The sequence below is a fragment of the Acipenser ruthenus genome, chromosome 6, assembly GCF_902713425.1.
Source record: "Acipenser ruthenus chromosome 6, fAciRut3.2 maternal haplotype, whole genome shotgun sequence".
Classification (NCBI taxonomy): Eukaryota; Metazoa; Chordata; class Actinopteri; order Acipenseriformes; family Acipenseridae; genus Acipenser; species Acipenser ruthenus.
In genome coordinates, this window is record NC_081194.1 from 75,821,971 (window position 1) to 75,948,719 (window position 126,749).

A 126,749-nucleotide genomic window follows, 5' to 3' on the forward strand; every position below is an offset into this window, starting at 1 on the left:
TAATAATAATAATAATAATAATAATGCATAAGATTCCATATTCAAATAAAGGCAATACCAGTGAGAGAACTGACATTACAATAAAATGTCATTTGAATTTACTTACATGTAGGTTTTCATTTTTGGTCACTGGAATGGTCTTCCATGTTTGTTTTTTCATTTAGTCCTCTGCAGATTTTCTTTGTAGTGACCCCTGCTGGAAAATGCGGAGTGGCACAGCTGCAGGCTTCCCTGCAGCTGCCACCTGCCACGTCTGCTCTGGGATCAGCAGACAGCAGAGAGACTCTGGCAATGATCCCGGGAGGCTCTCCTCATTACTGTAAAGGACGGCAGCGACAGCAACACCCTTTCCAGGGACAGCTGAGGCTCCAATTCAAAGCATCCGTTCCCCGCTATTTTAAAGCAAGGTGTGCTTATTTGTGTGTGAGTTTGCCAACTCTCTAATGCAAGAATATATGCACCGCACAGCCATCCCTAAATAAATATCTTTCTCTGCCTTTGTACAGTATTCACATGTTTGCACTCCGTCCCAGAGGACATAACTACCCCTCCGGTGTTTCATTACTCACAAAGTCTGTTTGTTAAATGTTATGCATCCACAACAAGCACAATGCTGAGAAATGCAGACGTGTTTTTGACAGGTCTCAAGCAAATGATTAATTTGAGGTTACCTTATGGTGGCTCTGTAGGGACAACCAAACGTATTAAAGAGCTTGAAATAGGATTAAATATATTGTATTAAATATACCTAACCCTTTTTAAAACATATTTGTGTTTTAATCTGGTAAAAGTATAGCAACATGTACTGGCAGCCACGAGGCCAGGTGGCTATCTCCTGTATCCATGGAGTCACGACGGCATACCCCACATTAAAAGTATACTTGTCGGTAGGACTGATAAAACATCACCTAGTAGTAGGAAAGGCTACCAGACCCGGTTATTCTGGGTCTGAGACTGGCCAAAATGTAAAGAATTAATGAAATCAATGGCAGTCTCAGTGGTGGTAGATTACGCAACACGATACCCGGAGGCAGTTCCATTGAGGTCCACTAGTGCAGCTGCAATAGCCAAACAACTAGTGCAGATTATGGCTAGAGTAGGGATCCCCAAGGAAATCCTGACTGATCATGGAACTAACTTTCTGTCTAACACATTACAGTAAGTTTATCAAATTTAAAAATTACGTCCCATCAGGACATCTGTTTATCATCCACAAAATGTAGTGCAGCATGTGCTCCTACTTAGAGATCGCCTGGATTTGGTCGGTCATTTTGCCCAGGTCAATCTCAAATCGGCTCAGCACCGGCAACAGCAGCATTACAGTCAAAATGCAAGAATTCGAGCCTTTCGACCAGGAAACAAAGTAATGCTGCTTCTGCCCTTGTCAGAATCGAAACTATGTGTTATATGGCAGGGGCCATATGAGGTGATTCGGGCTATAGGAAAGGTGAATTATGAAATTAGACAGCCTGATCGCCGTAATGTATGGGGAATTTATCATGTAAATTTATTAAAGCCCTGGCAGGCAAGGGAGGCCTTATTTATAGCCCCAGGCGATGTAGAGGATGATTTAGGCCCCTGTCTAGAGACTCCTAGCACTGAAGACCTTTCGATGGGGGAACAGTTACTTCCAGATCAGCAATGAGAGCTGCGTAAGTTAATTGAAGAGTTCAATGACATTTTTTTTCTGACTTACCCGGTAGAACTAACCTTGTTGAATATGCCATTATCTCTCCCCCAGGTGTCTTGCGAGAGAGACCTTACCGGATCCCAGAAAGTCGACGAAGTGGTGTTATTAAAGAGGTATGGGCGATGCTCGAACTTGAGGTGATTGAGCCTACCACTTTTCCACAGTGAGCCAATAAAAGCAATGTCTTTATTGAGGTGCGGGGTTGAATGGGTTCTGCATCATACCTCAATGTTAGGGCACATATATAAGTGATGTCACACTGCAAGGATGGGATGGTTTTTCAGGTATTACAAAGTTGTGGATTTTTAGCACGATGATAGCACCACAGATGTGTATTTTTCCTTAAGTTGATTGTCATTCTGCTCTGATTGGAAGAAACTCTTAGTAGCCTCTTTCTCAACATATACGTATACGTTAAATTCAGATGATACAACAGACAAAGTTTTAGTAATTATCTGTCTGTAATGTATTAATTTATATAGCTGCATTTTAAGGGACTTGTCTAAGCTACTAAATATATATGGCAATATGCAGTATAATAGATATGGTCTGTTCAATTCATATGATTGCATTCTAAATAGAGATCACATTTAACAGACTAGGATACTTTGTTTTTTTAGCTCAGGTATGCTACATACAGGCTCATACATAGGTCAGAGTAGAGGGTGCCAAACTGGAATCAGACAGTTAAACAGCTATCTTATTTGCTGGTGCAATTATTCAATTATTTTTTAAATAACAAGTCTTTAAATACAAAACTTGTCTCTTTATGAGGTAAGAAGGAAAATGAGGGGTGAATGGATCTCGATGAACAAACAGGAACTTCTTTTTCCTACTTAATAACAAATTAAAAAATCTATCCAATCAATAGATATGCAGGTATTCAACTAATTTTAATGTGACCCATTAAAGACAATGTCTTTATTTTCAGTTTTAAATGACCAAAGAATAAATCTGCAGTTGGCCTCTGTACTGCTGTCCCTTTAAAGCTGTTCTGGTTAACACTGGGAGTGTTTGGGCCAGCATTCCCCTGAACACAGAAGCTTGGAGGTGATCAGCTGTACCCACACCCCCAGGCAAGCTCAGAAGGCTCAGCAGAGATTTAACATAAGGTCAGGGACACAGTGAAAAGCCGAGGAAGGAAAAGGACGTTTCTGTCTGTTTCGGCTGCTAACCCACACCTTTTTTTTCTCTTCTATATTAAAGAATTTCAAAGCTGGGCTAAGAGCCTGGGACTTGCATTGATATACTTGAAGATGAAGCCCCTCTGAAGTCTCCCTAAAGAGGACCAGAATTAACCCTCCACAAACGGATTCATTTTAAATAATGTGAATGTGAATTTGGGTACACACAGCATTGCTGATTGCTACATTAGTGTTGTTTGACAAAGCAGGGCACCCGAGGTCAAGGAAGTGCTAGCTTCTGCAAGATAACAAGCAAAAGAAACATTTGGTAAAAAGGTGGCTACAGAGCGTTTTAGTCATTGATGCCTAACCAGTAAATTTCTGGGGTACAGTATTATAATAGATTGTTGACTGTGCTAGTATTTTTGTAGTTTATCAGGCTTTGCTTATGGTTACAAAACCATAATATTTCTTCAATATTTCTCAAGAAAGGATTGCCTGTGCTTTACCTTGCTTTCACTATGATATACATTGTTTTGGCTTTGTTTTGTTATTGCCATAATCTTTTAAGGTTTTGCAGGCCAGCAAACCATTGTTATCTGTAGTTTGCCAATACAAAACCTTAATCGTTTTCGTCACAGTCGCCAAGTGAGTGTCTTAAACACAGTACATCAGGGTTAGACCAGGTTGTACAAATAGGTCATTTACTTATAATAAATTCCTGCAGAGTAGTCTGACACATAAAGAGATCAGAGATCTGGAGTTTAGCTGCATCACACAGCACCTGTGTAAGCCTCTTTAAACCCACTGTTATTGGTAGTTTATATCGCTTGCATACCAATATCTCATCTACAGGCTTGTGAAACAACCGATGATTTACAGCAAGACTATGAATGGGATTTGTATTGCCTATTTTTCCTCAGTCAGTCCCTTTATTTACTAAATATCTTTGTATCCCTGAACAGATAATCATCTCCTCTTGAAAAATAAGGTTTGCTAAATATTTTAATGAGCAAGACATCTCACAAGTAGAATAGTACCTCGAAATGTTCTCCTTTTTCTAGGAAAGCAGCACAACTGGGGATGGGGAGTTTAGCATATTAGAGGAGACAATTGCCTAAATGTATGAAAGATTGTTTTCTAAATATGGTCTCTTAAAAATTGTATTTTTTTACCTGCAGTGTGTTTCATTGTCTCTGTGTCTTATGAAGTAGTACTGTGTAATTGGATGCTAAACCTTAATGTCTTCTATTGTACGTTTTCATCAGGGCTTGAGAAAGACACTGCCTGGTAAAAGAGAGTTTTAAACCTTACAAACATGTGCAAGCATAATAGCAAGCTTTTGAATTGTTTATGTTATTTTTAATTCTGTGATTTAAAACTCCAAGTGAACTTCCAGATGTGCAAACATGCAGCTTTGTCAGCACAGCATGCTTTTCTCAAGAAATACTGCTCATGAAGGGAATCCACACACATACGATTATGGCCTTGAAAAAATATAGTTCATGACCCAAAATAATTCAGACTTTAGGTTCTGTGTACTTTCTTAATAGTCACCTGTGACCCCCTGCACACTTGTGACAGAACAATCTCAAACCGTTCCAGATGAAGGGGCATTCTGCATCGATAAGGCTGACTTTGCATGTCCTTTCAAACAGCGGTCTCCAGCTGTGGGTTTATAGAAGGTTTCTTTGGCAGTCAGTCTGCTGCTCCACTGAGACTTGAAGAATTTGCATATGCTACTGCAGTGCTTCGGTGCAGTGGCTTCCCTTCAAGGGTCTGTGTGCTGACAGTTCTGAGAGAAGAGAGGGAGGCACAACTACCAATTATCTGATGTCTCTGACTGGGATCCATTTATGCAGCAACATTTAAAGGACAACAATAATTAATATTCAGTGCTTTATTAAGATGCATATTTCTAAGGGATAGAGGCAGTATAATTTTTGACAAAATGTCTTTGCACCAGTGCAGTTAACCCTTCTTTGTGATTGTTCAACGTGTTCTCAAAAACGTCTCCACCTGTAGCTCTTTACGGATACTGGAGTTGCCCATATGTAATGCGTCTAACAGGGTAGAGGCTACACGTGACCCCACACACTGCAAGAAAGTGTATTTAAGAGCTGGGCTTGTCTGTGTAGCAGGGTAGCATCAAGAAAGAGGTGCAGAGGCAAGGAATCTGCAGTTTAAATGCTAAAGTGCACATTTAATAAACAAAATAACACAAAAACACAAACAAAAGGGCACAAGGGCCAAAATAAAGGTTTACACAAAATACCAAAGAAACTGTCCAGGCTGGGCACAGCCTTCACCAAACTTTTTAAACAATATGGCACAACCCAGATTAATAATAACACATCATCTACTCCTCTCCACAACTACAGGCTTTCTGCCTGCTTTTATGCAGGTGGTCACTCCCCAATTAGCACCAATCTGCACTAACTGGAGAGTGGCCACACCTGTGGTTGCTGGCAGAGACATTAACCCTGTCTCTGCCACGGTCTGCATTTGTGGATATAGAGTCTTTAATCTCCATCACACCGACGGGACAGAATCTGTAATGGCAGTGCATCACACAACACTGCCCATTACAAACACACTTACAGTTCTGTAGCTATGATTTGAGAGCACAGTTACATATTTAGCTACCACAATGGTCAGCATATAACATGCACCCTTTTACACATTTTAGGAGAATATAAGTTGTGCATTGTACAGTATATGTGAGGTGTGCAGTATACTCACTGGGTTGTGAGCACATTTCATTGCACTGGCTCCAGAAGATTGAGACATAATAAAAAACAGCATGTAATCAAAGAAACTACAAAATGATATTGCAAAAGTCAACCGGAAGCCATAATAATAGTACAGTATTTCATGTTAGATTTAGATGTTAGATGTCAGTTTTTCGTTAAGTGTATGGAAAACTGCAAAGCGGTATGTAATTCAATATTCAAACTGAACATTATTCAGCAGGTTTCATTCGACTTTATGAAACAAAATTAGTTAATTCTATAGGGGGATGCAAAACCTTTGGCCATAGCTGTACACACTACATGTGTACACACATACTAAATATGAGTAGGATTACTTATTAAGCACATAGTTAATAATATACTATTGCACTGTTGAATCCTGCTGAAGACATACAAAAATCATAGTGCTAAAACATATTTTTGTATTATTTGTCCATAAGACCAATTCTCTTCTACAACAAACTGCTAATACAGATATTTCCTTGCCGATCTGGGCTAGCAAGCACATGGTACCATCCTCCACCTGTGCATAGGGTACAAAGAGCTAACTTTTTTTTTTTTATCAAAAAATGCAAATTCATTAGAATAATAAGATTAATTTATTTCAAAAGATACTGTAACATACCTTCCGAGAGTAAACACATCTTTGTTTTTCACAAAAAAAAGTGCTACAGTATATAAACATGCCATGGCTCTGAAGGAGCTGTTAAATGTTAAACCCAAGCTACATTTATACACACTTGACCTTGACACATTTTCCAAGAGATGTTTTTTTTTGAGTGTTGATAAAAATCATATTTGCATGTTAACCATAATAACTGATGCTGGACAGATACACGTTCTCATAGTGGCCTTAACTATTGACTTGAGCAGTCCAGCGCTTTGTTCCACCAGGCATTCCATGATGTCATTAAGAGCTACAAGGGAATACCACTAATCTAAACCAGGGGAAAGGCAATTTGACACTTCCAGTCTGTTCCAACCATGTCCTTTATTATTTAATTGGACCAATGAAGCCCCCAGGCCAGATCATAAAGCATGTAATCATGTATTTATACATATTAAACCTGGAATGGGTTGGTATTCCAGGAGACTCCAGCACCTTAAAATCCATTATGGTGTCATTAAAATCTGCATCACCCTTTTGCAAGTCAGTTTCAAATACAGTGGTGTAGAGAGCAGATCTGAAAGACTGATGGAGGGGTGTTAGTATGTTGCAAGTCTGCACATCTTGTTGATTCACAAGGAACTCACACAAGTGATGATTTCCATCCCCAGCTGCCCTGAAGGATTTGTAAACACCAACCATTGAGGGACAGATGCATAGCTCTTCAGAACAATTTAAACACCTTGCAGACTGGTCACATTGAATGAGTGCTGTCCTGGTACACCATGGTGGCCATACACACTTTTGACAGTATCTAAGCAGGTTTTTAAAAATCTATATATTTGTCACTATCACTTGGTAAATTATATGTTTGTTTGTACAGGTTTTGTCTCAGTTTAAACTAAAACTACTGTTACTCATTAATTCTTTGTAAGAAGTTTATAATTAGTTGAAAGAACTGTGCAAAATGGAGTTGGATGAAGGATCTGTATGCAGCTTCTGTCTTTTGCTGGTCAGGTTGAGACTAATAGAACTTTCTTTCTCCTGTGACCTTTAACAAAAGCCAGGGCGAGCATTTATCTCCTTTCCCTGTGGAGCAGTCCACTCAAGGTGAAGAGCACTGAACCAGCTCCACCAGCTGCGTCACCAAACTCTTTGGGGATCACAGACAATTTAGAATGTTCAAAGTTGCTTTCATAGGCACAGCAACCAGGCTGCAAAACAGCAAGAAGATTCAGAAAGTGTGAAAACACATTTGCAGTGCACCACCCGTGTGAAATCCCCTTTGGATTCTGCATAATTCTATATATTGCTTGAAGGGACGAAAACTAAATAAACATGGGCTATGGGTTTTATAGTTTTACGTAAGATTTATAATTGAGTGTTTAAAAATGTGGATGAACATACAAAATATAATAGAGTACGCCCCTTTAAAGTAAGATAGCTTTCATTTCTCTTCCCTGTGACTACAATAAACTTGTAGTACTCTTGTGAAAGGAAAGCACTGATGAGTTGCAAGAGGCTGTGTTTTTTTCTTCGCTGAGGCATTGTGAAATATTGAGTTTACCTTCCGGTTGCCCTTTTGCCAAGGTCTTTAGAAGTACCCTCTGCCATTTTGCAAGATTTGTTTGTCATAGTTTTATATACCGCACTCAGGTAGACAAGATAATCAAGATGGTTAAAGCCCACAGTTGTGATTAATCATTAATCGATTAAAATCAATTTCATATATATATATATATATATATATATATACACAGTAGTCCATTGCGTATCTGACTGTGGCAGGACCAGGGTAAAAAGTTGGATAAATGAATCCTGTTTTAAAAAACATTATACACAGTTGTAGCAATTGCTATAGTCACACAAATATTGTTTTGAGATTCAGCATTTTTATTAGGGAGCTCCCCTAAATCCCTTGTTTAGAAAGATATAGGATATTAATGCTTGTGACAGGGTAACTATCTGCTGTGTGGGTGCGTGCATTCACTGCTGAGTGACTGGCAGGGGATCGAGGTTGAAGTTGATACGCCCCGCAGGCGAACAGGATTTATTTATATATGAACACAGGGGAAAAACTAGCTCACAAATCTGTTATGCTGGTTCCATTTCTAATCATTACTCTTACAATCACTACACTAATGTAATCATGGCGTATAAACATCATTTTTGTTATCTTACATGTTGTGACAAAACAGGCAGGTAAAAAATAAAACATTAATAATAATAATAATAATAATAATAATAATAATAATAATAATAATAATAATAATAATAACAAAACTTGGCAAGTATGTGTTAATGATGAGGAAATGTATTACAGTAACCTGTCGCGTATCCGCCCGTCACATATCCACTCTTACCGTTTGTCCGCCATGATCAAGTTCTTCAGCAACGTTAGTTTATTATTGAACAGAGAAGATTAGTTCAGAGATTGTAGATCCTACCAAAGTTTTCGTACACTGTGTTGTATGTGCTCCGTGCACTGCCATTGCTGGTAGTGTCACGTGAGCTTTTCAGTGTGTGATATGTAAATAAATCCTGTTCTCCTGTGGGGCGTATCAACTTCAAACTCTGTCTCGATCTTCTGCCTGTCACTCAGCAGCGAATGCACACACCCACACGGCAGACAGCTACCTTGTCACAAGCATTAATATCCTGTATCTTTCTAAACAAGGGATTTAGGGGAGCTCCCTCATAAAAGCTGAAGCTCAAAACAATAACTGTGTGAAAATTATAATTTTTACAGCTGTGTATAATGGTATTTAATACAGGATTCATCTATCCGCCCTTACTCTGGTCCCACCATAGTCGGCTACGTGACAGATTACTGTATTCATTTTAATATAAGACAGTGATAAAATTAAAATACAAATGAAACTTGTATAAACGTGCACTTACCATGCTCAATTCTGGAAGAGCAGCAAAATTCAAATGCCGCCAACGTATTTTCGACACTTAACAGGCAGTTCGGTGCTTTTACTGATTTCTTCCCTTTGACATTCTGGGTCATCAGAAGAAATATTTTCACTCTGTTTGAAGGCATCAACCAAACATATCTGCTTCAGTTTGCTAATTACTACATAACAGTACAATCCTATAAGCTTAAAATGTCTGTTTCACATCAACCGATTACACAAGACTATATGCGAATTTGCGTTTTGCGTACGGCTGCGTGCGCCAATGCGTCAGAATATATCATCACACAATACTATATCTCGAGTTGGTTTTGAGCAGCCATGCAGAAGTGGCGCAGATATTTTTTATTGCGTGATGTTAATATTTTCTGACCCATATGTTTAAAAAGAAACTGTCACCATTATCACTCTCGCTACAAAGTCTCCTGTTCAGTTTTCCCTATTTTAATTTTATACTGTCAAGATGAAATTCAAAAGTCTCTTTCAGGTATCTGGTGAAGTTATCTAATTTCTCCCACCTAACACAAATCCAGCTTCGTGAGGTTTATATCAAACATTGTCATTTTTTGGTTGAATGTCCATTTGTCTATTACACTATGTAACACAATTTTTGTTCCTGGGTAGTAAGTGTTATTTCCTAATTGCTTATGCCTCAAAAGTATAGAAAATGGCTATTATTCCCCACAAACTTTGCTTTTATGACCAGGACAGTGATATTTTGAAATTTACCTATTTCCAATGAGAAAACGGGCGAATTTGTGTCTTTTCGTTCACATAAAGTCAGAAAAAAACAACATATGAATCCAAATTAACATGTATTTATACTAAAGTAATACAAAAATGACTACAAAAGATTTAGAAGTGAGTAGTTTTTCGAGATTTACGATTATACTGTAAATCACTTTCATGAATCAGCCCCCAAATGTAGTCTCCCATCATGTTCTCGTTATACTGTCCTTCATTGACAGCTCATCCAGGAGCCTCAAAGCCATGCTGCTCCATAATGGTAACAAGTACCCGTCTCTTCCCCTGGCTCACTCGGTGCACCTCAAAGAGGATTACAACAGCATCAAGACCTTGCTGGACGCCTTGAAGTATGATGAGTACGGCTGGGACCCCCGGAAGGTGCTGATGCCACCACTGCACATCAAATTGGGCCTTATGAAACAATTTGTCAGAGCTCTAGATAAGGAGTCGGCAGCCTTCAAGTACCTTCAAGACTTCTTTCCTAAGCTGTCTGAGGCAAAGGTCAAAGCCGGTGTCTTCGTCGGACCACAGATAAACAAGATCCTGGAGTGCAATGAATTCCCCAAGAAGCTCACTAGTAAGGAGAAAGCGGAACAGCTTTGTCGTAGTGGTTCGGGGCTTCCTGGGCAATCACAAGGCCGAAAACTATGTGGAGCTGGTTGAGACTCTGGTGAAGAAATACGGCACAATGGGCTGTAGGATGTCCCTCAAAGACCATATCCTTGATGCTCATCTTGATAAATTCAAGGAGAACATGGGAGCGTACTCGGAGGAGCAAGGCGAGCGCTTCAACCAGGATATACTGGACTTTGAACGCCGCTACCAAGGACAGTATAACGAGAACATGATGGGAGACTACATTTGGGGGCTGATTCATGAAAGTGATTTACAGTATAATCGTAAATCTCGAAAAACTACTCACTTCTAAATCTTTTGTAGTCATTTTTGTATTACTTTAGTATAAATACATGTTAATTTGGATTCATATGTTGTTTTTTTCTGACTTTATGTGAACGAAAAGCGAGAGTGATAATGGCATGGGTTTGTTCTTAAATGAATCTGCTGACCAGGGAACGTCATGATTTACCTACATATCTACATGATATATTTTCAATATAGTGTTCTGTTTCCATGGCAACATACTGTAGAATATATATATATATATATATATATATATATATATATATATATATATATATATATATATATATATATATATATTAGGTGTCCTAGTCTTATCCACAGTCTACAGATTGCACTTTCTGATGGCTGTGCAGCCCTATGACAATTAAACTACGAATGGCACGGCACTGGCATCAGTGACTGGCTCCCTATCCTGGAGACCGAGAAACAGACATTTTTTTTACAGACTGTAAACAGTTTCCCTTCCCTTGGTCCGCTGAACATCCGATGCAGTATCCAATGAGCTGAGAAGCTGCACAGACGTCATTAGCTGTATGGGTTTATTTGAGCACGACTGACTGCAGCTGCTCAGCGAGCTGAGCCTCCATTAGAGTGGCTCAATTGATCTGATTCACACTGCGCCAGCAGGGCAGGAGCTCTGGAAAGAAAAGCAAGCCGATGTCAATTAACTGGAGACAAAATTAGAACTGCTTTTTTATTGTTTTCTTTCTCTCCCCCTCTTATACACATTATACTCTATTGTTTCTTTTGGAAAATACTGCAGTCACAGAGGGGACATAATATGACAGTGAGTTCCCAGTGTCTTATCAGCTGATCTGACAAGCTAAAATGATTACTAGCTGGCTGATTTATACTAAAGAAAATGTTTAAAAAAAAAAAGATTTTTAAAACAAGAATTCTTCCCTTCAGAGGCCAAATCAAGAAAGCACAAATGATCTTTTTGATTATTATATGACATGATATTGTAATAATATCAATATATTTTAGAACTTATTTTGTGTGTGTTGCAGGTGCTTCCACGTATTTTGCTTTTTATTTTTTTAATTTTCTACTGCACACAATCTGCCTGTAAAGATGCTACAGTGTTGTCAATGCATTTTTTTTAGAAGCAAGTCACCACCAACCCACACAGTTAAAAATAGGACACAAACGCTGGTGAATTTCAGAGTCTTTGCTTTCAATACTATTGTGTTAGGTACAAAAGAAGCAAAAGTGATTGCAATATTATAAAAAAAAACACCAAACAAACAGGGAAACCACTACATGTCTGTAATGTATGCTGTCAGGTGGATGAAACCTAGGCATGCTTCTATATTAACAAAAAAGTAAAAGAAATACAGCCGCAGCCCTGCGAAATCCCTCTCTCCCAGAAACCCTATCAAGCCATTATTAGCAAGACTATATTGAGAGCACTGTTCCACGGCAGACAGAGAAAGCGCTGTAGTTCCGCCCAGACGTATGCCTTGCCATTTTCATTTGAATCAGTTTGATCAGGACGGCTGCTAATTCACTTCGCAGGAGGGCCCCCTGGGAGGCAGCATGGACGCCTGAGGCGTGCTGCTATTGCATCAGTGCAGTATTCCTTATCACAGAGGGAGAGTACCGCATACCCTGATCAAAACAGAGGAATGCTTTACCCTCTCCCCAAAAAAATTAGCAAAGTGAGCTATACACATAAAGAAAGAAATAACAGATTTAAAAAATGCATTTCTGTTTTTCAGTGAGAAATACATTAACACAAATAATAGTGAAAAATATTAAATTACATACCTATTAAATAGACAGCGCTTCCTGATTTAGTGGGAGACTTTGATTTGCAGAACTGACAACCTTATTATGCAGTGCACTTATTATTGATATTATTCTGCTCTCCGTTGCCATGACCACCGTGCAAGAGACATTTAATTTTCTCTCTTCCATCATCATTATCTATGAGGCCATCTGTTGTAGAAAATGAATTCAGACTCATTTGCATGACTGATAAGCATTTTTTTTTTGTATCTATTTAACAGAAGGTCATATGCCAGGGATTTGGAGCTGGTGAAAAAAAAAAGAAGTGGAGGAAAAAAATCGTATGGAGAGGATGAGTGGGAGTGCGTGTGTTAGAGGATGTATGTGGAAGTAAAACAGATCCCTTAGGCCTTCTAGCCTATCGTGCTGCATTTGCCATTCCTGCCAGGGAGACATTTTCCCCCTCAGCCTCTGCATAGCGAAGAGAAAGGTGTTTCCTATATAGTCTGCTTGAAGCCCCTGGTTTTATCTCTGGTTTTGGTGGGTGCAAGTTGATTTGTTTTATTCTATATCTAAGCATTTTCGTAACAGTATGTCCTTTTTTACTGTGTGGGATCTGCAGTGTTCTCTATGACGATGTGAGTGCCATTATATTTGCTCTGTTTACTGTTGGAAAGTTAATGTTGTAGTGGGGATGTGCTGCTGTGCTGTTTCTTTAGCCAGATTAACCTGTTTTATTATTGCAAATGCCAAACTATAGCACAAAGTTTGATGCTTGTCATAGTGTGATGTGGCAATTTGAACATTTTAAACTCTGGATAACGTCTGTCCATTTTTTCTTTTCAGTGGTGGCTTTTTGTTTTTTGAATCTTTAGCAAGTTGCAACATTTCTAAACGTGCTCTTTCAAAGCATTGTTTTGAACAATGATCTTAAATCATCTTGCATCTTTATGTTTCAAAGCTTTGTGTATTACCTTCAGAGTGTGGAGGACTTTTAGTTATTAGGAGTTTCTGCAAATAGTTAAAAGTTGGTGAAAGTTTCCTTGATACATTATAATATACAGTATATATATATAAACAGTTTATAGGGAAATTAATTATCCAATACCGATTTATCCATTTTAATAGGCATGTAAGATAATAATATGTATTGCCTGCATTTTCTTACTTATTAGTTTGATGGTTTGGCTTTGTTAAAAAAATCTATTGAAATGAACTGAAATAATGAAGTGTCTTGAAATTGTGTGAATATGTATGTTTGACCTCATCTTTAAAAATGCAGTTGTATATAGGGTAGCTGATAGCAACTGTAGGTGGATATCTGATGTATTTCTCTTCTACTTTGTTAACAGTAGTTATGTCAGACCTTTATGGGGGAACAGTATACATGCAGTATATTACTGAGTGAAGCCTAACGGGTAGATATGTTTTGTGCATAACCTTGTTTGAAATCATCTTTAAGAACAATAGTAACTATTCTTTTTGATTGCTTTTGGGAATGTTTTATAGCTTACTTTCATTTTGTCCCACTTACTGGACTTTATTGGGTCATTGCTGCTTCTTTATTATGCTGTCATATTAAACAACAAAACTATGGCCATCCAATGAATTTCAGATACCAGAAATGATTTAGCCAAATTTGCAAAACGATAATTACCAAGCTTGGATTTCTCCCTACCACTCTGACATTTGACTGCTGCTAATTCACTGATTAATCTCATTAACATGATTACAGAAAGATTTGTAGCCAGCTGCCATTATGCTATCCAGTGTATGGGCTTGCCACCTTGGTCCATTGGCTGTGATGTATTTTAAGCTTGCATCAGTTACAGTAGTGTCTTGGGTTGCTTCACTTTCCCATTCAGCACCAGGAGCTGTCCACTGCTGAAACCAATTACACTGAGCACTGGCTGACTACCTGCTAGTATACATGCAATGTGAAAATGACTGACTTTCAGCACTTTAACCCATTCAGTGACATCGTCCTCATTTGAGGACAGGCTACTTTGTCATTTGTTGTAATTTATAACTGGCATCTACCAGTTATTTAAATGTTCTCTTTAACTATATTGTTATGATAACTTACTCTAATTGTGTTAGCCGCAAATGTTAAGTCTAAATGTAATGTATCAAATTACATCAATACAGCTTGTGTTCTGATTTTTTTTTAAAAAAAAGGTAATTTGGTACTTAATGTGTTAATGAAGCTGCCCACTAGGGTAACAGTATAAGGAGCACTTTCGTCTGACAATTACACATGTGTTCTCTGGCATTGATTCATTGTGTCTGTGGAAAGTATGGTACATTTGTACCACTTAAAAAAGTATTTACCGATACTGATGTTTAAAAACTAATATTTGGAACCATTTTTTTCTGGTCAGATTTCTGCAATCAGATGGGTTTTTTAATTTTTTTATTGATATAGTATTATTATGCTTTTAAAAGAAATAAAGAATTAAAAAAAAATGTTTTAGTGTATAACATACCTAATTTTCAATTCTATTCTATGTTCAATATGTATACTACATTGACTGATATTTAATATTTACTCCAGAGGCGCCAGTCATCAAACATTCCACATTGTTTTTGTCTTTATTAAGATTGTAATTTTGGCAAATTATTTGAGAAGAATAAAATCTTAGATAATTTAGCGAATATAGAGTTAATGTGCTATTTTTGCACCATTTTGTTGTACTGAATACAGACAAGTGATGTGTAAGGATGTTTCAATAAATTAGATTTGGAATAGTTTTATTCAGTAAGTTTTGTCCAGATACTATCATTGGGTTTCTTAGGTAATTCTTAGGTCATTATTTATATGTTAGGTATTTATTTTCTTAGGTATTTATATATGTTATTGTGTTTATTAAATCTTTTCAAAAGGCTTTAACTTTTAAATGACTGCAGAATATTTTTTCAAGTCTGTTTTAATTAATATTTATATGCATGAAACTGTTCCAGACAGTTGTAAATAAACCAATAAACTGTGCTTGACTACAGAGGTATATTTAATCATAGATAATCATCTGTATGAGCTCAATATGACATAAAAGCTGCAGTTATTAAAGGCTAAACCATTGGCAAATGTTATTCTGAATTTTGTGTTAATTATCATAATTATAAACCAGAAACAAATGTGTTTATCTCTGCTTTGTATACAGTGGTAGGCTAAGAGAAGTAATATTGAAAAGCAGAATATATTTACTCTTAAATATGTAATACAGACATATATTTTAGAATATTCAAGTTTCTCTAGTTTGCTGACAGGCTAATTTCTGTGTTTGTAATCTTTAAACTTCTAATTCCTACATAGTCTATATAGTTCACAGTATGTAAAAAATTAAAACAGCCCAAACAGACTGATAAGAAATTAGAAGTTTATAACCTTTGTTGTTAAGTTTTAGGATCCCCAGACACTACAATAAATACAGCACTGACTGCACCCGATATACATGCATTGTTCTAGTGATTGAAGGCCTGTGGGAAATACTGCATGTTGCATCATAATGTGTACAGCTATGGAAAATAACAAAACAAAACAAAAAAAAAAACTATAGTCCAGGGATACCAAAGCAAAAACTCCAAACAAACACAACAGCATGTCTAGCTCTTCTCATCCCTTTTGCAATACAGAATTCAGTAGTGCACAGCTTAAACATTAACACTCCACTCAGTCCATGGAAGTGTGTGGTGCCAGTTGAGGATGCAAGCTTAGAAAGGGTAAGTCAGCAGTACGCTGGTTGATTTTTGTTCTGCTGCAGTGCTCCGGTCTCAGAGGGAGCTCATGCTTCATGCATTCTGTATACAGCCCCTCGCTTCTCTGTCTGCAACTTCCTTAAAGGCTGCACTTCAGCAGCCATAGCACTGTTTTTTCATTTGTCTGTGCTCTCATTTTATTGGAGTCACCCCTGTTCATTTTTTTGCATTGCATTCAGGCCTATTGGTTGCCTGCCTGGAACTATCATCGTTTCTTCGCTCTCTCTCTCTCTCCTTTCATATGGTACAATAATTAGCATACAGATGAGTGGTGAACTCCACTGTGAGCATTGAGAGAAAGAGAAGACGCACAGGTGACAAAAGTTTATTAGAAGACTGAAATTAAAGCTGGTGGGTTTTTTCCTTTTTCTTTTCTTCTGGTGGGAGAGCTGTGTTGTGGTTCTGCTTGTGTGTCTGGTTGTAACAGTTTGTTCAGGGGGGACGCGCTCAAGATGGAAGGCAGGGAGAGAGAGAGAGAGAGAGAGAGAGAGAGAGAGAGAGAGAGAGAGAGAGAGAGAGAGAGAGAGAGACTGGTATCAGACTTATGGCTTGTCAGATGCTGGCATAGCTGAGGATGCTAAATGAAAATGCATACATAGCTTATTCAGTTGGAGACAGTGTTCTTGTAATTTTTTTGTCCTCAATATTGTGTAACCTCAAGGTAAATATATTTTTCTCACAATGCTGAGTGTTGTGATGTGATGTTCAGTGCTTCTCTGTGAAGGAAGAGTAGAGTAAACCATGCATGCACTGCTATTTATTATTTTAGTGAAGACTTGACTCATAAGTAAGCAGTAGCATTTTTAAAGGCAGGTGCTTTTTTACCCTAATTTTAAGAAAATGTAGTTTTAAAAATGGCTTGTATTTAAAGACTGTTTGTTTTCAGCAGAAGTGTTTATAATGTGTTGGAAGGCAGTGTTGATAAAGCATTGTACAGTAGACTGTTATCTAAAAACAATTTGTTTCCAAAAATGATTTGTTGACATTTCCGAGAGTTAACTGAGACATGCTGTAGTTGTTTCTTGTTGTTTACAGACTCATTCAAAGGGTTTATATACTGCAGTGTTTGTGTCGAGTATATGAGAGGGTTCATTTTATAACATTCACTTTCTCTGTCTGGTGGCCAAGCAAAGGTATCTTGTTTGCATGTGCCTGTATTTCACTAACTGCCACTTCTGCTATATTTAGATATGCATCAATGAACACTGAACAGGGGTACCTGTCTCCTGCTGAGGAAGGTGATAAGCTTTCTTTGCGTTTTAATTAATTACCCTACCACCTTCATATTTTTTATTTATATTTTAGCTTATTATTTGTCTAATAATATGGCACTGATCTATGTACGACAAATTAAAAACCTACCTATCAGTCATTCTCCCAAGGTCCATACTGGCACTGTATGTGGGATTACATGTAAACAAAGCCTGTATTTCTGACACACATTTTACTTAATTGTACTGTTTCTTTAGACTTATACTTTTCTGAGCTGTATTTTCATGCTTCAGTACTTGTTTAAAAGTTGTTGGCTAATTATAGTCACTAGAATTTGTAACTGTTTTAAAAAAAGTTAAGTATTAAAAAGTTTATGGCACAATTTAAATAATTATGTTTGAAATGTTTGAAGCTTACTGTATATCTGTAGACAAATTGCATGCAACATAATACTATATAAATATATAATCAAGCCCATTTCATAGGTAGATAGCCGTTTTAAAAAACAAGATCCCAAGAGGTTTACAAGTATCTGTATTGTTATCACGGGCAACTGAATGGTCTGAAATTTTAGACATTGTTACCTCAAATGTGGTCTTCTTGTTTACATAATGTTATTTTTTTTGTTGTTGTTTTTTTTTTTACTATTTTCTCTACTGTACACCGTATTTAAAAAATCTCCAACAAAGTTTCCTATTTCAGTTTTAAAGCGTATTTTATATTATAATTTTAAATAGTTGATAAACAATATTGTATCTGCAAGTTTGTTTTAAGTGGCAATCATTCAGATTACAGAGGACAACAGTGGAGACCATACTGGATTTCATTCCAAGAGCTGTGTTTGAGATATGGACACGGTTATCATGAAATCTGAAGTGTGAAACAAACTTGTTGGTAATCACACAAGATCACACAAAACAAAATGCTGTTCAAATTAACTGACTAGAAAAGAAAGCAGTCTTATAATTGTATTAAAGAGTATTTATGAGCATTAAAGTGTTGTAAGAGCACTGTCTCTAATGGCATTAGGCTAGTTTTGTAATATTTCTGATATCATGCAGGATGTCACACGGGCAGCAATGTGCTGCTGAGTTCTCAGCACTATGGGGGAATGCATAATTCACTAGCACTGCAGACACAAGTGAGCTGTAGAGAGTGTCTGATCATTGAGATAAACCTGCAGCTACACGCTTGCGTTTATATGTTTCTACTGTTCTTCATCAGCCGTACATGCTTGTTTTTAGTTAAAGTATATAAACAGTTCATGTTCATTTTAATACAGTATGTAATTCCTAATCTGCTGTTTGAACTCTTTGCCAATTCAACTGATTGCATCTAAACATAGAGAGTAAAAGGACACAGGAAAAAGTTCAAATAATGAAAATGCTTTACCAGTACCAGTGTGCAGTCACTTTAGTGTTATGATGATACACCACATATATATTTTTATATAGCGCCTTTCATAGTGAACCATCATTACAAAGCGCTTTATAGAGGTAGGCTGTGAACTGTGCATTATATGCAGAGTCACTTATAATAGGACATTGATTTAACATCTCCTCCGCAGGATGGAGCACAAGGAGGTTAAGTGACTTGCTCAGGGTCACACAGTGAGTCAGTCAGAGGTGGGATTTGTACCAATGACCGTCTGGTTACAAGCTCTGGACTTTAACCACTGGACCACACTGGTTGCTTTGGTGAACGTGTACAGTTAGTACAGTATGCACGCACTCAAAATATATCCTGAGTATAGTATACACCTGCTGCTTGGATTCACTGAGCTTTTTAATGTCCTATTACAACAGTGCAACTTCATCTATAACAAAACCCATATGTATGCAGCTGCGGCATATTTTATAATGCTTTAAGGTAAACATTTAAATATTTTAAAAATAAAAAAAATCAAATCTGAATTTAGTCTTTAAAAGTCAAATCCAAATTGACACAAAATACTGTATTTCAGCTTTGTGCTGAAAATGTTTTTATAGGATTAATTATGCACCAGTGTAGTGCAGAATTGAGATATTCCATCATTAGTATTATTCCAATCAGTAAATCTGTAACCCTATTGATAACTGTTGTGCTTGATCAGTTCAGTGAATTGTACTTGCCTTGGCTCACATTAGATGTCAACATCACAGATCATCATGTTTGCCAGGGAGTGTATTCATACTTGGAACAAACGTCTTTCACATATTTTTTAAAGTCAAAGTTGGTAGGATGAAAACATACCAGAGGTATTAAAGGGTTAACTTTAACTTTAAAGAACACACACACACACACACACACACAGATAATTCTCCAATTAGAATAGGTACATAAATAAACCTGTCTTTAGCTCACGTCAAAACTTGCCCTCTGTGGTGAGTGATTTCTTCATATGTCAAACAAAATGATTGCACAGTAAGAAGATGTGGGATGGAGGGATTTAGCTGATCTGTTGCAGCCCTGGAGAAAATCATTACTCTTGCAGTGTGCGCCCTGCATTACGAGCTGTGAGCTAGCTATGCAAACACTCTTGCAGTGTGCGCCCTGCATTACGAGCTGTGAGCTAGCTATGCAAATGCTCTTGCAGTGTGCGCCCTGCATTACGAGCTGTGAGCTAGCTATGCAAATGCTCTTGCAGTGTGCGCCCTGCATTACGAGCTGTGAGCTAGCTATGCAAACAGTCTTGCAGTGTGCGCCCTGCATTACGAGCTGTGAGCTAGCTATGCAAACGCTCTTGCAGTGTGCGCCCTGCATTACGAGCTGTGAGCTAGCTATGCAAACAGTCTTGCAGTGTGCGCCCTGCATTACGAGCTGTGAGCTAGCTATGCAAACGCTCTTGCAGTGTGCGCCCTGCATTACGAGCTGTGAGCTAGCTATGCAAACAGTCTTGCAGTGTGCGCCCTGCATTACGAGCTGTGAGCTAGCTATGCAAACGCTCTTGCAGTGTGCGCCCTGCATTACGAGCTGTGAGCTAGCTATGCAAACACTCTTGCAGTGCGCCCTGCATTACGAGCTGTGAGCTAGCTATGCAAATGCTCTTGCAGTGTGCGCCCTGCATTACGAGCTGTGAGCTAGCTATGCAAACACTCTTGCAGTGTGCGCCCTGCATTACGAGCTGTGAGCTAGCTATGCAAACGCTCTTGCAGTGTGCGCCCTGCATTACGAGCTGTGAGCTAGCTATGCAAACAGTCTTGCAGTGTGCGCCCTGCATTACGAGCTGTGAGCTAGCTATGCAAACCTCCGCTTTTTGTTTCGATTTTGTCATTTGACTGGATTTCAAAAAAGGTCATTTTTAGGCCTTGTCCTTTGCAGGACTAGCTGTTAGTCCTCAGTGGACTTTGCATGTATTTTGCTGAAGTGATTCAGACAAAAACAAGTACAGTAGTGCACACAAAGTAGGGAAAGAGAAAATACATTTAGACATGGGTCAGATCAAATACATTTAGACATGAGTCAGATAAAAATGGCAGGAGGAGTCAGTTCTTAATTGTTCTTCTGTTGTTGTGGAATGTGATCCTTTTGCTCCATTCTTTGTTACCGTACATTATACCCTATTTGTGTTTCCACATGTATCAATCACATTGATCAAAGACCTAGAGCTGCATAATACTGTTGCATTGAAGCAAATGTAACTAATGTGTGTTTCGGCAGTCATGAACCCAGGCAAGGTTCTGGTCTTTTTTTCTTTTTCTTCCATTTTTCTTTTTTATAGACTGCTTGTCATCTGACTAAGTTAATTTAGCTGCATGGAGTGCTTTTTTGATAGGACGTTTAGGCACCCCAGGATGGCGCTTATTACACAATCATATGACAGCATTCTCTTCTATTAAACACATTTGGATTAGCACCTTTTCAGATCATAATGATCTTTAATTTTCCAGACAATGTAAACCCAGCAGACTTTCAGTAATCTTGGCTTGTTTGTTTGGTTAGCCAATTAGTATAGGGAACTGGCATTTAAATAGCCTCAATTTTGATGCACTGCAAAACTGATGATGATAGGCTTAGTGAAACAACAGCAAATATAATACGTGACTGTCTAAACTGGAAGGCCCAGTGCCTTGTTTTAACTGAAAACATAATCTATTGCCACAACTAGCCAATTAAAAATCAATCTAAACTTTAAAATAGGAGCATAATGGAAATCCAGTGAGGATATGGCTTGATGATTAATGTGCACTCTTACCCTATGGCATAACAAGGCATGGAGTGCATTAATCATCTAGAAGTATACACCTATGGTTTTAGTGTGGCAATCAAACTATGTCAAAAATAAAAATGTGCATGAGTTACAAGGAGTCTGTTCAAATATGATAAAGAGGAGATGAGCAGTGTTACAGGATATATGAGATATAGCTGACCTCCTTCATGTTAAATATGTGTGCTTGTGTGTGTTTTACATCGAGCAATGCTCGTGTAATGATACTCTGTACTGTTAACTTTATAGAACTACAGCAATTGAATGTTTAAACTCATAGTCCGGTATGTGTATGTGTGTTTTGATTAGTTTCTGAATTAGATGACACATTTCCTCAATGCTGGCACACCTTGCCTTCCTTCTTAATGTGTATAAAGTACTTACCAAGAGTTCAGAAGTAGTAAGGAAATTCATAACAACCCCCATATAAATAAAACATTCCATAGCATCTTGAGCCATTCCTGTTTTAATTCTGAGATTCAGTGAGTCTACTTGAGCCTAATATTTAAATATAATAATTAAACTATAGGGAAAGCACCGATGAGCCTTATCAAGTGAAACCTGGCATGGTTAAAACTGTTATGCAATGCGATTCCTATTAATGTCCAGCATTCTGTTATGCTATGCTTGTTATTTGGTGATCACCCAAAGCACGAATAAAGTGCATATATGTAGCATTTAGTGCAAAGCAGTGACACTTGAATGTCAAGTTGAACATGGTTTTAATTAGAACGTTCCTTCCCGGTCCAATTCATGCTTAGAATAGGGTTTTGCAATCCGGGTCAACATGACATGTACATTATTTGTAAAGCAATAGTTTCACATCAACTACATCTAAAAGTAGGTAATACAGGTTTTATCTGCAGAAGCATACCACAACTCTTCAGTAACTGCATGCTTACAACAGCAGGACACTCTCATAGGTTTGTAACACACTATTGGTATTTGTTGTGAATGTCCTTTTGCTTTTTCTGTGGTTAGGCATTTAGAGGTGTAGCCTTAATAGGCATTTAGAAAGCAGAGTAGTGTAGAATTTTAGCCTCCCACTGAAAATCTAGTGTATGCTGCAATGGTAAAAAAAGGAACGCTTGATTGATTAAATCATTTTATTTCTGGAAGAAGGAGAAGGTTTGCTCTGCAGAAGGTTTGGGTTTTATGAATTCTTCCCTTTTCCAACGTGAAGTCTCACAATCAGGTCTGGTTTAGTTTATATGTGTGATTTACAGACACTACAAAAGCTGTTGACTAGGTAGTGACATTTTCTGTACATGTTCATTTTACTTTCTGCCAGCGAAATGACTAGACAGATTTTGCTGTGAGTTGCTCACATTAAAACCAACAAATAAAAAAAATGTTTTGCTGGCATAGAGGAGTGGAATTGCGTTGGGCGCATTATAGCTGAACCATGACGTCCTTCATGTTGGTGAGGAAGGCTTGCTTTGGTCCAGGCTGTAGAAATAGATTCAGTGATGCTAAAATAATTCATATCAATATCCTAGTGAGAATAATTACAACTCATACTTAATCACATAGATGTATGTACAATGCAGTTATCCTGTTATGGCTGGCAGAAGAAAAATAAATGAAAGCCTAAATACTGTGTTGTTGTCTATTGGCTGGTTTTCAGAACTAGCTGATAGACATGCTCTGATGAAAGCTTTTAAGATCACATAGGGCACATTCATCAGGTTATAAAATGTTGCTTTAGCATAATTACTACATAAAAGTAATTGATGCTATTGATAAAAATAGAACAACAGGAGACTCCAGAAAGGAACCCTGGGGGACATCCTTACAATAATTACAATAATCACTTGTTGAATCCTGTGCAGATATTATTCATACTTATAAATTATACTTAACTGTCCTGCTTCAATATGAAAGGCTCTATCAAATTATGTCTTGAGGAACTGAATCAAAGGTTTTGAAACGGTGTATGAAAATAGGAAAAATAAAATAAACATTGTCATTATCCTCTTGCGACCGAAGGTGTCTATAAAATGCATTTGTATTGTTCTATATGTTGTATAGGAGGAAGCAAGATGCCTGACAATAATTTACCTCAAATAATGTGCATTGCTAATTTTTCAGTTTGCTATGCTTTTCAGTGGGGTTTTCTTTACAATGCATACCAGAGTTGCACCAGTTTTGTTGTGTTTTGCTTTACTCCGCTCCGCTATGTTGTATATCACAGTAAAATAATATTTTAAACGGGTAATAATCAATGTTTTCTTACCTATAATTAGTACTGTAACATTTTCACAAGCCCCAATACCTGCTGCAAAGGGAGTACTTCTATAGTGTGGTGGCAGGATAAACTGGCTTCTCCCAAGTCAAAGTGAAAATAAAGTCTGGAAATCTAAATTTTATATAGCAAAATAAAACGGAAGTTGTGAAAATGATGTTGTGATGATTAAACTTTTAACCAGTCATGACATGTGGTATCTACCTTTATTAAGCATCTGCATAGTTATATGTGTTAGCAACTCCCCACACCTCTTTGGCCAGAGACCATTTGAGGTACAGACTTCATATTGGGAGGGTTCTATGAACAACTCAGGCAAAATGTTCAGGTGACCTAATATGTCTAATGTGATTTCCTTAATGCTCTTTTTTTATTTATTGATGTTAAACAACAACCACTGTTTGGCTTCAAATTATGCTAATGCTATAAGCTTTACAGTCAAGTCTAAATTATAGGCATTGTCCAATAAAACCTGACCATTTTGCTCTGATATTTTGTGTGTTCCAGCAAATTTCTAGCTCAAATAGAACTACTGTACTATATTTTCTTGCTAAGACTATGCCCTTTTTGAAGTCGTTCACACTGTAGGTGACTACTATTATCACTAAACTATTTCTAAATAAAGTATGTGTGTGCATGAGAGAAAGAGTGAGAGATTACTGAGTGTGGATAAGCAGACTATGAAAAAACTTTAGTTTAAACTGATGCCACCAAAGTGGGTAATACCATTATTTCCATTTTGGCCCAGCAAAACAGCTATTTAAAAGTACAAAGAATATACATATATATATTGATTGAGAAAATATGAAGTCGAAGAAGAGGTAGAATAAATTTGGAACAAGACACCAACTACTGTCTTCATCTTAACAGAATCAACCAATAAGGTCCAGGGAGACCATGCAGACTACCTTTAGGGAATTGACTGTAACCTAGATATAGGAATCCTGGAGCAACTAGAAAATATCTATCTAACATGACAATAACGCAGGAAAAGTGCATGCCATATGTAACCATCCACCCCCTATTAATCAGGGCCAGTTGTCCATGGTATGGTGATATTTGTTTTTCTATCCTCAGTCTATGGGTGTTGTAAACTACTGTACTTGTTTCTATTAACTGGGAACTAGTAATGGACCTTATTTTTACATATTAATTATGGTCATTTTCAGCCTCAGCCTGATCCTGAAAAAAAATGATGTCTAATTTGAGATGATTTTAGATGATGTACAGTATGTTTAAGATTTCATATTCCGGTTTTGTCTGCAGCAATGGTTTTATTTAGGCTAATCAAAATAAAAATCGTACAAAAAAAAATAAAATTCTCATATATGCATTAAATATACCTGTATATAACATCATGTGTGTTTCTGGTTAAGTTTTGAAATGCAAGACAGCATAATCATACCCAAAAGATACTTTGCATTTATAATGAGGTGTTATGCTGCTCAAAGCTGATAATATTCAGAAACAATGATTTTAAAAGGGAGCTATGAATTCTCAATGAAGTGTGACAAGACTGATTGAAACTGTACTAAGCCAAGTCTCCTTTTAAGCACATACACACACACACACTTGTCACTCTCCTGATTTTTTCAGGAGCCTCCAGATGGAGATTTTGGTTGAGTTTCTTTCTTCTTTTTGTTTTTACAGACAGGTTCTGGTGTTCATGTAAAAGTCACTGATGGCTGTTACTTCGTCATTCGCAACTAGATTTCTAGCGCCTTGATACTGTCTGAAAAGAGAAGGGTGAGAAGCTACATTCTGTCAATGCAAGCTGGAGTGGAGTAGCATATAGGTAGAAACTGAAAAGGGAGAACAGGGTGTCTGAGACTTGAAAAAGCCTGCAGTCTTACCACCTTCGGAGTCTGACACTGTCAACTTGATGGGTGACCTCCAAGGTCAGGTGAGAGTTTACTGCTCTGCAGACATTAAAGATCCTCTGGAACTCTTTTATAGGAGAGGTGATTTCCTGGCCACATAACGGTTAATACAAATTGTAGCCAGGTTCAATTCTCCCTACCCTTGTAATTCTAACCATCCTGGAAAAAATTTCAAAATGTACTTTAGGGTAACGTCAAACAAAGTAGAGGAAAGGTCTATTTTTTTAAATATAGGAAAACACATGTTTAAGTTAAGGTGTTTATTTCTCCTTCTTTTATCTGAAAGGTTGTATTATTTCATTTTTGAGTAGAAAGCTTTGAAAATCAGAACCCCTCCCTTCCCCTTCCATTCCCCCCTCTCTCGCTCTAAAACGGATTGAACAGGTTAATGTCATTTGTATACAGATAAACAGCATGATAGAAACAAGCTGTAAATATTTTAGATAGCAATGTAGGGAATAGCACTGTTTCAGCAGGGTGCCTTTTTAATTAGAATTTTTTCAAAAGAAAAAAAACTTGCACTGAGGGTGTTTTTGTGTGACATTTTTTTTTCTTTTAAATCCAATAACATTAGACACCTGCAGCATTTGTCTCTAAGTTGAAGTCCTGGTGCATTTGTTGCCTTGTCTTCCGTATTAAACAAGCAGACGGTTCAATTGAACCATCAAGGTTGCTTTTCTCTTGGTGAAAGTTGAACTATATACTTGTATCAAAATAAAACATTGACTAGCTCCTTGTCCATTTCCATCTTCTCACCTGGTTTGAGGGAAGCTGTGAGTCACAGAGGTAGCGGTTAGTTGTCGTCATACCAGACACCAAGCAGCATGAATCGGGCAGGAGCAGACTGGGTTTGGGTGCACTGCTATATTGTTGGCTGGCACTGTTCAAAACAGGGAACCAAAAGAGAGCAGAATATTATTCAGAATCTGAACCACATAGAGCATTACTGTCTGCATTCATTTGAGTTGAATGCCATATTTAACTAGTTAGACTTTTTTAAAAATTATCATATGGACTGTTTTCCATTAAAGCACCACCAAATTTAATTGTTTAGTCATGAGAAGAACCTATTGTGGTCTCATTTTCATGTGTGTTATGAGAAAAAAATGTATGATAATCATTTTTGTACACTTTACAGTGTTATTCCAGAGACAGCAGTCTCACATGTAGAATCCCCACACTGTAATGAGACTTCTCTCTTTAAGGCATGCAGAAGATGTTTATTAATTATGAATGCTTGTCTTGCCGTGCACCTTCCAGTGTGTAAGACTCTGCCCCTAAGATCCGGAATGCCTTTATCTTCAGTAATAGAAACATCAGGAGAAAGGTAAATACAGTGGGAGAGGATTGAAAAGACAGAGGTGTTCTTTACTGAAGGTTCCTACACACATGTCTGAGTGCGTGTGCGTGTGTGTGCATGTGTGTGAGGCACTGAATGCTTAATTAGATGACAGCTCCAACTGTGCTTTACTGCATTGCACCCTCGTTTTTTCCAGCTGTTGTTTGAGTGATGCTTTTATTCAGGGAGACATTTCTATATAGTACATTTCATCAACATTTCAATAAGAGGAAACTTCTGGAGACACATTTGTTAAGAAACTGTTTCTGCTAATTTAACTACCGCTAAACCCTGGTCATATAGGGAAGTAATTGGTCATTACTTAACAGCAGGGATTCAAAACTGATTGTAAAATTATTAACTGCTTCGTTACTGTAAAACAGAAAGTCGGAACGATTTCACCCCTGCTGTAACTAATGAATGAAACACAGGCTCCTCTCCCTGAACAAAGACTGTCTGCTTCAGTTGAGCATGTTGGCTGGTTAGTAGTTTCAGAAATGATTGCAGTCTGTTAACTGGTCTTCAATGTACTATATCTTTTTGGGAGACCTAAAGGGTTAAACAGCTGCCGATGACTTTGAACGCACTGTAGAAACAAACTGTTTTGTTCATACTAGCGGTTTTTTCATGCATACCTTGCCCCATAAACATGCTTGACTTCCGCATGCCAATACCTGCTTCAGCATTCTGGAGTCTTCCTTTACAAATGGAAACACAATTCAATGTGTTTGTGACATTTGGTTCTGCTACTCCCATTTATCAAATATAGTATATCATTTTGGTCATTCTTTCTTGGTTTGTATTTGAAGTATGAACCACCCTCCTCCACCACTAACAAAGAAGACTTTCACTATACAGGGTTAAACAGTAAGTAGCCGGGTTCCGAAAAATATAGCGTTACACGTCCCCACGCGTTGCTACAACTGTTTAAATAACGTACCTGTCATTTTTCTTTCCGTTGTTAGCATCCTGACAACTTTTTACACTTACAACTTTAAAGTCTGTTTCAAAGCTCTTTTCAAAATGTCCACTCTAGTGCACTGATAGTGTAAGGATTATATTGCCCACATTGTCAAACAGGTAACACAGCATTAACAATCCATCATGTGGTATGGAACAGAAAAGCCAGATCACTTGTTATGTTTTTCATTGCTCTTCCTGCAGTGGTTTAGAGAACAGCTCTCAAACCCCAGTGCACTAGAGCAGATATCTCAAAAAGAGCTTTGAAACAGACTTTAAAGTTTATATATATATATATATATATATATATATATATATATATATATATATATATATATATATATATATATAGTTTTATAACCTCATTATATGCACTCCCTTCAAGTACCAATTAAGAAATCAAGCTTTTTACACATGTGTTCATTACAGCAATTAAAAACGTCCTCAGCTGATGAGCACAATGGGCGTTGACATTTCACTAGGATGGACCTGAAAAAATATTGTACTCACAAACTATAGACCAGTTATGAACAGGAGCATTTTACTTCACTATTGATTCACCAAGATGTTCTCAAAGAAAAAAAAAAAATGATAAGAAATGTAAAAATGAGAATAGAATGGTACAGAGATTATCATTCAGAATATAATTTAGTTTGACGGGTGCAGACACAGCCTCTGACATAATACAGTGCTTTCTTTATTGCTTCCTTATGATATTTATTATTTATTGCAGAACATTTCAAATTTTATTTAAAAACTCATTTTCTATACTTTTTTGATAACATTATCCAAGTTTCTCACAACATGGTGTTTTCAACATGTGCAGGGAAAAACGTTTTGGAATCATTAAAAACTGAGGGATCTATTTATTTGGATTTGGTTGATATGGTTGATTTAATTCAATATGGTCTTTGGAATATGAATGTTGTTTAAATTAAGTTTAAAGTTATTTCTTTCTTCAGAGTATGATGGTCCCTGAGCACTTACTTTTCTATTTCTGTACCCCAATATTCACCAATATCCTACACAACGCAAAGACGCCCAGGAGCAGATTACAAATGATGGATATCACAAGAAAGTTCAAGATAATCTTGGGTACTGAGTAAGGTTGGGCCCGGTCAGTACTTGAATGGTTGGCTGATTATATTGGCCATACAGTAACTCCACTCCGTGGTGTAGGAGAGTGCTGTCCTTCAGATGAAATATGTGTGCTGATTTAGTGGAGGTGAAAGATCCCTTAGCACCTTTTACAAGGAGCAGTAGTGTTAAACCTGGCTCAATTAATGGCACTAACATGCACTAGATCTCTACATGTACCAAATTGTTTTTGGTGATGTCACTTAGGGTTAGAGTTAGGTTGACATAATATGAGCACGGTTTACTACCTGTAAAAAAAGGAATAGATCCTTTTTCTGCAAATATATTGTACATTTGCCTCAATTGTTTATTGGTTATTTTGCTTTCTCGCACTGTACTAATTATAGCTCTATAATGATAACGTGCATGGCAGATGAATGCCTTCCCTCTGTGGAGAGGTGAGTGGCTGCTCTCAGGGGAGTGAACAACCAAGGAAATGCTGCAGCTACTTTACTGCCAACTGTAGAGCGGCTGGCTTCTGATCACGGTATTGACAGGCACTGGCCCTAGGGGAGCCTGTGGCTGCTCAAGCATCACCCCTCCCAGTAGGGGCTACTGCAGAGGCAGGCAAGTAGCTCATACATAGAGACAGCAACTGTATCAGTTCATTACTGAAAAACAAAGGCTTTTGAACAGGCAAAGTACCCTCAACAACAACACATTTCACAAAGCGCTGTACAGTCCAATAACTCAGCAATATCAGCAGTTTACATAGGTTCTTCTGAATGTTGGTGGGTGTTAACTCATTTCTCATTTGGAAAATATTTTTCCTGATTATAGAGAAACATAGTTAAGAAAAATTGGTGTTCTAAAAAATTAGGCTTGTTGTTCAAACAGGCGTTCAAGAAATCATTAGAGCTGTTGAAAAGCTGCTGATTTTATCTGCTGGGTCTGCATTGTCAGAAAGTATAGATCTCGGATGAATTATGACAGGCGGACCACAAACATTACAAAAACAGCATGTCGTACTGTAAGAATCTAAAGGTCTGCAGGGAAGACATGTTACTGCAGAGTTGAACAATAAAAAAGAGCATCACAGTGTTTTGTTAGATAAACAGAAACTCTCTATGTGACAGAAGAAAAATCAACTTGTGCCAGAAAACAAGATTATCTTTTGCCTTGCTACATCAAGGAAGACCCTTATATTCTTAAAAAATGCATTTTGGCCTAACAGAGCTAGAATCTTATTTTATTTAATTTTATTTTTACAATTCTGTTTATTCATTTTGAGGTTTTCACACGTATACAGAATCAAATACAAAACATGTGCATATACATGGATCTATGCAGCACAAAAAATACCAATATATATATATCCCTAATCCAACGAACATACAGAGGAGAGGCAGCTTGCTTCCAGCAGTATAACATTTGGCGTCTAACTATTAAAGTTGCAAAGGCCAGAGTGTCAGACTGCATCCTAGACAGATCAATTCCTTCAGGTACAACTCCAAAGAGTGCAACAATTGAGGGATCAATGGATATTGGTGAGGGATCAATGGGTGTGTCTAACACTTGAGAAAAGGTTTAGAAAATGAAAGACCAAAAACATGTCAGCTCGGGACAGGACCAAAACATATCAATCAATCAAACTACCTTTATTTAATATAGCGCGTTTCACAAAAGCAATGCATCAAAGCTCTAAAACAGAAAATACAAGCAGGAAATACAATAATCACAGTAAATGAAAATACATGAGCAGGAGAGTAAATGCATAAATAAATAGATACAACAGAAGTAAATAAAAACAAGATCAATAAAACAATTAGCATGCAATGGAATTAAATGCATAAATAAGCAGATACAACATATAAATAAAAACAAGATCACTGAAACAATAAAACCATAGACGATAAAAGAAAGCAATCATTTTAAGATAAAAAAAAAAAGATTATAAAAATGTGTCTTCAGTCTTATTTTAAAACCTGCAACCATTGGTGTTTCCCTTACAGAAATGGGCAAATCGTTCCATAATTTAGGCTGAAAGCTCTGCCACCAGTACTAGTTTTTAAAATGTTGGGAATAGTGAGCAGCCCGGCATCCTGGGATTGGAGAGGCTGCCTAGGAACATATGGAATTAGAAGATCATTCAGGTTAGAGGGAGCCAGATCATGTAAAGCTTTGTAGGTTATGAGCAGAAGCTTAAAATCAGCCCGAAACCGAACTGGAAGCCAAAGTAGGGCTGCCAATACCGGTGTAATATGGTCATACTTTCTTATTTTAGTTAAAATCCTGGCAGCAGCATTTTGTACAAGTTGCAAATGGGATAAAACTTGACTGTCGGAGAATAGACAATTACAATAATCAATTCTAGATGTTACAAAGGCATGCATCAGTCTTTCTGTGTCTTGTGGTAAAAGAGAACATCTTATTTTGGCAATATTTCTAAGATGAAAGAAAGACACTTTAGTTACTCTCCTAATATGAGGTTCAAAAGAAAGAACTGGTTCAAAAAGTACACCCAAGTTTCTCATTTCAGCCTTCAATGCAAAGGGGGAGTTGTTTCCAGTAGATGCACAAAGGTTGGTCTTACTTAATTGTTTTTTTGAACCTAGCAACATGACCTCTGTTTTATCTGAGTTTAACAATAGGATGTTTTTTGACATCCATAGCTTAATGTCAGCGAGGCATGTAGTCGGAATATTTATGGCTGCAGTGTCACCTGGTTTCACAGATAGGTATAGTTCAGTGTCATCGGCAAAGAAGTTAAAGTTTACAACATGTCTGTGAACAATATTGCCCAAGGGTAGCATATATAAAGAAAACAAAATCGGTCCTAGAACGTAGCCCTGAGGGACACCACATGTGGCTTCAAATAGAAGAGAGGAGTCATCTCCAATTTTAACATATTGTGACCTATTTGAGAGATTTAAACCAAGACAGAACACTTCCAGACAGTCCTATGAGGTTCTCAGGATATGGAAGAGAGCGGCAGGTGCTTGTTTGCATCTGTCACAAGTAGGGTCCAATCCAGTGTAGATTCTGGATAATTTAGTTTTAGAAAAGTGAAAGTAAAACTTTGAATTGGATTAGCCCATGACGTGCACAGAATGAAGAAGAATGCACTCTGGACAGAACCGATTCCCAGATACCGTCTGAGATGCCAGACCCAATATCCTGTTCCCTTAAAGTTTTAAATATATTTAGTGAAGGACAACTTAGGGTTAAAACATGGCTGTATATGGCAGACATAATATCTTTAGGTGAAAGATTTAGTGCTAGAATAGAATCAACAGGGGATGAAGGGGTCAGAGAGGGAAACAGTACAACTTTATGTTATGTAGGAAATTCCGAATTTGCAAGTATCGAAAGAAATGTGTTCGAGGTAATCCGAAATTTTGTGACAGCTGTTCAAATGAGGCAAAAATGTCTTTAAGTTTCAAAATGCCATTATTGCGCCAAACACAGAAAGTGGAGTGATTTGAGTCTATAGGGGCAAAAATCAAGAAAGACTGTAACCCATAATGCTGTCTAAACTGTGCCCAGATCCGGAGAGAATGACAAACAAGTTGGTTCTTACTAAATTTCTATACACATAATGGAAGTGGGGCACAAAAAAGAGCAGATAGGGAGGAGGCTTTACAAGAGCTTTCCTCTATATGCAGCCACTCAGGTCTATCTGCATGGGAACCTGGTTGTAACCAATGCAAAACACTGCGGATATTGGCAGATCAGTAATTCGGTTTTGTGTAAATTAATTTTATAGCCTGAGAATCTGCCAAATAATTCTAGGGTTGAAAGTGTTTGTGGGAGGGAGGGAGCAGGATCAGAAATGTACAAAAGGAGGTCATCAGCATGCAACGAGACCTTCAGTGTCCGCCCCTCTCTGACTACACCCTGTATGCCATGGCTGCTGCACTGTGCAATAGACAGAGGTTAAATTGCAATGGCAAATTAAAGTGGAGATAGAGGGCACCCCTGCCTGGTCCCACGGTGGAGAGGATAATATTCTGAATGTGCGTTATTGGTACATATTGAGGCAAGAGGAGATACATACAGTAGTTTATCCAGTTAATAATATTGGGAGCAAAACCAAATTTCTGTAAGGTCATAAAAAGTTAATCCCACTCAACACGATCGAAAGCCTTCTCTGCATCAAGAGAGAGAAGGATCTCAGGCACAGGTGAGTCTGAGTGGGAATATAGAATATTAAAGAGACGCCTAAGGTTAAAGTACGACTGTCTACCCTGAACAAAGCCTGTTTTGGTCTAGAGAGATCATGGAGGGGAGAACCGGTTCGGTGCATTGAGCTAAAGCTTTGGCAAGTGCTTTAACATTTGCATTAAGGATGGAAATGGGGCGATAAGAGCTGCAGTCATGGTGGTACTTATTTTTCTTTAGAAGTAGTGATATTGAAGCTTTATACAGTGTAGGAGGCAAAACTGAATTAGAGAAAGATTCAGCAAACATACAGCTTAATAAGGGAGAGTTGAGAACTGATTTTTTTTTTATAAAACTCTATGGGATACCCGTCCGTGTTACCCTATTGCAGAAGCAATTTCATCATTGGTGAGTGGTTCTTCCAAGCTAGCCTTTGACTGTGGCTCAACATTTTTGATGGTTACATTTTCAATAAAAGCATTAATTAGAGTATCATCCTTGGGAGAATCAGAAGTATAAAGAGATAAAAACATTTCAACTGATTGTTGATCTCCTGTTGATCGACAGTAAATGTGCCTGATTCAGTATGAATTTCACTGATAGTATGGGAAGCTGATGGGCCAAAGGTTTACCGGCTTCGTCACCATGTGCATAGAAATTGTAGCGTGATTTAGTCAGGACCTGTTCTGCCTAGTTTGTAGAGAGGAGGCTGAATTCTGTCTGCAGAGCCAATTGCTTTTTGTAAAGATCAGGAGCTGGGGAGACAGCATATTGCTGATCAACCTGCAGAATAAGATCAGTTAACTTGGTGACACGACAGGTATGCTGCTTTTTTAATTTTAGCACTGTAAGAAATATTTTGGCCACGGAGGTACGCCTTTAAGGTCTCCCATAGTGTGGCAGACGAAATCCCTGGAGTTGTGTTAATGTCAAGAAATAAAGCAATATGGTTGAAAAGAAAATTAACAAAATCCTTGTGATAGTAACAATGGGTTGAAATGCCAGGGACACCAAGATGGAGCTTTGTCAGGGAACATCAGTTCCATAATCAGGGGAGTGGTCAGAAATCACTATACACTGGTAGGCACAGGACCAAACAGGGGGTAATCATTTGTTATCTATAAAAAAAAGTATTCCAGGGGATAACAAAAGTATACTCTTGAGGTGGGAAATAGAATGAGCTATACATCTGAAACCTTGTAAGTATCTAAGAATATACAAATAGTTAATGCCGATTTGGATGGGGGACTCGAATTAGTGGAGGAGCGATCTAAATTTGGATTTAGGGCACAGTTAAAATCCTCCCCTATAAGGAAAAAATGTGTACTTATATTGGGCAAAAGAGAGAAAGCCTTTTTTAAAAAGTCATTATCATCCCAGTTCAGTGCCTACATATTAGCCAGGATCAATGGGGTGTTATAATGTTTACCACTTACAATAATGTAATGACTGTTTGGGTCTGAAATAGTTTGGGAAGGGACAAATGGAATAGATTTGTGGATCAGGATCGCAGCACCCCTGACCCTGTCATGAGAATTTGAATGTAACAGCTGCCCCACTCGGTCCCTGCGAATGCGGAAGTGGTCAGAAGTTCGTAAATGGGTCTCCTGCAGGAACGCAATCCCCACTCCCAGCTTCTGGAGGTGGGATAAAGCCTTTCACAATTATACTCCTCTGCCTCTTGATCACTTTGGCCTGGTTGGCAGCTTTCTACCATATCACAGAACATTTCTATGCTTTCATTAACATGGCTCCAACTATTTAACAAATCAGAAAAACAGTAAACAAATCATTAGAACAGTTCACCTGAACATATGTTAGGTATTAGAATTATTTGGATAAAGAATGCTGTCCTAATACAGTATATATCAAATTGGCTTAGACATTGCAGAGGCTTATTTAAAACAAAATAAATAATAATAATAATAATAATAATAATAATAATAATTATAATAATAAATAAATAATATATATATATATTATTAATGTATATGAATTAAATTAAAGCCTAGTCAAAGAGCACACTCACCACTGACAAAACTGTAAAATAGTAATCACTATTCTCATCAATAAGTCCACAAGAAATATACTGTAAAGCCATAAATACCCGCAGCCAAAGTACTCTGCGAACAACACCCGTAAAAACCTGTTTTGCTTCAGAAATGTTGACGACCTGCTACAATATGCTTTGCAGTTTTTTTGTTTTTTTTTGCTTTCTTTCATACGTGAAAAATGCATAACAAGTTAAATCCAGACATGGCTCCTCTGAATTTAACATTTTTTTTTCTAAATTGTTAGAAGCTGAATTATGCTTTTTGTTAAGATGAATACTATCTACCATGTGTTGCCTTTATTGTTTATAAACTTTTTTTTTTTTACATTTTTGTAATGTTCACTCAGGAAGACTAAGAATGTTTGATAATTATTTGAAACCATATTATCTGAGACAATTTGCAATAATCAAGCAGTGATAAACAGCAGTTTGTGATTGGTTTCCAAAATAGGTTAATTCTGTGGTACTGTATAGACGAGTCTTGAGAACTGTAAAATGCAACAATCAGCTACTGTACTGTAGTTATTTGGAAGATACTAGGTGCAGGGTTAAAGTACCAGAACATGGAATTTTCTGGATTCATGTAAATGGAATGTGCCACCAATAGTGCAGATCTTTAATGGACAGTAACGCTATAAAGATCACCTAGTGGCTATAACATCAACACCACTGGAAACTAACTCAGTAATAACCAAATATACAAATGGAATTGTAAAATGTTTTATTTTGTTTGTTTTCATAGTAAATGCAACTTAATTGCATTTACTAAGATTCTGGGATCAATAAGCTACTAACAACCAAACGAGCAAGATGGGCTGAATGGCCTCCTCTCGTTTGTAAACTTTCTTATGTTCTTAAAAACTACCTCAATTGGGTACATTTCTTAAATAAAAGTATGAAGCCGGCTTTTTCTCCCTAATTTAGAGCAGCAGTCCCAACAGCTCAGAAACCTGAATATCAATGGGCATCCACTGAATCCCATGACCAAGCCAAATGCCTCTTAACACCCAGGAGCTCCACATTATATGTTATCAACCTACCTGCCCCTCCACGACAAAGGCCAGCCCTACTGGTGTCAACTTGGAGCTCACCTGGTGCCTGGCCAGTAGGGTCCGCTGTAGTGCAATGAGGAGAAACAGTCCCTGTAATTTTGCCTTTCTAACCCACAAGGCTCAATGCTATGCTCTCTGTGGAATCCGCTGTGGTTTTATTTCCTTTTGATAAATAATTCCACTAATTAAAAAAGCATAATCATTAAAAGCACACAAAGGCATATGTGAAGCAGATAGGGGTCAGTTTTGATGATCTTCATAAACCGTCAGACCCTAATACCACCACCCCTTCATCCTGCTGGTAAATGTTCACATAGGCATAAATTATTGACCTTGTTAACATCATTTAATGCAATAAAAATACAAAGGAAACAAATTCTCGTCGAGCAGGGTTATGAGTTTTAGGATGATGCTGTTAAGGTGTGGTGCTGTTTAGATCATTAAAATATACCCCACAGTGCTGGTTGCATGATACGTAATATAAAACCAATAAAGAATTGACAAAGGAGATTCTTAATTGTAGCGTAGCACTGAATAATGTTTTTCTGCTACCAAGTCTGATTAAGAGGACCTTTCTTGGTTGGAACAACTTTTTAAACACAAACAGTAAAGCAACTTAAACACATTGTAAACTATTCCAAGCCATGTAAATAGTTAACAGATTAAGTAGAAGATTACTCTAGTGATGAATCTTTTGTGTTTCTGAGTTCCGTAATGCCATAGTTCTGTAAGAAAAGCTGCGGAATTGCATTCCAAAAAAACAAACTCTGTCTTTGTAATCAGCCTTCTTGTCTTGTGTGGGCTGAGCCAGGTTTCCTCATTTTCTACAGTTCATCAATACAAAACTGATTTGAGGCTGAGCTGTATAATAATAAGCTTTTCAGCAGCCGGGCCCCACACTTGTCTCGTAATTAAGGCCTTGATGGTTGTGTTGACGGCAAATGAAAGAGAATGGCCTTGTTCTCAATTCCAGTGGCTGATTGCAGGTTCACGTTCTCACCTGGATGTTCGACCCATTCTGCATTGTGCACATGATTGCTGGAGTGTGAGTAATTGCAGTACTGGCAGATGACATTTTCATGAAATATACTCCGTGCTGCTCCAGAGGGAATTTCTAGAATGTATGGCTGAGAAGCTCATCAAATCTGGATTTAGGAAATGCCTGTACATAAAAATGGAACATCTCAACCAAATAGCCTTGGCTTCAAATAAAAGAAATGCTTACAAGTCTTCGTTTATAAACAAAATATCCAATACAGCAATTAAACTGGCATTCTTGGTTGTCTATTCCCATGTTACATTATCTATATGTGTGCTATATTGGCTAATTATTGACATGGAAGTAAGTATAACTTGAAGAAGAAGACACCTTAACACTTAATACTGTTTAAATGCCTGCGTTATAATTTGGTCTACATCATAAACTTATCTCCCAGAAGAGAATGAAGTGATTACATCTTTGTGGACTAAAAACTATTGAATAGTTTTTACATTACAAATTGGATATATATTATTATTATTATTATTTATTTCTTAGCAGACGCCCTTATCCAGGGCGACTTACAATTGTTACAAGATATCACATTCATTTTACATACAATTACCCATTTATACAGTTGGGTTTTTACTGGCGCAATCTAGGTAAAGTACCTTGCTCAAGGGTACAGCAGCAGTGTCCCCTATCAGGGATTGAACCCACGACCCTCCAGTCAAGAGTCCAAAGCCCTAACCACTACTCCACACTGCTGCCATATACCATCAGGGCCCATTATTTTTAGCAAATAAAAGATAGGAGAACAAAAAAAAAACAACACGACTTTTTACAAGCCCCTAAATTAAATGTCTAAATTGTTTATTTCCAGTTTGGCAACTTTATTTGCTGCTAATGACAATGTGGAGAAGAGAGCTTAGGGAATCTACCCCATGTGTAATGTCAATAAGACTGGTCTAGTCGGGTGTAGCACAGTGCTAATTCATTCTATTTCAGCCTAATCTGCCTGCTGCATGGTTTCACCTCAGAAGCCACATCGAAATGGTAATGAGAAAGTCAGGTCTGCTAAATTTGGATCAATTTCCAATTCATGTCTTCTGCACTTACAAAGCAGCCTGTCTATGAGATCTGCAGGCTCACTGACAGCATGCTTTTAAATCCATGCATAGAAGCAAACGGTGCATCCTGCTGCCATGACAGGAATGAGATTACATAAATGAGTAATGACATCATTGAGCTTGCATCATGACAGGTCAGTGATTGATCTGGTACTGCGCAGCAGAGGGTATAGAATTAAATAAAGGAAACTATTAAAATATGTATACCTTTCTGTTTCTGGCTGCAGCAGACAGCATGTAGGTCACAGACAGATGTGCTCAGGTGCTCTTTCTCATAAAATGCTACTAAAAGTTAAATCTATACATATATCAACTATTAGCTCTGGTATTCCCAGCCAATTTGCTAGTCAGCAGGAATCCACATCAATAAATCCCTCATTATAAATCGACTGTGTTGTCTCACCTCAGTATATGTTAATGCCATGAGTAGGACCAATCATTAAAATATTCTTAGAATTGTATGTCTTTCTCACTAAGCCTGAGGGATACAGGTTTAGGTATATATTTACCATTTATGCTAATGGCAGTGGCTATTAAGCTTTACCCAATGCATCAGACGTTTTGAGCTTCTCATTTGTACTGCTGCAAATAAGGAAGAATTATTATTATTTTTTTTTATTTTGTCGTCGCCAATTTTTTACCCCGGTTTTCTCCCCAATTTAGTATGCCCAATTATTATCTGTATCCTCGGCTCACCGCTCGCAACCCCCCCGCCGACTCGGGAAACGGCGGCTGGAACACGCGTCCTCCGAAACGTGCTCCTGCCAAGCCGTCATTTTTCGCACTGCAGATCCACAGCAATGCCACCAGACCTATAGTGCCGGAGGACAACACAGATCTGGTGGCTCCACTGCAGAACCACAGGCGCCCTATCGGCCGCAGGGGTCGCTGATGCGCGGTGAGCTGTGGATTCCCCTGCCGACCTAAGCCCTCCCTACCCAGGCAGCGCTCAGCCAATTGTGTGCCGCCCCCTAGGAACTCCCGGTCACGGTTGGCTGTGACATAGCCTGAATTCGAACCTGCGATCTCCAGGCTATAGGGCACATCCGCGCGGAGCGCCTTTACTGGATGCGTCACTCGGGAGCCCCTGAAGAATTTCTTTTAAAACAACAAAACATTTTTTTTTTATAGAAATTGTAAGAATCTACCAGCGTTTATTTACATACTTATGCTTATTTTATGGAAATTGTATTATGCTGTGCCTTAGAAAAAAACCTTAAATGCTGGTATTAAAGGGTGTGCGTGCGTGCGTGCGTGTGCACCTGCATGTACATTAATGATAATTTACTGTACATTTAGCAAATGCGATAAGTAGGTCATAATTGCAGCTGCCCCTCTATAACAATATGTGTGTTATCTTGTTTCAGTCTGGAAATGCGTAAAAATACACTCTAAAGTATGTCACAAAGGTTGCTGTTAGACAGATTTTGTTTCTGTCGCTAGCCTTGGTGCTGAAACAAAGGCACCACTGCCAAGAAATTCTTGTTTTTTATTGAAGATCTGTACTGTACAGTGTACTATAGCCACTGCTGTCTTGGACACACTTAACATTTAGATACTGAAAATAAGACAAATTATGATAACAATAAAGTGAGTAAATTAATAATAAAAAAATGCATATTGGTAGCATGTACCTACTAAATAAACAAACATTTCTTAAATAGACTTGCTTCCTTCACAATTTGCTGAAGGACCTGGAACAAAGCAAAGTGCTTGCAAAATGTGTGCTTCCCCATCACTGCTTTGCTTTTCACTCTGAATTGTAAAGGGCTACAGTATGTGACAGTATGTTAAGATTTTTAACCAAAAAGTATCCATCCCGAAATCCAAATAGTTTAGGCTTATCGTGGTAATTGACTGCACAAAAATAAAACAACACAATAGTAACAAACTTGAATGGAAATCACCATGTATTTTATTAGTATTTTGTGCATTGTTTGTTGCAATCTCTTGAATGTATTTCTAATTCTGGGAGAGCAGACTTGTGGCTATTAGAGGATTGATGGCAGTGTGGCTCTCGCTCCTGTGGCTGCTGAGTTTAGCTGATTATAACCACCATGGCAAGCCCCTGAGGGTCCTTTCATTTTCCCGACACACTCCAATGCTGCCCCATTAACACTTTGTCTGTTATCTCCCTGCACTCCTTTTAATTAGTATCATTGAATTTGAAGCTGAACTGAGAAAAAAGCCCAAATGCATGGTTTTAAAGCTCCCTTTTCTTTTTTATTTTCTTAAAGAAAGCACTTCCAAGCCGCCCTGTTGTCTGAGATAAAGCAGTTCTTATTTCTGTCGTGCTGCACTTAAGCATCAATGCAATCTTTAACCAGCTGAAACCCAAAATTAAAGTCGGGTTCTTGCTGTCCCTCTCTCACCCTCTTTCTTTCTTTCTTTTTTTATTTATTTATGTATTTATTTTTTGCTTATCAAAATTAAGAGTTTGAAATCTGGAATTAAGCTGTGTATGTAAATAGTATCAAGCATTACAAGTTTAAGCTTGTCTGAATACCAGAGAAGGAGGAGCTTTTGCAATTTAGGACCAGAATAAAGCTAGGATGGTCTTCATGAAAATATGTAGCATTTTTAACTCCTTATATCCCGAAGCCAGTGTTACAAAAATATCCTTTTTTCAAGACTACACTATTCTTTGGGAATAAAGGACCTAAGGACCTAACATTTGAGCTGGTATTTATTTAGGCATTCATATATATGAGCATTTCAGCCCCTCCCCTGTATAAAGAGCTCAATCAGTTTGTTGTTAATGTTGATACTTCCCTCTTTTCAATTACTAATCATCATTTGTACACAATTTTAGATTAGAAATCAGTTTCAGGATGACTGCATTTTCCATACACAAAATAAAAAATGTAGTTTTTTAATCAGCCTTGGCCTTAGTCAGTGGTTGGATTTTTTAAAAAAAAATTATTTAGTCATGCCAATTGATTTTTACCACGCTTTTCTCCCAATTTGAAATAGCCAATTATTTTAGGCTCAGCTCACCGCTACCACCCCCGTGCTGATTCGGGAGTGGTGAAGATGAACACACGCTGTCCTCCGAAGCATGTGCCGTCAGCCGACCGCTTCTTTTCACTCTGCAGGCCCACCATGCAGCCACCTCAGAGCTACAGCGTTGGAGGACAACACAGCTCTGGGCAGCTTACAGGCAAGCCTGCAGGCGCCCGGCCAGTCCATAGGGGTCACTGGTGCGCGGTGAGCCGAGGACACCCTGGCCGACTTAAGCCCTCCCCACCCGGGCAACACTCAGCCAATTGTGCACTGCCCCTTGGGAGCTCTTGTCCACGGTTGGCAGTGGAATAGCCTGGACTCGAACCGTCAACCTCCAGGCTATAGGGCGCATCCTGGGCTACATGCGGAGCGCCTTTACCGGATGCATCACTCGGGAGCCCCCCCGGTGGTTGGAAATTTTGGCCTGTGATTGGTTAAAACCTCATCATAGGAGTAAAAATATATTTAACTATTGCCCTAACATCCTCACACCACTGGGCAATAGTCCCCAACTGTCATGTGATTGGTTCACATCACTGTCAGTCCCGCCCCTTTTCAAAGACATGCCCTCCACCTCAACTCCAACAACAAGATAAAATGGCTGAATGAAAAAATCTGCTGAACAGCGATTCTGTGACTTAACAGAAAATGAATTACAAAACATACTACAAAAGAAAGAAAAAACTTATGGTATGAACGTCAAAACCTTTTTCTGTTTATGTTGTTTAGTTTATTTATGTTGTTTAGTTTATTTAAACAAAATACTGTTAAGCCATAAATATTTTTGCAAATATTTGCCGAATCACACCCATAAAGCCTATTTTGCTCAAGATATATATATCTTTTTATTATTTTGGAAGATAATTGATAACCCATTTATTGTGGAGTATCCATTTCTGTTGCAGGCTGAGATGAAAAAAAAGTCTGGACCAAAGAGTAATTACACCCTCAAATGATTTCAGGTGCAACTTACCTAAATATAGCTCTCTCTAGGGACTGTTGACAGCAGTTCATTTTCTCTAGTGCCTTTCCCATTTTCTGTCCCTGGCAACCACTTTGATTTTATCTGCCTATCCCTTCACAAGTATTCAAATGCACTAAAGAAGAGTTCTAGTTACATTCACTGTCACTGGATGATTCATGGCATAAATAGCTACTTGCAGTTAAATTAGATCATGCATATGCAGTTTTGGTGGCAGTAGTCTCATACAGGAGTAGCAGTATGACTTGTTCATTGCCATATGAACCTTTTGTTCACAACATTCTTTTAAAAATTAAAGATGTCACAAAGCGCATCCATGCACAATCGAAATGAAAACTGGTTTGGAATGCTGAAAAAGAAGGGCTAAATACTATAAATGCCTTATGATTAAAGTATGTTTTCGTATACAGTGTATACAGTAATCTGTCATGTATCCGACTGTAAGGGCAGATATGTAAAAAGGCAGATAAATGAATCTTGTTTTAAATACCATTATACACAGCTGTAACAATTACAGTATTCAGACAGTTATTGTTTTGAGATTCAGCTTTTATTAGGGAGCTACCCTAAATCTCTTGTTTAGAAAGATACAGGGTATTAATGCTTGTGACAGGGTAGCCGTGTGCTGTGTGGGAGCGTGCATTTGCCGCTGAGTGACAGGCAGGAGATCGAGATGGAGGTTGAAGTTGATACACCCCGCAGGCGAACAGGATTTATTTACATATCAACACACTGAACAGCTCACGTGACACTACCAGCAATGGTAGCGCATGGAGCACATACAACACAGTGTACAAAAACTATAGGATCTACAATCTCTGAACTAATCGTCTCTGTTCAATAATAAACTAACGTTGCTGAAGAGCTTGATCAACGGTCAGGACGGATATGTGACAGGTGGATACGCGACGGATTACTGTAGATAAAGTATATATAGGTTTAAAAACGCCAGTGTTTTATATTAAAGAAAAGGTTGTTCAATATTTTCATAGAAAATAATCAGTATAGCAAAAACTGAAAATGCAAGGACTTTTCTTCTTCTTAAACTGTATAAAATCCAAGCTTGAAAATGTAACCCAGCTACTAATTAAAATAGTTATTAGTTGTTAGCATCATAGACTGAGCAGGTTGCAAGGAAAGAAAGGGGCTTTGGGAAATGCAAGCAAACAAATTGTAAACAAAAAAGACTTGCTTAGACAGCATAGAAGGCTGAATTATGGAAGTCTGTAATAAACGGACTGAGGAAATTTGTATCTGGCAAAAATACAGCACATAGCCACATTTTCTTGCAGCTGATATTTTTAAGATGCAGACCTATTTAGTAGTATGTATGTAAGGAGTATGCCATCTGATCCCAGCATAACCATAAAATAAAACATATGTATTTAAAATGTATCTTAGATGGACTACTTCAAATGCAGCAACTTCTTGTCCTGAGAGACTGAAAGTCCCCACAGAGCCATGCACATTGCATGCATGCATTAAACTGTACATTAAAATGACAGATACAACACCCGCTCTGACAGCAACAGTAATAGTGAATAACCAGCTGATGGATGAAATCTAAATCTGAAATGAAAGCACAGGGGAAAGCTCAGAGATCAAGTGCAGGATGCTCTTCATATATGCTATTTGCAGTTTATTTTTTCCTCATGGTATCAGACAGGTACAAATTAGAGTGTGGGCACACCTAAATCCACGCTTTCACTACGATATCCCAAATATGCAGGTAAAAAATAATAGGAAGTTTAACTTGTAGTTGTGATATTGATCTAGCTCTTTTTTAAAATACAGACACATTTGAGCTGCCCATTCCAGTGGGCACAACCCCTCCCAAAAATTATTAGAGCATCTGTACCTTACTTCTGTCCCAATACTTGTTGGAGGGCAGTAAAAGCGAAAGGCTGACTAAAGTGTTTTTTACAGACAATGAGCTGGTTGATGCATGGGAAGCAGCATTGCTGTATTACTATTAGAAACCGTGAGGTATTCCAAGCGACACGAGGCTGATGCTGTGACCTAATTTCAGCTTTCTAAATTAGTGATGAGTACATGCTTTTGCTAGTTAGGCCAGCACTGTCAGATGGGTACTCATGGAAACATTATGTGTACAATGTTTTATGGCCGGCACATTTGTTATTTGGACTGTATTTGTAACCTGATGTTAGGGTTAGTTTGATACTGGTTCAGCACCTAATTTGATGGAGTGTGCATGTTTGATGGATACTAGAGTATAACTCGTTTTCTATACGATAATCATTCTGTACAAATATTTAAGAGTTGCAGACAAGAGCTTGCTCTTCCAAAAAGTTGCCTTGTGTGGTTTAAAAATGGCTATCAGCATTAAATGCTTTATCTCAATGAATTTGTCTTGATCTTTTATCTAAAGTAATTTTGTTTTTGTATTTTTTTAAACTTGTGTTATTTTATAATCAGTATTTACACCTGTGAATGCCATGCTATTGTAGTAGGAGTGGTGCCAATCTTTTGGGTTCGGACTAAAGCATCTTATCAGCCCAAGATATTTTTTTTAGAAAACAGCATAAATGCACACTTTCAAGAAACTGTAATGATTGCCTAATGTTCCTTTTGTACATCAGACAGGCAGAAAACCATGGCTACAGATGCACCCTTGAGTGATATTATTTTTTGTACTAGCTGGGTAAACTTTTAGACCATTTTAGAAAATAGTAATTGTATTATTGAGAGATTTTAAGTGCTGTAATTCCAATTTTTGCAATAAATGACACAACAGCACTGCTAGCTGACTGGATTTTGTTTGTCTTGAAATCATAAAACTGGCACATATAAACTGATGTTATCTGCTTGGAACCATTGAAAAATTGGAACCATTGAAATACAAAATTTTAGATACAAAGAACAACTTTTAATGCGTTCACAATTGTCCTCCATTTTGTATTACTTCAAATTAATGCCTCACTCAGATATCAGCTTTTTAATAGACGCCGCCCTCGAATAAACGGCGCTCTCAATAAAGAAATGTAAAGTTATTTTTTTTCTACCCCTGCTCAAAAAATAAAGAAACGCGCAACTCTGCCTATGTACATGACACCCCCGAAGAGACTGCAACCTCAATCCAGCATGTAATACAAACTGATGTACACCCACCTTATTAAGCAAATGTTATTTTATAGTACAGTCTCGACAGACAGCCCAAAATGAACTACTTACAGCACAGCAGTCATTCACGTCCCTTTTTTTTCCAGCAGAGTTCAGTGCCAACACAGCAGGGGATAAAACAAAAGGGTTGTCTGTTTACCGCGTCGTCAGCTTGGATGGTGAAAACTTAAACTGAGAGGAACTTAGAGCTTTGCCGGTCACTCTAAGCGCTATCCGAAAGCTGGCTGAAGATATCTTCTTGTAGGGGGTTTAGTTGTTTTGTTTTTTTATTCAATTGGAACAATTATATATTTAAAAAATTGCTTACTATCTATGAGAAGAATACAAGGTTGTCCTGGAAGAAAACTTGCTTCCTTCTGCTCTGACAATGTTCCCCAACTCTGAGGATTGGTTTTTCCAGCAGGACAATGCTCCATGCCACACAGCCAGGTCAATCAAGGTGTGGATGGAGGACCACCAGATCAAGACCCTGTCATGGCCAGCCCAATCTCCAGACCTGAACCCCACTGAAAACCTCTGGAATGTGATCAAGAGGAAGATGGATGGTCACAAGCCATCAAACAAAGCCGAGCTGCTTGAATTTTTGCGCCAGGAGTGGCATAAAGTCACCCAACATCAATGTGAAAGACTGGTGGAGAGCTTGCCAAGACGCATGAAAGCTGTGCTTGAAAATCAGGGTTATTCCACCAAATATTGATCTCTGAACTCTTCCTAAGTTAAAACATTAGTATTGTGTTGTTTAAAAATGAATATGAACTTATTTTCTTTGCATTATTCGAGGTCTGACAACACTGCATCTTTTTTGTTATTTTGACCAGTTGTCATTTTCTGCAAATAAATGCTCTAAATGACAATATTTTTATTTGGAATTTGGGAGAAATGTTGTCAGTAGTTTATAGAATAAAACAAAAATGTTCATTTTACCCAAACACATACCTATAAATAGTAAAAACAGAGAAACTGATAATTTTGCAGTGGTCTCTTAATTTTTTCCAGAGCTGTATATATATATATATATATATATATATATATATATATATATATATATATATATATATATATATATTAGTGACAATACTAATAACGAAAATAGTACGCTTCTAGCTTCTAGGGAAGGCCTAATACATGCCAAAAAACACACAAAAAAACAATGTGATCTCTCTGGTGTATCCGTGTTATCATCCAAAGGTGTTCTGTTTAAAATTTAAAATGCAGCACATTGGATAAACTGATGGAGCCTTTTAGGCAGTAGTATTGGATGCTGGGCCATTGGACCCAATTACAACAGCTAAATATTAAGCATCTTTTAAATTCTGATTTTATATAACCATCTGGATGGTTAGATCAATACAAAGGACATTAAGGCAGGTTTTAATGAGGCTTACTGGTATTCAGATGTAGTATGCATGAAGCTGAAGTGGTAGCTGGCGTGTTTAAGGTCTAGCATATGTTTAGATTGTAGTGCATTACCTGAGTGCTGTGTTGGGTTGACCCTGCGCCTAACTGCGATTTATGAGTTATCCTCCCAACACTAACATTGTAAATCAGTGGGGCATATGAGACAAGTCAATTACTATTCTTACAATTATGAAATGATTTGTGATTGTTTGCCTTTGATTCTGCCCAGAAAATGCCAATCCTTCTCTGAAAGTAAATTTTTATCATTATCTACTGTTGATGATTTACCATTTTTAACCATGATTTTTACCATGTGATGCTGTGCGTTACTATGACTTACTCTAAAACATGTTACTGCAATTAACTTGATTAGATTTTTTTTATAGCAATTAAAAAAAATCGGGCATATTATTTCTGTTTATTCTCTGCTTTAGAACTGAAATGTTAGGAGAGGAAATGCATCAAAACGGATCAATGTTTGAGATAATCATACACTTTATATTGTATTTATAATAATACTCCTTTTTTGGGTTGACAGTATCTCTATTATGTATGCTATGTTTTTTATTATTATTATTATTATTATTATTATTATATCTATATACTGTATATATCATGGAGATGGTGTTTGTAATTTATAGTGTGCCCCTAAAATGTAACAGAAACAGAGAAAATGCATACACAACATACAAGAAAAGCAGTATCTTAATTTAAAATGTAACCGGACAGCAAAAAGTAGAGATTGTGAGCAAAATAAGATGTATATCCTAAATGTGAAACGGACGTCAGGTTTTGATGCTGACTTCAATATAGTGTTTTATTATATGTCCCTATTTTCCTCTTTACATCAAATGTCACTGTCTGTATCAACCATCAGGAGGCATGCCTCCACGGTGCGAGATTGATACATTGTTAGTTTTTCCTGACGTAGGATTTATACAGATTGCCATGGAAACCCATTTCTGCTGAGGTATAAATATTCAAGGCTTTGCCTGAATGCTCCATTGTTTTATTATTTTTAACCCTTATAACACTGTTTTTTTCCCTTTTTATCTATACACCACAGTGTGGATATAGTGGGGGTGGGGGGGGGGGGATGGGGATTGTACAGTATGTATACCACAGTTACACAGACTTTTACATTCATCTAGAGAAGCACTTATCTAATTGGGTTGAAGTTTGTTTGGGATACTCTTTAGTGTGTATCTATGTATGTATGTATATATGTCTGGATGTATGTGTGTAAGTTGGACAGTCTCCCAAGTTTGGAGCCTAATGCATTGGGCCTGTTGATATGCATCTTTTGCTATGCTTCAGGTGCTGTGTTGCACTTTGCTTGGGCAGTAGTCAAGTCCCTCAGCCCCTAATTCATACATTTACACGACCAGCTAGACTGAGATCTCAAGTCTTCTCTGTGGTCTTTGAGTTGACATACAGTGCAAGATGATGTTCAGAGCAGATTCAGGATGGAGTTCATAGGTGCCTCATAGAAGTGTTTTAGGTAAACACAGGACAGTTAGTCATTGTTAGATTGTGTCAGCTGTTGACCTAACTATTTTATTAACTAAGGGGTTGAATTGATCAGGCAGTAACCCCCTAGGATATGCCACAGCTGTATTTCTTTAGAGCATTTTACAGCACCGGGGAACAACCCCATAAAATAGGAGGTAATTGAATTAATCTGCAGCGTATCTCGTCAAAGTATTGGTTAATCAAATCAACCCCTTAATTATTCGTTTACTAGCAACAATGTACATCCTCCATTTCTGAGAAAGGGGGAAGTTAAAAATGTTGATGTTGAAAAAAAAACTTACCATACATATCAATCTTAAATGTTTGATTACACATTACAATTATATTATACTATACATCACTTCATTTTTTTTTAAATAGGTAATAAGGTATTTGGAATAATCTTTCCACTAATGAATTGAGTGAGAAAGAGCTTGGGAGTTTCTGAAATAGTGCAAGTTCTGAACCAAATGCTGCTGATGCATTCAATGGAGGCAAGGCTTCAGAACTGTGTTAGAATCATTTCAGGTGCAATAGCATGCAGATTTAATTAGTGAAACCACTGCACCATGCGGCCGATTTTAAAGATCTAAACCGCCACCCTTTAACCCTTCATTGTTAATCCCACTCGTGTTTTCCATTGAGGGGGCATTTTTTGGCCCATCATTACTAAATAAACGACAAAGAGAATATAATCAGATGTCAGAAGCTAAGTAGAGTTGTGCTTGGTCAATATCGGATTAGAGAGCTATGAACATTATATTTGTCTGTTTAATTAAGAACATAAGAAAGTTTACAAACGAGAGGAGGCCATTCATCCCATCTTGCTCGTTTGGTCGTTAGTAGCTTATTGTTCCCAGAATCTCATCAAGCAGCTTCTTGAAGCATCCCAGGGTGTCAGCTTCAACAACATTACAGGGGAGTTGGTTCCAGACTCCAACAATTCTCTGTGTAAAAAAGTGCCTCATATTTTCTGTTTTGAATGCCCCTTTTTCTAATTTCCATTTGTGACCCCTGGTCCTTGTTTCTTTTTTCAGGTCAAAAAAGTCCCCCTGGGTCAACATTGTTTTGAAAGCTTGAATCAGATTGCTGCATAGTTTTCTTTGTTCAAGACTGAACAGATTCAGTTATTTTAGCCTGTCTGCATACGACATGCCTTTTAAACCCGGGATAATTCTGGTCACTGTTCTTTGCACTCTTTCTAGAGCAGCAATATCCTTTTTGTAGCGAGGTGACCAGAACTGAACACAATATTCTAGATGAGGTCTTACTAATGCATTGTAAAGTTTTAACATTACTTCCCTTGATTTGAATTCAACACTTTTCACTATGTATCCAAGCATTTTGTTGGAATTTTTTATAGCTTCCCCACATTGCCTAGATGAAGACATTTCTGAGTCAACATAAACTCCTAGATCTTTTTCATAGATTCCTTCTTCAATTTCAGTATCTCCCATATGGTATTTATAATGCACATTTGTATTGCCTGCGTGCAGTACGTCCCTTATTATATATACCCCACAGTGGGGATATAGTGGAGGGGACTACTGAACACAATAGCCTAGATGAGGTAAATGTGTTAAATTCCCCTAACCCTACAAATAGGTTGGGGGCATCCCATCATAAAGGACATATCATGTTAAAAAGCATCTAGTTACAGAGTACCCTCTGTTTTGTGTGCAGGCATCTGTCTGATCTGTCAGTGCATGACCAATACCACCTAGTCAGTAGTGCACTCCTTGTTCAGCTTCATAAGATTTTAAGTCATTGATTAGATTTTAGAAACATAATCTTATCTTTTCTTTATCTACCTCAAAGAAATTGTTAGCCTCTGTTTTATGGTCCACCCCATTTCTACAGTGTAATGGTGGTAGGTGTTCATGGGTGATTTGTGTGGATGTATTGTTCTATATAGTGTGAAATATGTACAGCCACTTGAAACAGGCTAAACTGCAGTGAATATGTTAAAAAAAAAAAAAAAAACATGTTAGAGCTAATAGCTGTTTTATTATGCTGAAATTGTTATGCTGCACACATTTTGCAGTTGCTTTTTTATATTAACAGAATGTTACAATGTCACGACAAGACAATGAGCAGATGTTTCTGTGGCAAATAAAAAAAAATAATTCTAGGTTTACCCTTATACCAACGTTTTTTTTTTTTTTTCACAGCACTTTTGCAGTTTTAACATGTTTTTACTGTGGGAAACTTTTGTAAAGGTAATAAAATGCAAAAATAATTTTGTATAAATGACACCAAATACTGCAGAAATAAGCTAAACATGAAGTTATTAAAAATGATCTTTTATTAGGGTACAATGAAATGTAACATCAGACTTGGCACGTTTCACATTGAAATCTTCTGGGATTACACTTTTGGAAGTGAATAAACCTGCCCCTTCAGTAATTATTTAAGGGTGGCTCTGTATTTACTTCGTTTGGTTCATATTTAAGTGGCTTTGTGAGTGAGTAGCAGGTAGGATGCTGTACGCTGTGTGAGGCACGGTATCATCATGTACATTGATAGTCTGGTCATGCAGGATAAGAACACTGACTGCCTGCTAATCTATTCCCAGATGGAGGCGGATGCAGACGAGAAGCGCCATCGCACACGCTCCAAAGGTATCCGAGGTACGTCTCCTGCTTTAGTAAATCACTCCCGGCTCTGCGCAGGGTGACCTTCATGCTCCACAGTCTCTGTGCACGTCCCGCTCTGACCCACTCTATCTTACACTGGAATTCTTAATTGTTTTTAACAGACAATAAAAGAAGGAAAAGTATTGCACTGGCAGTTGCATTACCTTTTTTTTTAATAATATCTATATCTATATGTTTTCCATTTCTCTTCACAGTACCCGTGGAACCAGTAATACAAGAGCTGTTCAGGTTAGTGTGAGTAGAACTTGCATCCCCATTAGCTGTAAAGGAAATTCATGACTGTTAATGGCTGTAATGCACTTTCAGTTACTTTGGTGTTTTATCTGTACCCTGCTGCACAGATGAAATGAGCTCTCTGGAGACTTTGCTAAAAATGGATTTGACATTCCTTTTCTCTTTTTTTGTTTCTGTCTCATATTTTTTGTAAGGTGGAATCACAATTTATATGTACATAAATAATACACTGATGAACATATTATGAAGATATAAGGAACTTAGATAACATGTTAAAGAAAAGCAACATTACTCTAACACCTCTACTATAATAATCAGCTTCACCTTCCATACATTGAATTACAACAAGAAAATACAGTATGTTTGTGACAGATTACATTGCAGAGACCTAATTAAGTAAGTATAGCTGTCAAAAGCCAGATAGATTTGCCTGCTGACAATATCAAATGTTGGTTATCAGTGCTAAGGGTTAAACATGAATGGGGAACAGCACAATGCTCAGTGCCAATGTTAACTTCCATAAAACTTGGAAACACTCTGTATATCTCCATAAAAGAACACAGATTGCCCTTGATGTTCTTATTTTATTTATTTAATATGAGAGGAAAGTTTAATTTGCTAGAATACAAAGAAAGCACCATTCAGCCTACCTCAAAAAAAACCCCAATCACATTAATTATAAACTGCATAGGTGCTTTTTATCCACATATCCTTTTATTAGGGAGGTGTCACAAAGACGGCCGGAGTGGGTGGCGTCAGACCAGAAGCAGGGAGTAAACAGACAGAGACTTGGAGTTTGGTGGAGCTGAGCGAATGGTTTCGCTCAGCATTTAATAAAACAGCACAGAAAATAAAAGGTTTGAAACACAAAAACGCTGGACACGGCACTTGACGCCAAAATAAACAGACATACAAAACGACTAAACACTAAACAGACGGTGCAGGACAGACAGACGAACAAACACGGTGAGTGAAAACACGTTAACTATTACTTTTACTACTATTATTATTATTATTATTTTACTTCACCTCCGTCTCCAATCCCGTTCTCCACTCACCGAACACCTAACCACGAGTGACTAAACGTGCATCTATTTATACTGTTTGTGCTGGGATTCAATTACTAATTAATTATTCACTTTAATCCCAGCACGTGAATTCATTACGTGAAACCCCGTGTTCACATATTATATTTTAAATGCACGTGCGTGATGTGCAATCCCGTGCCTAAATACAAATATACACTTTTTAAATACACGTGAAACACAGACCCGTTTATATCCCGTGTACCAATGACTATACACCAACATTTACACACGCAACATACAACACAAATGCACACAGGGACGGGGCGCTTTGCCACAGGAGGTCATTAAAATATGGATTACTCAAACAGTACTTTTTTATTTAATTGAAAATTTTATTAAAATGCTGGTAATTTTAAAGGCATAGGATAATAGGTTATGTGTTACAGAACACTCTCGTTAAATTGTCTTTATGTGTGTACATCATCAGCATGAAATAGATCACTTAAAAATGATCAGATTACATAGCAAAAATTCTAATACCTGCTTCGTATTTACCAAGCTTATTTAAAAATGATCAAATACAAGTTCTGTCGGCAGAGGGAGAAGATCCAATTCCCAACCTTTTATTCATCCCTGCTGTACTGTGACATGAACAGGATGGTGCTGTGTGGGGGACGCATGTGGGAAATGGGGAATTTGATCCTGGATAGTGGCCACTGGCTAGGGGTGTGGTGCTAGGGGTTTGACCCCCCACCCCAAAAAAAATAAAATAATAATAATTATTCAACTATGTGGGACAATAAAAAATATCAGCCATGATATTCTTGATCCCTCACCAGCACTCCCCCCCCCCTCCCCCCAAACAAAATCCAGGCTATTCACCACCAGCACAGACCGAACACCCCCACCACCACCACCACCCCAGGACCAAATCCTTGCTAAGCCAGTGTTATTAACCGTCATGAAAAAATCTCCATCCACCCGAAAGAAAATCCTGGCTACGCCACTCGCTATGTAATCAAATGATTACATACTGCTTTGTAGTTTTCCATATACAAAAAACTGCCACAAATGTGACATTTTGAAATCTAATAGTACATGATGTTAAATAAAAGATCTAAATTATGTTCATATAAGTTTTTGTTTTTCTTTAATTATGTCTCAATCCTAAACTTCTTGGTGATACAAAACTTTTGGCCACAGCTGTACGCAGATTTGTATATAGTAATGCTTACACAACCATGTGTGTTATACTGCCACTCAGGATCCTGCAAATGAGGAATGGTGAGTTTAGATAGAAATAGTTTTCTGGGCAACAAACAAGCACAGCAAGTATCCCAAATACCAACCAAGTTCCTAGTGCAAGTAAACACCACACATGTAATATCTTGAGAAACACCTGCCCATTAATGATGAACTTGCAAATTGACATGTCTTATTATCCTGCACAATTCCCTCGTGTTTGTGCTTCTAATGGCCATTTACTCAATAAAGAGGTAATTATGACATTCAAAATAAATGTAGCACACCAATATTAGCTGCTGATTTCGTTTATTTTGGTGTATTAATTATAATGCAGCAATGCCATTTGCAAAGACAATACAAACAGTGTGATCATTAACCAACATTTGCTTCAGGTCATGTGGATGTTTTCAATAGAGGTGAAGCTAGCTGCAGCTGTGGCTGTGAGCCAGCAGACCTCTCACAAAATCGATCAATTGAACTGTTTGGAACTCATCTTTCACCCAATCCACACTGCCTAAAAAAAATCAACACATGTTGAAACAACAAGATGCCATCCACATCATTCAAAAATGCATGTTCAAAACCTGATGACCGTGTATTGTATAGGTAGTATGAATAGTATATTATAGTTGTTGCAGGGCGAATATGTGTTTTTTCAGTCAAACCAAAAAAGAAAACATTACTTTATACAGGGGAATTCCACTGTTAAAATGGTCTTTTTATAGAATTAGACATGAAAGATGGGGATCTCTTAATTAAATAGAACTGAGACTGAGTGGTCTTAATGGTGAGCTGTTCTTTATATAGATTTGGTCAGGCGGGAATTTACTGAAAAAAAAAAAAAGTTTGAAAAACGAATTTGTCATTCTCACCCTTCAGAGCAAGTGTCAGGAATAGGAAATTAAATTTACAATTTTGTATTGCACTGTATGTCTATATAATAGCAACAACCAGGAGGCGGCTGGAAAATCAAAAGCTAGAATGTGAGTTTCTGCAATATACTGATAGGATAAACATGCAATTGAAACCCTAACTAATGTTAAATATGCATATTTACTGAACGCATCCCGGTAACGTATTGGTCTCAGTTGGGCTGCTTTTGTTTTTCTAGTTGTCCAACACCAGGCTGTGATGGCACCGGACATGTCAGTGGCAAATATGCAAGGCACAGAAGGTAAAGGGGGTTTCTTTCCATTATAAAAATGTTTTTATTTTCTTTCTTGCTGCTACACTTGGTTAGAGGCTTACTGACTGTTAGAAAATAAATGGGATCACATGACTGAAGACCAATAATCAAGAAATAAAAGCTTGCATAAATACTGCATGTATCATATCCAGATAAAAATACTGCATACATACTGCATAAATACTGCATGTATCATATCCAGATAAAAATACTGCATAAATACTGCATAAATACTGCATGTATTGTATCCAGATAAAAATACTGCATAAATACTGCATAAATACTGCATGTATTGTATCCAGATAAAAAATACTGCATAAATACTGCATGTATTGTATCCAGATAAAAATACTGCATAAATACTGCATACATACTGCATAAATACTGCATGTATCGTATCCAGATAAAAATACTGCATAAATACTGTATAAATACTGCATAAATACTGCATGTATTGTATCCAAATAAAAAAAGGGTGGCAACATCAATAACATTAGAAATCACCACAAACAAAAGGTTTTTTTTTAAGTGTCAATATGTTTTTGACTTATGCAGGTTCAATAGGCTTCAGCTGTTGCATTGTTTTATTGTTATTTTTGAGTCATTTATCTCAGAATTACTGCCTAACATTGTAGATTACTTTTCTTATAAGAACTTGGCACCAAATAATCAGAATCAGATATCTATCTAATAAAGCAATAAAGATAACACCCAAAATATTACTTTGGTAAAGTTTGGTAAATTTGACCTGTAATGTGGCTGTTACTGATGAGTTTTGCTGTTTACCATACTGTACTTCTCTGCCATGCTCGCCTTTGCTTATTACAGTTTGCTAAGCTTTTACTATAGTATACAGTACTTCAATATTTTAAGGGTATCTTTGCAGTGTCTGTTGTGTAAATATTGTGTCTAACTCCACAGGTAAGTCAGGATAGGTAGAAGTGGCCACAGAACCAGCACGATGGGCCAAAGTTTTAGTGAAACAAAAAAAACCTGTTAATACTACAAGACTAATAAGAAGCATCCCAGAAGCTTAATGTAAGGACTCAGAAATGCTGCACGTTTCCTATTGTGCATTGCACACCAAGTCTGTATTAGAGTGACTTGTTAATTTTGAAGTCAAAATCTTTTATATTCAACAGTTGTTGTTACATGAGTTAAAAATGACAGCGAGCATTGATCAGGGATAATTGCTATAGCGAGATGCCACAGTTGTTTAAATCAATCCTCCTTGTACAAGTAAGCAATTTGTCAGAGCTACAGAAAGGCCCACAGATATATTCTTCTCCTTGGTAGATTCTTACAAATATTTACTGCACACAAATAATTTGACAACACAGAAAATGCACATTCTTTATGTAGAATGCAGTGCTATTTATTTTTGATATATTAAGATGCTGAATCATGAATTACTACCTACCCTACGGTCACTGGTTGATTTATTCCTAGTGATTATTGAAGGGTAGTCTAATAGAAAAACACCTTTATATTTAGTCAATGAGGCTTTTCCATTATTTGCTACAAAGCATTAACACAGTATTAATTACCCCTTTTCATACTATCTGAAATAGCAAAAAATAAAAGTTTAAATATGATCATTTATGAATGTCTGTATTTAACTGAAGGAACGTCCCTACATTTTGCTGCTGGTGGGGAACTGGAGCACATACAATGACTTATTAACTGACCTGAGAGTATACAGGGTAGAAAAAAAAAAAAAAAAAATTACTGAACTAGTGCTGGCCTTAATCCATCTTAATGTAAAATAGCACTGTCTTTTTGACAATGACAACCGTTCAAATTTCAGGGATCAGGCACAATGTAATATATTGCCACATGCCTTATTTAGAGTAGGTAGCATTCAACTACAGTGAACCAAATCAACAATATCATCCTGGATAAGGTCCAAAAGGACAGCAATGTGAAGAGTCGTGTTGAATATCCTGACACAGCACTACAGCTGATGGGAGACGCAGTCTTTTAACTGAACAGCGAAGACAAAGTTATATATTTGCAATGCTCATGCCAGGAGTGACCCCGATAGCACTCCATTTACAGCTCTTCACTTCCATGACCCTGCTCCTTAATGAGCACTCAAACAAATCGCTTGTATTTATAAAAAGGAATCCCAACACACAATGAGCTAGTCGGGAGAGACGCTGTAGGGCTCAGGTTTCACCTGTTTATTTTTTTAAGTGAGTGAAGGACAGGCTGAAGGAGAGACAGACTGGGGAATGGCTTGGCTTCAAGATAGGTATCTACCTGAACACAAGGACTCGGCCACACTGCGCTATGAAAGTTTGATTCATTTCCAAATTCAGTGGGCCCCCATTAGAAAAAATAAAGATTTTCAACAAATATAACTGCTTGATTTTAAACCGAATAGTTGAGATCTGTAACTTAATCATTTTAGAATGACTTATTAGACCGATCTTTTGAAGTGCAAAAGCAAATTTTTAAATAATACAAATATTGCTCCTACTTGCAACTAAATTGTTTCCTGCAAGTATTATGTATGGCGGCCCTGAAGTCTCCCTCCCTTATTTCATGTGCTATCCTAGATAGGGCTATATAGCTCTGTATTATCATTTGTTTATTCTACTGGTGTTGGGGTATGCTGGTACAGGAACTGAATGTTTGTAAGCCTGGCTGGCTATCTCTCTTGGGGCACCAAACAAAGATGCAAAAGATGGAAACAGTAATAAAAATATAAAAGAATTGTACTGCAGCAAGAATATCCCTGTGTAGTAGATTTTTTTTTTTTTTTCACATACCAAAAACCTTTCTGCTTCTATTGCCACCGTTTTATGGAATGTACCTGTGGGGAAGGTGTGTGTTGGTGGTGTTTATGGATCGTTCCTGTTTCTGTGTCTCTATGGGACAATTTGTTTTACAAACTTGAAATACTGGTGAGGATATTATAATCTAGGCTATCTTGACTTTTTCACAGCGCTAGCAATTGATTGGTTGAGCAATTAAAGGCAATAAACTAGTAATCTCTAAATTTAGTGACACTTTCCACACAGATTTTTGTTTTAAAAATGGTTTAAATATCGTACAAGTTCACTAGTATACTATTAGTTCAAGTTGCCTTGATGATAAACTCCATTTTTACAAAATCTCCAGCCTGAAAGAGTTGGAGCAAATGATGGCATTCTAGTTTTTTTTCTATATATGCTGTGAATGTATTGTAGGTCCATTGGAATCTGGATATTTAAAATGATCAAAAGAGTAGCCTGCTTTTTTTAAAAATATATTTATAAAATTATTGAGGTTTTCCCAAAGCCTATTTTTCAGTATTTGTATTCCATTTTTTTTTATTTCTCATTTCATATACCTCTTCACCCACCAGTTTGATTGCCATGGCTGCAGCTGTGGGTGAATAATTGCCTGTCTTCACGGGAGTGTGTTCTGGAGCTAGAGTCGAGTGCTTTCTTCCTGATGTATGCCTCATTTGGATTCAGCCGGCAGCCTAGGGGCTGCATTATTCATGCCTTGACAGATAGCACTCACTAAAAGCATTGGAACGAAGCCAGGTACTGGTAGGGAGATAGTGGAGCATTGCACCTTGCTACAGAGAGGACCATCTAGAAAACAGGGACCTGCACAGCTTCCTTTTTACGAATCGGCCTTTCATAGGAAATCCAGATAAAGCCCCAGAAATCATAATTGTTTATCAGAATTGTTTTTTAAATTCAGCTTGGTCATACTTTCTGTTTTTTCATTATCAGCTAGAAATGTTTTTTTTAGTTTAGTTTTGACTGGATTTTATTTCAGCCAGTTGCCTATTAGGGTTTCAAAAAACAATGCTACTTATTTGAAAAAAGGTTTTTGCTCCAACGTGAATGACTACAGCTGTCACTTGTTTTTCCAAAATCGAATTATCCAAAACTAAATACAAACCCTCTGAAAATATAATGGTCTTTAGTGTTTATAGGATGTGATTTACATTTGTTTTCAATATTCTTTGTTTGATCTGTGTTTATTGGTTAAAATAATCGAATAACCAATATACCAGAAGCAAAAAGGAGGTCTTGAGGAAAGTGGCCCCATCATTGGGGACCAGTACCTTATTCAGCAAGTGCCTAGCATTGTTCATATCTGCAAAACAGGCAGCTGATACTGTAGCCCAATAGTAGCACTTCTATCAGAAAAGCATCTCTTTACAGTACCCACCATGTTGGGTTACTGGTGGTACAAGGTCTGTGTGGGTAACCTAGATAGGGTTGGATTTTAACCTTTGACCTTCTTGTCCCAGGGCAATTGTGCTTCTACTTATGCCACTTACACAGTTATCATTGCGCAAGTGGGTTTATTGTGTTTCTGTACATTCCTGTTCAGAAACTATATTAATCCAAAAATAATAAAAATAGGACATTGCCTTGTTCCCTGTAGCTCACTCAAGGGATAAGTGCAATTAATTACGAGCTCCTGTCTGTCAGTAGACTACCTTCCAAAACACAGCTGACCTTGTCGTACATTTCTTTGAGACAGATCCTTGGGAGATATTGATAGTAAAAAATCTACAGGGACATTGAGGTTTTAAATTTTAGGAACTGCAGCATTCTGTCAGTGTGGATTAATAGAATCCTTGAACAGGTTGTTTATCTTTAATTAAAGCTAATCTGGTAAAACCTTAAATTCACATCCCAGTTTGTGTTTATTTCGGTTAGCATTTAATACTGTAGTGACTGTGGCCTGTGGCAACAAGAAATCTGATAACTATCGCATGTTGGATAAGATCAATATTAGTTTTGTGCTGTGATCTTACTATGCAAATACATTCACTGATTTTGGTTTGCAGTGCTCTTTTGTTCAGTACTGTGCATTCTCTGTGTTTACTATTTTGTAAAGTATACAGTAAATATTATATAATGTCATTTATTACAAAAGCATTTTTCAAAAACGAATAAAACCAAATTAAATGCATACTTTTAATTTATTGATGTTTTTTGATTACGATCAAATGTGATAAAATCATCTACTTTCTAGGCAGTTGTGGGGGCCCTGGAAAAAGGAGGAGTGACTTAAAGATACTCTTACATAATTCTGCGGCTTATGTACCAATACATTGAGTTTTTGCTTTCTGAAAAAAGTGGAATGTACAATAAGGCTAGCCTAAATGGAAGGGACCTAATCTTATTTAATTCAAAGTAATTTGTTTTAAGGCTATCCAGTTAGCAAATATGAAATAACGCTACTTTCAGGTGCGGGCAAAGAGTTGTACATTTATTGACCATTTAAGCAATGCTAGAAGTCAGCACGGCGTGTCTATTTGGAACACTTAGTGTAAGAGATCCCCACAAAAAACTGATGACCTTGTTTTAAAGGGCAAAAAGGTTGAAGAGTCTTATCACCGTATGTCTCCTGAGGTCAAGCCATTTACCCAGAAATTGAAATTTACATCACTTAAATAATTTTGTATAACATATTGAGTAGTTCACTAAGCCTTCCCATTTTCAAGCATTTGTGCAGGAAATAGAGCAGACACTGTAGCAGCCATCATCATCGGTATGCATCCAGGTTTTCAGTCTGGCCCATGATGCCCAGAAGGCACCTTCTGCTTCTGTAGAACAAGATTCATATTTGTTTCCATACAGCTAAATGAGAGAAGCCTTACACAATACACTGGCACCAAGCAACTAACATGTAACATATTTTTTATGTATTAAGTCAAAAGACAGTATCCTTGTTATCTCCCTGTACTTTGTATGTATCTTTCAATTAAGTATGTATTTCATGTTAACATGAGAGCTTGGCATTCATGTAAAGGCAGTGTTGAAGGCATGTTTTCTTACGTCTAGAGTTTTGATTCAATGGTGTATTTGAACTGGAAAAGAAAATCAAATAAACCGGTGCGGTACATTGTTTTACATTTTTTTTCTTTCACACAGGTACAGCATTTCTTCACAGTTTAGTCCATACTTACAGTAGCTCTTAACTCTCTTTAGACTGGAGATAAGAAGATTCAGTACTTTTGTATCAAGCATGATCGTAGTTATTGCTATGGTCCATTTTTAAACATTGGCCCCGATTTGTGTAATTACTGGTGCAGTGAATTAGGAATCATTTAACATTATAAACTTTTTTTTTTTTTTTTACCTCAGGCTGTCATGTTGCATGGGACCACCCAGATGGCAGTGGCTAGTGTTAGTTGCCTTTTAAATAGGAAGTCTTTTGTACAGCTCCCTCTGAGAAGTCAGTCGAGTTTAAAATCATTATATTGTGACTGGCTTGGCGCCTGTCTGAAAGGAAGGTAAATCCCACTTGGTTTGTGGAAAATATCACCATGGAGACCCGAGTTTGCCACACGTTCCTGTAGATCCTGTTAGATAGGAGGCAGACACAGCCAGCAGTATAATTTTATTACAGCACAGCAAGGGAAATGTTTTGTGCCCCTATGCCAGTAAGCAGTATGGGGGTAGATTGATATATCACATGGTGTTAATGACTAGCTGGAACTGTTATCCAAATATATAGATTTTTATATACGTTTGTACTTATGAATATATAATACTTATTACAACTAGTAAATATATGATGACCTGTATACCAAGTCCTTTGGATACTATTTTGCAAGATTTCAGGCTACTTTTTCCAAGCAAAACATAGGGATAGGCCCTACAAGTGTTGCATTTGTTTTAATTTTTATTCACTGATCGTCTTAATTTTAGAAAATAATACAAAATGTGTTGCAATGTTTTGAGTGGGCAGTTATCATCTGTTAATACTGCTATTTCACTTTGATTTGTTTATTTGTATTAAGCTTGTTAAAATATATATATATATATATATATTGTGATGATCATGTTACACACTTGGTTACACCATTTATTTATTTTTCTGTTGTGATTTTGCTTTGATCTAGATTTAAACATGTCATGTACTAACATGTTTAACAACCTTAACAATAAAGACATATTGTCAATATTTGTCCCCTCACTGTATGTTTGTCCCCACTATGTCCCTGTTAAACTGGACCTCTAGTCATGTTCTAAGGTACTAACCCTGTTGATTATCCTGCTGAATCAGGCAATAATTGATCAGGAAGAAAAGTATTCATGGACTTTAAGGATTGACTATTCATGGAATTTAAGGAGTACAAGAGAACCCATGTGGCTGGAATTGAGAGGAATCAGTGCTTGTTTTATCTACACTGTGCTGTACGTCAATAGAAGAACCATCCTCCATTTCATTTAGAAGACAATGGAACTGAGCTAGTGATTCACTGTAAAAGTTTTTTTTTTTTTTAAATGAATGGTCACAAACTATCATTTGGAGCTGCTTCACCATTTAGAGCTGCTTTGTTGGACAACATAGTTTTATTGCTGAACATTCTCAAATTGTTGTCCATGTCTGACCAGGCGATACAAATTATTCAATCGAAAAGTATTACCTAAAAATTGGAAAAAGGAAAATACTGTTTTGCACCACTTTTGGACCACCCTGTATTACAGTATTTTATTTGAATGGCTATTATAATGAAAGTTGAATATACATAATGCACATAATGTACATATTTATTGTAGATACAATAATTAACAATTAAATAACCTTTCAGTGTGAATATATTGCTGGTGGAAATGCCTCAAGATAAGCTGATCCTACAGTTGCAAGCAGGTTTCTGTTGAATGCTGATTTTATTGCAAGACATTTATGTTTCTCAAAATTATAAATGGATAGATTTTCCATACAGCACAAGGAAAATCATTTAATTTTCAGTTGCTGTCGTCAAATCAAATACCATTTATTTGTTCAAATTAGGACCATTCCGTCTCGAAGTGAAAATGGAAGAACATCCTTACCCAGTTAGAATCCAAATCTGGAACATTTCACAGCTGAATGACTCCTAACTAACCGTGTGAGACATACAGTGGTGTCACTGACTGAAAATGAGGCTGCTTTGCTTCCAAAACACGTCCATGTTTTGTGTTTTTGGATTGGGGATTGCAAGTGTTCAGGGATTTATTAAACTTCCTTCACAGAGGATTATCTAACTTATATCCTTTTTTTTTCAATAACTCAGACCGCATTGATCAGTTATGCTATAATTTGAAATTAATATTACATTTATCAAAAGTTACACTCAGAAATGGAAAGGCACAGTCTGGAAATTCTTATTTTGAAGTTTATTCTCTGTCATGCCTGTCGCTGCTCTTGTGTTGATTGGAGGGACAATCAAGGGATAATGGACAGCTCCTGGGACATACAATGCACAATATGTATATAGTGGTTGTGTAAAAGGGAACTGACCCACTTTGAATGATGTGGACAGAGGGTTTTCATTAATATGGCGGCAGGAGTCTAGATTTATTTACATTATGTACAAATTTCAGCACAGCCATTGCTAGGGTACCAACAATTGTATCTCCTAGCACGGCATCTCTTCACACGACACAGGACGGAAAATTCCCAAAACCCAAAACAACTCTGTGTAAAACCCTACAAAACAAAAGGTTGCCTTTCATAGGCATAATAATACATTATCCACCTATCATGAAGTCCCGCAGCAGGAACACTACACTACCTAATAGTTCCTTTCAACCAAACCAGGGATAGGGACAGAGAGTGGTCCTAATGATGATCTTTATATGGTTTTAGGCACAAAGAGGGAGTTATACTGCAGTAACTACAATGCAAAAAATAAGAAATGTGTCACAGATTTGTTGAAGTGTACAGTACGCTGTAATGACACAGTTACTGTACGTGTTTAATTGCTGTGTAATTATGTAGGATATGCAGTCATTCATGAAGGGATTTTTCTTCATCCACTTACAGAAGTAGGAGGGGTAGCCTCATGTATACATGGGTGGTGAATAAATGTACCTGATAAAACATGTTGTTTTGTATTATAATTCATACCTTTGTTCTGCAGTGTGTACGGTTGCCCGTTGGCAAAGAAGAGGAAAACACAAGACAAGCAGCCTCAGGAACCTGTTCCCAAGAGGAAGCCGTTTCTAGAGAGAATGGACAACTCGTCAGTGGATGAGTGCTATGAGACGGATGGGATGGAGGAGGAAGATGAGGAAGATGAGGAGGAGGAGGAGTACTCTGAAGACAATGAGGAGCAGAGGGAGGAGGTAGAGAGGGAGGAGGAAGAGGAGGAAGAGGAAGGAGTTGAGGAGGAAGAGGGAGAAGACAGAGGTGAAGAAGAGGATGAGGAGGAGGAAGAAGAAGATGACGACGAAGAAGACGACGATGATGACGAAGACCAGTGCAATGAACAAGGTGATGGTTTTTATCATAGATGGTAATGTTTCTAAGGTTTGTCCTAGGTAATCACTGGTATGCTAATATTCCACCCAACATTTCATACTATCTCAGATTTTCCTTTTTTTATCTTAATCTTGCTTTTCTCTTTCTTAGCATTCAGCATTTAAAAACATTGAAAACATAAAACCACTTTAATTAATCCAAACATTAAAAAATTCAAAGAACACTAATGATGGCACCAGCCAAAGCGAAATATTGAAAACTGAATGAGTAAAGGCACCTTAAACAGTGAATTATAGTACATGTCAAATTTACTGTCAACATGGCTTAACTGTGAATCAAATGAATTTGTGAATTATAGAATTGTGAAATAAAGAAAGATCACTTTTCTTGACAATTACTAATAATTACTATACATTCCTGGAAATTATTATAATTTACTTGTATAGTGTAATAAGCAAACAGCAACATCATGGACGGTATATGTATAAATAGTGAAAACAAAATGTTTTGTTGAAGAGAAAAAACATTTGCTACACAACACCCTCTTACATTTCAAACAGATGTTGTTTTCTTTACCACAGTGTTGATTAATGTGAGTAACCTTTTATGATTGTTTTCTCCTCCCAGCTTGCAATAACCTCCGCTATCCCTAATGGTGCCCAGGCTGTGCTGTACATTGAGCTGTTGGCTTATTTTTGTCATGTCATACAGGCTGTTCTACTGTTCTGGTCTTCAACAGTCCTTGTTTTGTGTGCCTCTAACCTCTGTCTTTCTTGACAGCAAGTTCAAGAGAGATTAATGATGGATGCATCTAAGCCCATGTTTAATTTAGTTTAGTTTTGTTTTGTATTCCGTCCCCACTAGAGACCTCTTTGTGGCTATGTCTGCCCTCCATGGTGGCTCCATGGCTTGCTCAATCCTCAGTTCCTCCTCATCCTCATGATACTTCCTCAGTTTAACACTGTCACACAGTTCTGTTGGGGTCCTTCTTCAGCACTGTCTTCTTGGGTATAATAAGGGCCAGCATTTTTCAATGTCTTCTACTGCTACTGCAACAGTGTTTTGCCAAGGTGGAGATTCAATGAAACAATACAGCAGCATTATAGTTTCCATGTTCTTTGTTATATGGCAGCATTCAATCAAGCTCTCCAGGGGCGCGTTGTATATGTGTTTTAAATTAAGGGCTTTCATTCAGAATGTGTAACCGATAAATGTATTACTGAATATCACCATCAAATCTGGGAAACACTGTACCTGTGATAAAGAAGCACACTTTTTTATTTTTGTATTATTATAATTTTTTTTCTTTTTATATTTATATTCTATTATCGTTTTATTTATCTGTTCAGTTTATTTATCCATTGCAAAATAACCTCCTTGACCTTTTCACCCCCGTTTTGTGATCACTTTAAATACTCATTCATTGGCTTCAGAGCATAATGAGTGCTTATTTTATTTTTTCCCAAATTTTTTTGTGATTATTTTCTTATTTTTTGCTTAATACTGATTCCTCCTCTCAATGGCCTACTTGACTTTGGCATTCATTACTGTATATACATTACAATTGCCCTGCTTGCTGCAAAAGGTTGCCGTTAAGTTTCAAAGTTATTAAACTAGGCTATAAAACTGGCAAAATTGAGCATATATTTTCAGCTTTAGCATGTGGTTCTACAGTAAATAAATTGTGGTCATTGCTATTGTCATGCTATTGCGGTCCATCAATTCTGTAAAAAAAACTCAGTGCTCAGTAAAAATTTCAGCCTCTACTTTGGTACCACACACTTGTTTTTTAGCAGCTGTTGTGTGATTCTTCAAGGATCTATAATAAATGAGGTGAGATGTGGCAATTTGTGACTGAAGCTATCAGCAAGAATGATGTGTGAAGGGGTATATGGGAAAAAAGTTAAAATGGGTACTTATCCTTCAGATTACTGAAAATTAGAGTTTGGTAACCTTTAGCAACCTGTCTATCTCAATTTAATGCAGATTTAACAAAAAAAAACAAAAAAAAAAACGATTTAATCATTTGCACAATGAAACCTACATATAAGCAATCATTATTGTAAGTATAAAAAATACACAGACACTATTTACACACAACAGTTTTAAAAGAAAGTCACCACCTTTGTAAGACATATCTTGATTTTTCATACGAAGCAAAAATAGGCCTGCACAATATTCCAAAATATAATGTTTAACTCTTCATTTTTATTATGTCCTATGCTATATAGTTTAATGATGTAGGCATGCACTATGTATACTATTATTTAAAAAAATCTAAAATATCTGTAGTCATGTACTCTTACCAGTGTCTCTCAACAATTTAAACAGCTTGATTCCAACTTGCTTTCGACACAATCAAAGTAAACCCATTTCAGGCTGTAATAACAGCCGTAATTGGCTGAGCTAAATAACTTCAAATTGAAATATGAAGTTTATGCTTCTGAAAAAGTAGAATTATCTGTTTTGTCTTTTAATGGAAGGTGTTCAGATGGACTGCAGCTATTCCAAATCCAACCAAATGGCTGAGAAGGATGACAACAACAACACTGACTATGACAATTACGATGAGCTGGTGGCCAAGTCCTTGTTGAACCTGGGCAAAATAGCAGAGGACGCTGCCTACCGTGCCATGACGGAGTCCGAAATGAACAGCAACTCCTCCAACAGCATGGAGGATGAGGATGACGATGAGAACGAGAAGAACGCCAGGAAAAGCGAGCTGAGCCTGGACGTGGACAGTGACGTGGTTCGGGAAACAGTGGACTCTCTGAAGCTTCTGGCACAGGGGCATGGGGTGGTGCTATCGGACAACTATCTGGATGGGACAACGGCAGAGAGCAACAACAACAGCTGTAGCAGAAATGCTGGAGCAGGCATCCAGGGAAAGCACACCAGTAATGGGCAGGTCGAGGAGAGTGATGAGGAGGTGTGTCTGAGCAGCTTGGAGTGCCTGAGGAACCAGTGTTTTGACCTGGCCAGGAAGCTCAGTGAGACGCAGCCAGCCGAGAAAAACCACCAGCAGCAGACGCCCACTTACGCTGACTGCCAGCAGATGAGCAATGAGAACAATGGAGTGGGAAGGATGCTGGAGCGCAACTATTCAGACATGGTGAACCTCATGAAGTTGGAGGAGCAGCTCAGCCCCAGGTCCAAGACCTTCTCCAGCTGCGCCCAGGAAGACGGCTATCATGACAGGGATGAGGACACAGCCTCGGTGACCTCTGACCGCTCAGAGGAAGTTTTCGACATGACCAAGGGCAACCTGACATTGCTGGAAAAGGCAATTGCCCTGGAAACAGAGCGGGCAAAAGCCATGAGAGATAAAATGACCATGGACAGGAGGGGCAGCATGGGAATGCTAGATGAGCACATTCCGAGGCAACACTGCGGAGATGAGAGGAGACACAGAATCCACGACGGCCACATGAAGAAGACATACTACCCGAAAGGTAGAGTTTGATTGTTTTTCTTTTTGGATTGCTAATCAATGTGACCAGTGTCACAAACTGAAGATAAAATATGAAGTACCGGTATATACATAGCTTCAAACCAAGACCAATTATTAATGAAGTCACTTCACTATAATAAAGTTATAGATTTTAGAAGTAACATTTTTATATGTTTTGGAACATAACACAGAACAAAGATCAAATAGTAGATGAACATGAACCAGAAATCCTTCTGAAAAACACGAACATGTAACCTTTAGCAGGGAAAGTAGTAAAGCAGGACTAAATCTGACAAATTTTTGAAAATGTCTGTCCTTGGGGGGTCCCCAGTGGTTCAGGCACTACCTTGTGATTCCTTTAAATCACATTAAAATATATTCCCAAAATAATTAGCAAAACAGCAAGCATAAAAAAAAATTAAAAATTAAAAAGCCTGATTTGTGTACACTTCATGGATATTAATGTTACATATAGTTTTATAAAGCAGACGCTATATTTTATCTTTCTACATTTTTAATAGTGATCTATGTCCTATTAATGCAATCATGATAAAAAAAATGATTTTCCTTTATTACAATTAGGAAAAGCAGGCCTACTGGAGAGATAACTATTGATATTCATTGCTAAAAAGCAACTGCCTGCACAGAGTATGTGTAACAGATTGTCTGGGGTGGGTGGCATCATGATTTATAAAATTATCATGGCACGACAGTTATTGATGAAGGCCCTCCCTCCTTAAAACTAAAGATGCCAGATAGAAACTGAACAGTATCAGAATGACCGATAACGAAAGACAGGGCCACTGACTGCACATTAATTATCCTAACATGGTAAAGTAATGGAAACCATTTGCTATGCAAGGCATGGTCTGGCCAGGACCACAATCGATATCTATTGCTTTCTCATATGCATCCCACTTCACTGGCTTCATTCTGCTGTCAAGAGCTGCAGTGGAGGAGCTGTTGCCTGCTGGAATGTGAAAAGAAAAGTATTCACATAAAAAAAAACACAACAATTAACCCAAATTTATGTATCCAGGAACCTTTAAAGTAGAATATTAATTCACTGTTTATCAAAAGAAGATAATTTAGCAAGAAACAGCTTTTTCTCTTAAGTGGTTTGTCTAATTCACCATTACAAAATACTGTAAACCACCTTTTATGAAAGTGCCATTAACTTTAGCTAATTCTGCTATGTCTTCATAAAATACATGGCATCTAAAAAAGCTACAGGGGTTTGCACTGTTGCATTTAGTGAGTAAAAATGTTTTTGTGTCGAAGCATCGAGTTCGTTAATGACAGGAAAAAGCATGGTTTGCAAACAGATTTCTTGAATCACTGTGAGTGTAATTAAGTATAACCAACAGTTTATGGTATTATATAACAGTACTTTCAAATGGAATCTCTTGTTTTCAAGGTGAACATTTCTCACATCCAATATCTAAAGCATAGAATCTGTTTCTTCCTGAAACAGGTTATGTTTGTCTGTTTTGACATCTTGCGTGGATTGGATTTCTGTCTCTTTGTCTGTCTTTATTGCCAATAGCTTTAGAATTACTGTGCAGGTACGGAATTACAGGGAATGAACCAATTTTTACATTAGTTTTAGGAAAACATTTTCTGAAATTATACAGAGCTGTAGCGTTAAAAAATGTGCCTGTCTGTTTAAAATGCTCATTGTTTCTTTCCTTAATCAAGTAGGAACTGATTATGAGTTATTATCAGGCTAAAATATGATACCATAATGAAACATATACCCACCCTAGGCTCACTAATTGCCAGCTTGGCCATTGCCAAGATGTTATCTGCATGGCAGTCTGCCTGTCAAAGGCAGACTGATAGGGATGTGGAGGATGAGGGGGTGGAGAGAACGGGAGGGGGGGGGGGGGGGGGTCAGAGCTGTAAATGACTCTTCATTGTGAACAGCTCTTTATGAAAACAGAATGTCTGACGTTGCTGGTACTTCACTTCAGAAAGGCCCCAATTCAGTTCTTGATAATGTTCTGATTGAAAAACACTTCTAATGCAACATGTCCCATTGTACACTTCAGTTACCTCAGGGGGGAAAAAAATCAACAAAGAAAATCAGCTCTCAGTTTGCATTTCTTGGAGACTCAGCATGAATTACCCTGTATCACGGCATGGGTTATCCATGACCTCATCGATTTGTAAGTTGTGTTCAATAAATAAGTTAAGCCAAATGGATGCCTTTCTTGTCTTCACTTTAACATATTCAGTGCCAAACAGTAGATTGACAATAGACAAGATATTTTGTTTTCCTTCAAGAATTCTGAAAGCGGTTGTATGTCCAGCAGTGGGGCAGCAGTGTGGAGTAGTGGTTAGGGCTCTGGACTCTTGACCGGAGGGTCGTGGGTTCAATCCCCGATGGGGGACACTGCTGCTGTACCCTTGAGCAAGGTACTTTACCTAAATTGCGCCAGTAAAAACCCAACTGTATAAATGGGTAATTGTATGTAAAAAAGAATGTGATATCTTGTAACAATTGTAAGTTGCCCTGGATAAGGGTGTCTGCTAAGAAATAAATAATAATAATAATAACTATTCATTTAGCACATGGCACATGGCCTACTGCTGTAACTTCTTCAACGTAATAACCTGTGTTCACAGATAAGATAAGTCTGTGTTCAGGTGTTTTGACTATGCGTTCCATATAAGATAAGTCTGTGTTCAGGTGCTTTGACTATGCGTTCCATATAAGATAAGTCTGTGTTCAGGTGCTTTGACTATGCGTTCCATATAAGATAAGTCTGTGTTCAGGTGTTTTGACTATGCGTTCCATATAAGATAAGTCTGTGTTCAGGTGCTTTGACTATGCGTTCCATTTAAGATAAGTCTGTGTTCAGGTGTTTTGACTATGCGTTCCATTTAAGATAAGTCTGTGTTCAGGTGTTTTGAATATGCGTTCCATATAAGATAAGTCTGTGTTCAGGTGCTTTGACTATGCGTTCCATATAAGATAAGTCTGTGTTCAGGTGCTTTGACTATGCGTTCCATATAAGATAAGTCTGTGTTCAGGTGCTTTGACTATGCGTTCCATATAAGATAAGTCTGTGTTCAGGTGCTTTGACTATGCGTTCCATATAAGATAAGTCTGTGTTCAGGTGTTTTGACTATGCGTTCCATATAAGATAAGTCTGTGTTCAGGTGCTTTGACTATGCGTTCCATATAAGATAAGTCTGTGTTCAGGTGTTTTGACTATGCGTTCCATATAAGATAAGTCTGTGTTCAGGTGCTTTGACTATGCGTTCCATATAAGATAAGTCTGTGTTCAGGTGTTTTGACTATGCGTTCCATTTAAGATAAGTCTGTGTTCAGGTGTTTTGAATATGCGTTCCATATAAGATAAGTCTGTGTTCAGGTGCTTTGACTATGCGTTCCATATAAGATAAGTCTGTGTTCAGGTGCTTTGACTATGCGTTCCATATAAGATAAGTCTGTGTTCAGGTGTTTTGAATATGCGTTCCATATAAGATAAGTCTGTGTTCAGGTGCTTTGACTATGCGTTCCATATAAGATAAGTCTGTGTTCAGGTGCTTTGACTATGCGTTCCATATAAGATAAGTCTGTGTTCAGGTGCTTTGACTATGCGTTCCATATAAGATAAGTCTGTGTTCAGGTGCTTTGACTATGCGTTCCATATAAGATAAGTCTGTGTTCAGGTGCTTTGACTATGCGTTCCATATAAGATAAGTCTGTGTTCAGGTGTTTTGAATATGCGTTCCATATAAGATAAGTCTGTGTTCAGGTGCTTTGACTATGCGTTCCATATAAGATAAGTCTGTGTTCAGGTGCTTTGACTATGCGTTCCATATAAGATAAGTCTGTGTTCAGGTGCTTTGACTATGCGTTCCATATAAGATAAGTCTGTGTTCAGGTGTTTTGACTATGCGTTCCATATAAGATAAGTCTGTGTTCAGGTGCTTTGACTATGCGTTCCATTTAAGATAAGTCTGTGTTCAGGTGTTTTGAATATGCGTTCCATATAAGATAAGTCTGTGTTCAGGTGCTTTGACTATGCGTTCCATATAAGATAAGTCTGTGTTCAGGTGCTTTGACTATGCGTTCCATATAAGATAAGTCTGTGTTCAGGTGCTTTGACTATGCGTTCCATATAAGATAAGTCTGTGTTCAGGTGTTTTGACTATGCGTTCCATATAAGATAAGTCTGTGTTCAGGTGTTTTGAATATGCGTTCCATATAAGATAAGTCTGTGTTCAGGTGCTTTGACTATGCGTTCCATATAAGATAAGTCTGTGTTCAGGTGCTTTGACTATGCGTTCCATATAAGATAAGTCTGTGTTCAGGTGCTTTGACTATGCGTTCCATATAAGATAAGTCTGTGTTCAGGTGTTGTGACTATGCGTTCCATATAAGATAAGTCTGTGTTCAGGTGTTTTGAATATGCGTTCCATGTAAGATAAGTCTGTGTTCAGGTGCTTTGACTATGCGTTCCATGTATATATATATAATCTGAAACTTTATAAACTCCATGAGCATTACATCAGTTTCTGTGTGAAGTCCTTCAAGCACCTGTCTCCAGTCTAAGTTTATAAAGCTGAGGTCAGAGCACAAACAATAGGAAAGTAAGTCAAGTAGAGTTCTTCATGATTAATTCTTTCTGACCACTGTTAAACTCCATTGAAAAACTCTCCTGAGATGAACTTGGGTAGTATCATCTGAGGATTCATGCACAGGTGGTTTCTGAGATGCTCCCTGGGGTTCCGAACAGTGCACTTGGAGCGATCACCTTTCCCAATGGAAAGAGAGTTAGTCGAAGCACAGCATTTAAGTTACCTCTGAGGGAATTATGTGACTCAGTTCAGGCTCAGGGATAAACAGGATGTAGTTGGAGATTCTGTGTCAGCCACCATATCTATAGATTGTAGATCTAAATTGTCTCCTGTTGGTATAAAATTTGAGCGACTCAGTTTATTGCATTTGGAGTTTAGACTTCTGATAGTTTGTGGGATGTTTATGAAATATGGCCATTGGGAAAATCAGTGTAGAAAGATAGCGGAGATAGTCGCCCTCAAATCAGCGTGGAAGAAATAGCGGAGAGAGTCGCCCTCAAATCAGCATGGAAGAGACAGCAGAGAGAGTCGCCCTCAAATCAGCATGGAAGAGATAGCAGTGAGAGTCGCCCTCAAATCAGCGTGGAAGAGATAGCTGAGAGAGTCGCCCTCAAATCAGCGTGGAAGAGATAGCAGAGAGAGTCGCCCTCAAATCAGCATGGAAGAGATAGCAGAGAGAGTCGCTCTCAAATCAGTGTGGAAGAGATAGCAGAGAGAGTCGCCCTCAAATCAGCGCGGAAGAGATAGCTGAGAGAGTCGCCCTCAAATCAGCGTGGAAGAGATAGCAGAGAGAGTCGCCCTCAAATCAGCATGGAAGAGATAGCAGAGAGAGTCGCTCTCAAATCAGCGTGGAAGAGATAGCAGAGAGAGTCGCCCTCAAATCAGCATGGAAGAGATAGCAGAGAGAGTCGCTCTCAAATCAGTGTGGAAGAGATAGCAGATAGAGTCGCCCTCAAATCAGCATGGAAGAGATAGCAGAGAGAGTCGCCCTCAAATCAGCATGGAAGAGATAGCAGAGAGAGTCGCCCTCAAATCAGCGTGGAAGAGATAGCTGAGAGAGTCGCCCTCAAATCAGCGTGGAAGAGATAGCAGAGAGAGTCGCCCTCAAATCAGCATGGAAGAGACAGCAGAGAGAGTCGCTCTCAAATCAGTGTGGAAGAGATAGCAGAGAGAGTCGCCCTCAAATCAGCATGGAAGAGATAGCAGAGAGAGTCGCTCTCAAATCAGTGTGGAAGAGATAGCAGAGAGAGTCGCCCTCAAATCAGCATGGAAGAGATAGCAGAGAGAGTCGCTCTCAAATCAGTGTGGAAGAGATAGCAGAGAGAGTCGCCCTCAAATCAGCATGGAAGAGACAGCAGAGAGAGTCGCCCTCAAATCAGCATGGAAGAGATAGCAGAGAGAGTCGCCCTCAAATCAGCATGGAAGAGATAGCAGAGAGAGTCGCCCTCAAATCAGCGTGGAAGAGATAGCTGAGAGAGTCGCCCTCAAATCAGCGTGGAAGAGATAGCAGAGAGAGTCGCCCTCAAATCAGCATGGAAGAGATAGCAGAGAGAGTCGCCCTCAAATCAGCATGGAAGAGACAGCAGAGAGAGTCGCTCTCAAATCAGTGTGGAAGAGATAGCAGAGAGAGTCGCCCTCAAATCAGCGTGGAAGAGATAGCAGAGAGAGTCGTCCTCAAATCAGTGTGGAAGAGATAGCGATTAGTGTCTATCCATGTGGCGGAGAGAGTCGCCTTCAAATACGTGGAATGCTGCTGATAAGCTTTACACTCTGATTCTGTTCTTTAGAGTTATCTCTTACCCCGTCTTCATTTATTTGTAAAATAGGAAATTGAGTTTCTGGTAACTTCACATTGAACTTTTTCAAAAGATCATGCTGCTCCCGTAGCTGCATAACTCCTACAAGTTGTCATAAAACCATAAATAAGGTGGGTTCGAAGACATGTCATAAGTCATTATTGTCGGTTGATCTGTATATTGACTGAGATGGTCCTAATGGGTGATGTCAGAAGTAGTAAGCTGAATGATATTGATGAATGAGTAGGGTTTTTCTGACCAAGGCAAACTGCTGTTACCACATGTGGGTAAATCTCTAAAGCAATTGTTAAAATCAATTCCCAAAATGTGAATACAGACTAGCCATGTAATATTATATGGAATGAATAAAATAAATCAGTGTCTATCCATGTGAAATTAAATGAAAAAGTTTCCAATTAAGTTTAATATGACATGTTTAGAGATGATAGTAATAATATAGATTTTCCCAGAGTTTATATGCATTTTACTGCAGCAAATGTCATGTGTTTGTCATTACAAAACCTTATAAGCAGCACATCAGGTCCTGGCTCTTTAAATCTATAACACAGAGAACTGTTTTTGAAATAAAGCATTTCGGACTGTGACTATGTTCTAGCTTTTTTATGGCTGTAACTTGTAGAAAGATCTATGCAGTCGAGCATATTCTAGTAGGTTTTTATTTATATTCATGGCAATTTGCCATATAAGAACCCTTGTTGCATGTGTATATGCATGCACCTCCATGTCATGCAGCTGTGTATATGCATGCACCTCCATGCTGTGCAGCTGTGTATATGTATGCACCTCCATGTCATGCAGTTGTGTATATGTATGCACCTCCATGTCATGTAGCTGTGTATATGCATGCACCTCCATGCCATGCAGCTGTGTATATGCATGCACCTCCATGCTATGCAGCTGTGTATATGTATGCACCTCCATGTCATGCAGCTGTGTATATGTATGCACCTCCATGTTATGCAGCTGTGTATATGTATGCACCTCCATGACATGCAGCTGTGTATATGTATGCACCTCCATGCCATGCAGCTGTGTATATGCATGCACCTCCATGCCGTGCAGCTGTGTATATGCATGCACCTCCATGCTGTGCAGCTGTGTATATGCATGCACCTCCATGCCATGCAGCTGTGTATATGCATGCACCTCCATGCTGTGCAGCTGTGTATATGCATGCACCTCCATGCTGTGCAGCTGTGTATATGCATGCACCTCCATGCTGTGCAGCTGTGTATATGCATGCACCTCCATGCTGTGCAGCTGTGTATATGGGACATACTGGTGAAATTGAGGATCTCTGATGTTTGCAGATTCGTCTCGAGCTGAAAAGAAAGAAAGCAAGTGCCCCACGCCGGGGTGTGACGGGACGGGTCATGTGACAGGGCTGTACCCTCACCATCGGAGTTTATCAGGGTGTCCTCACAAAGACAGGGTACCTCCAGAAAGTAAGCAAACACTTAATATATATATATATGATCTTTTGAAGTCCTGTTTGTTTGTATATTTCATAAACACTATCCAAAACCCTTTGCATTGTCTTCCATGCTGCTGAATATTATCCTATACATGGGGTCAATTTCCTTATGTGTTTTATTTTTCTGTGGATGAAAAATCTCAAGACTTTGCCATGGTTTTATTAAAAACCCTGCTGGCTTTTTGCCCCTTCTGTGTTTACCACACATGTATGTTTTGTGTCTTCCTGCCCCTTGCACATTTCCGCTTAGGACTTTCATTTTGAAGTTAAAGTGCATATACTTCACTTACAGCAAGTTTCCTTAAGCAAACAATGGAATAGTTTAAAGTCTGTCAAAAGTATAGGGTGGAAAAGTTTATGGCCCAAAGAGATGACGAGGAATGGGGATGGGAAACTGGCAGGGATTGCTTCTCCTTATCACGCAACAGTGAACTTTACTGGCCAGACACCGAGCACATTCAGAGTGGATAAAAAGCAGGGCTGATCTCTGTTCTCCGGGATTGGTAGCCTGCCCACCTCTGCTCTGGATTGCTCGGTGTAAAAGCAATTCTGGCTTTAGGCTTGTGAGATCGGAGGACGCTCACACGCCCTCAGAACGTCTGTGCTGTGCAGGGACTCGCTGCGGTGAGGAGAAAAAACATAATTGGACATTTCAAATTGGGGGAAAATAAATAAAAATAACAATTGGTCACTCTAAATTAAAAAAAAAGAAATCCCTAACTAAAAGTAATACACAGTCATAATGTGCAGTTGCATCATGTAAACCATAATGTATTAGAAAATGTAGTACAGTATATTAAAAAAATACATATATTAAAAAATAATTAAATTACAGTGGGGGAAATGATTCACACATAATACAGTATAAAAGGTTTGGGAAATCACTTAGAAATCAAGGCTAAAATGTAATGGAAAATGGGGAGGAAGATTTCTCTCTAGCCTTGTTGTCAGACATTTACATTGTTGATTAATACTGAATGATGCATGCACGTTTACTTACACACCATCTGAGACATATTTGCCATATATGTGACAGAACAACAACAATACTGTAGTGTCTTCCAGGAGCGATGTATTAATGTCTGTGTTAAAGTGGAGAAGCTCTGCATTAGAGCAGGTTACCCGTGCATGGGCAGTGGTATTCCTATCAGAGGGTACATACTGTAGAATTAAAATAGACCCCAACATCATTGAAGCCTGCAGAGCTCAGTATTTACTAGTTACTTTGGAGCTCAGTGTCTTTAAATGGGCACTTCCAGATTTCCACACAAACCCAATTATACAGACCCTAAGCTTACTGATTAGCACAGAACATAATAACACATCGTATCCCTTTTCTGTAGGTTAATGTGACCCCTTATTTAAAAAATGTCATACGCTGTTTTTTGCATGTTTTGTAGCATTGTACACATTTTGCTGTGGACTAAAAGCTTTGATAAAACATGTTTATATATGGTGTATAAAACCAATCAAACGTTTAAAGCCACTGTAAGATGACTTTTAAAATGTAGTTTTAAATAACTTGACTTGCTTTGTGTTTCAGAATGCACTAACCATTGCAGGCCACCCACAAACTAAGATACATTTCACCTGGGGTGTTTGTTATCAGTATTCTTTTTTCTCTAATAAGTATAAAACCGTTCTCATTTTAGTGTGCAAACTACATCTGTTAAGATCTCAAAATAACAGTTAATTGTAAATGCAAATTCTAAATTTTAAAAATCTCCTGTAAAAAATATTTTTCTAACATTCTGTTTAAATAAAAAACACAATTGACTTAATTTCTTTACAGTTTTTTATTTATGTATTTATTTATTTATTTATTTATTTATTTATTTTTAATCGTGGATTATTATAAGCTCAATTATACCTTAAAAGAGGTACCTGCAGGATAAATCGAATTACTTCACTACAGAATGTGTTCAGCTAAATAGTTTATGTTTCAAAAAGAGAATATGGCTGAGAACATTATAATTGCATGTTTTAAGTACAATTACAGTGAGTTCATAATCACAATTATACAGAGGGTTTACAGTGCAGACAAGTGCCCTATATCGCAAGCTGTCTCCAGAACCTTGGTCACATGCCATTGTATGTCACGTGACTCCCTCTCCCTGTATTTGTTGTTATTACTGCACCGCATACTGCATGCTACACAACACTGTATCAAGGCTCAAACCTTGCTTCTCCTTCGTGTGTTTTATGACTCCATAAAAGTCCAGTTGTTTTTTTGTGTTGCTAATAGTGTTTTGTAAGTTGTAGTCACCTGATAACAGATGTAGTGTCTACAGTGTACTCATTTGTAATAATGTATACTCTGCATAATAACTAAGAGAATGATGAAAAGTCTTGAATGTGTATCAGTATTAGTAGAGGCTGTTTTCCAAGCAAAGGGTTATTTGCACCATTTCTTTGTAAAACCAGAAAAAAAACCTCTTAACATTACAATTGCAGACACAAATGATCATGTAAACTTTGAAAGAAAAATCTAAAAACTCAGTTTCATGCTTTCAATCTGGGCTATGCTATGCATATCATCAATTATATACTGTAGCAGCCAAGACACTTTTAGCCTATTGAAAATGCAGATTCTACATTGCCTAGGTGCAACGGCTAATGTGTGTATCGGCTTGACCCATTTTTTTTTTTCCTTAATTCCTTCACTTACTGTCATATGGTCTAATGAGTGATTTTCTTACTGTCCACAAATTGATGGAATCAATTGGTTCTGGGACTCCTAACCTTTCCTATTCTATACTCTTTCTCTGTCAAGTTCTTGCAATGTATGAAAATGTTCTTAAGTGTCCTACGCCAGGCTGCACAGGACGAGGCCATGTAAATAGCAACAGGAACTCCCACAGAAGGTGAGTGTAGAAAGGCAGCACGACACTCTAGAGGTATTATTATTATTATTATTTATTTCTTAGCAGACGCCCTTATCCAGGGCGACTTACAATTGTTACAAGATATCACATTATACATTATTTCACATTATACAGATATCACATTATTTTACATACAATTACCCATTTATACAGTTGGGTTTTTACTGGAGCAATCTAGGTAAAGTACCTTGCTCAAGGGTACAACAGCAGTGTCCCCCACTGGGGATTGAACCCACAACTCTCCGGTCAAGAGTCCAGAGCCCTAACCACTACTCCACACTGCTGCCCCACAAAGTAATTTCACAAAGTATTAACATCACTTACAAAAAAACAAAATGACAACTGTACACACGAAGGGCCCAGTCTAATTACATTGTGCCATTCCAGTTCAAGTGGACCTTGACCCCTTACAGTATGTTAATGACTTGTGTCACTTGAAATAAGCCTTTAAGATGATACTAAAGTCAACTGTCTCGGTCATCCCCCCACATGGAGAAAAATTAGGTCAAAGGTAATAAAAATCTTTATTTCGTGGCTACTGTGGAACTTGATTCTTCATCACATGTGACTTACGTACTGTATCATAAATGTGTACCATGAATGAATACAGAAAGTGCAATGCATGGTCCTTGTCTACTGACTCCATGTATCTGAATTGCATTCTGTACTACAAGATATTAATATGAAGCTCTAAATGTGGTCACGAATCCCAAGCCCCTGGAGAGTGAACATTGATGTGAGATGAGAGTGACAGTAAACCCTAAGCCTGCATTTTTGAAAGATCAGCCATCTCTGAAGCAAATAAATACATGCATCGTTATCTGAAATCCATAGGATCTAATTATTCTGCTATCTAGAAGTTTCATGTGCTTCCCACTAAGACCAGGCAAGGAAAAGCTAAAAGTGGAGAAACCGCCAATAGATTTGTCTCCAGGGTTTTCTAGTGGCAGGATTCTGGGGACATCATTTGAAAAGATGCTGACAATTTAGACAGAACGTTAAAGGATTTTGTATACGCTTGTGCAATGCTTTAAAAACTGAGATGGTGTGTTGAGTGATAAATAGTGCAGTTCTTTGTGTGATTGGGACTCATTTACAGAACCTTAGGACTGTTTTCAAGAATGTTTTATTAAGGACTGCTTTTAATAGTCTCTTTAAAGAGGGTTATGAGTTACTTTGGGGGTTGAAAGCACTGTTTAACCCATACATGTTTATACACACATTCATCCAAAACAGTCCTTTTTTTTAAAATAAGGCTCAATGTTCTGCCGCGACATTCAATCAAAACGTCCACATTTGCAGTATACAGTGTATGTATTTTAAATATCAGGGACTTAGCCAATGCTAACACGTGTTGGGCGTGTTCTGAGAAATCTGCACTTGGTCCAATGATATAGCAGGTTTCAGAATGCCAGTCACAGCTTGAGCATACCACTCGTTATGAATACTTCTCTCAGACAGGGGGATGGGGTTTTCAAGCAGACTTCATAAGTCCCAGGCGCACTGCTGCTGATTAGGGAGTTGGTACTGATTGTCACCGGCTGTCTGGAATCTCCAAGCATCTTCTATTCCTGTACAAGTTGCTCTAGGCAATGGCATATGGAACACCTCCTTAGGGAGGTGCAATGAAATTACACTGGTTCAAAATAAGAAGGGAAAACTACAAAATAAAAATGCAAGAAAAATCTTTTTTTTTCTGCCATAGTCATGGAAACCTGGCTAATTAACAGACATCTTCCTATGCCTTCAGTGGAGCAAAAAAATAATAAAAAATAAATAAAAAATCGTTTCAGTCACCGTCAGGTTTTAAAATGAAATAAATAACCATGTGCAGGATTTTTTTTTTAAATGACCTCGTAGAAAACCCCCTGCAACTTCATAAAAGATGAAAGGGAGAAAGAGAAGGTGTTCTGCTGGGATCTTTGTAAACTCCATGGAGCTAGTCAGATCTTACATCCTTTTTTTCCCTACAGAGATGTAGAGAGGCTTGACCTCTTTGAAATGACTGGAATGTTCTCTGGGTAGAATTCTCAGAAGCAGAAAAGCAGCCAGCATGCGCATTCAAACCTGAACAGCTTTTTATTGTGATTAGAAATGGAAACTGATTTATTAAGACACATGAACATACATACATGCTCTGAAATAAAAAAAATATAGAAGCATTAGTTCATATAGAAAATGTTTTCATTGGTGTTCAGTATAGAATTGTCACTGAAATTGTTTTACTGAATTTAGCACAATGAATTTATACTTCTGAATTTATATTTCTATGTTACTGTCCTTTAGAGGCACTAATACAGTATCTGGTGTTTGAGAGATTGTCATTGAGTAAGTGATGTGCTACAGCTATCCCTTTGGTAACACAACTCAATTGTGCTAATGCTGTTGCAGCCTGTCTGGGTGTCCCATTGCTGCTGCAGAGAAGCTGGCTAAGGCTCAAGAAAAACATCACAGCTGTGATGAAACAAAATCCAACCAAGCATCAGACCGTGTTTTAAGGTATTGAACCGTTTTTTATTCTGCATGCATATTTTGTTAGTAGTGTGCTGCTTTGCATATTGCATATTATACTCACCTGAAACGTATTAAGCACCTTCATTTGATATGTTATGGTCTTTTGAACATGCATTTATTCAAATACACTTTCAAAATGGGCTTATTTTGTGTGTCCAGCATCGTCTCTTTTGTTTTCAAGGGGATATGCTATATTATTAATATTAATTATGAATTGTATTTATATGCATGTCTTTTATAGACACCTGCATAAAATATTAATGCAAAATGGAAAATTAGAAGTTGCTTCATTTACATTTTACAGTTATTCTTTTTGGTTTATTTAGAAGGTGGGGTGGAGGACTTCAGAAGAGATTACATTAAATGAACTTGAAGCATGAGCATATCATATCATGTAACACTCTTGCAACCATTTCCTGTTGCACAAACTTCTAAGATATTCTTGAAAAAAAAAAATCATAACCTTCAAGTTTATAGCAAACAAGGTTTTAGGATTAATGCATGTTTGGGTGCTCTATAAGGAGCAAACATTAGTCAGAAAAAAAGCATTCTGCTTGTGTCTCATATTCACTAGGCTCTGTGGGACAAAACAGTAGCCCATTCTCTCATGGTCATTTTGTTTAATTTCAGTTTTTACTTAATTTAAAGAAATGACCAGCCAGTTGTCCCCAATGATTTTGTGATGTGCACTATTGTCCACTCGGGCCTAGGTTGAGATTAACAATTTCATTTGACTTTAACTGGATTCGAACCCAGGGCTCCAGAGGTAAAAGCCAAGAGAGGCTAGCTCCCTCCACTTTTTTGTTTTTTTAGGTTTATTTTATACCTATGCTTCTTGTTCTGTGAGTTAAACATAATAATATTAGAATTTAAAATGCCAGGATGCACTCTACAACTCACACCTGTGGTTTATTTCCAGGCCTATGTGCTTTGTAAAACAGCTGGAAATCCCACAGTATGGTTATAAAAATAATGTCTCCACCACAACACCTCGCTCCAATTTGGCAAAGGAACTAGAGAAGTATTCCAAGACTACGTTTGAGTATAACAGTTTTGACAACAGCGTCTATGGAAAACGAGCCATTGCACCCAAAGTCCAAGGCAGGGATGCATCTCCCAAAGGATACGATGGTATGAATTGTATGTTGTCCTCATTCAAACGACCTGGTAAATCTTAGAGTAAATTGATTTTTTAAGTTATTGCATCATCTTTTACTTTACATTGGTGGTAGCTGATCAGCTGAGTTGTCAGTTATTTCCTCTTACATGTACCAGCACTGAACTCATTCATAACCTGAAGCAACACATAATACAGCATATAGGAGGCTGAGTGGTCCAGTGGTTAAAGAAAAGGGCTTGTAACCAGGAGGTCCCCGGTTCAAATCCCACCTCAGCCACTGACTCATTGTGTGACCCTGAGCAAGTCACTTAACCTCCTTGTGCTCCGTCTTTCGGGTGAGATGTATTTGTAAGTGACTCTGCAGCTGGTGCATAGTTCACACACCCTAGTCTCTGTAAGTCGCCTTGGATAAAGGCGTCTGCTAAATAAACAAATAATAATAATATACTTTTTCAAAACACGACAGCCATAATACACACTACATAAACCAGCAGTTCTTTGTAATTTGTCATTCTATGTACAATGTAATAAGTGGTCTGATTATATTACAAAATCATAACAATAGTCACAGACTGGATTAAGATTCATTTTGGCTACTCGGAATGCTTGTAATTGTGAAGCACCTTTACAGTATATACCCTGCATGCATTCAAGTAAATTACAACAAAGGTGCATTTCACCTGATTGTGATGAGTCTCCAGGAGACAATCAACAGCTAACCAATATAATAATGTAGTAGCAGTAAACAAAAAACACTTTGGCAGTTTGCACCATTTTTGACTAGTTTTAGTGTCAAAACAAATAGGTTTATATTGGGTTAAAAATGACTCAGAGTATGTCAGGTATGCACAGTAGAGGTTTAGCAAATTTTTATTGGCTATTTTTATTCTAATGACGTAACAAGAACAATAAATGGGTACTCGGACAAGGTACTGCACCAAATTAGAACCAGTATACTACTAAAGTGCTCACAAAAGAGAAAGTAATGGTACTATATGGAGCTTTATGTACACCTGTAAGCAGGCCACAATGTAACCACACTAATCTCTTGCATCTTGTGTTTGTGAACTTTTGTGAAATTATTTGGAGTCTCAGTTACTGATGTCTTGGCTTTGTTTTTTAAGCTACATTCTCGGGCTCATCTAATGCATTTTATTACGAGACACTAAGACACATATCAAGCTCTACGAAGTCTCTGCTGGGTAGAATAAATCTGGATTATGGAGATTCATTTGCTTTATGTTCATTCTGTGCATATATTATTGATGCCAGGTTTTTTTGTAAAATTAGAGCTTCTGCTTTAAAAATTAAAAAGGCACATTCCATTATCACGTACACACATGCAGAAAAACATCTAGATATCTTTTTTATTTTTTATGTTTGATATTGCACCAGATACACTTCAGGAATTTAGGTATACTAGGTTTGGTTTTGCATTCAAGTAACTTAACTTTACTATGAAGCTTCTCTCATTACTGTGTATTTAGACAGTAGTCAGTTAGTAAATACATGGGCACTTACACAATTACAATGCTATTTTGCATGATATAACCCTAACCCTATCTCTATCCTCTTAACCCCCTAACTCTAACCCTTTTCTGATACAATTGTGTACTTACATATATTTTGCAAAAAGATTTACACATTAAGTACATTGTAACTATGAATGATAACATTGTAATTATGTGTAAGTACACATGTATTTACTAAGTAACGTAATATGCAGGTACAAAATCTATCGCAGTAAAGATGGACAGGGATTATATAAAGCAACCTAGAAATTTCAATTTAACACATCAACCACTTGCAATGATTTGTTGCACCGTTTATGACATTGTATATAAAATAGTATTGCAATTGCAATACTGAGAAAGCCCTGTAGTGTAGATAGATAAGCAGATACATAGAGAGGTACACAGCTATTGTAGATGTATATCTATGTATTTCTGTGTGTGTTTGGAAAGAGTAAACCATTGAAAGCAGTTTATGTCGCCTGTCCCTCCAGCCAAGCCCTACTGTAAAATCTCAAGTTCAGCAAGCAGCACGACAAGCAGTTATGCTCCCAGCAGCAGCAGCAGCAACAGCAGCATGAGCTGTGGAGGAGGAGGAGGCAGCAGTGCCAGCAGTACCTGCAGCAAGAGCAGCTTCGACTACACCCACGACATGGAGGCCGCCCACATGGCAGCTACCGCCATCCTCAACCTCTCAACGCGATGCCGCGAGATGCCACAGAACCTCTGCACCAAGCCTCAGGACCCATGCTCCAGGGTAAAACTGCACACTTACTGTACTTTAGCGCCAGAGTGGGGTCTATCATTGTGAATCAGATTGTACCACTGGAAAATAGCATGTTTGTTGAAATATATATATATATATATATATATATATATATATATATATATATATATATATATAGTTATCCTGCAATGATTGAAGAAATATAAATGGATAAGGCGGCAGGAAGACCTACAGACGATTTGATTTCTGCAGATTGTAAATTTGTATATTTTAACGGCCATTTTATGTATTTAAAGGTTTTTGAATATTTTAATTGATAGAGATGATTTATTTTCTCAAAAGGCATTTAACCTTCATTTTAAACCACGTTTCAGAAATCAATTGTAAAAGTAACTGTTTCCACAGCTGTTGATATACAACAGAATGGGAATAGCCCTAAGAGAGATAGGATCTTAAATATGCACATCACATTCAAATATCATTAATAGTGTATTTTAGTTATTTACTGTATGTGGGCTTTTTAAAATTATTTTTTATTTGAAAAGCAGCAAGCAGACACTGAAAATACTGAGCCAAATATGTCTTATTTAGGGATGATAAAGGCATATCCGTGCATTTTCAACCAAACTAAAGCTGATTTTGTGAGTCTTATATTGATGTTGACAGCATTGTTCAGTGAAAGGTACTTTTGCTTCCACTAAACAGAATGCTGTATACAGAACAGAGGAAGCCGCCTTAAGCAAGGAATTTCCTCTCCCTGCTGACTGTTTGCACTTCTGTTATTATTCTGTCACTGCCCTCAAGAGAGGAGAGTGCTGCTAGAAAACTGAGTAGGCAGCAGCCTTGAAAATGTAATTTGCGTTCACATGTTTTGTTTTTTTCTGAGTGAAACATAAGAAGGTCAGCTTAGTATATTTTGATTTATGCATGCCACTTTTTTATATACTACTGGTACTTTAAAAAATATTGAAGGCAGGGTTTTGTCAAGGAGGCTTTTGATTATATGAAAAGAGGTTACTTCATTGGCATCTGTGTTTCTTCTTTTCCAACCATTGCCCACTTGCCCCTTTTTATGTTCCCATTCAAGTAAATCATTGGTGGGGCTCAGCAGCAGGGTTGTACTGCTTTTGCCATGTATCTCTTTCAGCAAAAGTTGCTATGGCGGTTTGTCCTCTAATCATGTATAGTAGGGTGTGTCATCCCTTCCATACAGGAAGCCTGTCTCCTCGGAGGCGTTCCATTCAAGTCATTAAACAGTCCAGGATTTTTATTTAAAACACTCCCTGCAAAGACATATTTAAAATCTGCATTATGTTGCCTGATAAGGACAGAATATTTACCCCAGGCCGCTTATAATTAGCTGTGAGCTTTGCTTTTGATAACTAACCCGACAACTAATTCATTTCAAATATTGAGTAGTAGGTTATTTAATATGAAATTTGCACAAACTATTGTTTACGTCTAAGGTCTAAATTATGTACAGTGCCTTGCATAAGTATTCACCCCCCTTGGACGTTTCCACATTTTGTAGTGTTACAACCTGGAATTAAAATGGTTTTAATTAGGATTTTTACCATTTGATTTACACAACATACTTAACACTTTGAAGGTGCAAAGTATTTTTTATTGTGACATAAAAGTTAATTAAACAAAAAAAGACATTTGTTGGTTGCATAAGTATTCACCCCCCTGAGTCAATACTTGGTAGAAGCACCTTTGGCAGCAATTACAGCTGTGAGTCTTTTTGGGTAAGTCTCTACCAGCTTTGCACATCTGGATCCTGCAATTTTTGCCCATTCTTCTTGGCAAAATTGCTCAAGCTCTGTCAAGTTGGATTGGGACCGTTGGTGAACAGCAATTTTCAAGTCTTGCCACAGATTCTCAATCAGATTGAGGTCTGATCTTTGACTGGGCCATTCTAAGACATTCAGGTTCTTGTTTTTAAACCACTCCAGTGTAGCTTTGGCTGTGTGTTTAGGTTCATTGTCCTGCTGGAAGGTGAACCGCCGCCCCAGTCCCAGGTCTCTTGCAGACTGAAACAGGTTTTCCTCTAGAATTTCCCTGTATTTGGCTCCATCCATCTTGCCCTCAATCCTGACCAGTTTCCCAGTCCCTGCCGATGAAAAGCATCCCCATAACATGATGCTGCCACCACCATGCTTCATGGGATGGTATTCTCAGGGTGATGAGCAGTGTTGGCTTTGTGCCACACATAGCATTTTGCGCTAAGGCCAAAAAGTTCAATTTTGGTTTCATCAGACCAGAGAACCTTTTTCCACATGTTTGCTGTGTCTCCCACATGTCTTTTGGCAAAATCCAAACGGGATTTGATATGGGTTTTTTTCAGCAATGGCTTTCTTCTCACGACTCTTCCATATATATATATATATATATTGTAAGACAGCGGGTTGTGTGAGACAGCAGGGAGGGGGTTAAAACCTCCCTGCGAGAGAATGCACCTTTTTGTTTGATTGTTTCTGCTTTTTCAGTTAATCAGTTTTGTTAATTGTCTTATTGTTTAGTTTAACTGTTTTATTATTTAATTATCCCCTGCACTTGGGCAGTAATTGAGAATTGGGACCAGGTGCAGGGTATTTAAGAGGAGCAGTTAGACTGCTAATGGCTGCTGAGTAGAAGGAGGCAAAAGGAAGGTGCTCTGCTTCCGAGCAGTCCTGAGAGTAAGTGCTTTGTAAAGAGTGTTAGTGTTGGTTTTGCGTGTCAGGTAAACGGCTTAGCCGTTCTGCAAGTTAGTCAGGGAAATACCTGTTCAGTAAGCGCTCCAAACGGAGTTAGGTGTTTGTTTGTATTTTGTTTTATTTTTGTGTTTATTAAAATAATAGCGCGACAGCGCTGAAAACTCCATTTTTGTGTTTCTGGGTCGTATTTTTAAAGGGGCACGAACCCGAGTGAGTGCAATCGTGTTACATATGGTGGCAGAGTGTGTGTGCACCCCTACTACCCTAGAAATGGAGAGCATCGAGGAGTTAATTGCAGACCGCAAGAATGGAGAGACAGATGAGCGAGTGGGGGTTGGCACCGCTGAAGAAAAGGGAGCCAACAGAGTTGGAGCTGTTGCTCCAGAAATGGGAGCAGGCTAGCGCAGCTCCACAGTCTCCCGAGCCAGAGAGGGAGGAGCTGCTATCGCCGCTTCCAGAGCCCAGAGGAGAGATGCCGCCGCTTCCGGAGCCCAGAGGGGAGGAGCCGCCGCTTCCGGAGCCCAGAGGGGAGGAGCCGCCGCTCCTGGAGCCCAGAGGGGAGGAGCCGCCGCTTCCGGAACCCAGAGGGGAGGAGCCGCCGCTTCCGGAGCCCAGAGGGGAGAAGCCGCCGCTTCCGGAGCCCAGAGGGGAGGAGCCGCCGCTTCCGGAGCCCAGAGGGGAGGAGCCGCCGCTTCCGGAGCCCAGAGGGGAGGAGCCGCCGCTTCCGGAACCCAGAGGGGAGGAGCCGCCGCTTCCGGAACCCAGAGGGGAGGAGCCGCCGCTTCCGGAGCCCAGAGGGGAGAAGCCGCCGCTTCCGGAGCCCAGAGGGGAGGAGCCGCCGCTTCCGGAGCCCAGAGGGGAGGAGCCGCCGCTCCCGGAGCCCAGAGGGGAGGAGCCGCCGCTTCCGGAGCCCAGAGGGGAGGAGCCGCCGCTTCCGGAACCCAGAGGGGAGGAGCCGCCGCTTCCGGAGCCCAGAGGGGAGAAGCCGCCGCTTCCGGAGCCCAGAGGGGAGGAGCCGCTGCTTCCGGAGCCCAGGGGGGAGGAGCCGCCGCTTCCGGAGCCCAGAGGGGAGGAGCCCAGAGGGGAGGAGCCCAGAGGGGAGGAGCCGCCGCTCCCGGAGCCCAGAGGGGAGGAGCCGCCGCTTCCGGAGCCCAGAGGGGAGGAGCCGCCGCTTCCGGAACCCAGAGGGGAGGAGCCGCCGCTTCCGGAGCCCAGAGGGGAGAAGCCGCCGCTTCCGGAGCCCAGAGGGGAGGAGCCGCTGCTTCCGGAGCCCAGGGGGGAGGAGCCGCCGCTTCCGGAGCCCAGAGGGGAGGAGCCGCTGCTTCCGGAGCCCAGAGGGGAGGAGCCGCCGCTTCCTGAGCCCAGAGGGGAGGAGCCGCCGCTTCCGGAGCCCAGAGGGGAGAAGCCGCCGCTTCCGGAGCCCAGAGGGGAGGAGCCGCTGCTTCCGGAGCCCAGAGGGGAGGCGAAGAGCATACCTCCACCACAGCCCCGACCACCACCCCTACAGTCCAGTCCGGCATCGCTGCGTCCGGTCCCTCGCCCCTTGCTCCTGGACACCCTGTCGGTTAGCCCGGACCTCCCGTCACTAGACCTAAAGCCCAGGAGTCGGCAGAATCGGGCACAGTTCTCCACCTGGTCCCCTGCTCCGCTCCTCCCGGACACTAAGACGTCGCTGCGCTGCTCCCAGACGTCGCTTACGCTCCCCCTGGTCACTGCTTCGCTCCCCCTTGGTGACCGGACGTCGCTGCACTGGGTCCCAGCTGCAGACCTCTGCCCGCTGCTGCAGCCTCCAGTGCCCCGGTTGTCGTTCCGGTCGCCCCTGACAAACCGGTGGGGTCCCTCGTCGCCAGTGCGCGGTCCCTACCTGGCTGAGCCGGGACGTGGACCGATCCACCCTCAAGCCTGCCCGTGGAAGAGGGCGAGAAAGGACATTTATGGACTTGAGGGTGGGTGGTTGTGTCTTAGGGGAGGGGGTGGCCGTCGAATGGCCTGTGTCTTTCGAAAAGATGTGTAAGACAGCGGGTTGTGTGAGACAGCAGGGAGGGGGTTAAAACCTCCCTGCGAGAGAATGCACCTTTTTGTTTGATTGTTTCTGCTTTTTCAGTTAATCAGTTTTGTTAATTGTCTTATTGTTTAGTTTAACTGTTTTATTATTTAATTATCCCCTGCACTTGGGCAGTAATTGAGAATTGGGACCAGGTGCAGGGTATTTAAGAGGAGCAGTTAGACTGCTAATGGCTGCTGAGTAGAAGGAGGCAGAAGGAAGGTGCTCTGCTTCCGAGCAGTCCTGAGAGTAAGTGCTTTGTTAAGCGTGTTAGTGTTTGTTCGGTGTGTCAGGTAAACGGCTTAGCCGTCCTGCAAGTTAGTCAGGGAAATACCTGTGTAGTAAGTGCTCCAAATCGGAGTTAGGTGTTTGTTTGTATTTTGTTTATTTTGTATTTGTTTTATTTTTGTGTTTATTAAAAATAATAGCGCGACAGCGCTGAAAACTCCATTTCTGTGTTTCTGGGTCGTAATTTTAAAGGGGCACGAACCCGAGTGAGTGCAATCGTGTTACAATATATATATATATTATATATAACATATATACATACAGTATATATATATATATATATATATATATATACCGTATGTGTGTATATATGTATATATATATATATATATATATATATATATATATATATATATATATATATATATATATATACTGTATAAGCCAGGGCTTCCAATGGAACATGAAACAAACAATGTGATTGGTCGAGCAAGGTTCCAGCTGTCCGTATATTGGATGAATATGGACAGTTGGAACCTTGTCACGTATTCAAAATCACTGCACTGCCTCACAGAATTTAAAGTATCGGTAGCCATCTTGTTTACAGTTACAGATGTACAGTAAGTATAAAACTGAGTGACCAATTACCAGCAAAAAAAATCTCCAAAGTAGTAAGTAGACATGCAGATTTGGATGAAGAACAATTAAAGGAGCTGGAAGATAGCAAAACAGAAAAAATACCCCCCAAAAAAATTGCTGTCTTTATACTCACTCACCCCGACTTTGTCACTTCAAATAATGTCTTTTTACCGGTTTGTAAATGCTACAGAAAAAAACAAAGAGACACTTATGCACATTATCCACTCCTCTCAAACACAGACCTTGAAAAATTACTGAAATCCGAGACGGCATTATTTATTTATTTATTTATTTTACTCCCGTCCTGCTGAAACAACAGCATCTTGCACTCACAGAAAACAAAATTAATTCAGTGCTGTCTCAACTCTGCCTCCTGGTGGATCTTTTTAATGGCAATGTAAAATTTAATTATACATGCAATAAGGCCCTTTAGGGTGTCTGTATATGTTGAATATATGGACTTCTCGGGGGTTGAAGGCATTTGACTTTGTCTCGTGCCACATATATTCGACATATACGGACACCCTGTCTGGCCTTATTTCATTTATATATATATATTGTCATAGGCGCCGGGTTTGTCACATTTTTGGTAGTGCCCAAGGGTCAGGGGGCAGATTCCCTAACTACCAAATAGACTTGGGGTTAGGAAAAAACATTGATAATAATCTCTTTAAAAAAAACAAAATGTAAAATTTTCAGTAAACCCAATATCTATTGGATAAACATCTATCTACCTTGTGCACAATTATCGTCGCTGTGCACTTACAATATCTCATTTTTGTGTTAATATATTGCTTGTCTATGGCACATTGTTTGTATTATACAATGGTGCATAGAGGATAAACGATGAGCCCCATTGAATACAGAAAATATACAACAAAGTCGATGGATCCATAAATCCTCTTTAAGTTCATCACATAAATGCAATATCGTAGCTTTATCCATTCGATATCTCCATAGCACTTGCTCTTCTGTAAATGTCCAAACAGGTGGCACTTTGGTGAAACACCGTTGGGATATACTTTCGGCTGTGATTCCGTACTGGTGGGGGTGGGGGGCAGCTATCCATTTCATCCTCTAAAATATCAGCAACTCCTAGCAGCACATTGGGCACCATCACCATTAGTCAAAGAGTCACTCCACCCACAGCAGACCCTTTTAATTTTACAATGGAGCCTGTTTGAAATTGGTTCCCACCTCCAGAAGGACTCTTTGAAACAGTTGGAACCACTTTAGATGGAAAACACTCAATCCGACCACATCAACTGTGGGGGGTTATGTTAATTAAGTACCCACTTCATTTGTATAACATTATTCACAGTGTCGGAATTGGGGTTTTGCGACTGTTCTCATCCTTCCTGGACATTTTTGATTTTTGTTTGGAACACGAAAAACAATCCGAAAGTTAAAACACCGCCAGAAAAGCCCTCCCTGATGGTCGGGAAAGCTTTGATATTCATGGCCAATGTGCAGGATTAGAGTTGGGTTAAAACAGACGGAGACAGTGAGTAACAGTCTGAAAATATTGTGTATCTGACTAGATTTCATAAGAACATAAGAGCATAAGAAAGTTTACAAACGAGAGGAGGCCATTTGTCTCATCTTGCTGGTTTGGTTGTTAGTAGCTTATTGGTCCCAGGGTGTCGGCTTCAACAACATTACTGGGGAATTGGTTCCAGACCCTCACAATTCTTTGTGTAAAAAAGTGCCTCCTATTTTCTGTTCTGAATGCTCATCTAATCTCCATTTGTGACCCCTGGTCCTTGTTTCTTTTTTCAGGTCAAAAAAGTCCCCTGGGTCGACATTGTCAGTATCATTTAGCATTTTGAATGCTTGAATCAGATCACCACATAGTCTTCTTTGTTCAATTCTTTTAGCCTGTCTGCATACAACATGCCTTTTAAACCCGGGATAATTCTAGTCGCTCTTCTTTGCACTCTTTCTAGAGCAGCAATATCCTTTTTGTAACGAGGTGACCAGAACTGAACACAATAGTCTAAGTGAGGTCTTACTAATGCATTGTAAAGTTTTAACATTACTTCCCTTGATTTAAATTCAACACTTTTCACAGTATATCCGAGCATCTTGTTGGCCTTTTTTATAGCTTCCCCACATTTCAAGGTCCAACAGAGATTAACTACAGTGCTGTGACAGAAACAGAATGATTCTTAGTGGTAAATCTCCCTCCCGACCTGTGAGGGTGCTAAGTAACGGGACTGGTTGGCCTGACAATTCATTCCCAGGGTTAAAAGGAAGTCGGTCATCTAGAAAGGGGGCGGAGCTTCTGTGCACTAACTCATTGACCCGGAAGGGAAATGATGTGGCAGCCACATACTGGTGGAGCAGCTGCAATCGTTTACCAGGGGTCATGTGTGACAGAACAAAAAGGGGACGAAGCGAAATAATCTGTTCCTTTGTTGATGGTTGAGAAAGACCCGGAAGGACCCGTATTTGTGTTCATTGTACCTTGAGTGTTTTGTTTGTTTCTCTCTAATTGTTACTGTTGTTATTATTAGTAGACAGCTACCACGGGCCGGAGCTGTCGCCAGAGGCCAGCACTAACCCGGACATCACTGCACCTGTGTCACGATAAACTGTATTTACACCATGAGCAAATTAGCACGTGCTGTGGACTTGTGTTTGTGTTTTGTGTTTCGTGTGAGTGTTTAAGAACAGGACTATTATTATTTCGGGACCAACCCATGGATTACAAATAAAGCAATACCTGCCACGGTATTGCTTATCACTATTATTATTTACTGTGTTTTGTGTCATCAGACAATTGGATTTAAAAATAAAACAAACATTGCACCTGGATTATCGTTGTCTGTCTGTTCTTTAATCATTGCTGGATTCCTGCACCTGCACACAGTTAACCACTTTCCCACAAGTGCCCACAGACTAATTCCATAGCAGTAAGAGTCTATATTACGAAACATTCCAGCACAAGTCGCACACGCGATTAGCTCTGAAATACAGCAGTGTCAGTTCAGGAAAGGCCCAGTTTGGGGCAGAGGCAGCAGTCGCACAAGAGTCTCAGAGAGTGCTCCATTCTCAGCAGTGAAAAACGTATTAATCCAATACTTGCAGTTTTTGAGTCTGCATTTGTTGTTTTTTCATAAGTCGCTGTGAAAGGCCATTTTCAGTTGTAACCTTTCAAACTCAAGTCTCTGCAGCTGCATGTACAATTCCACTTCACAGTTAACTTGATATGGATCTACTGAGCCATATCGTAATGAAGAGAAATACAGCCCCGGGGGACAGCCGGATGAAGTCACAGTTTTGGAGGGCCTTGGCTAAAAAGGTCTTTTTTTGCCGATCTCTTTTGAGCCTTGTGAGATGAATCTGTTTACGTAGAGTGATCATGGCAAAGTGTTTTTAAGGTGGCAAAATAATAAATAAGAGTGGATCCACAGATACAATCATATATAATTTGCACATTAATAGAATACATCAATAAATTGTAGGCTGACATCTACCCCTGTTAAATGGTCCTTGTGATATTATGGGGTGTAGGAATTATTTCACCCCTCACCAGAGACGGAAATAATTTTGAGCTGAGCTTTTAATTTGGTAAAAATGGCTGAAGGATACAGGAGGCAAAGCTGTGGGAGAAGTGAGGTAAAGCATAATTGTCTGTTGAATGATCCCTGTTCTTATCCTTGATTCCTTGCACTGCTTTACCGGCTTCCTTACACTAGACTCCTAAAGACTGGCCTCTTTTTAAAGACTGCCTGCTGGGTGTCGGTGGATGTGCTGCAGTGCTGTAATTTTTGTGATATGCTGCCACATATAACCAACATTTAATTTGAGAGCTTTTAAGCTGCAATATAACGCAGATCTCTTCACAATATAACGCACCAGGCTTGCAGACCTTACCACTGCAGCATCCAGTCCTACGAGTACGACTGTCCATGCATTTTGACCTTGTTCTTATTTTTCAGGGCCCACATGTAACAGTTTTTTTGAGCCTGTAATGGGTTAAGCTGCTGAGGCTGTGTGTAACACAAGCAGTACATTGAAAGGATGCTGCCAGGCAGCTGGGAATTGATGATAATACGGTTTGTTCTGTCTTTGGCAGAACCCTGATATTGAAGTGGATGAAAATGGAACGCTGGATCTGAGCATGAACAAGCAGAGAGGCCGCGATGGCAGCTGTGCTGTTCTGACACCTCTGGAGCCGATGTCTCCACAGCGTCAGGCCATGATGAGTAGCAGGTGCTACCAAATGAACGAGACGGACTGCTGGGACCTACCTGTTGACTACACCAAAATAAAACCCAGAAGAGTTGATGAGGATGACCCCAGAGAGGTATTTGAGCTATGAAAACACTGCCTTTATCATAACTATTTTAATTTTTATTGAGAAATCAGAAAGTCACTTTTTTTAAAATGCTTCTCTTATAAGGGCTAGTAAGTGGCTGTTATCAATCTGTATTATGCACTATTTAGAGCAACTCAATTACAATATATTTTAAATATTCCTACCATGACATAGGATTTCATTTTTGCTTTACTGAATCAATTCTAAAATAAACTATTTATTTATGTATTATTTAAATAATTGGCAGATTTAATCATTAGGCTTTTAATCATGTTGCATGAGATATGTGATGACTTTACCAAATGTATCTTTGAAGAAATGGCCAGAACATTTTTGAGAGGTTTTTGTTTTTAGCTCGCCTCACATACATAACATAAAAGAAGCCTTTGAAATCTTCAGAACTACAATGTGAAATATACTGTAGAACAATGATGCAAAAAACAAAACAAACAAAAAAAAAAAAACAGAGGTTTTTATTTTTTACCAGAGTGCCATCTAGTGGAAATGTTATGTACTGATGGGTTAGGCTGCTGACTGCTTTCAAACACCTTGCATCTGATGTATCATTCTCAATTGTTGTTTCTGATAAGATCATTATTTAATTAAGAATTGACTGTAAAACAACATTTACAATGCATCCATCAACAGATGACGGTGTGTGGAGCCCCTGAATTAACAGTCCTTGCTCAGAAACTGACCTACTTTGTGACCCTTTGAGGAACTGCAAAGCTTGTGCAAATAGAGCCAAAGTGTTAACGGGATGTGCCATCATTAATCTGGATGAATAATGAATTCCACGGACAAATCAGATTTGTTTTTATGTAAAAGGTTCAATGAACAAAATGTGTCAAAGAGGTCCGTGTTAGATCTAATAATAATACATGGAGAATTAACCAACTTGTAATAAAAAATCAAGTGCACACAATATGGTGCACTCAACACTACCAAAGCCATAGAAACAATGTGCTGTATATTACTCTGGAAAGAATATTCAATAAGTAACCATGGAAACAGAACTTCAACAATGGCTGGTTTCACAGACCCTAAGTAGCACTAATCCTGGACTAACTAATGTTACCTTAGTTAAGGTATTCCAAGACAAGTGTTAACCAGGGTCTGTGAAACTAGCTGTAGAAATAAAAAAAACAATTCAAATTACATTTGTAGCTACTCTTTAGGATATAGAAAAGATGGTACTTATTTACATTGTAGTGAGTTTAGCAAATTCTCTTGGACCAAAGTAACTTTGCATTATTTTAAAATCTCTCCTTTAATTTGTCCCTAGCCTGAAGACTTAGATCCTTTTCAAGACACCTTAGAAGAGCGGCACTATCCTGGAGAGATCACCATCCCCAGTCCCAAGCCAAAATACCCACAGTGCAAAGAGAGCAAAAAGGATCTGATAACGTAAGCATTTGGGGAGGTGCAGTTTCATATTTATATTCCCTCTGTTTTGCTTAATACAATAAAAAAAGTGCAGTGTCCTTTGCACTACTAGCATGCTACATACTGTATTCAGCACATTATTCTTGCAAGTTGTCAGCTAGTCTGCATTGGCTTGTTTTTATTTCTGATGCTTTGTAGTAAAACTCATCATTCTCATATTATCCTGGTTTAAACATGCATACTCTTTAGGCTGTTTTTGTTTTCTTTAAATTTTTTTGTTTGATGTACCTGGGTGTGATGGGAGTGGTCATGTGACTGGTAATTGCGCCTCACATAGAAGATGTGATCATTTTTCATTCAATTTATTGCTTACCTCAACAATGCTGTCACATGATAGCGTTAACTCTCCATATTAATCCTTTGAGTATGCGATGTTGTACAAACAGAAGCAAGCAGAACTATTCCTGCGAAAGTATCTGTCCTAAATGCAATGTTATGGGATGCATCTTTTATTTACCAATCATAAAATAATTTTAAAAGGTTAAGTCCGATATAAGTAATTTGCATGACATCAGTTATATTTGCTAACCAGTACAAAACAAAGTGTGTGTGAGTGGAAGACGTTTAATTGGAAGTGTCTTCTGAATGAAATGTAACTGACCTGTTCAGAGGATTACCCATTCTTTTAAACAGCGCTGGCACCATCGGGTTTTCTACATTGACATGTTTTGTTCTTCGTGTATTTTGTGGTCTTGATTCAGTTGATGGTGTCACAAGGCTTTTTATTTTACTAATTGAAATGTCCTGGCTCTTTTTTATTTTTGTATGTATTTATTTTTTACAGTCTGGCTGGCTGTCCCCTAGCCGATAAGAGTATTCGAAGCATGATGGCCAGTAACTCACAAGAACTCAAGTAAGGCTTAAAAGAAAATGCTTCTATTTTTCTGCTGCATTGAATGCAGTTTAAATGTTTGCAGATGCCCTGTGGCTTTTATAACATGCTGTCTGGTTACAGTGACTGCCTCCTGTGTACTGCGTACCATGCTAAGCCTTTCTTTTGAAAACACAATGACCAGTTGTTGTGTTATTTCTATCCACCTATCCTGAGTCACTAATCAATTATATAGCACGTTTAATAGAGTTATGTGTCTAGACCACAATAGAACATGTACAAAAGTCAAGTATATTTACTGTGGTCATTAGGGAAAATAACAGTTTTGGTCATTTGTTTTTTGGTAATTTTCTAGTGGGACAGTGGGATAGATCTAAAGGGTTTTTTTTTTGTTTTTTTGTTTTGTTTTACTCTAAATCATTATTAACACATTTTGTTTCTAAAAACAAAACAAATCCAATTCTTCTAAAACTAATAAGAAAAAAACATTGTTAAGTATTGCTGGATTGGTAATTTCCATTCTGAAAAAACATAATACATACCTTGCTGTAAAAGAGAGGTCTTCTTCTGAAGTTTGGGTGTTCAAACAATGCAAAATGATTTATATTATAATAACAGATACCCGACATACAACCTATTAAATTATTATGTATCACAAAAATGGATATTCTAGCAAGGAACTACTATTAAAAAAATGTGTTGAGCCATACGTTCTATGCACGGGATAACATCTATACACAGGATAACCCTTAACATTGATTTCATAGGAACAATTGGCATCCCTTCTACTTTAAGACAATTTAACTGCAACCTGTCTACAATAAAAAATAAAAAAAACAGTGTGCTCAATGGATGTGAATCTACAGACAAGTATACTGGTCTTCAAATCCTTGGTGCTCAAGGTGGTTGGAGCATTTGTAGTCTTTTAATGGCTTCATATTTGAAAAACAACTTGTTATTTGTGGTTTAAACATGTCAATAAATTGCTTTTAAAATCATACCATTTGCAACACTAAACAACTGCACTTGATAAACATGCTTTCAAAATGACTGCATTGTTTGTATTCCGATTATTCCAAACCAAGGTTCAGACACGAAGGGTAACAGTAAATACAGCCCTGGTCAAAAGTTTTGTACCACCTAGAATCATAGTATTGAGAACATCATTTAAAAACACACACACACACACACAAACACATATATATATATATATATATATATATATATATATATATATATATATATATGTAATCATATAATCAAATTATTATATGATTAAAGAAACATCATATAATCAAAGAAACTACAAAAAGTCTACCAGAAGCCATAATAGTAGTACAGTATTTAATGTTAGATTTCGAAATGCCACATTTTTCAATTTGTCAGTTTTCCATTAAGTATATGGAAAACTACAAAGCGGTATGTAATTCAATATGTTAATGTAACATTATTCAGCAGGTTTCATTCGACAACAAATTGTAAATTCTAGCGGGTGATGCAAAACATTTGGCCATAGCTATAGATTCCTGTGCGCTGTTCTAGTGCTTTTCACACCAAGTGAAATCCAACAATGCAAAATTGTAACTTCTTTATTGATTAGACTTAGACTTTATAGAATTGGTTTTTGACATTTACTTTCAGTTATTATTAATTATTTCTTAGCTGACGCCCTTATCCAGGGCGACTTACAAGTGTTACAAGATATCACATTATTTTTACATACAATTACCCATTTATACAGTTGGGTTTTTACTGGAGCAATCTAGGTAAAGTACCTTGCTCAAGGGTACAGCAGCAATGTCCCCCACCAGGGATTGAACCCACGACCCTCCAGTCAAGAGTCCAGAGCCCTAACCACTACTTCACACTGCTGCCCTAACTAACTGTGAACAGTAAGATATAGATAGCAATTCTCAGCAGAGAAATGATTTTAAAATCCCAGTGATGGCCGCCTTGTACACCCAGTGTCACTGTAAGCAGTGGTTGGAGGCCAGACTGCTATTCGTCCCACATTTTGATAATGTTGTGGAATGTGACGCTGTGCCAATTCAGAGGATTTGTTTTACCTGACAAATTCTAATACCTAGCTTATATTTGTATTTAAAATTAAATATCTTGCAGTACTAGGCACTGCTTAATATAAGGTTGGTGACAGAGAGCTAATAGCACCGAATTACATCAAACAGTATCAGTGACCTCTGCTTTATTCAAAGCCTGTTTGTTGGACTTCCATTATGGTTGAGTGAGTGGTTTCTCAGTATGCACAACACGCACTGAAACTACTGTAGTAACTTACCTATTACTGTCCGTGAGCCAAATTAGAAACTTTAAAGCTTCTCAAAATGCCCACAATAATCTTAGGATTGGGGATTGGAATAACGAAAACACCACTAAATCTACTGCAATCATTGTATAAAAATTATACAATGAAGGGAAGACACCAGCTAATTAAGTATCTCCCATATTTTTTTTTTTTTTAATAAATTTAGTCGTTGCGAATATTTTTTATTTTATTTTGAAGCGTATGCTGTCAGCCGACCGCTTTTTTTTCACACTGCGGACTCACCATGCAGCCACCCAAGAGCTACAACGTCGGAGGACAATGCAGCTCTCGGGCAGTTTACAGGCAAGCCCGCAGGTGCCCGGCCAGACTACAGGGGTCACTGTTGCGCGGTGAGCCAAGGACACCCTGGCTGACCTAACCCTCCCTTTCCCCGGGCGGCGTTCGGCCAATTGAGCGCCGCTCCCTGGAAGCTCCCGTCCTCGGTCGGCAAAGGAATAGCCTGGACTCAAACTCGCGGTGTCCAGACTATAGAGTGCATCCTGCACTCAATGTGGAGCGCCTTTACTGGATGCGCCACTCGGGAGCCCCTAAGTATCTCCCATTAATTATATCTCTGATACTATTCTTTTTCCACAAACTAAACATTGTAGATATAACTTTTGCATATTTAGTGTCATTTTACTTGTCATATGCCGATTCTGGTGTAAGTCTCTTTCAGATATGTTGGTATATGAGTATATGAGGTCAACAAAGGTCATTATTCAGAACATTCAAGCAGCATTTAGGGCTGTGTTGCTTTAAGATAGCTCTACACTGTGAATCCTAAATAGTTTTTACTCATTTAAAGAAGCACCTGTTGTAAACAGTGAAATACTAATAGTAATAGTGGACCACAATTAAATTGATTATGCACACTGACTAATTTCCAAACAACAGTTTCTGGTTAAGTTTTACCTTCAAGATTTTTTGGGTAACCACAAATTGGGTGTTTTTAGCAGGTCTGCCTACATGTTGAGTAAATTCAACATGTCGGCTTTTACCGGGTATAATAACGGATCAAATTATTCGATATCAATAATATTTTCTGGAATATTCTAATGTCCCATGGGTTACAAGATAAATAAATACAAATGTGGTCTTTTTCTCCTCATAATACAATATGCTCATTTCTCCCACTATTGTAGTTTGATGTTACGTTGTACTTGTTATATTAGTGATTGGTTCCACTTTTGAAGGCCATATATTGAAATCTCTTAATATTTAAAACCAGAAATACTTCTATTTTAAAAAAATACACTTTTGTGAAACTACCGGTAATACTCACAGTTTATATACTGGTTTGAGCTGTTGTAACTAGACTGCAATAACCAAAAAAGCCAAAAAAGCACAGAATTATGTTAATATATATATATATATATATATATATATATATATATATATATATATATATATATATATATATATATATTAGCCTTGAGGGAAACTGAGTCTATTTAGCTTAGAGCAAAGAAGGGTTTTGGGAAAGCTGAGGTTTTTCAAATCCTAACAGCAGTAATTAATGGTAATTACAGTGGACAGGAGGCGCGTTTTTTCACTGAAAGTGGTGAGGGTGTAGACTATGGAACATTTTGGTCTTCCATCAGTGTAAGAAAATAAGTAAATAAAGTACAATTGTTTCTTCAGTGGAAAAAAGAAATACATGTAACCTAGCAACAAGTTATATAGTGCTGGCATACTTACTGTACATCTTTTAAACAGTTCCTACATTGAAACTTCCTACGGGCATTCCTTAGCACACGTTCAAGTCAAAATCAGCTGATGCCTTGTGTTTTTAAGAAAGTAAGCCATAATGTTCATGTTAAGAAGCTCAATGTCTTCTGTGGGCATTGGTTCCATATTTGCAGGGTTGTAAACATAAAATACAGTGCATGGTGGGATACTATCGTATTAAGTCCCATTGTCCATTGCGCTGCTAGGAACTGTAAACTGACTATTTTAATAGTGTTTGTACGCATTAAATTAACTTAACATGAAAGGTCCTTCCGTGTGGGCGATTTGAGCTGGATTAATAGCAACATTTTCAAGTACGGTTCTCAAGATCGGTTATGTAGTGTGGACATGGCCTAAGAGTGTAAAAAACAAAACATGGAAATACAAGAAGGCCTTGTTTTATAATTCCACCAGGTCAGGAGAAATATGAGTGGACTATGCACACAGTAAGTTAAACGACTATTTAGGTTGTAGAGTTTATGCTCCTCAGACACTAACTTGGTGTGTTTACATTTTTAATCCCAGGTGTCCAACCCCTGGCTGTGATGGCTCAGGGCACATCACTGGAAACTATGCTTCACACCGAAGGTAAATACTATGCTCATGCTTCTGTATATTTAAACCAAGTTTCTCCAAAGCGGCCAGCTTAGCCACATCTAGCCACAAATGTGATTTTGTGTTGTCACGGCAGGCCACAATCATTCGACTTTCATTCTGCACAGTTCATACCTGTTATGACTGTTTTGGCTTTTTCTCTGGTTTTTACCTCCTGCATTCCTGACTGATTGGCTCTGGCAACCAAATATATACTGTACCCAGCCAATAACATTTTGGATTTAAACACTTTTGTTTAGTTTTTGCAAATAAACTGCCTTGAACCCAAGGCAATATACCTGTATATGTACTTGGTATACCTATTTATTACAGGGATGAAATATGTACAGTCTGTTGCATAAGACGATCATTGTACTTGTCCACTTTTTTCTTTTTATTTACAGTATAGTGTTGAAATTTAAATCTTAGTTAGGTATGAATTAATTTGTGTTGCCACCTGCTATTCCTGTCCTACTGGAAACAAGATATAATTATTCCTTTCCTTTAACTCAACTGGGTCCCTGAATTTGGTGTTGCAGTCTTGTTATGATTAAGGGCCAAATCAGCAATTTGATTTTTGAAAGCCTATTAATATTTTTATAAATAGTTAAATGCTGCCATAAAGCCACCTGCCAACTCCACCTTCACCATCATCCTCTCTTTCAAACGCTAAATATTCATGGTTTAAATAATTAATTTTAAGTAAATTTCTTAAGTCTTTCAGGTTGCCCCAGAGCAAAGAAGAGTGGTATAAAGATTGCACATAGCAAAGAGGACAAAGAAGACCAAGAGCCAATCAGGTATGCAGAAATAGTGACACTGGAGGATCTATAGCTTACTGTAGCTACAACAACCATCCCCTTATTAGTACTGTGTATAGGCAATTGGGATGTGTCCTCCTAAAGCTCTTTACAAATCAAAAAGCAAATCAACCCATAATAAAGCAGGTTATAATCGTATGATCTGGTACTTAAACTGGAGATTATTGTTGTTGTTATGTCAACTATTTGGGACCAGAGGGTGTTCAAAAAATCGAATTGTTCAGATTCTCAAATAATTCATGTAAATATGAAATTCCCAGCAGCTTTAACCCATGCGTTATTTAGTAATGTTTGAAAGCACATAACACTAACAGGCATGTTGTATCCCTGCAATCCCAAGATGTCCAGTTCCTGGGTGTGATGGGCAGGGTCATGTGACTGGGAAATACGCATCACATCGCAGTGCTTCAGGGTGCCCTCTAGCAGCCAAAAGACAGAAAGACGGCTACTTGAATGGAGCACAGTTCTCCTGGAAGTCAGGAAAGACGGATGGCATGTCCTGTCCAACACCTGGTTGTGATGGGTCAGGACATGTTAGCGGGAGCTTTTTAACACATCGAAGGTAAGCTATCATACAAGTACTTTCAATCTGGTGAGACCTCCATGGACACAATCAGTTTATATATATATATCGAGCATCAAAATAAACTTATCACTATTATAACACATTTATTTTCGAAAAAAATAAGGTATATAAATGATGGACATTGACTAAATGTTTTTTTAATATGCCACTTCTGTCAAGAGAGCAGCGCCTTCGTGCAATCAGCATGTTGGAGGCTGGACTAGGGCAGCGTACTGTGGCTCGCCGTCTTGGGTGCTCACAGCCAGCAATTTCAAACCTGGCGAGACGGTATAATGAGACACACACTGTCAATGACAGGCCACAAACTGGGAGACCAAGAATCACAACACCTGCCCAAGATCAACAGATCATTTTGCAGCATCTTCGTGATGTCAATTGTTAATCAGCACAATAAAAAGTCACTGCACCTGATCTAAAACAGAGTTTGTCATTTTTTGATCACATCTAGTGAATTTTATCCAAATATAAAAGTCATAAGTTTCTTTTGATGCTCAAATATAAGTGATAAGTTTCTTTTGATGCTCAAATATAAGTGATACGTTTCTTTTGATCCTCAATATATATACAGTGGCTCTCAAAAGTATTCACCCCCCTTGGACTTTTCCACATTTTATTGTGTTACAACATGGAATCAAAATGGATTTAATTAGGAGTTTTTGCCACTGATCAACACAAAAAGTCCATAATGTCAAAGTGAAAAATAAAATCTACAAATTGTTCTAAATTAATTACAAATATAAAACAGAAAATAATTGATTGCATAAGATAAGCTCTGGTTCAACCAACTGTCTTTAGAAGTCACATAATTAGTTGAATGGAGTCCACCTGTGTGCAATTAAGGTGTTTCACATGATTTCCCACAGTTGGTTAGTACATTTCCTAACAAAAACTACATCATGAAGACGAAGGAACATTCAAAGCAAATCCGGAATAAGGTTCTTCAAAAGCACCAATCAGGGGCAGGGTATAAGAACATTTCCAAGGCATTAAATATCCCCGGGAGCACAGTAAAGTCCATTATTAAGAAATGGAGAGATTATGGCACAACTGTGAATCTGTCTAGAACATGTGGTTCCTCAAAAACTGAGTATCCGGGCGAGAAGGACACTAGTCAGGGAAGCCTAATCATAAAGTAGCCTGTGGCAGTGTGTTCAGTGAGTGGAGAATGGGAGAGAGAAGGAGAGTAAAGTAAAAACTGAAAGCATCCACTGTTTGTTTGTTTGTTTGTCTAGTTGTTCTGTTTAAACTTTTTATTTTGTTAATAAACGTGCAAGCAGCACATTCACATTCACTCGCAGAGCTGTGTGTGTGTGTTTTTTCCGGCCCTGATGTCACTGCCCAAATACTTTTGTCAAAGTATGTAATTAGTTTTTGCATGTTATGCAATAATTTGTTGTTTTATTATAAAGCTGAATTGCTGAATCTAATTTATATCTTTCAAAAGAACAATAAGAAATTTCAGAAATCTCTTTTTTCTTTGTGGTTTTTCTAATTTTTTTTAATTGACCAAATAGTTTTGTCTGCAAATATATGTATATGTATGCAAGAAGACTCGACAGGGTGTCCGTATACATCGAATATTCAGATGCCTCGGGGCGTTGTGAGGCACAAAACAAAGTTTTGGACACCCTGAAGGGCCTTATTGCATTTATAATCCAGGTTAAACAGTGAATTTTGGGGGAAAAAATCATAAATCATGTTGAGGGCAAAACATGAGTTGTTTTTTTATTATTACATTTCCTTACGCCAATAAGTAGTCCCATTTATATGAATTACACACTAAGTTAAGCTGAGTACATTTTTTTTGGTATTTTTTTCTGTTTTACTATCTTCCAGTTTATTTAATTTTTCTTCATCCAAATCTGCATGTCTACTTACTACTTTGGAGATTTTTTTGATGGTAATTGGTCACTCAGTTTTATAGTTACTGTACATCTGTAACTGTAAACAAGATGGCTACCGGTACTTTAAATTCTGTGAGGCAGCACAGTGATTTTGAATATGTGACAAGGCTCCAACTGTCCGTATTCATCCAATATACGGACAGCTGGAACCTGTTCTGAAAGACTAAAATGGTATACATTTAGTAAGAAATTTCAAATAAATGAACCAGTTCTACCTGCAATTAAGTTGATTCCTGCTAGTATAATATACTCTCACTGAATGAAAGACAACAATAACATTAGTTAATGTTTATTTTCAAAAGTACTCAAGAAAGCTCCAAAATGACCTTACTTTGTTGGTGCAGCATAACCCTTACAATTTAAGATCAACAGATGGAATTGATTTTTTTTTAAAGTGGATGCCATTGACATGCAATGTATAATCTTCCAGCATTGTGTTTGGGGACAATGTATTGTGTTTATGCATAGCATTTCAAACAAGAATATTGCATCTTGCATGCTGGATTGCAGGTAGCACCAATATATATTTTTCACATGCATGGACCACATTTATGTTTTTATTATATTTAAATATGAAATTGATGTAATGATATAATACTTTGTTTTGATGAAATTATAATTGTTTGCAATTCTGAATTGTAAATGCATGTGTATGGATGTGTACAGCTGAAACGCAAACAGGACTGCATCACAATCATGTTTATTTTATTACCCAGTCTGTCAGGATGTCCCAGAGCTACATCAGCAATGAAGAAAGCAAGGCTGTCTGGAGAGGAAATGCTAACAATAAAACAACGGGCAAGCAATGGTAATCATCTCAGGCTTTTATTTAAACTCGCTACGTCTGAATGAAAAATCTGCATTTTTAATTGTTTGACATGCAGGGTCTGTACATCAACACAAATGATTGCTTGGCAATCAGTGACTTAAAAAACATCAGCACTGAATAACATTTTGAGTATTCTAATCAAATGCATCATGAGCCCTTCACATACAAGAATGATCTGTAGATACATTGCTGCAGACTGGTGTTGTTGCTGTAGTTCTGTAGCATTGGAGTGAGTTTGAGCTACACAAGATGAAGTGATTAGGTACCAGGAAACAGCAGGGACAGTGTGGTCTTTTCTGAATATTCCAAATTATAATATAACAATTCAAGCAAAGAATCAAGAGGTCTCCAACCGGAGAAAACAGTGATAATATTATTATTATTATTAGTTTATTTAGCAGACGCCTTTATCCAAGGCGACTTACAGAGACTAGGGTGTGTGAAATATGCATCAGCTGCAGAGTCACTTACAATTACGTCTCACCCGAAAGACGGAGCACAAGGAGGTTAAGTGACTTGCTCAGGGTCACACAATGAGTCAGTGGCTGAGGTGGGATTTGAACTGGGGACCTCTTGGTTACAAGCCCTTTTCTTTAACCACTGGACCACACAGCCTCCTAATATGCAGGAGCTAGTGTTAATAAGAACAAAGAAAATTAATTTTGAAATTAATTAATTTGAAACCTTGATTAGCATTCCCTTAAGCACTGAAACTACAGGGATTGTATTTCCCAACCTCTTCTCTCCGAGTTTTGAACAAATAAAAACATGGAAATGAATTTATATTCTTTGCTTTATTCCGTTTGATTATTTTTTTGTTTCTTTAAAACAGTCATTTTTCAGTCAGCTGAAACCAAGCTGTGCCTATCAGTTGGGGATCCTAGCTTGTCTGTGAATGACAGTAGGCCAATGGCCTTAGTGATGAGGTGAAACTGTAAGAGTCTCCTCTGCCAATCACACTGGTTTGAAGAGGGCCGGTACAAGCAGGTATTGCTTTGATGTTTCCACTGTCACTCCTCCACTTAACCACATTCTGGCTTTGCAAAATTGCCGATCCAGGTTAGGGATTTCACAGAAAGCACTGCTTTGGCTGGGGCGTTCCCCCAAGTTAGGGACAGGGACTGCTCACTGCTCTGTTTATTGAATTCACTTTCCAGTTATTTTTCCTTCTAGCTAAAATGTTAATTGAAATTGACCCATAAGCTTGATTCCAAGGTTGACCCATTGACATCAGCACTGCGTTCTACTCCTGTCTTAATGTGCAATTCACTATCCCCCTCTCCCCCACCCATCTGTCACATGCATATGTTGAGCTTTATCTTGAGAACCAGTCCCATTTCGACAGATCACTTTTACCTCTGGGCTCATAATGCATTATATACAGATTAAACATTGATTTTTTTGGTGTGAAAGAAACCTAAGCCTGTTACTTTAACATCTATATTGCTCTGTGAAATAATTTGATTTAAATCAGACCTACAATAATAACTGCTGCCTTGGATAATATTTACAGCTGTAAAATGCAGAAGGTGACAGCATTAAGGCATTGGACTGTAAGACACTGAGCCACTGTACTGTCATTCTAAAAATCTAACAATGTACTGGTCAAAAAAAAAAATTTCATGTGATGCTCTAAATTCATATTGGTACTGTGCAACTATTCTATTAAAGTGTGCTGAACAGTGTTTTTTTTCAATTTCAATTAAATGTTTGTGATCTTGTAGGAATAGAAAATGACGAAGAAATGAAACAGCTGGATGAAGAAATCAAAGAACTAAATGACTCTAATTCCCAAGTGGAAGCGGATATGATTAGACTCAGAACCCAGGTAAGAATCCTGCATCCAGAAATAGTTCTGTTTTTAAAAAATCAAGTGCATTTATGAATAAAAGATAGAACTGCAACTGCTGTTTTATTTTATTTTAAAGTCAACATTGAAGCTAGTATTGAGTATATAAAATAATACAGTAAAGTAATCCAGATTGTGCTGTATAAAAAATGTGTCTGCTAGAACCATTTTCCTACCTTTCATTTCTTCATGGTACCATTTGTACTCCTCTCACAATCATTGCGTAGTCTCTGATTTGGTTCACACCCTCTTTTCTCAGTGACTCAATAACGTGCGTGGTTCTAATATGTGACTATTAGTGCTTAACAGCCTTCCCCTGCTACCATTCTTGAAACATGGAGAAGTGTGTTTGACTCAAATCAGACATATGACAAGTTTAAAATATCACTAAGCATAAACTTCAACAATAGAATGACTGGAGGAGCTGTGGAAACAGTTACAATAACAAACAAACCTAAAACAGAATTTATGGTATGGCATGATATGCAATGGAGGCAACCTGAAATAGTTTCTCAATAAAGCAGTCAGTTACATTAATAGTGCCTAACAAACTTTTATGTTTTACAAAGTTTCAAGAATTATAATTTAATGCAGGATTTTATACAAGTTAATTATGTAAGAAAACCATATAATGGTTATTTTTCTGAAAACGTAAAAACTTTAAATCGGGCACATTTAAATCTACTTTGGCAGTCACAGAATATAGCCTGTATCTGTCACAACATATGCTTGGAAATGATGAATTCTTCTCAGTTTTGCTGGATACGTTTAGTTGTGCTTGTGCACTTGGAGAAGATGGTTTATACTTGACTTGTCACTATCACAGTGGATACGAGGGTTTACTACATGTGGTACTTCTTTCTGAAATGGACTGATACCCCTAGTGTGTTTAAACTGTTGCTGCAGAAGCAGGAAAGCTGAAAATCTGCAAAACGTGAGCACTGTTTGATACCTTCTGGCTGAGAAGATAATATACTTATGTTTACACTTCTTTAGATTACGACAATGGAGACTAATCTGAAGTCAATAGAGGAAGAAAACAAGGTGATTGAACAGCAAAATGAGTCTCTCCTGCATGAGCTGGCCAACCTCAGCCAGTCACTGATTAACAGTTTAGCTAATATCCAGCTCCCACATATGGTAAGGGCCACAGAGAAAGCAAACTGAGTGCGTTATGGAACGTAACAGAACATACCACATGGCTATTGAATAAGAGATAGTCCCAACGCTATTGCATGCTAAACTACCTTAATAATGTCAGGACTGATACCTGAAAAAACTTCTGATTTAAATATTATAGATTGTTTGATAGGGGAGTATAATGTTGTCCAAACTACTTGGATCTTAATGAAAAGGATGGGGGTAGGTAGTTTTATACTATTATTTAATAATAGAATGATTAGAGCAAATATTGATAATAAGTCAGACCAGTGTTTGATTTTACAATACGTTTGTAACAGGAACCTGTGGTGCCCATACCACGGTGAATTAAAGAAAAAAAAACATGTTAAACAGATACAATACTTTTAACTGTATTTGAATCAACAGGGATTTTCATAGCACATGCAATGTTATGTTATGTTTTATAATTGCAAGTGAATATATATAACTTCAAGACTTGAATATATCAGCTTTTACTCTGAGGCATGAAAAAAGCATCCATAAGCATCCATTTTGATTTTCCCTTATAACCCCCCAAACCTTAAAACACCACATTACTCCTTGTAGAGCCACTGTGAACAGGATTTTTAATATGCTGGTACAAAAATGCAAAAATGTTGATCTAGATATGAAAGATATGTTCCATGTAAAAAGAACAAACCCAAACGAATGCACCTCACTTACCAATAGGTCCTGAGGCCACCTGAATGCATATCTGTTGCGTGGTGAGCTGGATTTAATCCCAGGACCCCATTGGTAATAGACCAGTGTAGAAATCGATGTTTTTCATTTGCTTATTTCTGAATTTGTTTCTTTCTGTGTTTATTTATTAGTTTGTTTTTACAGTTTTGTTTAAATGTTGTTTTTTTTTTCTAAAACTGCATACAACACTGCCCCCTAGTGTTAAAAGCAAGCCCAGCAGCCCCTGTGAAATTGGCACCAATGGTATTACAAGGCTAATAGAATGTTGTTTACACCTTTCCCCTTAGAAACCGCTGCAACAAAAAGAGGCTCCCCTTAGAAATAACAGCTGTTTACAGTTGCATCAGAGAGTAAGAGAATAATTTTCATAGTCTGATTATCATTTTTTGTTTTACACTTTCATTTCTTCTTTTTTTTTGTATAAATCTTTCTTCTATTTTGCACTTTTTTTAAATATCTATTGGGTTGTCTGCAGATGTTCCTTCCTATTTAAACTGTGAAATAATAATTAAAGTCATCAGTGCAAGAACTTGTCATCTCCTGCTAAGTGGCTGGCTTTAACAGTGGGCATATAGAACGTATGTTCCACGTGACAAGATGAGACCATTATCTATGGTACCTAGTTAGGACAACAACTCCAAATAAAATGACCGCCTATTGGATCTACAAACATGCTTTTTAAAGTGAGACTTACCAAGTACTTGCACTGAGGGCTTCGCTTACTGTGGTTATGAATGTACCAATAATGTTCCACGAAATGACTCCTTAATTCTTGGTACTGTCCACCTAGTCTAGAGTCACTATTAGAGGCGTTTGAACAATAAGCATTAATTAGACTGGACTACTAGTGCTTTTGTACCCAGTCCCTTAGTAGTGTGTTGATTATAGACAGTCAAAACCATGTACTGTGCAGCCACGCTTTGGGGTAGGTTTACTAAAGTGTTGCGGCTGTTGCAATAGTCGCAAACCACATGCAAATGAGTCAGAAGTCTAGGGTTAAATGTACTACACAAGCGCAATGCTATTTGTGACTTTTTAGGGAATGCTTTGTAGCAGCAGTTTCTGTTTCCGGTTCAAGCGTAGATGAATATGTAATTATGGGCATTCCTGCATAAATTCACAAAAAAGGGGCAGAAATAGTGCGCATGAGGGTTCTTAAATATTATGATGAGATGTACGAAAGCTGCAAGGCAATTGCGACACTTACAATTGCATAATTTTTGAAAGCATGTTTTAAACAGTTGCAACTGTTGCTGGCATTTCCCAGTCTGCTTTTTCTCGTGTGTTGCCAGTTGTGCTCAATGTATTTTTGAGGTGAACAGCCAAATAGCTATTTTTTCCCTAAAAGCAGGGTGTACTTAAAAGCCTGAAAACAAATTTCTATGACTTTTCTGGTTTTCCCAACATGTTGGGAGCAATAGACTGCACACATGTGCTGCTAACCCCTCCAGCTCATTGTGAGCATCTGTATAGGAATAGGAAACACACCTATTCTTTTAATGTACAGGTGCTTTGTAATTGTGCACAATTTAGCAAGTTAGCACTGCACCACTGACTAACTTAAATACAAACGGACACTATACATTTGGCTACTAATGATAATACGAATTAGTGGTATAATGCAAAATTTGTTGCTGGTCCCTTGAAATTTATATTAACGAGAATTGACTGTCCTCCTGTAAGCATCATAACTTGTCAATGCGGCACTATGATCTATTTTGTGTTAACTGTCTAGGCTGCCAAGTTAATAATAATAACAATAATAATAATAATAATAATAATAATAATAATAATAATAATAATAATAATAATAACGCTAAAATCAGTTAGTTTAATTTAAAATAATATTTAAATCAGTATATTGCGGCTCTTTTCATTAACATAGTTTCTCTTAGTTCATACAACAAAATGTATACTTTGCTAAGTGTCACAACAAAAATGTATGTTTGCGCTGTGACTGGCCCATCTTAGTACACCTACCCCTTTAGATCATGTACCATGCAGCCACACTTTGATGCCTAAAGATCTTAAAAGCAGACAACACAATTTTTCTTTAGGGGCTAAAAATCAGCATTATTTCAACAAACAGCCTTTGTTTGGCTTAGAGCCTTGTTTGTCTATCCTTAATTGTATGTCCTATAATGTGCCTCTTCATATCATACACTATGAAAATGCATTTCTAGTTGAAATGACTGTCAGCTGTGGATCCAATTAGTTCTTTTCATGAACATTAAATTCAAACAAACAGGTTCAATCATTCCTACTTACACTGTAGGTTCCATTACATTCCTTCTTAATGTGTAACCTTAAACTACAGCTCTGGCCAAAACGTTTTGCATTACCCTATAGAATTAACATATTTTGCTTCATAAAGTTGAATGAAACCCACTGAATAATGTTACGTTAACATATTGAATTGCATACCACTTTGTAGTTTTCCATATACTTAACGACAAACTGACAAAACTTGAAGAATTTGACATTTCGAAATCTAACATGAAACACTGTACTACTATTAGGGCTTGCAATATCATTTTGGAGTTTCTTTGGTTACATTATGTTTCAGTAGTTCGGGACAAACACCAATCACAAAATGTTTTAGTACAAATATTTATTGTAGAGAATGCGGAGTATGCGATTTAACAGAAAAGTATGCTGTATATACACATTCATTTGGCATCAAACCTAACTTGGTTTGAGGGTTCGCTGCCTGGCCGACTGGACGAGGCTGAGACCCCCATTGATAAAACATAAAAACTGTTATTAAGAAAGGTGGAGATGGGGAGGTGGTGGGTTACAATGAAATCAAAACGCAACTGAGAGATAAGTGAAGAGGGTATTTATAGTGCTAACAATTTAATTAGCTAATGTGTAAATTGAATGATTCAGTTTGGTGATGCAGAGATTGGTGTCTGACCCTCCTCCTGAACTTTAATTATAAATTTCATTAAATTTCATTAAATAAAAGATCGAAATGATGTCTCAATCCTAAAATTCTAGGTCATGCAAAATTTTTGACCATAGCTGTGTATAGGTGGGCTGCATTTGCATGTATATGTCAGAAGTCAACCTTAAATAGTCTTCGATCACTTTACTAAATTGGTCATGTGCTTCCTGTTTGGCAATGTGAAAAGAAGACATTGAGAGGGAAAAGGTTAGTTATCATCAGGACATTTTAGAAATGTGAAATATTGTACCCTAAGCGATTAGCTCCACATAATATATAGTCTACAGTGAGTCCTATTCACAAAGTTTTACCTCATGAGCAAGGATCGAAGTTAAGTTTTTTTATCCAGTAGTTATTTTTCAGATACCTTACGCTGCAGTTTATATGACCGATCCTGAGTGAACACGCACATAATTACAGGTATTAGTTTTTTAAACACGTACATTATCTTTCATAAAGCGGGAATCCATTGCTAATAGAGCTTCCTGATCTGTAGATGACTGAGGTTTGTACCGCCCCATGTAGATATGCGAGAGGCGCAAATAGCTACAACATTACCGTGATCCAAGTAACGGCTTCCTTGTTTTATCAGTAAGAATAACAGACGATCTTGAGGTGCATTCATTTATCTATCTGTTTTCTTTATATAATAGATTATTATTACCTTGTGTATTTCCCCTTTTTTTAAATACTTTATTATTTTCATAGTAACAAGAAACATACAGCATACATAAGCTCAACAATAGTAAGACTAAACAAAGGAAAGTGGAAAGGTGAGAAGTAAAGAGTCGAGGGAGAGTGTGTCAAAGTAAAAAATGATGGGCTGCCATACTTTATAAATCTTTTGAGTAGATCCACGCATGGTATATTTTATTTTCTCCAGTTTCAGGAAATCCATGACCTCTTTTATCCATTGCATGTGGGGTGGTGGAGCAGCCATCTTCCAATTAAATAGGACACATCATCTTGCCAATAGGGAGGCAAAGGCCAGAGCATCTGTCAGAGGTTGTGATACATTAACATCCTCTGGGATCACACCAAAGAGGGCTGTATGTGGGTTAGGTTCGATGGGCACTTGACTAAGCTGGGAAAATGTTCAGAATTAATCCAAATCAGGACATGACCAGTACATGTGAAAAAGATTTGCAGGAGCTTGCTTACATCTATTGCACGTTGGGTCTAGTTCAGGATATATTTTCACCAATTTGACTTTGCATAAATGAATGCAATGTAAAACTTTAAACTACAGCAATCCCATTAAAAGTTCATCAGAAAGTTCTAAATTGAGGTCCTGTTCCCATAATGTTTTTATATTAGATAGTGATGGGGAATGCAGAGAGGAGACTGTATTGTAAATCTGTGCTATTAAGCCATTACACACCGAGTTCAATATTTAGATGTAAATATTAAGTTCTCAACTTCTCCACACAACAGCAAAAAAGTCTATAGAAAGCCTCAGCATTGAAAATAAGGCAAATTACATATGGGTTTAGCCATTATAACAGAAACATGCCCACTATATTGTAAAAGTGGATTTTTCGGAATAAGTAAAAAGGACAGAACAACATTGCGCCACTGATGCGTGGAGTATTCAAGGCACACACTCAAAGCACGTGGATCCTTAAAGAATGTACTACTATTTGTTATCACCAATAGTAATAACACTATTAGAGTTTAACAAATAATAATAATAATCATAATAATAATAATATAAAACAAGAGTGATACAACATACGCATATATGCCGTGTAACTAAGTGCAACATACGGTAAATAATTACCCACTACTTGTCATCATTCGCAATAAAATAATCATAACATTTTTTTTTTTTAAAACATCTTCGGTGGTGTAGACTCAGGCGAGGACGAGGCTTGGCAGCCTGCATTGGCCACATGGTGGAGGCATAAGGCATATGTAAAACAACACAAAAACAATACAATTGTATGAAGTAAACTTTATACTTTATAACTCTATATTGCACTGTCAAACTATAACTTACACAAATAGCTAACTAATGTCACTGTTTAATAAAATGAACCCAGCGGGTTTTTTTGTTTTGTTTTGTTTTTTAATCTTGGTTGATATCCCTTATTCTGTTATTACTTCTTAGTTAATTTCTTCAGAATTGTACAGCATTTAAAAATGCAGTGAAAAGGCAGGGTGGGAGCGTACATATTCATGAACAAACCAGTTAGTATAACATGTTGCATGAAACTTTTAAAACGTAGCAGTACCGTGCTGGAATTAGCTTTCATTTTCAAAACAGCTTGGTTGAGGTTGTAACGTTATAATTTATAATGTCATACAATGTAGGATTCAACGATAATGTGGCACACGTTCCTTTTTTTTAAATCGCTTTATAGGTGTGTATGATTTGTTAGTTATCGAAATCTCAGTCAACAATTGAAGACAGATAAGAGGATCATTTCGTACCACTTAATTTGCACTGATGAAACATAACCTGGTTAACCGTCCTGATGGCATATCAAATGCTTAGATGACAGATATGGTTGCATTCTTATAGAACTTAAGGATAAAACAAAATACATTTTGACAAGGAATTGCATTAGTTCCATTACTTAGTTGATATACAGGCCTACTATGTAAACTATGGGATATTCAGTCTATATAAAACAGTAGGTATGTGTTTATTTTTTTAATTATTTTTAAATATAATTATTACTCAAATAAACCGCTACCGAATAAGACCATTTTCCTACCTTCTTTCCAGGCAGGTAGCAAATCCTCACTACTGCCTTAAAAAGTTAACTTCTAGCCCTACTCATGAGCTGTGTCTTTAAATAACTTATGAGGTAAAGCTTTGTGACTAAGACTCACGTTTTGATGTGCCTAAATCAAGTCTGTCTGCATTTACTAATACACATGTTGTTTCAATGTTCTTTTCTTTCAGGAGCCAATAAATGAACAGAATTTTGATGCTTACGTGGCCACTTTGACAGACATGTACACAAACCAAGACCACTATCAGAGTCCTGAAAACAAGACCCTGCTGGAAAACATAAAGCAAGCAGTACAAGGGATTCAGGTCTGAAGACTTGTTCGTGGAAGAAGACTTGCTGAAAAAAGGGATGCCTCGTGTTTTGCTGCTGTAATTTATCGGACAGTGTTAAATATTTATTTCTGTTACAAAAAGTGTTATGCTTACAAGACTTCATAATGATTTGTTTTTGTCTTGCTTTAAAAATAGTTACCGCAGAATAGTTTTTGAAAACATTCACATTTTGTACGTTTTCATATGAGCTGACATAGTGTGATATGCCATGTAATGTTTATAGCTGCTAATGTATGCACATTTTTAGTGTATATTTCTGAACAGTAAGCAGAACAAAAATAGGATCCAAGTTCTTTTTAATGGTTAAGTGAAGAAGCATTTTAGTATTAATTACTGGACTGGTCAGTAAGCTTAGAATGAGAAAAATGCAATGAGCAACCACTTTTTAATTGTTATCCATTTTATGGAATTTTAAGATGTTTTGTGTGCCGACTGTTTAATAGCAAGAAGTGGTTGTAAAATGCTTTATTTTTTAACAATGCTTGAAAATATTTGACTTTTGTTTTAAATGGTCGGTGGTGGCATTTAAAATGAGGTTTGAATTGGAAATGAAAAGGATAAACGAAAGTTTCAGTTTTATTGTAAACATCATGACACGGAAACTTAATGGTGGAAATCCCAATATTTACAAAGCACGATGTTATGACTTTAATAACCTAATGTTCTGTGTTGTTAGATCCCGAGATGTCATTTAAATCAGACAGACTGATGTTCAACAGCAATAGAACCATTAGACAACATCTCTCTTAGCATTAGTTCTTTTAGTCAAAACTTTACTAGTTTGAGTCAGTTAATGTTTAATGCAATATATTATAAAGAATCACTTATTTGATAGATATGGGATGCAATCTACATAAACAGTTTGGGAATATGCAATTTCTTATTTATAGCATAGTGGAAAATGAATCTTTTTACTATATGTAAAATATTAATTTTTATATCAATCTTTTAATACAAAACTAAAAAAATAAACATGGACATTCTGTTTAAAAGCTAAAGATGCTTATATAAGTTTACTTTATTTATGTACAACTTTGCACAGGAACACCTTGGTTTCCATGTTTTGATGATTTTACAGAAACTAGAGCTGTACTTGTGAGCTTAAAAATAAGGAGATGGTTTTTTGTAAAGTAGAAAAAATATATCAGCGCGGGACTTACAGGGTCACTGTCCCCACAAATGTGCCAGTAGACTATTTGCACTTATCCTATATGTATATATATCTTAATATACGGAGGTGTGCAATTCCCAGTGTTGCTTGCTATGTGACACAGAATTTAAACAAATAATTGCTAGGGGCCACTATGGTTTAGATTACATTATCACTGATGGAAACTACAGGGATTAAAAAAATAAAAAACAACAACTCTGTTATTTCGTTTTGGTATATTATACGGAGTAGACGAAAATAATCCCAGCTGCACTTTATATTGAAATCACTGTACAAAAAACTTGCCGGTTTTCCCAATGGACTTAATAACTAGCTGGGAAACGAATCTGTAATTATTGTGGAGCTTTGCAGCGTCATGCCTGTGTGGCCCCCACCTTCTGTTGTGCTATTAGTTGTAGCTGCCATGTTCAGAATTGCCTTTTCAAAGCTAACGCAAGGTGCTCACCTCATCTCATATATTGTACTTTGCACCCCCTTTTAGGGTTTCATTCTACATAACTGCATAAGCCTTCTTCCACCGCATTGTGTCTGCAGCTTCTTGCCAATATAGTAACGCTTTCAGTAGAGTAATAGCTAGTATCAGTTTTTGAACTCATTATTGTTATCATTACAAAGGAAAGGGATTTTAAGCACAAATCTGCTGCTCATCTACTGGTGGTACAGAATATCAAATCAGAAGTTGTCTGTGACTATTTACATAGCGAACACAAAGGTGTCACATATTAGAATGCTGCATTTTCATATGAATTATTGTGAATTCATCAGAGTTTATTTATTATAACTTATTCATTTCTAAGTTAATTTAAGTAACCATTTATTATGACAGGATTTTGTATAAACGTGTGCTCTCTGTGGAACTGAAGTTTAATTTATTTTTGTACTACACGGCATGAATTTGTTGACATTTTAATTTTGCTATAAATGTGTGAAATCACAAGTTGCTGTGATAATTCATTTTTAAATTGTGAACTTTGTACAATTTTTGTCATGCTGGATGTTGACACATCTTACTCTGAATAAAGAAAACTGTGTTGCCACACTTTGTAGGTCTTTGTAGTTCTCTGATTGATGCATTACCACGTTCACGTCAGACAGAATAAATCTGCTGCTCAGATTTCAATCTGAAATGCTTACTTTTATCCTTTTATTTTCTAAATGAGACACACACACACACACAGAAGAAGGTGTGATGAATGTGATGGAGATGATTCTCATTTACCAGTTGTCTGGGAAGACAAGCCTTTCGGTTTTCATAAAAGCCGTCTCAAGTACTTGCCGTTAACCAAATACCGTGATAGACAGCTGACATAATAGTTAAATTATAATGGTAAAATAAATTCAGTGTGGGTGTGCGAGGGTGTGTGGGTGCTTAACTTGCAACACAGGAGTCAGAGGTTCGAGACGCCACCCAGGCACACAAGATTTATTTTTGTATGTTTTCTTTTGCTTTCTTTTCTTTCTTTCTTTTGGATTCCCCAGGGATACTACCAGCAATGGTATCGCCCTGAGGAATTGTCAGCGATGAAACAGTAATCCATAAGGCAAATGAAAACAGAAAGCAAAACACTACATAAAACTACTAATCAAAATGCTTCTTTTTCGCAGTGGGCTCGCCACCTCCGCTAACCTGCAAGATACGAGCTCCAGATAACATTCTCCTATTCCTATTACTATGGTGGGGCGCTCTGATCCCCCTAAGTTAAACTATTTTACGTTCCCCGGGACTGTAAGTCACCTGCTTGGGGTCCGTCGAAATTACTTCCCGGCTGTTGGCTTCAGTCGTCTTTGCTGCCGGTTCTCTGTCCCCACTGCCTCCTGCTGCTGAGTCAGACTCTCTTTCTTTATGTCTCACTCTCTGTATGTTCGGTCCAGGGGGTATTCCTCTCCACCAGCCAGAGCTTCTGCTACATTGTATTCTACAAGGGTTAGCCAAAGGAATAGGAGAACATTATTTTTATGGGATTGACCATCTCTCCAAGACCTGCCCCTCAACAAATCAAAGAGGGCTGAGCAACACACCTTCGCTCAACCCTCTTTGTCAACACCATGATTGACAGGCAGATCCAAACAGGGCTTCCGACCCCTCTCCCTTGCAGGATCCTGTATGCACCCGATAACTAGCACAGATCTCTCACTGTTACAGTGGGATGTACAGTAAATCTATATTTTTGTTTCGTAATACTGATATGACCCAGCTGACATAATACAATGGGTTAAATTTTGCTCTAGCGGTGTGAGTAATATTACTAACATATGAATTATGAAAGCATTTTACATTTGGACAACTTTTGGTATTTCTAATAAACACACAATATAATTGCTGAAAATACTCTGTATTACACCAAATTAACCAGTATTGCTTTTCCATTCATCGATAGGGATGAGCCACTAAGGTTTTTTTACATTTCACTGATAGAACATTTTGGATACTTCACAGCAAAGGGGGTTATGACTGTACCAATAATACCAATACACCCAGCCCTGTTTTCAAAAATGAAAAAAAATAACACTGGCTATACTTCCTGTTTTCTGACTAGCTGTCCTATTCCAACTCAATCTGTTTGACCCTCTCCTAGGATAGTGTATATAGGTAACATTTAACATCCACAGGGTTATCAGTTTATTAGACTAACTACCGTAACGCTTACAGAGTTTTGCACCCCCGTTTATTACAATTAGCTACGGTTCACACGTTACTCACTACGGTCCCTATATTTCTATTTTGAAGCTTGGTTTTGAGGTCATTGTCTCCTATTTTAAATCTCTTCTTCCTATCCACCCTTCTGCCGTGAATGATCAGACTTTGTGTCTGGCAGCGGTGGTCTATGTTTACTTCACAATTTGTAAACTTTCTTATGTTCTTATGTAATTGAATTGGACTTGCGTGTCGATATCAGGATCAGCCGCCTGTGCTCCTCAGATTCCCACGTCTCATAAAGGATTTTCAACTATTCATGAGGAGGGACAGCCCCTACGTATCAAGCAGTAACCTACCAAAATACATAAATACTCATGTAACTCACCCTCTCTCGCGTTTGATTCGTTCACATTCGTCATGGAATGTGAATGAATCAAACGCGAATATTTAAATTATGAGCGAATATCTGAACATGAAAATCCTGTGTTCGTCCCAGCACTAACTGCTATATACAGTTTGTTCCTGAAAACAGTTACATTATCAAGATAATTAAAATGCAGCCAACACAACACTTTTTTACACATGGCATGTTTCAAATTGGTTAGGACAGTTGACCACCCAGTATATAATAAACATCACCCGTCTTTAACATGCTGTATATTATTATTATTATTATTATTATTATTATTATTATTGTTTATTTCTTAGCAGACGCCCTTATCCAGGGCGACTTACAATCGTAAGCAAATACATTTCAAGTGTTACAATACAAGTAATACAATAAGAGCAAGAAATACAATAACTTTTGTTCAAGCAAAGTACAAGTTTGACAAACCACAATTCAATAATACAGCAGATAATAGTGATAGTTACATCAGGATATGATTAAATAGTGATAGTTACATCAGGATGTGATTAAATACAAAGTACTACAGGTTAAACACTTGGCAGATTACAGTATTCTGAAGTACAGGATTAAATGCAGTAAAATAGGGGGCAGATAAGAGCAAAATAAAGCACATTTACATGAAGGGTGATAGTGTCCCAGGATACAAACAGAGGAGTTCTACAGGTGCTCTTTGAAGAGGTGAGTCTTGAGGAGGTGCCGGAATGTGGTCAGGGACTGGGCAGTCCTGACATCTGTAGGAAGGTCATTCCACCACTGCGGAGCAAGGGTGGAGAAGGAGCGGGCTCGGGAGGCAGGGGAGCGTAGCGGAGGTAGAGCTAGTCTTCTAGTGCAGGCGGAGCGGAGAGGTCGAGTGGGGGTGTAGGGAGAGATGAGGGTCTGGAGGTAGCTGGGTGCAGTCTGGTCAAGGCATCTGTAGGCTAGTACAAGAGTCTTGAACTGGATGCGAGCGGTGATCGGGAGCCAGTGGAGCGAGCAGAGTAGTGGAGTAGCGTGGGCGAAGCGAGGCAGAGAGAACACCAGGCGGGCAGCAGAGTTCTGGATGAGCTGGAGCGGACGGGTGGCGGATGCAGGGAGGCCAGCCAGGAGGGAGTTGCAGTAGTCTAGGCGGGAGAGTACCAGGGCCTGGACCAGGAGCTGGGTAGCATAGTTGGTGAGGAAGGGTCGGATGTTGCTCAGGAAGAATCGGCAAGTGCGTGCCACAGTGGAGATGTGCTGGGAATAAGAGAGGCAGGGGTCCAGGGTGACTCCAAGGTTCTTAGCTGAGGAAGAGGGAGAGAGTGTGGTAGATTCCAGAGGAACAGAGATAGAGAGATCAGAGGAGGGGGAGGAGGAGGGAAAGAAAAGGAGGTCAGATTTAGAGAGGTTGAGTTTGAGGTGATGCAAGTGCATCCAGGAGGAAATAGCAGACAGACAGGTAGAGATACGGGAGGAGATGGTGGAGTCAGAGGTGGGGAAGGAGAGGAAAATCTGAGCATCATCAGCATAGAAATGGTATGAGAAACCATAGGATGCGATGAGGGGGCCCAGGGAGCGGGTGTAGAGAGAGAACAGGAGAGGACCCAAGACTGACCCTTGGGGGACTCCAGTTAAGAGAGGGTGAGGTGTGGAGGTTGCTCCACGCCAGGTTACCTGGTAAGTGCGGTTGGAGAGGTAGGAGGAGAACCAGGCCAGAGCAGTGCCAGAGATCCCCAGGTCAGCAAGAGATGATAGTAGAATAGAGTGATCAACAGTGTCAAAGGCAGCAGAGAGGTCGAGGAGAATTAGGACAGAGGAGAGAGAGGCAGCTCGGGCACACTTAAGTGAGTTGGTGACAGACAGGAGAGCGGTTTCAGTGGAGTGAGCAGAGCGGAAGCCAGATTGGAGAGGGTCAAGCAGAGAGTGGTTGGACAGGAAAGCAGAGAGCTGGCGGTGTACAGTCCGCTCGAGGGTTTTGGAGAGGAAGAGTAGGAGGGAGACAGGACGGTAGCTCTGGAGGGAGGTGGGGTCGAGGGTAGGTTTTTTGAGGAGGGGAGTGATAGAGGCTTTTTTGAAGGCAGAGGGAAAGATACCAGAAACTAGAGAGGTGTTGAGGAGGGAGGAGATGAAGGGGAGTAGAGCAGGAGCAGCAGCTTGAAAGAGGTGAGTGGGGAGGGGGTCCAAGGCACACGTGGTGGGTTTGTGACCCTGGAGCAGGGAGGAGAGGTCAGAGTCTGAGAGGGGCAAGAAGGTGGAGAAGGAGGGTGAGTTAGTAGGGGTTGCAGTGGGTGTAGGAGTTGGAGCGGGAGGGGGTGCGGGGGAGGGAGAGGTGTTAAAGAGTTTGCGGATATCTGAGATTTTAGAAGAGAAGAAGGAGGCAAAGTCATCAGGGGAGATAGAGGAGGGAGGAGGAGGGGGGGAGGGTTTAGGAGGGAGGAGAAGGTAGAGAATAGTTTACGTGGGTTGTTAGTGGAGGCTTGGATTACAGATTGGAAATAAGCACATTTAGCAGAGGAGAGAGTAGAGGAGAAGGAGGAGAGGAGAGTGCGGTAAAGGTCTAGGGCAGCAGGGAGTTTGGTTCTCTTCCATTTCTTTTCAGCAGATCGCAGTGTGATTCTTATAAACTAAACATTAACCAAAATAATTCCTTCCCTGTCTGACCTTAAATCGATCTGCTTGACAGCAGTTTGTTGAGACGTTTTTGTTTTGCACTGAATCTTGTGTATATCATCCAAAGGCTGTTTAGAGAGTGTGCTGCTACTGAATGGTCCAAAGCTATATTTTAAGTGCAACACTATGGATCTAAGGAAACTGCAGCTTATGGTACCTAATAACTTCCTGCAGGAGGTCATGTTGCAGCTAGACAACAGAACTGAAATAATGCAAAAGAAGGTGGGGGTGGGGGTGGGGGTGGGGGCATTGACAACGATGCTAATGCTATGCAATGGATTTTCATTGAAATGCCTTGATGATAATAAACCACTGTATAAATGGATCTAACTAGCCGATGACTCTGGGGGGTGCAAGGTGGTTTCATGGGGGCTGCAGCACATACAGATTTGGACTCACACCAATGATCTTGACATTAGTTACATTATGCTGGCTTACAGTGCATTCATAATATGTACACATGCAAAACCAGCAGAGGGCAGCAACAGATTAAAAAACAAAACAAAAAAAACTGTTTTGATCTGCAGAAATGGAATCTTTTTTATTCTGCAGGAAGAAGCAGAAGGTGTTTTTATATCCATCTTATTTCCTTTATGCTTTTTAAAACAGATGTTGGGATTTTTATCATAAATCATACAGCAGTGTGGAGTAGTGGTTAGGGCTCTGGACTCTTGACCGGAGGGTTGTGGGTTCAGTCCCCAGTGGGGGACACTGCTGTTGTACCCTTGAGCAAGGTACTTTACCTAGATTGCTCCAGTAATAACCCAACTGTATAAATGGGTAATTGTATGTAAAAATAATGTGATATCTGTAAAATGTGAAATAATGTATAATGTGATATGTTGTAACAATTGTAAGTCGCCCTGGATAAGGGCGTCTGCTAAGAAATAAATAATAATAATAATAATAATAATAATACACTTGTATAGCTGGGAACTACAGTAGAATACATTCTGGAGGCATCACAAATTCTACAACAAACCTAGCAGCATTTATGATCTATGAATAAATACACAACATCATTTTACATGATGCAGGATTTGAAGGAACTGTTCATCAATATTAGTCTTAGCTATGCAAAGTCCTGCAGACAAACACCCATAGGAACGGAAACTATCAATCTGAAAATAATATGGTGCTTCAAATGACTGTTTATATGAGGTAACCATAGAATTAGTCCAAATACAAATTGGAAAACTTTTATCAGAGAATTCACTGGGATCTCTTGAAAACAACAACCACAGTCCCATCAGTAAAGCACTTTACAAGACATCTAAGCATTCTGTTAATTAACATTGTTATATTCTATTTTTGTTCTTTTATAAGGATTACCACCATATATCAGAATTTCAACCAACAAGCCACGATCAAATGATTCACTCTGCACTCACTGGTAGTGCCCTCACATTTTTTTTATATATCTGTGTAAATAGGCATCAGAACTGAAAAAAAACCACCAAGAAATAAAAGACAAAGCTCAACACACAAACTGAATTGTTATGCCAAACTGAAACTGCTCATACAAAGCTCAATAATTAAATTAAAAACGGAAAATCTTCAATAAATGGATTACTATTCATATTTCCAACTCGCCATTTGTCTATTTTTGTTTAGCGTATTCTAAATCAATATCGATTCTAATTTCAAGGGAAGTACTTTCAATTCGTTACAAAAAACTAACTACCAGGAATAGCATCAACATCAGTGGTGTAGTCAAGGGTATACGCAGCTAAACAGCGTCTACCCATTTTTAATTTGGGCAATATAGCGTTGACCCACTTCTCATATAAGAAACACAGAGTTTACTCATTTTTATTTAACTCTGCTAATCCTGGGTTTTACAGTGAGCTTCTCTGTGTTGAGTTGCTGCGCACGAGACTGACAGCTGACAGCTCTCAGTCAGAACTGCGGGCGAGCAGGGGGGGCTTGGCCACGACTGCGTGTTCTGTGTGTGTGTGTGTGTGTGTGTGTGTTCTGTGATTAGTTGTTTATGTTTAGGGTTGTCAATTAATCTCAGTTAACTTCTGCGACGAACGTGTTCATTTATTTAGATTCGTTTTTTAATACACGTTAATCGCCCTCTGTCTTGACCCTTTCAGCATACCGTAATTCATTCCCTGCGGCACTATTTTAATATACTCGTGCATGCAACGCAATAAGTACAGTCGTACAGAATAGAGCCAGAAATCCATGTTAATGGCTTTCATTTTTGCCCCTGATCCTCCAAACCCAATTAAAAAACCCGGAAACAATGTCAACCTAAGTTCCTGCCATGCCACTGCCTGGCCTCAACCAAAACATCATCCAAAACAATAGGTTACGGGTGTAACCCCGGTTCCCTGAAAGAGAAGATGACCACCAACAATACTTTTGAGCTATGCCTGCTTGTCAGGTATTTGCTGAGCATTTTATATCAAAGCTGCCGATAGGCCCCTCTGTGGAGTGACGTCCTCGGTCCCGCCTCCCGAGGTAATAAATAGTCACTGCACGGAGACTTCAGGCTCTTTTGCATTGAACCCGGAATGCGAGTGATGCGACCTCGCAAGGTTGGCGGTCATCTTCTCTATCAGGGAACCGGGGTTACATCCGTAACCTATCGCTCCCTTTCAATTTGAAGATGACCGCCAACAAGCTGTTGCGAGGGAGAATGAGTGGATAGCATATGAAGGACATCTCGCTACCGCCATCTAGTGTTGGTGGTGTGAGTGTGTAACCTCAAGGACCCTAGTGCCTATTGAAGGCATAGAGGGATCTACGACATTCGGTAGAACCTGGTAAATGTATGCAGAGTAGCCCAGCTAGCCGCAGTACAAATATCGGTCAACGAGGCACCCGCCCAGGTGGGGGTGGCTGGCATTAGTATACGCAGTCGAAACCGTGTCCACAATCCAATGGGACAGTCGCTGCTTAGAGAAGGCTTGACCTCGGGTCCGTTCACCATGACAGATGAAGAGCTGGTCAGACTGACGCAGCGCTCTCGTTCTATTCACATAGCATCTCAATGCCTGAACCGGGCAGAGGGAATTCAATCTCCTATCTGTCTCCTCCGCAAAGGGAGTGGGATGGAAAGCCTCTAATTCCACTGATTGATTCATGTGAAACTCTCTAATCACCTTAGGGAGGAAAGCAGGGCTCGTACGCCTGTTTCCATTGTCCCAAATATGAATGCAGGAACTGTGCACGGACAGTGCCTGTAGCTCACTGACCCACTTCAGCTCTATGGAATGTATGGGCTCAAACAGGGCCTTAGTGAGAGCCTCCAGTACCACATCTAGACCCATTCGGGGAGGACGTAACTGCCGAGCACCCTTTAGAAAACAGGTCGTCAGAGCAGGGCTGGACTCGCTGGCATTCTCCCTTCTCTTTTTTTTTCACAGCTGCAAAAAGCAGAGGAAAAATACAGAAAACACACGCAGCAAGCTGCAGGGTTATAAAGCAGACTATGATCGCTAGGCGATGTAGGCTGTTGAAGATATATATACAGGGCTTGAATTTAATTTTTGTGTGCTGGGGGGATTTCCCCCTAATGCTGCAGCCAATGGGGGTGGATTCAAATTTTAAGGGGGGAATGGCAAAAAAAACGCACTTTTGCATATAAAAAACGATATATATTTTACTGCATCATCATTCACACTGGTGTTGCTTTAAAATAAGCTGCTTTCAGGAGACCTAACAGCTGTTCATCTTTGTGAGACAGAGCACTCTCCATTGCTTTTGCCATTGCCTGACGTGTTTTTGCATGCAGCAGAAGAAAAAGGTGCTTTTCTTTTAAACCAGCGCTCCATTTCTGAGATGAGATGACCATGTTTGGTCACTATTATATAGATATTGTAATCATAGATGGCTAAAAAAAAAAAAAAAAAAAAACGAAACCTAAGCCGTGAACTCTGTCACATGATGAGACGCTTAACTTCAGGCAGTCGTAGTTCTGACTAGGAGTACCGAGTCTGTACTTTTAAACAAGCCTTAACCAGGTAGGTGGCTTTTACGGTGCCTGAGTAATATGTGTTTAACCTTCAGTGCGCTGGGGCTGAGTTTTAAGAGTTAAAGCGAAAGTCACCGCTTGCAAAACAACACCTAGATAGACTTAATATATTTTTTTTCAAAACTGTTTACTTACTGCAGTGTATTGAGTTTCTATAATGCTTAAATATAGCGGCAGAGAATCACGTACAAGAGAATAAAGTCTCGCGGCACTTAAAATATCCAGCACTACTTTTATTTATTTATTTATTTTAACCAGAACTACTCAGAATGCGGCTCATAGTGCTTTCGTCACTGACACCCACTTCCTTAGAGATTGTTGTAGCGTTTCAGGCATTCTAAATTGGGTAAAAAAATACAGTAGCTTGGTGTCTTAAAATATCTCTGTGCGATTTTCCAGCACTGAAAGTTGCAGATATGCGGGAGCAACTTGCAAAAAGCGTGATTCCCGCGATCCTGTGCTGAAATTTTTTTTTAACGAAACACAGTTGCGTAATGTTAGCTCAGCCTTCAGCTGCCGAGTTTCTGATTCCAGGGAAGTGGCAAGCCGACTTCCAGCAATTAATTGCAAATGAACTCCAGAAAACTCTAAAAGAGTCAATCACACAACTGGAAGAGGTTAGTATTATACTCACCCACCTACCCGTTCATGAAAGGCAAAAGAGACTGAAGTTTCCGTGCTGTGACGGACCAAGGACGTCACTCCACGGAGGGGCCTATTGGCAGCTTTGATATAAAATGCTCAGTAAATACGTGGCAAGCAGGCATATCCAAAAGTATTGTTGGCGGTCATCTTCGAATTGAAAGGGAGCGATGTCTTTGAAATACCTGAACATTATAAATCGAAGCATTAAGTGCATACAGATAATCTACAGATGTTCAACAAAAAGGCAAATCAGTATTAATATTAGCCCCAAACAAGTACAACAAAACATTGCATCCATTGTATGTCTAATTATAGATCCAAAGACATTC

The 126,749-nt window shown here is 38.4% G+C and overlaps 1 protein-coding gene across 10 annotated transcripts; it reads left to right on the forward strand.

The window, feature by feature from the left end:
- Nucleotides 1–12,646: 12,646 nt before the first annotated feature.
- On the forward strand, nucleotides 12,647–117,160 carry LOC117411410 (myelin transcription factor 1-like protein). 10 transcript variants are annotated; one of them, XM_034018901.3, is made up of 23 exons: nucleotides 16,787–16,911; nucleotides 17,439–17,488; nucleotides 51,136–51,190; nucleotides 51,412–51,445; nucleotides 54,836–54,898; nucleotides 63,786–64,138; nucleotides 66,610–67,578; nucleotides 75,298–75,432; nucleotides 78,235–78,325; nucleotides 80,738–80,845; nucleotides 81,780–81,991; nucleotides 83,986–84,248; nucleotides 93,907–94,137; nucleotides 95,435–95,556; nucleotides 96,380–96,448; nucleotides 101,007–101,069; nucleotides 101,792–101,875; nucleotides 102,237–102,458; nucleotides 105,103–105,194; nucleotides 106,940–107,043; nucleotides 108,061–108,204; nucleotides 109,215–109,277; nucleotides 114,786–117,160. In XM_034018901.3, the coding sequence occupies exons 3-23, from the start codon at nucleotides 51,136–51,138 to the stop codon at nucleotides 114,924–114,926; spliced, it is 3,618 nt and encodes a 1,205-aa protein (XP_033874792.2). In that variant the 5' UTR covers nucleotides 16,787–16,911; nucleotides 17,439–17,488; the 3' UTR covers nucleotides 114,927–117,160. The 10 variants fall into 10 exon arrangements, with proteins under 10 accessions (XP_058881802.1, XP_033874793.2, XP_033874794.2 ...); XM_059025819.1 differs by lacking the exons at nucleotides 16,787–16,911; nucleotides 17,439–17,488 and adding an exon at nucleotides 12,647–13,132; XM_034018902.3 differs by lacking the exons at nucleotides 16,787–16,911; nucleotides 17,439–17,488 and adding an exon at nucleotides 12,647–13,034.
- The last annotated feature ends 9,589 nt before the right edge of the window (nucleotides 117,161–126,749 follow it).

Excerpts from the sequence above, each read along its gene's own strand:
- LOC117411410 (XM_034018899.3), top strand. The coding sequence starts at position 16,825 with ATGCTAAATGAAAATGCATACATAGCTTATTCAGTTGGAGACAGTGTT. Across the intron at positions 54,899-63,785 it reads AAATATGCAAGGCACAGAAG|TGTGTACGGTTGCCCGTTGG; the intron begins GTAAAGGGGGTT and ends TTTGTTCTGCAG. Across the intron at positions 80,846-81,779 it reads GCATCAGACCGTGTTTTAAG|GCCTATGTGCTTTGTAAAAC; the intron begins GTATTGAACCGT and ends GTTTATTTCCAG.